At 42.6% G+C, this 141,450-nt stretch overlaps 3 protein-coding genes, 1 long non-coding RNA gene and 2 pseudogenes across 4 annotated transcripts; 3 read left to right on the top strand and 3 right to left on the bottom strand.

Annotated features, from left to right (window-relative positions):
* Positions 1-2,300: 2,300 nt before the first annotated feature.
* Positions 2,301-28,967, top strand: Tmem187 (transmembrane protein 187). The gene is given in 4 exon segments (XM_027432388.2): positions 2,301-3,382; positions 3,384-3,586; positions 3,588-4,023; positions 28,233-28,967. Coding segments are annotated over 3 exon segments (843 nt in total). The 5' UTR covers positions 2,301-3,175; the 3' UTR covers positions 4,021-4,023; positions 28,233-28,967.
* A 23,398-nt stretch (positions 28,968-52,365) lies between these two features.
* On the bottom strand, positions 52,366-63,429 carry Irak1 (interleukin 1 receptor associated kinase 1). The gene is made up of 16 exons (XM_035450102.1): positions 63,390-63,429; positions 62,721-62,819; positions 62,321-62,659; positions 62,077-62,244; positions 61,457-61,588; positions 61,240-61,343; positions 60,901-61,089; positions 60,498-60,562; positions 59,998-60,112; positions 59,056-59,174; positions 58,399-58,651; positions 58,075-58,140; positions 56,327-56,563; positions 55,368-55,749; positions 54,765-54,914; positions 52,366-53,766 (listed from the first exon to the last, which is right to left on the bottom strand). Exons 1-16 carry the CDS (start codon positions 63,427-63,429, stop codon positions 53,705-53,707), a joined length of 2,520 nt encoding a protein of 839 aa, XP_035305993.1. The 3' UTR covers positions 52,366-53,704.
* A 2,274-nt stretch (positions 63,430-65,703) lies between these two features.
* Positions 65,704-125,049, bottom strand: Mecp2 (methyl-CpG binding protein 2). The gene is given in 5 exon segments (XM_027432453.2): positions 65,704-74,476; positions 74,478-75,258; positions 75,817-76,167; positions 101,525-101,677; positions 124,931-125,049. Coding segments are annotated over 4 exon segments (1,491 nt in total). The 5' UTR covers positions 101,578-101,677; positions 124,931-125,049; the 3' UTR covers positions 65,704-74,170.
* Positions 90,430-90,908, top strand: LOC113837621 (annotated as a pseudogene).
* A 2,866-nt stretch (positions 125,050-127,915) lies between the features above and the next one.
* On the bottom strand, positions 127,916-130,843 carry LOC118239432. The gene is made up of 2 exons (XR_004771497.1): positions 130,713-130,843; positions 127,916-128,101 (listed from the first exon to the last, which is right to left on the bottom strand). It is a non-coding gene; the product is annotated as an uncharacterized LOC118239432 (long non-coding RNA).
* Positions 130,842-135,730, top strand: LOC100773041 (annotated as a pseudogene).
* Positions 135,731-141,450: the final 5,720 nt, after the last annotated feature.

Raw genomic sequence — 141,450 nt, 5'->3', positions numbered from 1 at the left:
ATATTGTTTCTAAATGTTTGTTTTCATTTAAATGGGGTTGGTTATAAATGATAATAAGCATAGTCAATTTTTTTAAAGAAAAAAAAAGAGGAATAGGATATAGGAATGAATACTTTGCATTGGTATAGATTTTCATTTATTGATAAAACTTTAAGGTCAATTTTGTGATATGTATATGTCTCCTCTTTTTTAAGTATTGTGTTTATACAGATCTTTTAAAATGTTATACATAATTAAATACAGGTTATATAGTCACCTGTGATAGAACTTATACTTAGGTTAGTTAGGTTTTCTAGATATACAGAAATGTATTTGAGATGAATAGGTATTCTTCAAACCCTTCAAAGACCTACAGAAATATGGCATTTAAATGGTTTAGGATTTATCGTGGCAGTGAGACACAACTGCTCCTGGCATACCAATTATGTCAGAAAGGAGGATGGACATCGAAGAAACTCGTTATGGAGTTTGCTTTCAGCATGGCAAGATTAGCCATTTGGACAAGAAACTGCTCTTGCCTGGACTGTTTGTTGCTGTATAAACTGGACATACAGGACACACAAGAAAGTGACTGCTGAACTTACAAAACAAGACAGTACTAAAGGTTTCCTGTTGAAATGGAGAAGTGTGCCACACACACTGTGGCCTATGGGCTGAAGATGGATGCCCCAACGTTACAGAGGAACTTTGGGTGACTGTCCAGGTAGTGAGATGTCTCTGTCAATTCTAGAGTTTATACATTATCCTTCTGTGGTCTTTGATAGAGTTGAAGACAGATAGTTATGGTTATAGTTTTCTTCAGTTATTATAAAAGATAAGTTATCCTTCTTTTTATTTAGACAGAAAAGAGGAGATGATGGGGAAAGTACTTCTGTGTATATTTATCTTATTGATTGTTTAATAAAGTTCTGTTTGGCCAATGAGACAGCAAGTTAGACAGGACTAGGAGTCAAAGAGGATTCTGGGAAATGTAGTAGAGAAGTGGTGATCCAGGCTGGAAGTGACATAGCAAGGAGACTCATATTTGAGCAAGGAGAAACAGGTAGTGTCCTTTTCCCCTTTGCCTCCTCCAGCGGCAGAATGTGAGCCACGGCAAGAGAGGGCGCCAGCAAAAGCCATCCTCTATAAGATAAGTCTTATAAAATATATAGATTTATGATAATTAAGACTGAGCTAACAGATGAGAATCCTAGTCATTGGCCAAGCAGCTTTGTACCTAAAAAAATGTGTTGCATTCTTTTATGTATGTGTATACATGAGAATACATGCACACACCATACACATAAATTTATATTTTTTTAAATTGAAAAAACATGCCTTTGCCAGGCATGGTAGCATACACACACCTTTCATCCTAGCACCATCAGAGTCAGAGGCAAGTGAATCTATATGAGTTGAAGGCCTATGTAGCAAGTTCCAGCACCAAGTAGGGCTATGTAGACCTTGTCTCAAAAAACAAAATAGCAGCAGTAGTAATAATAGTAATAGTAATAACAATAACAATATCAATAATAATGTTCCAAAGGAGCGTTATTGGGAGTTGACTTTTGTCTTTTTGACTTTCCCTTGTTCATTTCTCTTTTTTTTGGTTTGTTTTGCTTTTTTGTTTTTTTTGAGACAGGGTTTATCTGTGTAATTTTGGAGGCTGTCCTGGCACTCGCTCTTTAGACCAGGCTAGCCTCTAACTCACAGAGCTCTGCCTGTCTTTGCCTGCCGAGTTCTGGAATTAAAGGCATGGGTCACCTGCTTTCTTGTTCATTTCTTTATGAATCCTGTTCTACTGCCTTTAGGCAGGAGGGACAGGGTGCTCTGGTGTCATTGCTAGAGGCTCTGGTCCCCCTCCTTGACTGCTGCCTGGGCCTGGGTAGTCCTTTCCCACTTTTGTCAGTGTTTTGCCTGGTTGGAGTCTATCATCTAAAAAGGGCTCTGACTTAGAATCTGTAACATTTAATTTGCTTGTCTTTAAACTGGAGGTTCCAAATGCCACCCAGTTCCCTCTGCTCTGCTCCACTTCACCTGCTGTACTTTCTCAGGGGAGTTACATTGACAGTCTGAGGGTTCTCTGTTCTCAGGTCTATTGAAAACCTCCCTTGAGGGTGGTGGCGCCCTCCTTTAACCTGGGAGTTAGAGGCAGGAGAATCTCTGTGAGTTTGAGGCTGTCCTTGCCTGGTCTACAGAGTGAGTTCCAGAACAGCCAGAGCTGTTACACAGAGAAACCCTATCTTGAACGCCCCCTCCCTGCAAAAAACAAAAACAAAAACAAACAAACAAACAAAAAAACATGCCTTTTATCTCAGCGCTAAGGAGGTAGAGGCAGGTGTATCTCTATGAGTTCAAGGCCAGCCTGGTCTACAAAATGAGTTCCAGGACAGCCAGAGTTACATAGTAAGACACTGTCAAAGAGCAAAAACCAGTGTATATATGGACTCATGCACAGCGTACACACACACATACAGCCTCTGGTTCTGTGAGTGCATAACTACAGGAAGTAAAAGGTCATTTGGGGCTCAGCCTTTTGGGTAGGGTAGGAGGGGAAATCCTCATTGTCTTCCCTTAATTTGGCCTAGATTCCCAAACTCAGACTTCACTCAATGGTATTTGGTTTCAAAATGCTTTGGGATTGGACAGCCTGGAAAACCCTACATGCGAAATCTCACCAAAGGGGAAGGCTGTTCCAATCTGTAATGATGATCTGTGAAATGTCACTCCACACATTTAAAGCAACTAGTATAATGAACAGGATTTTTATTATATGTAGATGAAAAAGTAACAGCTTAGGCACCAGGAAAGACAGATCCAAACTCTTTCAGGAAATAGAAACTTCCAGAGCCTTCTAGAGGCTGTGAACTAGAAGGTAAAGGCAGTGTGGATACTCTTTCATTTTTATTTACTTTTTCTGTTATGAAAACTGTTGGTGGAACTTGAGGCTGAGAATTGGGAAGATAGGGGTTCTTTTTTGAATGTTTTTTTTTCTAAGCTCATTTTTTTTGTAACCACAGAGGAAAAAGGCACACACCAGACCTTTTCGTGCCAGCCAATCAGGAGAACTCTTTCCTTTATCCTGCCTGTTGCTGCCACTGTGGGGCAAGGTCACAGCATCTACAGAAATCAGAGACTTCTTAAATGTTCAGCCAGGAAGGCTGATGAGTGCTTTTCAAGGGCCCTTTTCTGAATTATGAATAAGCAGAATACTGCTATTCTTAGATTCTCTCTGCTTCTGTCAAAAATGAAGCCAAAGTGGGAGGAAGCCCTCTTCTACATGGTTGTGGCCAGCTGCCTCAGTGTGGCTAATACCTACATCATCATTTTCAACACTGTTTTTGTAGAAATGGGCTATTAACACTCTCCTGAAGCACCAGTGGCCAGCCTGTCCACCTTTGTAGGCCATGCTCTTCAACTCAATCATTAACATAGCCTGCATGCTCGTGGGAGTATACTGGTTACAAAGAAATGCCAGTACCCCTAGATGCTCCATGGAGCAGCAGAGAGCTCATTACCTTAAGGATGTCTTTGCTAGCATGGCTGTCATCTATGGCCCTTTTCAGTGGCTGTGGGTCTGGACCCAGGCATACCCCACTGTCATGCTTGTTCCTCACTTTGCACATTTTTACATGGCTAGTGACTTAGTGCTTCTCCCTATACAGAGGATGGAAGCCCTGGTTATTGCTCTGTTTTGAATGTGTGTCCCTATCAAGTTACAACCTTGCCCTTTGTCCACAGGAGTTTGAGGCAGCACTGGCTGCTCATGTGGTAGCAGGTGTTAGAGAGGCCCTGTACAGCCATAGACAGTACAGTAGTATCTTCATAGCCACCTAGTTAGCTTTGGGCCTGCTGTCATCCCTGGGCTTTGTGGTCCTCAAGATGTGTGAACATCCGCTTTCACAATAGCATCTAGTCCTGCACCCCACAGGCCACCTCTGGTCTAAGGTCTATAATGTTCTCTATTTCCACTTTGCATTTTTGTTTCAGATAAATTTAAACACTTGCCCAAGACCACATCCAAAGGAGAAAATGTCCTAAAGTGTAAGTAAACCCTGCCTAACTGAGCCTTGCCATTCCAATGGACTCTGAGATGACATTTTTTTTTAATCAGGGTTGGCTACTCTGGTTGTACCTTATATAAGGACTCCAAAGAGGTGTCTGGTCCTCAGATTCATTACAGGTGTTGATACTTAAAGGCTAATTAATCACTTGAAGACACGATGCAAAGATCTAGTAAAAGGGAAGTGGGTTCATCAGACTGGTCTATTAACACTTCTGTAGTCAAAAATATTTCAGAAATAAAGCATCAGGAGAAATGACCCCATGAATTCCATTGTATTCTAGGTTAGAGAGGATATTTGTCTGCAGTATCTTCTGGGTGTCAGTTAAGGTATAGGCTGATGACAGCCATCCAATGTGTCCAGAGGTAAAGCATGGTATAGTAGCACACACCTATAATCCTACCATTTTGGTGGTGGATGTAGGAAGATCATGAATTCAGGGTAAGCCTGAGCTCCATGGGGCTCAATCTCAAAAAAAAAAAAAAAAACAAAATAAATCAGGCTTGGTGATCCATGCCTGCTATCTCAGCACTTGGGAAGTAGAAGCAGGAGGATAACCACAAGTTTCAGGCCAGATTGGTCTACATAGTGAGTTCCAGGCCAACATATGAAGACTTCTGGGAAGTCACTTACCTATTGGAAATACCAGTGGCTGTCCACTCTGGCTTAATACTTTTTGTGAGGCATCACAGGTGTACATGAAAATGTTAAAATACTTTTTTTTGGAGACAGGGTCTCTTTATATGCTGAATGGTGGGGTTAAAGGTATGTGCCAGCATACCCTACAAAATGTTGTGTTGTACACTATGTGAAGATGTATTGCTGTGCTTGGTGTAATAAAAAACTGAATGTCCAGTAGCTAGGCAGGAGTGTATAGGTGGGACTTCCATGCAGAGAGAGAACTCTGGGAAGAAGGTGAAGTTGCCAGCTAGACTGGAGGAAGCAGAATGGGCAATATGGAGATGAGGTAACACCACAAAGCAGAATGTAGATTAGTATAAATGGGTTAATTTAAATTATAAGAGCTAGTGGGACAAACCTAAGCTAAGGCAGAGCTTTCATAATTAATAGTAAGTCTTCATGTTATTATTCGGGAGCTGGTAACCCAAAGAAAAATCTGTCTACAATGTTGTTCGTCCAAAATTATTTAGTCTCTCTCTGTTTCTGTCTCTGTCTGTCTCTCTCTGTCTCTGTCTCTCTCTGTGTGTATACATACTCATATGTACTGCACATACTGTGTTTCATGTGGAGGTATGTGAGCAACTGTCCAGAATCAGTTACCACCTTCCACCTTGTTGAGCTAGGATCTCTCGTTTCTGCTGTAGGAAGGAGTACCTCAGGACATCAAACTTGCACAGCAAGTACTTTTAGCCACTGAGTCACCTCTCCCCAGCCAAAAGTTATATTCTTTTTTTCCAAGACAGGGTGTATCAACCCTGGCTGTCTCTCTGTAGACCCAGCTGGCCTCAAACTCAGAGATCCACCTGCCTCTGCCTCCTGAATGCTGGGATTAAAGGCGAGCGTCAGCCGGGCGTTGGTGGTGCACGCCTTTAATCCCAGCATTCAGGAGGCAGAGGCAGGCGGATCTCTGTGAGTTCGAGACCAGCCTGGTCTACAAGAGCTAGTTCCAGGACAGCCTCCAAAGCCACAGAGAAACCCTGTCTCGAAAAAAACAAAAAAAAAAAAAAAAGAAAAAAAAAAGAAAAAGAAAAAGAAAAAGAAAAAGAAACCCCTGCTGGACTCAAAGTTATATTCCTAACAGAAAGTTGCATGTGGGTCTACCCTCAGGTGTGGTTTAATATCCTTAGAGGGTTAAGCCACCTAAGGGTCATGAGTCTGTCACTATTGGAGGGTCCTAGAGTGTGCAAGCATCAGGATTTTTGTTGCTGCTATTGTTTCTAAGTTTTTGTTTGTTTCTTTTGTTTTTGAGACAGGGTTTCTCTGTGTAGCTTTGGAGTCTATCCTGGAACTCACTCTGTAGAGCAGGCTGATCTCGAACTCACAGAGATCTGCCTGCCTCTGCCTCCCAAGTGCTGGGATTAAAGGCTTGTGCCACCAACACCCAGCTGTTTTTAAATTTTATTCATGAATTCATAGAGAATATTCCAGATCGATGAGAGTTTGATTCCTCTTCCTCCAGTTCTTCTCCTGATTAATGTGGAAGTGTCATCAGTTATGACTCTCTTTGTTGTTAGAAACTATGCATAACCAATCACATAGATGATTACTCAAATATTTTTTGTTAAGATACTTAACCTTTTGGAAGAAGGCACTTCAGAGATTACAGTGATCTTGTTCTTACCCCTTACAAAGGTTATAACCCCTCCCAGATGACAGTTTTGAACCTACTAGCTAAGTAGTTAGACTGTCTGGTTTAAGTCAGGGTGCTCACTTCCTTGGCAGATTCAAAAGGTATTGAGGAGTCTGCCTTTGGTCTGTATGTCAATTCTCTCTTTTTGCCCATTTCACTATCTTTCACCTAAAACATATCTAGACTATAATGGAGAGTTTCTTTAAAATTACATATTTTTATGCATTTGTCATGTCCTGCATGGAGGTCAGAGGACAAGTTGGGGGAGTCAAGTCTCTCTTGCTGTGTGATCATGTGGGTCCTAGGGAGCAAACTCGGGTTTTTGGCTTTATCAATCTCACCAGCCCTGTAATGGAACTTTTATTTGTGACAAGGTCTCACTGTGTAGCACAGTCTTGCCTGGTGGTAGTGGCACATCTTTAATCCTAGCATGTGGGAGGCAGAGACTGGCAGATCTCTGTGAGTTCAAGGCCAGCCAGAGCCACTTACAGGCCAGCCAGAGCCACACAGAGAAACCCTGTCTCAAAAACAAAACAAACAAACAAACAAACAGAAACAGAAACAGATTCATAGTCCTTCTGCTTTGGTTTTCTAGCTGCTAAGGATTACAGGCGTGTGTCTCAACTTATTAGCTATAAAGGAGATTTTTGAAGAAAGCTCGTGTTGCCTACTAATTTACTTCAGGATCTCTCCAATTCTAGACCCCAGGGGTCTTGTCTCTGTATCCTCAAATACTGTTTAAGCATTTCTTATTCACTGGTAGACAACTGCAGGCCTATCATGCACAAATCAAATGAATAAGTGAACAGATCAAAGGAGAAGAGAGGAGAAAAGACACCTTGTCCCTGCAAAATGGTCTGTGAGGCCAGTATGCTCAAAGGCACCTGCCTAGTGCCCCAAGACCTGATCACTAGAGCCTCTTGGGCTGGCATTTGACCATTGCTATGATCTCTGAGATGCTTTAGGACTGAACCAAACCCACATGTGAAGAACCCTCTGGAAATGCCATCAAAGATACCAGATTCAGTGCCTTATCCCACCTCTATCTTTCAGGATATAGGTCCAATGATGATGATGTTGGAGCCTGCAAGTGGCACCTGCTTCAGAAATAGCATTGTTCAATTAGGAGTGTTAGCTTAAAGGCACCAAACACCTTAGACCAAGGCTTCTTAAACCTTTTCACTCATAGCAGAATGTTGGTGGCACACACTTTTAATCCTAGAACTCAGGAGGCAGAGGCAGTCAGGTCTCTAAGTTCAAGGACAGCTTAGTTTACAGAGTGAGTACCAGGATGGCCAGGACTCGCACAGAGAAACTCTTTTGAATAAGCAAAATAATGACAAAAAATTCATCACCCTTCTGACTGAAGACAGTTTTATACAACACTGTGTGTGTGACACAAATAAAACATTTACTGATAAATAATAAATTTATTCTAAAACAGTTCTTGGGGAACACACAAAATTTTAATCACTTTTTAAAGAGGAAAGCTAATTTGATACTACTGAGATGAGCATGCTTATTTATGTTACATAAATAATTAAATCTTGGCCAGGCATGGTGGTGAATACCTTTAATATCAACACTTGGGAGACAGAAGCATAAGCAAGCAAGTCTCTTTGATTTTGAGGCCAGTTTGATCTACACAGCTAGTTCCAGTTTAGATAGTGAACATATTGAGACCCTATCTCATAAAAAGGGAGAGGATGTGGCTGGAGAGTTGGCTTAGTGGTTAAAAGCACTTGTTGCTCTTGCAAAGGACCCCAGGTTCAATTCATAGTGCCTACATATTGGCTCACAACTATCCATAACCCCAGGTACAGATGTGGTGCACATGCATACATTTACACACATAGTTTAAAATAAACAAACCTTTAAAAATGTAAAAATAATTAAATCTTGTCCATGTCTGATGCTACAGGTTACAAAACATCTTCAACATTTTTCACAGTTGAAATCTTTTTCTTCTCTCTTTCTCTCCCTCTCTCTCTCTCTCTCTCTCTCTCTCTCTCTCTCTCTCTCTCTCTCTCTCTCTCGTTTTTCGAGACACGGTTTCTCTGTGTAGCTTTGGAGCCTATCCTGGCACTCGCTGTGGCACAGAGATCCCCCCTGCCCCGTGCCTCTCGAGTACTGGAATTAAAGTCGTGCTTCACCAATGCCCGGCTCTTTTTCTCTTTTTTGGGGACAGGGTTTCTCTGTGTAATAGCTGTGGCTGTCCTGGAACTCTCTCTGTAGACCAGAGCAGCCTCAAACTCAGAGATCTCCATGCCTCTGTCTCCCAAGTGCTGGGATTAAAGGCACTTGCCACCATGCCCAGCTAACATTTTTACCTTATAATTGTCAATGCTGAGAATTCTTCCTGTCATAAACACTTAGTATGAAATGGCAGAAGTATATTCAGAACTATTTCAGACATTGTTGAAAATCCTATCCTAATCTCAAGCAAAAATTCATTGAACATTTTTTTGAAATTCAATTCAGCAATTTAAACAGCAATTTTTTTTTTTTAAAATCAAACATAGCTGGGCATGGTGGCATATACCTTTAATCCCAGAATTTAGGAGGCAGAGGCATGCAGTTCTGTGAGTTTGAGGCAGTCTGGTCTACATCACAAGTTCCAGTACAGACAGAGCTACATAATAGAGAGGCCTTGTCTAAAAAAACATAAGAATAAAAACACCAAATATTCTTCCAGGCATGATGATACATGCCTTTAATTCCAACAGTCTAATCCCAGCACTCTGGAGGCAGAGGCAGGGAAATATGTATGAGTTTGAGGCCAGCCTGGTTTACATTTGAGTTTCCAACCCTTTATGACTGTATAATGAGACACTTGAAAAACAAAATGAAATATCCTGACAAAATGGAATCCATAGACATAATAATTTTATACTTACATGCTGAGTAATAATAGCAGGAAAATACTCAGTCTTTATTTTCTGTAGTTAAATCATTGTGTGTCTATAAGAGCAGACAACCTGCAGGGCAGTGGTGATGCATGCCGTTAATCCCAGCACTTGGGTAGGCAGAGGCAGGTGGATCTCTGTGAGTTCGAGGACAGCCTGGTCTCCAGAGCGAGTGCCAGGAAAGCTAGGGCTGTTACACACAGAGAAACACTGTCCCGAAAAATCAAAAACCAAACCAAACCAAACTAACAAAAAGAACAGGAAACTTGCATGTACAGTAGAAACAATGCAGTTCATGACATTCAGGAGTTTTGAATCATAGCATGAATGCTTTAGGCATCATGAGTTGGTATAGTAGGGCATGACATATAAATCCAGAATGGTTCTGCATATCTGTAACCCCAGCACTTGGGAGACAGAGGCAAGAAGATTAGGAGTTTAAACTATGTAATTGAAATGAGACTCAGGTACATAGAAAATTCAAAGTCAACCCAGTCTACATGAGATCTTTGTGTGGGTGTCTGTGTGTGCACACACTCACATGTGCCACAGCATGTGTGTGAAAATCAGAGGACAGCTTGCAGGAGTTGGTTGTCTCCCTCTACCAGGTAGATCCTGGGAATGAAACTCAGGTTGTCAGGCTTGGCAACAATTGTATTTACCCAGTGAGCCTCCCACCCTTCCCACTTTCAAGTCCAGAAGAAACTCAGGACAAATGGCTGTGCTGTCTATTAGCATACCAAAGCACAAATTTGCACCAGGCTCACTCAGTACCCCTGGCTCCTCTCTCCAGGTCAGGGCTTTGCTTTTCTTCCCCCAGCTTCTGGTTCCTATAAAAACTTGCCATTTCAGTTACATTCTCTTTTTGCCTTCTCTCTTTTATTTTATTTTATTTTATTTATTTTTTTATTTTATTAGTTCTAGTTAGGGAACAAGCTTATTTCAAGTCCCTTCTCCCTCTCCCTCCCCTCACCCCCAATCCTCCTCCCCCACCCCCAGTCTACCCCCCACCCCATCCACCCAACACTCCCCAGGCAGGGTAGGGCCCTCAACCGGGGCTCTGCAAAGTCCACCAAAGCTTCCTATGCTGGGCCTGGGCCCTTCCCCATGTGTCCAGGGCCAGAGTGTAACCCTTCACATGGGATGGGCTCTCAAAGTCCCTTCTTGCACCAGGGAAAAATACTAATCCACCACCAGAGGCTCCCTGGAGTGCAGAGGCCTCCTTATTGACATCCATGTTCAGGGGTCTGGATCAGTCTTGTACTGGCCTCCCCGACAGCATCTGGGGTCGATGTGCTTTCCCTTGTTCAGGCCAACTGTTCCTGTGGATTTCTCCAACCTGGTACAGACCCCTTCGTTCTTCATTCCTCCCTCTCTTCAACTAAATTCCCGATTTCAGCTAAGTGTATTTAAACTGTCCCCTATAAAACAACTCGTGGTTTTTCTGGTGTCTCTTTCCTGTTTCCATTTCCTCTCTCTGGGATCAGAAGGCCATCCAGAAGCATTGCATCCATTAAATGTGGGCTTTTTCTAATTTGGTTTGATTTGGATTGCTGCATCGGTGAAGAGGCTTATCGGGGTGTAGAAACTTTTCACCTCATATCAAAACAAAATAAAACCAAATAAACAAACAAAAACAAAACCCTCCTGAACCATACCTTGAAGCAATCATGTCCTCATTTCATTCACCACAAGCCATTACCTTGTTTTTATCTGGCCTGGGACATGATGATTAGGCTAGGCTGACTGGCTGTCCAGCAAACTTGACGAATCCTCCTGTGTCTGCTTCTCCAGCACTGGGATTACAGCACTACAGCTGGCCTTTCACTCAGGTCCTTATGCTCTCACAGTAAGCACTTCACTTACTGAGCTATTTCCCTAGCCTCCCTTCTTTTTCTTTTGATTTTTGAAACAGAGCCTCATGTATCCCAGGCTGGTCTCAAATGTACTATGTATGTACCTGTGGATGAAATCTACTGTCGAAGTACTGGGATTATGGATGTATGCCACTGTGCTTGGTCACTGAATATTGAGAAACCTTTTACTGTTGCCAAATTTTTGAGACTGCCACATTCAGTTAATTTACTCCATATGGGGTCATGATCCAGTTTTAAAAAAGTTGTGCTCTAGAAAAAGAAAGTTGTGGGCACCCCCAGGAAACCACCCCTATCTCAGATCTTAGGGAGGGTGCAGTTGTGCCTTCTTGGTGGCCCACAGATAGATCCCCAGAGCAAGGGAACCTAAGTCTTTGTGAATTGAGCTCTTCATCTAGGATGTAGGACACCTGCCCCCCACCCCGTCAGAAGCTGTCAGGGCGTGGGTCTATTGAGAACTGTGAGGCCTTGTTCATTCCACATCTTTGAGCTGCAAGGACAAAGTACAAGTACCACTATTTCATTCTAGTTTTCATTGTTACTAATATGTACTCAATAATTCTGAGAGACTTCTGATTTTCATTTAGCTCCTGTGTCAGGCAGAGTCCTCACCAGAACAGGTGGCATGCTGAGATTTGGGTGACTCAAACAAGTTTCATGAGAACTACTGGGTAGACACACACATACACAGATCGGAACCACATGGGGCCTTAACTACTCTAGGATCCTGAGGGGGGTGTGGCCACAAAAGAGGGAAGGTCAGTAGTCTTGGGATAGCCATCCCTCTCTTCTCTGTCTGTTTTCCAGATTATATGCAGGCTTGGTGAGTAACATTTTATCATGTATGTCAAGGATTACAGGAAGAATATTATATTGAAAAATTCTTCAGTGCCCATCTGAGCTCTCCTGTATTTTCTTTGCTGAAGCCAACAACCCTACAGCAAATCAGTTCAAACATAGGCAGAGCCTTATAGACTATATAAACTGAGCAGAAGGGCTGAAAGGGCTTCTGATAGACCAGGGCCTAAAAACCCCACCCCATTTTGATTGGAGTTTTTCCAGGTGTGATCTGTTTTAGTCATGAAGCTTCCTTCCTTCCTCCTAAGCCTGTCTGAGCTGCTGTAACTGGGACCTCACAGTGTCTCAATCGGCCCTGGCCTGGGACGGTGGAAAGAGAACTTCTGGCTATGTCTCCCTGGTTTGTCTTCAGCCCTCCGTCCATATTGCCTCCACGGGACTCATCTTTGCTGGAAGAAGGGGCTGCTGCTGAATCCTTGTGACTACTGATTTCAGTGTTGCTGCTCCGTGTGCTCCCTGTACAACTAGGGAGCCAATGGTTGGTTGCCAGATAGGGCCTCTCCCATATTTGACCTAACAGTTTAGAGGTTCCTAAGCTAGTGGAGGGAGATCTCAGAGGACATCTGCACAAATTTCTTACTTCACAAAATGAGAAACTGAAACTGGAGTGCTTCTAATTTGGTTTGAAAAGCCATGGCCCAGATCATCTGAAGGCCAGGTGTCTGCCATGAAGGATAACAATCTCTGCCTGGAAAAGTGTTTTTAAATGTTATTGATGAATATTTTCTCCCTAAGGGAAAGAAATGCTTTCTTGGCTGGGCATGGTGGCACACATGTTTGGAATCCCAGCCCTCAGGAGACTGAGGCTAGAGGATTGAGAATTTGAGATCAGCCAGGACCACATAGCAAGACCCTGTCTTAAAAAAACAAAGAAACCACTGGGCAGTGGTGGCACACAACCTTTATTTTTTATTTTTATTTTTGATGCAAACTGCACAAGGCTTTATTATAGTTGTTTAACAAGCTAACCTCATGTTAGCTAGGGTCTTTCATCCACCTGCCATGGCGGATGGCTAGTAAAGACAGCTCGAAGCGTCTGCATAGAGATCTTATAGGGCAGTGTAAGGGGAGTGTCTAGCGGTACGCACAGGCTCAGGATTGGTGTGGCTCCAGGCTTGGAGGGTTTGCCCTGTGGTGATTGGTCAATTGGTTGTTATGGCCCATAGGCCCTCCCAGGGTCGTTGCTATGCTCTGCGCGTCATTGCTGTGTGCTTTTCTGTAAAGCACACCCAGAGCCGTAAAGCATAGCACCATCAGGTAACTTCTGATTGATTCCTTGCCACGAGAGGCAGGCATCTAACCTCCTAGTGACCAAGGCAAGGTCGTGGCAAGCACCAGCACACGACCTTTAATCCCAAACTTGGGAGGCAGAGGCAGGCATATCTCTATGAGTTCCAGACCAGCCTGGTCTACAAGAGCTAGCTAGTTCCAGGACAGCCTCCACAACCACAGAGAAACCCTGTCTCAAAACCATCCCCCCCAAAAAAAACAAACCAAGTTTTATTCTTTCTGCTCTGATTGTGTGAGTGATACTGTAGCACAAATTCTAATAGGTCTTAATAATAAAAACCTGGAGTCAGATACAGGGGTTAATGGTGAAAGATCAGAGAAGCTAAGTAGCCAGTCCCTACTTCTTACCTCTCTAGGAATCCTCAGGCTGAATGCATCCTCAGACTGCCTGCCTAGACTGCTGCCTCAGACTGACTACCTAGACTGCTAGACTGTCCTGAGCTCTCTCTGCCCAGCCATATCCCTTCCTGTCTCCACCACCTCAGTGCTGGGATTAAAGCCACGTGACCCTAAAGACTTGGATTAAAGGTGTGAGCCACCACCATTTGGCTCTGTTTCTCTTTTATACTGGATCAATTCTGTGTAGCCCAGTGTGGCCTTGAACTCACAGAGATCCATCTGCCTCTGTTTTCTGAGTGCTGGGGTTAAAGGTGTGTGCCACCATGCCTGGCCTCTATGTCTAAGTAGTGTGGCTAGTTTCACACTCTGATCTTCAGGCAAGCTTTATTTGTTAGATCATAAACAAAATATCACCACATAATACAGGTTCACAAGGCAAGGAAGTGAAAAACATAATTTAAACATTAACCACAACACGTGTTCTAAAATGACTTCCAGGATTCTGGTCACATATTCATACACATCATTCACAGTTGGCTGGCATACATGCAATCTGAAGGAGCATACAGGGTCTTTGTTGCTGACTCAAAGGATCCACATTGCCTTGCAACTGTGCCTCTAATCTCAATTTGCGTTAAAGACACATGGTGCTGGAAACTATATGTATCACCTCTGTATCCTGTATATATTACCACTTACTTGAGCATAAGGAGGTAGATTGCAGGTAGGTGGACAAGTAATTATGTTTCTGATCTATGTATCACTTTCCCCAGAACTTTCACAATTCACATGTCTACTTTGGACACTGCTTCTGGCCCTTACCCAATAGCAAGGGGTTGGGGCTCTTTTCATGCCATGCCAGTCTCAGGGAGAAGTTTGATTTGATTGTGACTAACAGCCCATACATAAAGGTAGACACATTGGTGTGTTGTGGAATATTCCTTTATACCGTGTGAAGATCTGTTACAGTGAGTGGTCAGAAAAAGCTAAGCAGCCAATAGCTAAGCAGGAGGTATGGCAGGAACTTCTGGATGGATAGAGGGCTCTGTGAAGAAGGAGGAATCACCAGCCAGACATTGAGGAAGCAGAATGGTCAGTACAGAGTAAAGGTAATTGAGCCACATAAAAGAAGGTAGATTGCCAGGCAGTGGTGGCGCACGCCTTTAATCCCAGCACTCGGGAGGCAGAGGCAGGCAGATCTCTGTGAGTTTGAGACCAGCCTGGTCTATAAGAGGTAGTTCCAGGATAGGCTCCAAAGCTACAGAGAAACTCTGTCTCAAAAAACCAGAAAAAAAAGAAAGAAAGAAAAGAAAAAAGAAAAAAGAAAAAAAAAGAAAGATTAAACCAGATGGTGGCCCACACCTTTAATCCCAGCACTTGGGAGGCAGATGCAGGTGGGTCTCTGTGAGTTCAAGGCCAGCCTGGTCTACAGAGAGAGTTCCAGGACAGCCAGGAATGTCACACAGAGAAACCCTGTCTTGAAAAACCATAAAAAGAATGTAGATTAAAAGATATGTGTTAATTTAAGTTATGAGAACTAGTGGGACAAGCCTAAGCTTTTGTCTGAGCTTTTATAGTTACTAAGTCTCTGTGTCACTTTTTTTTTGTGTGTGAGCTGGTGGCCCAAAGAAAAATTCATTTACACTGGTGTGTGTACATTTGTCTGTTTCCAGTTTGTTCTGGAAATGTCTTTAGTGGGGAGATTTTTTGTTTGTTTTTGTTTTTCTTCTGTCATCAATTTGCAGGCACTCTTTTTATTTATTTATTTATTTATTTATTTTTTGTGGCAGAGTACTATATAATCCAGGCTGGCACAGAACTCACTGTATAGCTCAGGATGACTTTGGACTTCTGGTCTTCTTGCCTCCACTTCTTGTATGCTGGGATTATGGGTGTCCACCACACCCCTGTCATTTGGTGTTGGAAGTGGAACCAAGGATTCCATGCATACTGGGAAAACAACTCATGCTGGGTCCTTTTATACCCCTTTCCTACCAACTGAGGTATGTTCTGAGCTCCAGGAGTTCTTTTTATATTATAGACATTAAGCTTTAATCTCCTACATAACAAATGTGTTTTCTTTTTAATATCTATCTTAATTTTAATTATGTGTATGAGTGTGTGTAGGTATGTGCATATGAGTGTTGGCCCATGGAGTCCAGAAATTTTGGATTCTCTGGAGTGTAGTTATAGGTAGTTGAACCACTGACATGTATATTAGGGATTTGAACTTTGATCCTCTGGAAGAGCAGTATGTTCTATTAACCTCAGAGCCATCTTTCCAGCCCAATTGTGTTTTTAAAATCTATTACTGGTTATTTGGCTTTGTAGGCATCATCTCTTTGTTTTTGAGATACCATCTCACTAAGTTACCCATGGCCTGGATCTCACTGTGAAGTACTAGCAGGCCTTGAACATCTGAATCTTTTGGAATCAGCTTCCTGAGTGATTGTAGGTGTGTGGTATGTCTAGCTGTGGGTATCTTAAAGCAAAGTAGTTGAAGCTTTATATCCTCATGTTTACTTTTTTCACTATAATTTGTAGGTTTCTAGCCTTGTTTAGTTTCTTGGGTGGCTAGGTGGTACACCTTAGCTACCTTTGTTAAAATCAACATGTCCTTTACCTGCCTAATACTTTTCAGCATAAATGTTAAGTATAAAGTTATTCTTGGGGCTGGAGAGATAGCTCAGTAGTTAGAAAGCATTTTCTACTCTTCCAGAGGACCAGAATTTGGCTCCAAGCACCCCCATCAGGTAACTCTCAAAAATCATGTAACTCTAGCTCTAGGGTATCAGAGGCCTCTGGCTTCCAAGGGTACATACCTTCATACACTCACACATCCCTACACATAATTTAAGATAATAAAAATAGAGTGCTAGAGAGATATCTCAGTGGTTAAGAGCATAGAAGACCTGGGTTTAGTTTCCAGCATCCATATGGTATCTCACAGCCTTCTATAACTTCAGTTCCATAGTGTCCAATGCCCTCTTCTGGCCTCTTTGGGTGCCATGCACACACATGTTACACATACATACATATAGGCCAAACACTCTTACAGATTAAATGGAAATAAACCCACTAGGCAGTGGTGGTGTACACCTTTAATCCTAGCCAGCAGCTGGGAGGCAGAGGCAGGTAGATCTATATGAATCAAGGCCAGCCTGGTCTACCGAGTGAGTTCCAGCACAGCCAAGGCTGTTACACATAAAAACCCTGTCTCCAAAAACAAAAATAAGTAAGTAAATGAATGTAAAGAAAATAGTAGAAATAAGTCTTTTAAAATTATAGTTATTCTTACGGTTGAGCTGTCTGTACAGAGTATGCGTCATCTCATTACTCAGACAATTTTTCTCAAACAGTAAGTGCTCCAAAGGAGTCACTATCGTCTTGAGATCATGATTCACAGGAAAAAGGAGAATTCTCACTGCACCACAGGTTTTGGGAGGAAAAGGGAGGTGTTTCTGTCCTTAGAGCCAGACACATCAACCAGGTATGTCAGGCCTTGCCCTTCCTTTGATGGTCTATAGTGGTAGAAACCACAGATAATCTGAACCAGGCAGTTTCTGCCCTCAAGCAAGTCCCTAAATAGTCATGTGTTTGTGGAACACTTCTTTCCTGTCACCACAGGTTTCAGCCCAGGTGTCTCCTCAGCCTTGATCTATTTTTACACCCCTGGCATTCTGCATTAGCAAGCATCCTCCATTCTGGGTGGCGCATCTCTGCTAAGTGACTCCATGGCTAGTAGGCTTGTGGCCATCTTGATGCCAGTCCTAGACCTCTGTGGGTCTAGAGAATCAGGGGCCTTGTGGATGTAGTGGCAAGCCTAGTTTTTTTTTTTTTTTTAATTTCAAGACAGTTTCCCTGTGCAGCTTTAGAGCCTGTCCTGAAATTCACTTTGTAGACCAGGCTGGTCTCAAACTCACAGAGATCCTCCTGCGTCTGCCTCCTGAGTGCTGGGATTAAAAGTATGTGCCACTACCGCCCAGCATACCTAGTCTTTTTAATCTTCTTGTATTTTTCTGGTAGTTTTTCCCACTGCCACCTTCTCTTTTGACTTTTGCTCTCTGTTTCTTTCCAGAGTCCTGACTTCAGATCTCTTGTTTCTATGCAGCACCTGATTTCTAGCTGGGTCCCAGCCAGTGTGTCTACAGTTGCTGCCACCTCAGCCAGCTCAGATCCCTTTTCCTGCAAGACATTCTCTTAGTTAGGGTGACTATTGCTGTGATAAAACACCATGGCCAAAGCAAGTTGATTAAGAAGGGTTTTATTTGGCTTCTACTTCCACATCAGGAAGTCAGGACAGGAACTCAAACAGGGCAGGAACCTGGAGGCTGGAGTTGATGCAGAGGCCATGGAGGGAAGCTGCTTACTGGCTTGCTTCCCATGGCTTCCTCAGCCTGCTTTCTTATAGAACCTAGGACCACCTGCCCAGGGATGGCACCACCTACCATGGCCTGGGCCCTCCCCCATTGATCACTATGTGAGAAAATACCTTACAGCCATATTTTATGGAGCTATTCTCACAATGGAGATTCCTTCCTCTCAGATGACTTTAGGTTATGTCAAGTTGACATAAAACTAGCCAGTACAGATATGAATCTTTATTCACAAGGCCCTGGGTTCTATCCCTAGCATTAAATAAACCAGGAGTAGTGGTATACACATGCAATTCTATCATTCTGGAAATAGAGAGAGGAGGATCGTCAGGGTCATCCTAAGCTACATAGCCAGTTTGAGGCTAGCCTGGGACACATGAGCCCCATCTCAAAATAAATAAATTGATAAAAAAAACAACATCCAAATGGTGGTGCCACAAACCTTTAATCCCAGCACTCTGGAGGCAGAGGCAGGTGGATCTTTGAGTTCAAGGCCAGCCTGGTCTACAGAGTGAGTTCCAGGACAGCCAGGACTGTTACACAGAGAAACCCTGTCTTGAAAAAACATACATAAATAGATAAATAAATAACAAAAAAGACATGAACCATTGCAGATTCAGTACTCAAGCTTGCACTTCCAACCCATGGAGACCCAATGAATCTTCCTTTTTGCCCCTTTCCCACCTATAATGTAAACTCTCTGATTGGTGTCTGATGGGAATGTACTTCTGTGTATGTTCATCTTATTGATGGTTGAATAAAGTACTGTTTGGCCAATGAGGCAGCAAGTTAGGCGGGACTAGGAGTCAAGGAGGATTCTGGGAAATGTAGTAAAGAAGTGATGATCCAGGCAGGAAATGACATAGCAGGGAGACTTTTACATAAACAAGGGCAAGAAGGAAGTGGGCCCCTTCTCTCGTCCTCCAGAGTCACCATGTGATCCTGGGATGAGGACACCAATGGAAGGCATCCTCTAAGATAAGTCTTATAAAATATATAGATTTATGATAATTAAGACTGAGCTAACAGATGAGAATCCTAGTCATTGGTCAAGTAGCATTTGTACATAATAGAAGTCTCTGTGTATTATTTGGGGCCCTAACTCGGTGGGCAGAACTCAGGCGGCTGACAGAAAGCGCCCATGTGGCAGTAGGGCTCAGGCAGCATTTGGCGGAAAGATTTATCGTAACAGGTGTCTACCATGTCAGTATCTTCTGTGTTTATTTCCTGGCTCTTTATTTGTCACTGCTGTTCAAGCAGCGTCCCTGGGTCCATTCCCTTCCTTGCCTGCTACTTATGAGTGAGAGCACTTAAGTTTAGGCAGATGATGCCAAGCCCCTTCCCAAAAGGCCTACTGAAATGAGTACCCCCAAGTTGTTCCTTCCTTCCTTCCTTCCTTCCTTCCTTCCTTCCTTCCTTCATTCATTCATTCCTTTTTTGGTTTTTCGAGACAGGGTTTCTCTGTGGCTTTGGAAGCTGTCCTGGAACTAGCTCTTGTAGACCAGGCTGGTCTCAAACTCACAGAGATCCACCTGCCTCTGCCTCCTGAGTTCTGGGATTAAAGGTGTGAGCCACCAATGCCCGGTTTACCACCAAGTTTCTACCCCTGGTGTGGGTACAGGATTTACCATGTACTGAGCTGGTGGGGATGACCTCAAGTTGCCTTTTGTTCTTGTTTGACTGTCTCAGCTTTAAATCAAGGTAATGGGTTTCTCTGTCTATGCATTAAGCCAGATGAAGCTGAATTGAGAAAGTATAGCAACAGGTTTATTTGAGCAAAGAAACTCCCAACAGGCTTTCCAGTCCCAGAGATCGAGGCCAGAGAAGCTGCATCCACAAACAAAAGCAGTGAGACTTTATGGGTTGTTGGCAAGGGGTGATGACATGTCTGCCACAATCTAGGTTTGTGCCCAAGTATGGTAAAAAAACTGAGCACTTTAGATAAGGACTTGGGTGGCTGGTAACTTCAGGGGAGGAAGCTGCAGTAGATGCCAAGAATGTGGAACCATATTTTTTGGCACCCTTCCTTTGTTCAGAGGGTTTGGAGAAAAAGATAGGAATGGGGCTTTCCAGAACATGCAGGAATGAACTACAGGTTCCAACTGAACACAAAATTGCCTCCAAAAATTAGATAAATGTGTCCCATGATATAGCAATCCCACTTTTGAGAAGTTTCCTGAAAGAAAACTTGAGTGTCTCTGTCCTTTTAAGGCTGGGGCTTCTCACAACAGGGATGATCCTTAAGGAGACCATGCTCAGTGAAATCAGTCAGGCACACAGGGACAAATACTATTCTGATGCTTCTTCTGGAGATTCCTAGAATACTCAGATTAAGACACACTGAGTGGTAGGTAGCAAGGAGTGGAAGGAGAGATGGGGAGAAATCAGTGGTTAATGGTCAGAGTTTCAGTTTTGCAAGATGAAAGAGATCAAGTTGGGTATGCTGTCTCACACCTAGGATCTCAATGTTGTTTTATTGTTTTTACTCTTACTCTATCGGGGGGCCTACCACACAGCTCCCAAATAAATGCACACAGAGATGTATAATCTATAAATGCCTAATTTGTTTGGCTTGTTTCTAGCCAGCTTTTCTCTCTATTTTTAAGATTTATTTATTTATTATGCATATGGTGTTATACCTGCATGTCAGAAGAGGGCACCAGATCTCATTACAGATGATTGTGGGTCACCATGTGGTTCCTGGGAATTGAACTCAGGACCTCTGGAAGAGCAGCCAGTGCTCTAAATTTCTGAGACATCTCTCTAGCCCTAGCCAGCTTTTCTTAACTTAAATTATCCCATCTATCTTTTGCTTCTGGGTTTTTAATCTTTCTTTTTGTTCGTTTGTTTATTTGTTTGTTTTTCGAGACAGGGTTTCTCTGTATTGCTTTGGAGCCTATCCGGGCACTCGCTCTGGAGACCAGTCTGGTCTCGAACTCATAGAGATCCTCCTGCCTCTGCCTTTCGGAGTACTGGGATTAAAGGTGTGCACCACTTACATCCTGCTGGGTTTTTATCTTTCTATATACATTTCTTTACTTCTTACTCCATGGCTTGCTGTGTAGCTGGGTGGCTGGCCCCTGATGTCCTCCTCATTCTCTCACTCCTTGATCTTCCTCTTCCTAGATTTCTCCTCCTATTTATTGTCTCTGCCTGCCAGCCCCACCTATCCTTTCTCCTGCCTTGCTATGGACCATTCATCTCTTTTTTAGACCAGTCAGGTGTTTTAGACAGGCAAAGAATCACAGCTTCACAGAATTAAACAAATGCAACATAAAAGAATATAACACATCTTTGCATCATTAAACAACTGTTCTACACCATACACAAATGTAATACACCTTAAAATAATATTCTACAACATATCAGTGCTCAGGAGGCTAAGGTAGGAGGATTGCCATGAGTTTAAGGCCAGCCTGGACTTCATAGTGAGTTTGAGGCCAAACTGGACTACAGAGTAAGGTTCTGTCTCCAAAACCTAAAAAAGAAAAGAAAAAGCACTCTAGATGGTGGTGATGGCTGCACAGCACTGGGGATATAATTCATGCTACCAAACTGTATGTACGCTTCCAAGGGTTAGGATGGCAAGTTCATGCTGGGTGCATTTAGTCACAACACCAAACATTGGACCCAGGGCCTTGTAAATGCTAAGCACACATTCTATCACTGAGCTACATCCCTATTTCCATTTGTTACACCCCCGGAAAAACTCAGGTATCCGGGGTCCCAGGCCATGACCGTGGTCACCCCAATCACCAGGCAGATTCGAGAGCTTGATGCAAACTGCATGAGGCTTTATTGTAATTTAATGAGCTAACCCCATGTTAGCTCGGGTCTTTCACCCACCCGCCATGGCAGATGGCTAGAAAAGACAGTTTGAACCGACTGCAGAGATATCTTGTAGGGCAGTAAGGGGAGTGTCTAGGGGTACGCACAGGCTCTCGATTGGTGTGCCTCCAGGCTTGGAGGGCTTGCCCTGTGTTGATTGGTCAACTGGTTTTTATGGCCCATAGGCCCTCCCAGGGTGTTTGCTATGTTCTGTGTATCATTGCTGTGCGCTTGTCCATAAAGTACACCCAGAGTCGTAAAGCATAGTGCCACCAGCTAACTTCTGATTGGTTCCTTGTCACGAGGCAGGCACCTAATCTCTAGTGACTAAGAAAAGGTCATAGCAAGCACGTGTTACTGTCATGGTTGCCGAAATGGGGGCTGGTCCCTTCACATTAACTATCTTTTATAAATTGAGGTTTGGGCTAGTGAGATGGCCTGGTAGGTAAAGGTGCCTATTGCTAAGGCTGACAACCTGAGTTCAATCCCTGAGAATCAGGTAGTGTAGCATGAATAATAAAAACCCAGAGACAGATATTGGGGTTCAAGCTGAAGGTCAGAAAAGCAAAGCAGCCAGCCGCTAGAGAGTTCTTACCTCTACCAAGTTTGGGGTGATCATGTTCTCAGCGTGACTGCAGAGTAAATACAGATTGAGACCTTGAGTTCCTTCTTGTCTTATATTCCTCACGAGTGCTGGAATTAAAGGTATGCACCACTTGCTGTCTGGCCTCTATGGCTGTGGCTTTGCATTCTGATCTTCAGGCAAGCTTTATTAGATGATAAACAAAATATCACCACAATGTTGTATGAGGAAACTCAAACCAATATGTTTTCTGACCTCCACACATGAACCATTGAATGTTAAGTGACCCTTCAATAAATGTAATGAAACAATTGAGATTAATCTCTGCTATTCAATAATAGGTGTTAAGTGAGCTTCTTGAGAAAGCAGAGTATCACTTTCCTCATTTTATGGGGTACCAGCTGGATGTGAGTTGGTAGTTTGATAAAAATGTACACTAGGCTGGGTGTAGTGGCACACAGGAGGCAGAGGCAAATGGATCTCTGAGTTCAAGGCCAGCTTGATCATACTGAGTTCCAGGACAGCCCAGGCTACATAGTGAGAATATGTCTCAAACAAACAGACAGACAGACAAATAAAAAATTGCACACTAAGGCACACACACCTTCCTATCCCAGTTCTGCTGCTTGTGAGGAGGAAGTGTTATTCTTTTATGCTACAGCTTCGGGTGTAAAGAAAGGAAGCTATGAATGAACAACCTATGTGGAGTTTATTGACAGGAAGAGGGGGTAGGATGGGGTTGGATTGTCAGCCAACCCAAGAGGAGCCAGAGAGAGAGAAGATGGGGAAGGCTGGACCTTTTAAAGGGAAGGCTGTGCATGTGCACTGGGGTTTTGCACATTCGTAGAGTCCTCACGAAGGCCTAATTCGTGGTGGGTGACATGGCAATGACTTAACACATTTTCCAGTGCATGCCACGCCTGTCGTTAGGGGGTGGGGTCATCCAGGTGTATGTTCTTACAGGAAGGCCCCTCCACTTCTGTTGCTCTATAACTGATAAGGGAACTCAAGTCAATCTGGTAGCAGCTTATAGTGATTGTGGATTTACAATCAAAGAAAGTAAGTTTAGAGAAGCTAAGTAACCTTCAAGTTCATGGAAATAGGAAATGTTGATGGAAGTTTCTGTTCCACCTGGTTCCGTAGCCGTTCAATCGCAAATAAACACACACAGTCTTATATTAATTATAAACTGTTTGGCCTATTGCCCAGGCTTATTATTAACAAACTTACGAATTAAATTAATCTATAATTCTTACCTATGTTTAGTCACGTGGATTGGTACCTTTTCTCAGTAAGGCATTCTCATCTTGTTTCCACTGTGGCTGGCTGGTGAATGTTTCTGTGCCTTTCCTCTTCCCAGAATTCTCCTAGTCTGGCTACTTCCTGCTTGCCTGTCTACTGGCCAATCAACATTTTATTAAACCAATATGAGTGACAAATCATTACAGTGAACAAGAGCATTATCCCACATCAAGAAAGTGGCCAGGATGAGGCTCACCTAGCGGCTTTGGACTTCCATCTGTCACTTTTGTTTGTTATTATATTCCAGAGAGAACTTGATGCAATATACTTGGGTCTAAATTTCACTTGAAAATGCATTGTTTCAGTGCTGGGAATTGAACCTAGTGCCTCATGAATGTTAGGTAATTGCTATACCCGTAGTACTAAAACAATACATTTTCAAAGTTAAATACACATAACATAAAACTTCAAAGCCAGGCGGTGGTGGTGCACACCTGTAATCCCAGCACTCGGGAGGCAGGGATAGGTGGGTCTCTTGAGTTCAGGGTCAGCCTGATCTACAGAGTGAGTTCTAGGACAGGTAGGACTACATAGTGAGACCCTGTTTCAGCAAACCAAAACAAAAAACAAAAAACAAAACCCAAACCCAAAACAAAACTGTTTTGGGATATTTGTTTACACTGTATGAAGCTACGTCATTGTGACTAGTTTAATAAAAAGCTGAATGGCCAATAGGTGGGCAGGAGGGGATAAGTGGGACTTCTGGGCAGAGAGAAGAACACTGGGAGGAAGAAAGTTGGAATTTCACCAGTGAGACACAGGAAGTTGGACATATAGAATGGAGGAGAGGTAAAGAACTACATGGCATGGCAAAATGTAGATTCATACAAACAGGTCATTGGGGGGCTGGAGAGATGGCTCAGAGGTTAAGGAGCATTGGTTGCTCTTCCAGAGGTCCTGAGTTCAATTCCCAGCAACCACATGGTGACTCACAACCATCTGTAATGAGATCTGGCGCCCTCTTCTGGCCTGCAGGGATACATGCAGGCAGAACACTGTATACACAATGAATAAATCAATCTTTAAAAAAAAAAAAAAAGCTAGTTGGGATCAAGCCTAAGCTAAAGGCCAAGCTTTCATGATTGGTAATAAGTCTCCATGTCATTATTTGGGGACTGATGGTCCCAAGAAAGTCCAACTACACAAAATAACAAAACAAAACTTCACCACTGTGACAAAATGCCTCAGAAAAATAATTTAAGAGAAGAATCTGGAAAACATGGTTGATGTTTGTAATGTAATTCCCACTCTTGAGAGGTAGAGACAGGAGAATCAGAAGTACAAGGCCATCCTTGACTTTTGAGTTTGTGGCTAGCTTGGGATACATGAGATGCTGTCTGGAAAAAAAAAGGAGAAAAAAAGACATGGTAAGCAACACCTAACCAAAGAAAGAAACCTAGCTCAGCTTTCTGTATTAATGTCAGATAGAATGGATGCTGAGACAAAACAAAAACATCTTAGGGATAATGTTAAAAAACTCAAAATAGCTCAAGCAAAGCCAGGTGTGGTGGCGCACGCCTTTCATCCCAGCACTCTGGAGGCAGAGGCAGACAGATCTCTGTGAGTTCGAGACCAGCCTGGTCTACAGAGTGAGTTCCAAGACAGCCTCCAAAACTACACAGAAAAACCCTATATCCAAAATCAAAAAAAAAAAAAAATTCAAGCAAAAACTGCCAGGCTGCCAGGAAGAAACAGACAAATCTGGCCTGGTAGAAGCAGTGTGCTATCTACAAGCTTCCCTTCAAGATAATCTGATGAAACACACAACTGCTCTGACTAGAGGTTTCTGCCACGCAGGTACAGAACTCACCTCTCACATCCATGGTTTGTACCTACACACACTGGCAGCATCTAAAGCCATAAAGTCAGAAGAGACTACCCCCTGCATCTGTAAGGCATGAGAACACATTTCTGTGACCCCAGCACTTGGGAGGTGGAGGCAGGAAGATCTGATGTTCAAGGCCAGCCTTCCTCCTAAGTGTGGTAACAGACAGCACATGATCAGAGTCTAGTGTCATTCCATAACACCTTCTCCATACATCACAAATGAAAATAAAAAATAAGATTTAAAATACCCTCAGGTTCTGGGGCTGGAGCTCAGCAGTAAAGGTCTTGCCTGACACACCTAGCACCCTATTTTCAACCCCCAATACTACAAACAAAGTAAGTAAGTAAACAAACTCAGTAAACAGCACTCCTCCAAGGTCTGCTTCAATCCCTGCCTCCAGGTTCCTGCCCTGCTCGACTCCCACCTTTGGCTTCCCTCAGGGATGGACTGTGATGGAGAACGAGTAAGCCAAATAAACCTTTTCCTCCCCAAGTTAAAAACCCTGGAATACAAGATTAATTAAAAAATCAGTAGCCCTCCTATATACAAATGATAAATGGGCTGAGAAAGAAATCAGAGAAACAACACCCTTCACAATAGCCACAAATAACATAAAATATCTTGGGGTAACTCTAACCAAACAAGGAAAAGACCTGTATGACAAGAACTTTAAGTCCCTAAAGAAAGTATTGGAGAAGATATCAGAAAATGGAAGGATCTCCCATGTTCTTGGGTAGGTAGGATCAACATAGTAAAATTGGCGATCATACCAAAAGCAATCTACAGATTCACTGCAATCCCCATCTAAATCCCAACACAATTATTCATAGACCTTGATAAAACAATTCTCCACTTCATGGAAAAACAAAAGACCCAGAATAGTCAAAACAACCCTGTACAATAGAGGAATTTCTGGAGGCATCACCATTCCTGACTTCAAGCTCTACTATAGAGCTATAGTTCTGAAAACAGCTTGGTATTGGCACAAAAATAGACAGGTAGAACAATGGAATAGAGTTGAAAACCCTGATATTAACACACACACCTATGAACACCTGAGTTTTGACAAAGAAGCCAAAATTATACAATGGAAAAAAAGAAATCATCTTCAACAAATGGTGCTGGCATAACTAGATGTTGACAAATAGAAGATTGCAAATACATCCATATCTATGGCCCCTCACAAAACTCAAGTCCAAGTGGATCAAAGACCTCAGCATAAATCCAGTTATACTGAAACTGACAGAAGAGAAAGTGGTAAGTAGCCTTGAACGCATTGACACAGGAGAGTACTTCCTGAATATAACAACAATAGTACAGACACTGAGATCGACAATTAATAAATGGGACCTCCTGAAACTAAAGAGCTTGCCTGTAAGCAATAAGACAAAACAGCAGCCCACAGACTGGGAAAAGATGTTCACCAACCCCACATCTGACAGAGAGCTGATCTCCAAAATATATAAAGAACTCAAGAAGCTAGACATCAAAATACCAAATAATCCAATTTAAAATGGGGTACAGATCTAAACAGAAAATTCTCAACAGAAAAATCTCAAATGGCTGAAAGACACTTAAAGAACTGCTCAACGTCCTTACCATGAGGGAAATGTAAATCAAAACAACTCTGAGATACCATCTTACACGGTCTTTTTGGGTGGGGGCTCAAGGCAGGGTTTCTCTGTGGCTTTGGAGAGTGTCCTGTAACTAGCTCTTGTAGACCAGGCTGGTCTCGAACGCACAGAGATCCACCTGCCTCTGCCTCCTGAGTGCTGGGATTAAAGGGGTGTGCCACCAACGGTCAGCGAAGATCAACTTCTTGGAGAGGCAGATTATGCTACCATAGAAAGGCAATCCATATATGATGACCATGCCCTGGCTTTATGTTGCACAGCAGCTTTGAGTTCTTGGGACAGAATTGGAGAAGTAGGAAAGAAGATTGAGTCATTTACTAAAGTCATACAGGGCCCAAAGGAAGCCTTCATGGATTTCTTACAAAGACTGACTTTAGCAGTAAATAGAATGATACCCAATTCAGAAGGTAGACAAATAACAATTGAATCTCTACCTTTTGAAAATGCTAATGCACAATGCAAAAGGGATAATTAGGTCTTTAAAGGCAAGGTCACCACCTTTGGAAGAATGAATCTGAGATACAATCAATATTGAATCTCATGACCATGATGATGGATAGGAGAGGGGATTTCCAGAGGTTTGAAGAAAAATCAAAATGTCAGGTGTTTCAATTGTGGCAAACAAGTTCACCTTAAAAGGGATTGTAGACAGGTTGTTCCTAGAAACAGTTTTTTTCTTAAGAATAATCCAAACAGAACCCCTCCTCCATTCTGGATTATGCAGAAGGTGTGGCAAAGTCAGGCTTTGGACCAATGAATGTAGATTAACATGGGGCAGTCAAGGTAATCCTCTGCCATTGGGAAACTCCTTGAGAGGCCTCTTACAGGCCCCTATGCCAAATTTGGTTCAGTTGTTTCCTGTCACTGTGGAAACTCCTTCCTAGAGCAATTGAAGAACCTAATGCCTATTGTAAGAAATCATACTGCTCTGGATGATAGAATAACTATTAGAAGATAAGACAAAAATTCAGGAGAAATGGTGAATCAAGATTGATACAGATTAGATGTGAAACCTCCCCAAAGTTTGTGTTAAGGGAGGGTTTTCTGTTTGTCTTTTCAGGAGGATAAAAACAACCATCTTGAGGAATTTAAAGACCTTTACACGAATAAGCATCCAAAGAAAAAGGGAGAACTACTCAGAAAAAATTACCTAGACAAGGAATAATCTGACCTAATGTAATCTTTGAAGTCTCTGAACAGAAAGTGGAACCCAACAGATGATAATTCCACCAGGACTATGACAACACCATTAAACTGAACAACAGCAACTAAAGATCTGCTTTGGACTACAAACTGCTCAGCATAATTTCAAGGTGGCTAGTGGAGATGATCAGGCTTTACAGCTACTCTAGCCAGGACTTGAGACAAGCCTTGCACTTTCCCAATACATGTAGACTGAACAACAAATGATACAGCCACCTGTCCCAGGACTTGACAATTAATCCAAATTTTTCTTTTCAGGAGCCCCTAAAGATGCCATCACCCCTACACAGCAGGAAGTAAATTTAAGAATATGATACCCACATTTCCAAGAGGTGGGGGTCAGTGATTTTTTGATCATTCAGTGGGTTATGGATTTTTGTCATTGTTTAGGGAGATTGGTTACAAGTTGTTATTGGTAATTGTCAGGAAAAAAGCTAAACAATGGAGCTTAGATTCAGGGTTTTTGCTCTGAAAAGAAAAAAGGGGGCACACATATAATAGGATAAAAAGGGTAGATTATTGAATCTACTCTCAAAAAAAAGGGAAGATATAGATATGATAAGATTGAATCTACTTTTTTTTTGTTTTTCGAGACAGGGTTTCTCTGTATTGCTTTGGAGCCTGTCCTGGAACTAGCTCTTGCAGACCACGCTGACTTTGAGCTCACAGAGATCCACCTGCCTCTGATTCCCAAGTGCTGGGATTAAACGTGTGTGCCTGGCTAAGAGTGAATTTCCCTTTAAAAAGTAAATACTAGTTTTAAATATTTTACATTGGATTGGACTTTTGTATATTGTGTACAAATTTTGTATATTGATACAAATTTGAGGTTAATGTCATTAAAACACCCTGTACATACGTTTCTCTTTTTTTTTGGCTTTTCAAGACAGGTTTTCAAGACAGGTTGCTTTGGAAGCTGTCCTGGAACTCTCTCTTGTAGACCAGGCTGGTCTCAAACTCACAGAGATCCACCTGCCTCTGCTTCCCGAGTGCTGGGATTAAAGGTGTGTGCCACCAATACCCGGCTGTACATACGTTTCTAATCTTGTTCAAAGTATTCTACTTATACAGCTCATTTAACAATGTAAAGCAAATTTCTGGTCCTTGAAAGTTATTATTATCAACTATATAGGATAATAAGGAAATTCAGGTTACAAATTAGTCAACTATTACAACCAAACTTGTAGTAATATTAGGTATGTTTACAAGGTCAAACAGAGATATATTTTAGATAGACAGGTCATCTGCAAACATGTCAGAGATCTACAGAATATGGCATTTAAGATGTTTTTTTTAAGGTTTTATTTATTTATTATGTATATAACATTCTGCTTCCATGTATATCTGCACACCAGAAGAGGGCACCAGATCTCATTACAGATGGTTGTGAGTCACCATGTGGTTGCTGGGAATTGAACTCAGGACCTCTGGAAGAGCAGTCAGTGCTCTTAACATCAGAGCCATCTCTCCAGCCCCAAATGGTGTCCTTTTTTTTGTTTTGTTTTGTTTTTTGTTTTTTTTCGAGACAGGGTTTTTCTGTGTAGCTTTGCAGCCTGTCCTGGCACTCGCTCTGGAGACCGGGCTGGCCTCGAACTCACAGAGATCCACCTGCCTCTGCAGTCACTCGAGGATAGGATCACCCTCTTTGGTCTGAGCCTTTGTAGAGGCAAGAACTCTCCAGTGGATTGGCTACTTTGCTTTTCAGATCTTCTGCCTGAACCCCAATATCTGTCTCTGGGTTTTTATTATTCATGTTACATAACCATCTCCAGGGGAAACCAGTTTGCTTTGAATTTGTTCTGAAGTTTAAAATTAGCTGTCTTTGTGACTGAGAATACTATTACTTTCCTACTTCAGTCCGAGTAATGAAAAATATCCTAGTATTCACCAGAATTACACAGTTAAGCAAAAATCTTCTTCCTGATCATCCACTGCTATATGTGTGCCTAGTAGATGGACACACAAGTAGTGGGATAAATACCTATAGCTGGCACATGAGAAAAATTACAGACAGAAACAACCAGTCATTTATAGTCAGTGACCCAAAGGTTTTTGTCAAGTGGGGCTCCCTGTCAGAGAGTTATTCATCTGGTAGATCCACCTATTGAATACTAATTGTCACTTGCTATATACTCCATAGCCTTTGGCAATCTGAAGCCATTATACTTCTAGATATAAATGTGAAAGAGTTGAAAGCAGGAGTAAATCATGATTTTTATATAGCTTGTTCATAGCAGCAGTACACATTGTATTATTCAGTTTGTTTGTTTTTATCTCTGTGACAAAATATTGGACAAAAAGATAATAATTATATATTTAGAGACAGTGTCTCACTATGCAGCCCTGGCTTGTCTGGGACTTGTTATCTTGATCAGGTTGGCCTCAAACTCAGAGATGTGCCAGCTTCTGCTTCCCCAGTGCTAGGAATAATGGTGTGTACCACCTCTCCTGACTTTATATTTTTTAGAAGCCAGATGAGGTGGTAATCCCAGGACTGCTATAGTGAGATAGTAATCACAGACAGGAAAATCACCTGGAAGCTTTTGGGCCACTAAAACATCAAGAGGACTGGAGGAGTCATTCAGTAGTTAAAAACACTTGCTGTTCTTTCAAAGACCCAAGTTTAGGTCCCAGAACCCTCATGGTCTGTAAGTCCAGTTCCAAGGGATCCCACACCCTTTTCTGCTCTGTGGGCACCAGGTATACATGCAAAAAAACAAACACACACACACACACACACACACACACACAGACACAGACAGAGAGACAGACACACACACACACACAGAGAGAGAGAGAGAGAGAGAGAGAGAGAGAGAGAGAGAGAGAGAGAGAGAGAGAGAAGTGGAGGAAGCCGGGCGTTGGTAGCCCACGCCTTTAATCCCAGCACTTAGGAGGCAGAGGCAGGCGGATCTCTGTGAGTTCGAGGCCAGCCTGGTCTCCAGAGCAAGTGCCAGGATAGGCTCCAAAGCTACACAGAGAAACCCTGTCTCAAAAAACCAAAAAAAAGTAGAGGAAGTCTGGTGTGTGTAGAAGGCTTTATTTTGGATCATCAATCACCCCCCAAATCATGACATGGGATATTTATTAATCTTATCTTATGCTTGTCCTGTTAGCTCTTACAACTTAATTTAACCTGTTTCTCTTTATCCACATGCTCTTGAACTGTACAATATTACAAATAGCATAGTAAATTTATTCCTTTGGTATTTTGAGACAGGGTTTAACTATACACACCAGGCTAGCCTGGAGCTCATAATCTTCCTACCTTAAGATTCCTAAGTGTTAAAAAAAAAGATTCCCAAGTGCTGAGATTTGTAAGTGACATGGACCAGCATGCCAGGTAGATAGAAATTTTTTGTTTTCATTGTTTACATTTTTCAAGACAAGGTTTCTTTGTGTATATCTGGTTGTCCTGGAACTTGCTCTGTAGACCAGACAGGCCTCAAACTCACAGAAATCTGCCTGCCACTGCCTCCTGAGTCTGGAATTAAAGGTGTGTGCCATCATATCCCTGTTTAGATGGGAATTTTTTAGCCTAACAATAATTGAAAGTATTTATATGTAAAGGGCCTGAGAATCACTGAAGGAAGACCCCAGACTCAAATAGTATGCAAGAACAAAGAGTGTTTATTCTATAGAAACAGCAAGCATGTGGGTCTACCACTTGTACCAAATAGTGACCCTGAAAGGAGCATGCAGTCTCCTTTTAAGCACAGCTAGGAGAATTCCAGGAATAGTTAAGTCATCTCAAACATGACTGGACAAGCAAGCAGCAGTTACACTATTATACTTTTGATTGTGCAAGTTCAGGCAAATCTGGACATGTTTCAAGGGGGGGTTGCAGAAGTTATCTGTTGAGACCAGCCAACCTGCCTCATATTTTACTCCTGAGTTACTCACTGCATTTCCACTTTAATAATATTAGAGCGCTCCATTCACCTGCCATTCACGAAGCTCCCTATTTTCAGGCCTCATATATCAGGCACCATTTGTCAGGACCAGCTGACCAGTTTGAACATTTACTGAAAAGGGGAGTGAGGATTGAGAAAAGAAAGAAACAGAAAACAGAAGATACAGTTGGGAGGGCTCTCAGTGAATATTTCAACAGTCCCAAGTTTGTTACTCATAGCCATTGTATACCCCAAGCAAAAGGGGAGAGCAAAAAAGACTCCCTTACCATGACACAGGGAAAAAACAAACGTAGTTACTTCCTTAACACTCAAGACATCTATCTAGTAACCACTCCCTAAGTCAAGCATCATATTATTTGGTCTTGAGGAGAAAGAAATTTAGTAGCCATACCTTTGGCCAAATATCCTGTTATTTGGCCTTGAGAAAGAATAGATTTGAACTCTGTGACCTTATAAGATGAAATGGAGTCATAAATGTTGGCTTCCAGGATTGTCATTATTTGGTTATTGCCTTGAGATACTTTGGGAGCTGGCTCAGGTCTCCTATGTGCTTTCTTTCCCATCCCTGCTCTCAGGGGTGTTGTTGATTAATGGCCCTTTGTTGTGAGAGAAAACTGTTTTCCTCTTCTTAGATAACTGAAACCTAAATTCAGTTATAAAAAGTAGAAAGGTTGAAACCCTTCATATGAGAGCTCAGAGGTGGTGGTGCATGCCTTTAATCCCAGCACTCGGGAGGCAGAGACAGGCAGATCTCTGTGAGTTTGAGGCCAGCCTGGTCTACAGAGTAAGATCCAGGACAGCCAGGGCTACACAACACAGTGAAAGTTTGTCTTGAAAATCAAAAAGAAGAAGAAGAAGAAGAAGAAGAAGAAGAAGAAGAAGAAGAAGAAGAAGAAGAAGAAGAAGAAGAAGAAGAAGAAGAAGAAGAAGAAGGTGAGCATGACAGTGCATGCCTTTAATTTCAGCATTTGGGAGTCAAGCAGATCTCTGTGAGGACAACATGGTCTACACAGTGAGTTTCCAGACAGCTAGAGCTACATAATGAGACCCAGTCTCAAACAAAACAACAACAAATAAAGTACTTATGTAGTACAGCAGATTTTTATTATGCCAGTCTGCCATGAAACTTACTGTGCAGCTGAGGATGACTTTGAACTCCGGATCCTTCTGCCACTACCTCCCAAGTGCTGACATTACAGGTGTGAGCCACTACCAGCAAACATGACATTTTGACATAGGTATAAATTGTGAAATGATTAAATTAAGATACAAGGAATCAAGCTGGGCGTTGGTGGTGCACGCCTTTAATCCCAGCACTTGGGAGGTAGAGGCAGGTGGATCTCTGTGAGTTCGAGACCAGCCTGGTCTACAAGAGCTAGTTTCAGGACAGCCTCTAAAGCCACAGAGAAACCCTGTCTCGAAAAACAAAAAAACAAAAAACAAAACAAAACAAAAAGATACGAGGAATCAGGTCGAATACTTAGAGTTTTTAACAGTGAAAATATTTAAAATTCAGGTCTTAGCACCTTTCAAGTACTAGACACATTGATATGGGATGTCCTGTATGCTGCAAATATGTGTTGCTTTTATTGGTTGATGAATAAAGCTGTTTTGGCCAAAGGCCAGGCAACATATAGCTAGGAAGGAAATCCAAAGAGGTTATGGAGAGAAAGAAGGCAGAGTTGAGGAGAGGCCATATAGCTGCTGTGGAAACAAAATGTGAGGTAACAAGCCATCAGCTTTGTGATAAAATATAGAATAATAGAAATGGGCTAATTTAATTAAGCTACTCAGTAACATTCCTGAGCCATTGGGCAAATAATTATAATTAATATTAAGCCCTAGAGTGGTTATTTGGGAAGCGGTAGGTGAGATGAGAAACCTCCAAGTACATGTGGCACCCAAACATTTGGTATCAAGGACCTCCAATTCCAGCGTTGGTGTCCTCTCAGGGTCCAGGCTGGATGCTTAAAACAAGCAGGTACGGCTGAATAAAAGTATCTGAGGGTAAACGAAATGAATCTGCTCACACATAATTTTCACATTATTTGTCAAAAAAGTTGTTTCCTAATCCCACAAGGCTTCCACACAGACACAATTAGCAATTCTCTGGCAATAGCCAGGATACTAGGCATGCATTTCTCAGGGCCACGAGAGCAGATAAGATCTGACAAAAGCAGGTGCCTTATGTCTCAGAGGAGACACTTGTGAAAACTTCCAGGCAAAACTTAAGAGGTGGGAAGGGTTAATGGAGTAAGGGGCTATGATTTCTGAGATGGGAGAAGGAGAAGTTAGTACATAAAACTACATTTTCGTGATTAGCTAAGCTAGAAGTTTGTAATTGATAAATGTAAAAAAAAGGAAAGAAACAACCTAGCTTTGTGGTTTCTATGCACTGGGGTTTGCTATGCTTTTGTGGTAGCTGGGAACACAGCGTCACAGCAGCCATGGCAACTGGCATGAACTGTGGGAGGAAAATGGGCCCTTGATCCACATTAGCATTTTTGCCAAATGTTAGTGAATTCTGCCAGCACTAGATCATAGGGAAAGACCATGTGAGATCCGGAGGCTGCAGTGGTGCTGCAGCTGATACTGCTGATACCCTGGGGAGAAGGAATTTCTTTTTCTGTAGCTGGTTAAGCGATCCGATGCTTTTTCCTGTATCTCTAAGGGTAAGGGTACAGTTTCCTATATTAAGATCTTGTATCAGTGGAACTGAGGTGAAGGTGAGTACACAATATTGATAGCTTGTTAAGGTAGAGCAGGGGCCAGTAGGTTTCATTTTCATTGTGTTGGCTGTTAGAGGAATCAGGGCAGCACAGTCCTACTTATCAGTGAGGGCAGACATGCCATGTCTCCTAGTCAGTGCCTGTCTTTTGAGGCTCTGAATGTGGTTTATTTGCAAGGCTCCCCTCCTTTTCAGATGTCATGTCATAAGATATCATTGTATGGAGGTAGCTTCTAAGTTACGTAGATTTGACTATGAGAACAAAAGGTTTCTTTGACTGTGTGAATACTTCCACACCAGGGCCCCAGGGTGTGGGAAGTTATCCGGTTTACCAGTACTAGAGGGAGTTGTGCCCAGTAATTGAGTAATACACTGCTGGGATTTTTGGGGATGGATCCCACTATGGAAAATGAGGAGCACCATGGTTTCACAAGGGTTCTACAGAAATGACTATTCAAGAGGCAGATATCCCCAAAGCTCTGCAAATTGAGTTTTGAAGGTGAGAGTGTAAAGATTTCACTAGACCCCAAATAAATGATAAATGGGTGTTTATTGGGGAACACTTACACAGCAAAATACAAAGAACCTTGGAAGCACTTTTCTGCCCTTCCCATCGGATCCACTGACCCAAGAGAAAGATCTGAGCAAGTGAGACCATGCCTTACACTTACCTCTTTCCCCTTCCATCTGCCTGAAGCCACACCAAAAGGGGTGTGGCCACCGTTACAGGCAAGACCGCTACAGGGTTTCCTCCAAGGGAATATGTGATGATGATCCCTGGTTGGTCAACTGAGATCTCACACTATAATCTTGTGGCCTGTAGCAGTGTGGCAATAATTTCCACAAAAAAACCTGGCAAAACCTTAAAAAGGGATTCTAAACACAAAAGAACAGAGTCAAGCATGACTTCTTGGTAGCAGCATTTTCTCTGATGGGCTCTGTATGCTAGAGGCAAGAAGAGGTGTGGCTCCTTTAAGAGAAGCTTCCTGACAGCATTAGCAGCAAAAACCATGCGGCTCTTTTAAGAGGCTCTGCTACCAAACACTTATATGGAGTTTATGAGAAGTCAGTGGTTTGGACCACGTGGCTATACCTCTACCATGAAGCTAGACTCTCAGGAAGCCAAGGAATGGGGTGGAGCCAGCTGCTTTAGTCCTAGCCAAGCCTGCTTACCATTTTAAAAAACTCTCCTGGTCACAAAAGGATTACAAATAATAAGAACAGATTTGGATAAAAAAAAGGCCTCTAAACAGGTCAGAGTGTGTTTGATAAATGTGCATGGGCTTGAGAAAGAAAGGATGTAAGATAGACAGTCATAGATAAAAAATAATTTAAGGATAATAAACTAAGATCGTTAAAGGAGAAATAAAGTAATAAAAATTATAATGGGCCATGCAAAGATGGAAAATGTACAGAGTCTGGATTATAAATATTATTGTATTTTCTTTAACATTTTTGCCTGTTAATGAGCTAACTGCAGAGAGAGATTTGATTGTTAGGGCTGCTAAGCTAAACCAACATAAAGGTATCTTGACTTCAAAAATTTGGGTCTAAGGACAGGTTGCTTTGGAAAAGAGGGTCTGCTTTTGTTTCCACAGAAGATGAAAAGCTGTGGATTTCTTCCAGGTTAATATGGTTTGATCAGCCAGGCATTGGTGGCACACACCTTTAATCCCAGCACTCGGCAGAGGCAGGAGGATCTCTGTGAGCTCGAGACCAGCCTGGTCTACAAGAGCTAGTTCCAGGACAGCCTCCAAAGCCACAGAGAAACCCTGTCTCAAAAACAACAACAACAATAATAATATGATTTGATCAAACAAGACCCCCTGAGAGGTCTCTAATGAGAGTGATGGTCCAGGTGAGTCAACATCCAAAACAGCTTCAAGGCAACTGGCTGAGATGGTGCAGCCTGACAGACTAATACAGCCAAGATTTAACCATGATTCTATTTATTTATTTATTTTTGGTTTTTCGAGACAGGGTTTCTCTGTGGCTTTGGAGGCTGTCCTGGAAATAGCTCTTGTAGATCAGGCTGGTCTCGAACTCGCAGAGATCCACCTGCCTCTGCCTCCCAAGTGCTGGGATTAAAGGCATGCACCACCAACACCCAGCTTAACCATGATTCTAAATTCTCTCAGGATCCCCATAAGATTAACAGTGCTCCCAACCTGCAGGAAGTAATCTAGAAAACTATGCCCAAATTCCCAAATGTTGTTTATAAATGTTTTGTTTTCATTTAAAAGGGGTTTATAAATAATTAATGCTTGTAGTCAATCTGCTTCTAAAGAAAAAAGGGGGATATAATATAGAAATGAATACTTTACATTGGTATGGATTTTGGTTAAGCGATACAAATTTAAGATCAATTTGGTTATTATATATATACACACATATATATATGTATATTTCTACTCTTGTTTAAGGTATTATATCTATGCAACTCACTTATACATGTAATGTGTAATCATGGTTTTCTGCTCTCCCCTGGGACCACCCAGGAATGCTTTGCTTAGATTAAACCTGGGTTTATTAATTTGGTTTGGTTGGTTTATTACATCAGTGGCAGCAGGTTTCCAGTAACCGGGGATTTTGAATTTAACTGTAACAGTCCTGACTGTCCAAGTACTGTGCCTCCAAGTGCTGGGATTAAACGTGTGTGACACCAACGCCCAGGTGTTTTGTAAACTGATTAAAACAGAAGAGGTGGGAGACAGAGAAGGAAGGAGGGAGGGAGGAAGACGAGGACGAAACCCCTAACAACATGCAAATAAAAAACAAGAATGTGCTTTTTAACTTTCTAGATTTGCAAAGGAGTTCCTTTTGCTACTGCCTAATGTTTTGCAGGCCACTATCACTACATCTATTAAGAACCTGCATTCTCTTTGCTTGGAGATTAGGTAAGACTGGACAGTAAAAAGGAAGGATGCTGCGGGCACTGGTGGTGCACGCCTTTAATCCCAGCACTCGGGAGGCAGAAGCAGGTGGATCTCTGTGAGTTCGAAACCAGCCTGGTCTACAAGAGTGAGTTCCAGGACAGCCTCCAAAGCAATACAGAGAAACCCTGTCTCAAAAAACAAAACAAAACAAAAAAAGGAAGCGCAACACAGTGGCAGCCTGGGAGCTGCTTCTGACCCAAAGCTGCCTTTGCTGCAGTTTTGCTCAATGGTTGCCTTAGAAACAAGCTGGAGAGAGGGGGAGTTGGTTTTCCCCTGTGGCCATTAAGGCAGTGACTCAGCAAGTCACGCTTTTTCTCTCCGAGAAAAACAGTGAGGCATATTTCCAGAGTGACATCTTCTGTCTTGACCAAATGATTTTAAAAAATGAATAAAGGTGGTAGATTCGAGCCTTCCCTTGTAGTTTCTGAGTGAGCAGAGCTGCTTCCTTACATTGACTCCCACAGATTACAGACCCTTCCTTATCTTTACTTAATATGCAGCCTCTACTGCCTGCAGTTTATTCTAGAGACTCCTGCTGACAGTGCAGAAACAAGCTTCCTTTTACAAGGGCTTGCTCAAGACTGTTCCAGCAAGTGGTGACCTATAGCATGGCTGTTGCACACTTTTAGAGAAAAAAAAAAGGAGGAGGTAGAGGTGGGCAGTGCCTGTCAATAATCCTAGAATTTAGGAAGTGGAGGCAGGAAGATCACAAGTTTAAGGCCAGCTTTGGCCAACCTTGTCTCAAAAAAACAAAAAACAAACCAAAAAACAACTAAAACCCTAGTAATAAACAATTCAACTAGCCGGGTGTTGGTGGCTCAGTCCTTTAATCCCAGCACTTAGGAGGCAGAGGCAGGTGGATGTCTGTGAGTTCGAGGCCAGCCTGGTCTACAGAGTGAGTTCCAGGACAGGCTTCAAAGCTACACAGAGAAACCCTGTCTCGAAAAACCAAAACAAAAATAAAAAACCAAAAAACAAACAACAAGAAAAAAATTAACTAAGGGAAAGTAAGGGACACAGATTTGGTTACATGTCATTCTGGTTTGACTGGGGGCCAGATCTGTCAAGAAAGAGGCTAAATCAAAGGGAAAGTTTAACATCTTAGATGGGAAGGACAAGAACTAGTTTTGGGAAGTGACCCTTGCTTCATATTCACATTCAAGTGTGATGTGAGCCACTGCCACCTCCCATCAGAGACACCATAGTGGCCCAGGCCATGGTGCAGGACTCAGAGAATTTAGAGTTAAATGGGAGAAATAAAACATTTAGAAGAAAACAAAATTGAATTAGTTACTTCTGTTGTTATCACAAATTACCCAACAAAAAGCAACTTTTAAGAAGGCAGGGTTTTATTTGGTTCATGGATTAAGGGTGTAATCCATCATGGAAGAGAAAATATGTTGGAAAGAGCATGTGCAGGTAGTCATACTGACTCTCAATTCAGGAAGCATAAAGAGCTGAATTCTGTTGCTCAGCTAGTGCTGGCTGCTCTGTCTCCCTCCCTCCTCGAGTGCCTTCTCTTCCTCTTGCCCCTCCCACTTATTTTTACTCAGTCCAGGACCCCAGTTCATGGAATGGTGCCACCTCCACCCAGGTGTCTTCTCTTTTTATTTCTTTTTGTCATTCAATGGAAAGTCCTAGAAAGACTATATATGAAAGGTAGAGTGGCTATATTTATGCCAGATAAAGCCAACTTCTGAAAGGACATTACTAGGGACAGAAGGTAAATTAAGAATAAATGTATTCAGTGAGAAGGCTTCAAAATACCTTCAACAAAACCTGATAGAGCTGAAGAAAGAAACATGAATCCATAATTACAGTTGAACATTGCAGTAACTTTCTCAGTATGCAAGACAAAACGAGGAGATGGGAAATCATTGAGGATATTGAGACTTGCATTACACTAATAAGTACTTTGACCTACTTGACACAGAACTCTACTCAACTACAGAATATGGACTCATCAAATGTACACGGCACATTGCAAAGCTGACCATATGCTAGGACTCAATAAATTCAAAAGACGCCAGGCGGTGGTAGCACACACCTTTAATCCCAGCACTCGGGAGGCAGAGGCAGGCAGATCTCTGTGAGTTCGAGGCCAGCCTGATCTCCAGAGCAAGTTCCAGGATAGGCTTCAAAGCAACACAGAGAAACCCTGTCTCAAACCCCCCCCCAAAAAATCAGAAGAAATCAATAAACTGTCACTTCAACGGAATCACATGAAAAATCAATAGCAAAAAGATAATCTGTAAAATGTTATAGTTGGCTTTCTGTATTCATGGTTCCATATCTATGGCCAGGAGGGGAGCCTTAGAAAAAAAAAACTATAGAAGCACAAAGTTTCAGGAAAAAGCCTAGTTAGGTTCTGGCCAGCATTCAAAAGAAAGAGACAGAAAAGAAGAACTTACTATGTCTTGGACTCAGAAAGGTGGGCAAGCCCAACAGAGTTACAACCTGTAGGGACTGTGCTTTGAAAATATTTTTAATAATTTATTTATTCTTATTTTGTGTAAATTGGTGTTTTGCCTGCAGGTATGTCTGTATGAGGGTGTCAGATCTTGGAGTTACAGACAGTTAGCTGCCATGTGGGTGCTGAGAATTGAACCCAGGTCTGCTGGAAGAGCAGTCACTGCTCTTAACTGCTGAGCCATCTCTCCAGCCTAGAAAATATTTTTCTAATTCCATATATATTAGATACAAAATCCCCCCCCAGCTATTATTCTCTAAACAACACAATTTAGATAGTACTTTACAGTGTTTACATTGCACTGGTAACATAAGCAATTTAAAAATGGTTTCAGTTGTAAAGGAGCACTGTTAAATTACCCATGCAACAGAGAATAAGCCTCACCAGTGCTCATGAAGGCAATGGAACATAAAAAAGCCAACAAAACAAAACAAAACAGACAAGAAAGTAGCAGGTCAGGATTCCATTTCTGGGTCTTTTCTTCCCCTGTCAAGACTCTGCTCTATCAGTTTGCTTTCACTTTGAATAAAATTTGGCATTGTAAACCTTCGTTCTTGTCTTTTTTTCTGGTTTTTCAAGACAGCTTTGGAGGCTGTCCTGGAACTCACTCTGTAGACCAGGCTGACCTCAAACTCAGAGATCCACCTGCCTCTGCCTCACAAGTGCTGGGATTAAAGGCGTGTGCCACCAACGCCCAGCCTTTTTATCTTTTTTAAAAGAAGGAAGTCACAGAAGAACTTCTTGGGAAGAAGTGGGGGGCAGAAGAGAGGGAAATGGGGGTGAAATGACAAAATTGCATTAAAAATGTGTTTGAAACTATCAAGGAATAAAACAACAAAAAGAAAAATGCAGATTGTTAATTAAAATAATAGAGTCAGCTGAGTAGTGGTGGCACATGCCTTTAATCCCAGCACTTGGGAGGCAGGGCAGGCGGAGGCCAGCCTGGTCTACAGAGTGAGTTTCAGGACAGCCAGGGTTACCCAGAAAAATGCTGTCTTGGAAAAACAAGCAAACAAACAAAATGGAATAATCCTTTTGTACAGTGTGAAGATGTGTTGCTCTCATTGGTTTACTAGTAACTGGCCAATAGCTAGGCAGGAACGGGTTAGGTGGGAGAGCCAAACTGGGAAAATGCTGGGAAGATAGGTGGGATTGCGAGCAAGATGAAGAGGAAGCAGGAGATAAACATGCTGTAGTAAAAAAAAGGTACTGCCACATGGTAGAGCATAGATAAGAAATATGGGTTAATTTAAGTTGAAAGAGCCAGTTTGTAATAAGTCTAAGCTATTGGCTGAAAATTTATAATTAATAATAAGTCTCTGTGTGGTTATTGGGGGGGCAGCTGGTGGGGCAGAGCTGACTGGCCAGACAGAGAAAGTCCACCTACAAAAGTCAACTCCTCATGGTAAAAAACATTGTAAAGGATGATGTGAATACATTATATGCCTATTTATGCCATTTTATACAAGGGCTTTTTTTTTTTCTTTGAAGCAAGGAATCATGTATTCCAGTCTGGCTTCAAATTCAACTATATAGCTGAAGATGACCTTGAATTTTTGATCTTCCTGTTTCCAGGCCTCAAGTATTATGATTACAGGTATATATCACCAGGCTCCATTTATGCAACCATTTATGGAACCCAGGACTTTGTGCGCAGTGGGAAAACACTCTACCAACTGAGCTCCATCCTTATATAAGGAACTTAAGCATCCATGATTTTCCTATCACAGAGGGTCCTGGAACCAATTTCCTGTGGATACCAAGGAATGAATGTACTTGTAAATTAAACAAAATCCTTCTAAGTAAGTTATTGATTAAAAGAGAAATTGGAAAATATTTCAAAGTGAAAAAAAACCAGAAACATTTAAATGTGTAGAAGATAGCTGAAGCTATGCTTAAAGTAAAAAGGTCTAGCTACTTAGGAGACAAAGATGGAAGGACTATTTAAACCCATGAGTTTGAGATCAGCTTAGGCAACATATTTGTCTCAAAACAAAAAGTTTTAAGGTCAGGTGTGGTGGTCTGGAGGCAGAGGCAAGTGGATTGAAATATTTTAGTTTTCTGAGAGAAAAAGTTTTGAAAGATTTTAGTTCACAGAGAGAAAAAGTTTTTCCCACAGGCCGTGGCCCATTACCAGGAAGTGGCCCCCAACCCCGGGCACATCCTATGGTTTAGACAGGGGCAATCGCCAAGACAAACCTCTTTGGGTCACACCTGGCTGGCCAACAGACAATCAAGGACTTTTCAGGGTACGTTCTGTGGTTTTTCCTTTGTAGAAAAGCAGGTCACACCTGGGTGACCACTCTAACATGAGATCATACTTTGTAATCAATCACTTTGTGCCCCTTGCCTGTATGCTGATCTGCGGTTTTTTCCTATATAAGGAGCCTGTAACCCTTGCTGGTGTGTGCAGCTTCCCCGATATTGCTGACACCCGAATGCACATTCGTTCAATAAATCCTCTTGCTTTTGCAGCTCTTGGTCTGGTTTCTGAGTCTCGGGGGCTCCTCGGGATCCTGAGGCCCTTAGGGGTCTGGGGGGGTCTTTCATTTGGCGAGCCAGCCAGGAGCTGGGAATTTGAGGAGACCTCAGACTCATTACCACAACCGAGAGGAGGTAAGTCTGGCCGGCACATTTATGTTCATGTTCTATTTGTCTGTCCATCCGGAAGCCCTGTATAGGCTATGCAGGCTCTGTAGAGACTCACGAGGTAGACTGACGAGTCGTTCCCCTCTGAGTCCAACCCTGGAGGACGCTCCACGGGTGTTCTGAATGGGGGAGGGCAAGCAGGCAACCCTCGTCCCTGGGAGCAGTCGACGAAAGTCTCTGCCCCCGTCTGAATCTTTGGTTTGGGCTTGGAGCCGATCTGTATCGAGTGATCTCTGTTATTTGGCCTGACTGTCTCAATGTTTGTCTTTTTGTCTTTTTGGGTTTTCACCATCTGACCACCATGGGACAACAACTAACAACCCCCTTAAGTTTGACTCTAGACCATTGGGGAGACGTTTGGGACAGAGCCAACAACCAATCCCTGGACGTCAAGAAGAAAAAATGACAAACTTTTCTGCAGTTCCAAGTGGCCAACATTTAAATGTTGGCTGGCCTCGGGATGGTTCTTTTAATCTTAACATTATTTTACAAGTAAAAGAAAAGGTGTTCAATTCTGGACCCCACGGACACCCCGACCAGGTTCCCTACATCATAACCTGGGAAGACCTGGCCCACAACCCTCCACCTTGGGTGGGCCCTTTCATTGTAACTTAAATTCCCCATGCAGCACCCTACCCTGATCCTTCTGCAATATGTAGATGACCTCCTGCTGGCAGCCCCGACTGAACAGGACTGTAAACAAGGTACTGGGCCCTTTTGGAGAAGCTAGGGACCCTGGGGTACCATGCCTCAGCTAAAAAGGCACAGATTTGTCAGCAGAAAGTCGTAAAAGTGTCAGAGAAGAATGTAAACTGTTTACTATGGGCTCTCATATCTATTTATAATAGTAATACAGGTTAAAAATTTTAACCACACCAGGTTAATTCTGTTTAAAAGTTTTATTTATATCCCCCCCAAATTAATTCTGTATGCTTGTTAAAAAGTTCTATCTATGTTTTCTGGTATAAACGTAAATTTTATTATAAGCCAAAAGCCAAAACAGAAAACAAAAATGGTTCAAATATTTTTACTGTCTAATTCTAACAGTAGCCAGTCATTTGTGGACATAGCTCAGAATTTATCTCCGAGCTCTAGTAATTAAATTTGGGTTATCAGGAATTCAGATGTCTTTTTAATAAAGATAATATTAAAACTGTTTCATGATTAAATCTGTCAAAAAGTTAAAACTAGTAACACTGGAAATTGACAACATAAATTTAATAGTCACCCAGATGATAATAATTTTAAACATATCAAGGATACTTTTTTGATATTCTTACAAAAAGACATTAAAAGATTTTAAATGTTCAAATTTATAAGGTTATACAATATTTATGCTTCTGTTATATTGTTAATATTTATGTTTAAATTAAAAGAGCTAAAATTTAAGATCACAGCCATAAGTTCCAAATGTTAATAAAAATTTAAGCTGTTTATTTCTTATGGTACAGTAAGACAATGACCTAAGTTTAACAAAGGGCTTAAAATAACTGCTAAGCCCATAGGTCTCAATTCTTTAAAGTTTTAAAAACAAAACTCTTATAAGGGTAGCCTGAGACCACCTGTATGTCAGATGTTTACACTGATTAAAGATAAACCTGACAATATAAAAATCTTAGTTTTATAAAAGTTGCTAACCTGTTATAAGATATTAAAAAAACACAAGTTACTAGCCATTCTTATAATTAAACAAGTTGCCAGACTTACCTAGGCAGACTTCTAATACTACAGAGATCTATAGAATATGGCATTTAAAATGTGAAGTTTATAATATCAGACAGAGAATTCCAGATCCTGACAGTGACCCAAGATCTCTAAAGAAGATTATGGGGCTCCACGGATTGTGACAACGCTGACCAGTGATCATGATGCTTAGATGCTATACCTGCTGCCAGGCAGGACCGGGCTCAGACTGTGGACAGGCTACAGGACACTGGAGAATTAATTGCCCCACCTTTGCCTAGACAAAATGAGGTCAGTCTTTTCCATGTCCCTCTTCCACAGAGAGAAAAAACTCTCACTTTATGGACCTGGCAAAGATTTACTTCTGCCCCCAACACTATTGAGACTTGGGTATGACTAACTTTATATGGACTGGACCCTGTCATTTTTAATAGATTCTAAAACTATATAAAATTTATCCTTCTCAGATCTCTGATAGTATTAATGATTAAACTATAGCCAGCTTAATAGCTCATTTAATAAAGTTCTGATAAGCTGATAAAACCAACTACCTGCTGTTCAGTCACAAGCTCAAGGTTTTTAGATTTACTTTAGTTGTCATCTAAATATAAACTTAAAGGGCTTTTCATCAGGCCAAAGGCACCTCTGTCCAATCTATACCTGACTCTCTGGACAGAAAAAAAATGTACAAGCTTTTACCCCAAATCTGTAGTTTTTGCTAGAACTCAAAGATATAAATATATTTCTGCCGGTCTACAGATACCCAATATCTGCCTTTTCTACAATATTTCAATAAAACTTCTATGTCCTATTATATAATAAAATTCATATAGGCTTCAGAGGATCAAAAGTCATAAAGCTTAGATCCACTTCTCACAGGTAAAAAGGACTTGAGATTAAGTACAAATTTTGTTGTCCCATCTATTTGTTCCTGAGGATGGGATTTTCTCCCTTGTCTTGGAACTCTTGTCCTTTTTGATCACTAAAAATATGGGCCTAAGAGTTCCAATAAGATATATAAGTTTTAACTTCTGTTACCTTTTTAAACATGTCTCAACAGATTTCCACTCTGGCAGACAAATATTAGTTGCTGACTACAGCCTGCTCCTAAAGACTTCGAGCCCTAGACTTGCTATGGATGTGGACCAGTCCAGCTGATATGGACACCTCCTATCTCTGCAACAGAGTCTGCCAACCAGAATCTCCTGATGGATTCCCCATTGCCTAAATTTCCCTTTTTTTTTTTTTTTACTTTTGACTAGCATTTCAGCCTTCTTGGGTCCCTAACTTCATCCCAAAGTCAACAGGAAGTAGCATGGAAAAGAATGTGTCGCCCATTTTCCCTGGTTAAAATGCTAAGTCAAAAGGAACTCCCTTACATGGGGGAATGCCAATATCTCTCACTCCCTGATGGGGACACTGGAGAGACAAAAATTCCATGATTACTCTATGGTGCCCTAGAAGAGGAGTGCTGTTTCTATGTTAACCATTCTGGAGTTATTAGGGATTCCATGGCCAAGCTCAGAGAAAGACTCAACCAGCGGTGAAAGGAACAGGAGTCCCAACAAGGCTGGTTTAAAAGCTCCCCTTGCCTCTCTACCCTAATCTCCACCCTCTTAGGACCCCTACTTATTCTTTTACTGCTGCTTACTTTTGGGCCATGCATTCTTAATCACCTACTCCGATTTATTAAAGAATGCTTATCCATAACCCAAGACCTAGTTCTTAATCAGCAATATCAGGCTCTCAGGCAATAAGAAGGACCATAGGTTTTAGGGTTAAAACCTCACAAAAAAATGGGGGAATGAAATATTTTAGTTTTCTGAGAGAAAAAGTTTTGAAAGATTTTAGTTCACAGAGAGAAAAAGTTTCCCACAGGCTGGCCCATTACCAGGAAGTGGCCCCCAACCCCGGGCACATCCTATGGTTTAGACAGGGGCAATCGCCAAGACAATCCTCTTTGGGTCACACCTGGCTGGCCAACAGACAATCAAGGACCTTTCAGGGTACGTTCTATGGTTTTTCCTTTGTAGAAAAGCAGGTCACACCTGGGTGACCACTCTAACATGAGATCATACTTTGTAATCAATCACTTTGTGCCCCTTGCCTGTGTGCTGATCTGCGGTTTTTTCCTATATAAGGAGCCTGTAACCCTTGCTGGTGTGTGCAGCTTCCCCTATATTGCTGACACCCGAATGTACATTGGTTCAATTAACCCTCTTGCTTTTGCAGCTCTTGGTCTGGTTTCTGAGTCTCGGGGGCTCCTCGGGATCCTGAGGCCCTTAGGGGTCTGGGGGTCTTTCAGGATCTGTTTGAGGTCAGCCTGGTCTACATAGCAAATTCCAGGCCAGCCAGGACTACATAGAGAGATGCTGTCTCAAACAAACAATAGTTGTTTTTTTTTTGACACAGGGTTTCTCTGTGGCTTTGGAGGCTGTCTTAGAACTAGCTCTGATCTGCCTGCCTCTGCCTCCTGAGTGCTGGGATTAAAGGGGTGCAACTACCACCTCCTGGCCAAACCAAAGAGTTTTAAAGGGCTGGTAAGATGGCATGGGGCAGCAGCAGTTCTCAACTGGTGGATTGCAACCCCTTTGGGGGGTGGAATGACCCCTTTACAGGGGTCAAATATCAGATATTTACATTACGATTCATAACAGTAGCAAAACTACAGTTGTGAAATAGCAATGAGAACAATTTTATGGTTGGGGGTTATCACAACATAAGAACTGTACTAAATAGCCAAGCATTGGTGGCGAACACCTTTAATCCCAGCACTCGGGAGGCAGAGGCAGGTGGATCTCTGTGAATTCGAGGCCAGCCTGGTCTCCAGAGCGAGTGCTAGGATAGGCTCCAAAGCTACACAGAGAAACCCTGTCTTGAAAAACCAAAAAAAAAAAAAAAAGAACTGTACTAATGGGTCACAGTCACCCTACCACCACCACCACTACCACCACCAACACAACCAAACTGCCCAAGCAGGAGGCTGGAAAGAAGGCTCAGTGGTTAAGAGTGCATACTGCTTTTGTAGAGGACAGAAGCTCAGTTCCTAGCACCCACCAATGTCACGTGGCTCAGAATTGCCTCTAACTCCAGTTCCAGAAGGATCTGATGGCCTCTAAGGGCAACCTGCATTCACATGCACATACTAACATATTGGCACAAACATACATAATTTGTTTTTGGTTCTTTGAGACAGGGTTTCTCTGTGGCTTTGGAGGCTGTCCTGGAACTAGCTCTTGTAGACCAGGCTGGTCTCGAACTCACAGAGATCCTCCTGCCTCTGCCTCCCAAGTGCTGGGATTAAAGGAGTGCGCCACCAACGCCCGGGCGCACAAACATACATAATTAAAAATGTAAAAATAGGGCTTAGCATTTAAGAGCATTTGTTGAAAGTTCTTTGGCTTGGTCCCCAGAATCTACATGATGGCTCACAGCTCCCTGTAACTCCAGTTCTAGGGGCTCCAATGCCACATTTTGGTTTCTTTTGGCACTAGGCAAAAACATGGTGCACATACATGCATTTAAGCACTCATATACATAAAATAAGGATAATTTTGAAAAATAATACTAAAAATCTCAAAACCATAGCATTTTAAAATTATTTATTTTTATTTCATGTGCATTGGTGTTTTGCCTTAATGCATGTCTGTGTGAGAGTGTTATATATAACAGTTATAGACAGTTATGAGCTGCCATATGGTTGCTGGGAATTGAACCCAGGTCTTCTGAAAGAGCAGTCAGGGCTTTTAACTGCTAAGCCATCTCTCCAGCCCCCAACCATAAGCATTTTTAAAATCAGTGAGGTTATTCCTGAATTAACTAGAAAAGATGACCAAACTATAATTAAAAAATAAACAAAAGAAATTGTTAGGAGTGGAAATTGACAAAATAGAAAATTGACAAATAATTCAGAAAAATTAATGAAATCCCCAAAATTAGTTATTTAAAATTACCATTTTGATTGATAACCGTTTATCTTAAGATCACCAAGAAAATAAGGAAGATAGGGTACAGTAGTGTACTCTAGTCTCAGTTACTGGGGAGACTGAGTTAGCAGGACTGCTTGTGCCCAGAAAAAAAAAAGGAGAAAGAAAAAGAAACAGTACTTAGAATAACAGCCATCACAACAGAGCCCATAGACGTTAAAAATATGAGTTGGTATGATTTTCATTAAATAAAGGGGTATAGTATCTTAAATGAGATGGACAAATCCCTAAAAGAGGTTAAGTACACAAAATATCAACATTGACCTAAAAAAAAAAACCCACAACTTTAATGGACAAATATCTAATTTAAAGACATTAAATTTCTTTCTTTTTATCTTTTATTGTTTTTAGTCAGGGTCTCCCTATGTAGCCCTGGCTGTCCTGGAGTTCAGAGATCCCACTGGCTCTGACACTAGGCAGCCCTCAACTAACAGAGATCTGCCTGCCATTTCCTCCTGAATGCTAGGATTAAAGGTGTAAAGCAACACTCCAGGCTGACACTGAATTTCCAATTAAAGCTTTTTTGAGGCAGGTGTTAAGTTTCCTGGTAGAGCCCATGAAGTCCTGGGCTCAATACCCAGCAGAGTAAAAATCCAAAATCACACCCCCAAAATAAACAAAACCACCCACCCACCCACCCAACCAACCAACAACACAAAACAAATAAACAATGAGAAATGTACCCTAGGTAGGTGTGGTGATGCATGCCTTTAGTTCAGCACTTGGGAGGCAAGGTAGGTAGATCTCTGTGAGTTCGAGACCAGCTGGTCTACAAGAGCAAGTGTTAGGACAGCCTCCAAAGCTACACAGAGAAACCCTGTCTCAAAAACAAAACAGTACCCAAACTGAACCAAAATTAAAGAACATTCTAGGTTCAAATACACATAAAACAATATCAAGTATGCCCAAACTCTTTAACAAAAGGACAGAATATTTTTCAACTTTTTCTGAGGTCCAGTTACCAAAATCAGAAAAAAAAAATTTTTAGAAAATTGCTGTACAATTATGTCATGAATATAGGTACAAAAATTGAACATACTGGTTGGTGAGATGGCACGTGCTGGAACACACACACACACACACACACACACACACACACACACACACACACACACACACACACACACACACACACACACACACACACACACACACACACACACACACACACACACACACACACACACACACACACACACACACACACACACACACACACACACACACACACACACACACACACACACACACACACACACACACACACACACACACACACACACACACACACACACACACACACACACACACACACACACACACACACACACACACACACACACACACACACACACACACACACACACACACACACACACACACACACACACACACACACACACACACACACACACACACACACACACACACACACACACACACACACACACACACACACACACACACACACACACACACACACACACACACACACACACACACACACACACACACACACACACACACACACACACACACACACACACACACACACACACACACACACACACACACACACACACACACACACACACACACACACACACACACACACACACACACACACACACACACACACACACACACACACACACACACACACACACACACACACACACACACACACACACACACACACACACACACACACACACACACACACACACACACACACACACACACACACACACACACACACACACACACACACACACACACACACACACACACACACACACACACACACACACACACACACACACACACACACACACACACACACACACACACACACACACACACACACACACACACACACACACACACACACACACACACACACACACACACACACACACACACACACACACACACACACACACACACACACACACACACACACACACACACACACACACACACACACACACACACACACACACACACACACACACACACACACACACACACACACACACACACACACACACACACACACACACACACACACACACACACACACACACACACACACACACACACACACACACACACACACACACACACACACACACACACACACACACACACACACACACACACACACACACACACACACACACACACACACACACACACACACACACACACACACACACACACACACACACACACACACACACACACACACACACACACACACACACACACACACACACACACACACACACACACACACACACACACACACACACACACACACACACACACACACACACACACACACACACACACACACACACACACACACACACACACACACACACACACACACACACACACACACACACACACACACACACACACACACACACACACACACACACACACACACACACACACACACACACACACACACACACACACACACACACACACACACACACACATACACACACACACACACACACACACACACACACACACACACACACACACAACACACACACACACACACACACACACACACACACACACACACACACACACACACACACACACACACACACACACACACACACACACAGACAGAGAGAGGGTGGAAGAGGAGAGGCTCACACCTTTAATCTCAGCACTTGGGAGGCAGAGGCAGGCAGATTTCTGTAAGTTCAAGGCCAGCCTGGTCTACAGTGCTAGGCCAGCCAGGGCTACATAGTGAGACTCTGTTTCAAAAAACAACAAAAAGAAAAACAAATAAGAAACAAAAAACCTTGAAGATGTTAATAAATGGAATTCAGCAAAAACAAACACACAAACAAACAAAAGAACATGCTGTGACCAACCAAGGATGTGAATCCAGTTTAACATTTCAAAATCAGTGTGATCATTGCATGAACAGAATGGAGAGAAATTCCGTATTTATTTTAATAGACTCAGAAGTATCATTTGAAACATTGTGTAACTCCTCTTACAATTTAACCTTTAGAAGAAAATTTCTGACAGCTAGGATAAGCTTTAAAATAAAACACATCTAATCACAGCTAATGTCACATTTAGTGCTAAGACAATACTATCTATGATGGAATACAGGATGTCTACTTTTACCACTTTTTTAAAAAAATAGAGCAAACAGATTTGTTAAAGTGAAAAAGAACTCCTAAGATGCCTGGTGGTAGTAGCACACACCTTTAATCCCAGCAGTCAGGAGGCAGAGGCAGGCAGATCTCTGTGAGTTCACGGCCAGCCTGGTCTACACAGCAAGTTCCAGGACAGCCTCCAAAGCCACAGAGAAACCCTGTCTCAAAAAACAAAACAAACAAAACAAAAAAAAGAACTCCTAAGAGTGGGAGGGGTTCCCCACTTGTATTCAAAATTTATAGGCCCTGGCCAGTGCAATAAATGAAGAAAAAAATTAAAAGGCAGTTGGGCATGGTGGTGCATGCCTTGGCAGAGGCAGGTGGATCTCCTGAGTTCGAGGCCAACCTGGTCTACATATTGAGATCCAGGATAGTAAGGACTACGTAGTAAGACCTTGTCTAAAAGAAAAGAAGACTAAAAGGCATATAGGTTGGCAAAGAAGAAGTAAAATTGTCTTTATTTTCAGATGGGAAAATTGTATACACACTATCCCAGAATAGTCATCCCAAAACAAGTGGTGGTAAATGCATTTAAGTAAGGTCACAGAATAAAGATCAGAGGCAAAATATTTCTATATATGACTAATGAATAATTAGGACATGAAAGTTTCATTTCTAATAGCATTAATACCCATGGAATCTCTAAGAAAAAACTTAATGGCACACGAAAGCAAGGGTAGCAGCACTGGGAATCGATCCCCAGTCTGGGCATGGCAAGAGAATAGCAAAGATGTTGGGGCCCTTAGTTTTGGTGGGATACTCAAGAACCAGGACATGTAAAGCATTAGAAAAGCACAAAGCTTTTAGTGCAACAAACTCCACAAGTTTAACCAGACAGTAAAATGCACACTTTTACTACTCAAGGACAAATTGGATGTTTGTTACCAGTGCTTCACAGGGGCATGTAGTGTGACTCGTGACTCAAACACAGAATCACTATAAGCCTGGGTTATAACCCTGGGTTACTTTTGAAGACACTTGGTTACACAAAAATTTGCTTCTTAAAATGGGGCCTTCCTCCCTCCTCAAATACTTTTACTTTGTTCCCTGTTTCTGCTTTTGGGGTTTTCTCACTGTCTGGGTACCACAAAGCTTGGCTTTGTTAGACATTACTGCCACAACCAGTACCTTGGTCTACAGCTCAATTTGGGGCATCTATAGCTCACTTGCAGGGTCTAAGGACAGCCAGCCTAGTAGGCAGTCACATGAAAGCAGCTCACAGGTATCGGGCAAGGCCTGCACATACCCACCCAAGATGGAGGTGGGGGGTTCTACTGAACTCTTGGGAGTGCTCACTTCCAGCTAGTGGACTAAACTTTAAGACACTCATTTGCAATTTACAAGCACAATAGCCACTTTCTCTTGGGGCTCTGGGGAAGTTCAGAGGGACAGACTAACAGTTATTGCAGGCCTAGGCTGCAGATATGTTAATTTAGCTCTCAAGGGAGCCAGTGCCTACCATACAAACAGCCCCATTTGCCTCCACCGGGCCTGTGTAACTAGCAGTCTTCTGTCATGTACTACCTTAGGTGCTCTGCTTGCCTTGCTCCCAAATACTGGCCTGAGTTGGCCTGCCCTATTAGCTTATAGCAGGCTCTTCCTGTATTCACACCCTGAGAACAGCAGGTTCACCACTCTTTCTCCTTTGCCAGAGTACGCCCCACACCTGACTCCTTTGGGCTACTGTGGAGGTTGCACACCATGAGAACTTCCAACCATGAGAACTTTGACATCTGAGTCTGAGGGAATTTGCCTGGGTGGACAAATCAGCTCTGAAATTCGTCACTTTCTTCAGGTCCCTGTCTGTTTTTAGGTTCTAAATCCAAGCCTATGGAAGAGAAAATACCTCTTAGCAAGTTGGGGACAACTTGTCTTCCAAATGCCCTGGGCTTGAAGGCTAAACCATGACTACAGAACTCATTCTTTTTTTCTGTTTGTTTTTGTCTGAGACAGGGTTTCTCTATGTAGTCCTAGCTGTCCTGGCACTTCCTCTGAAGACCAGGCTGGCCTCAAACTCACAGATATCTGTCGGCCTCTGCCTCCCAAGTGGTAGGATTAAAGGCATGCACCACCACCACCTAGCTCAGTGCACTGTTTGGATCCAAAGTGGTTTTTTTTTGTTAGTTTGCATTTTGAAAACAAGGTATTTTTTTATATGTGTTTATGTGTATGTCCTGAGTGAGTCTTATGTGCACTATATGTACACAGGTGTCTGTGGAGGCCAGAAGAAAGACTCAGATCCCCTGGAACTGGAATTATAAGTAGTCGTGAACTACCTAAAGTGGACTCTGGAAACTAAGCCAAGTCATTTGTAAAAGCAGTGTATATACACTTACTCACTGAACAGTCTCTCTAGCCTGCTAGTTTGCTTTTTGAGACAAGGTCTCATGTATTCTAACCTGGCCTCAAACTTTCTATGTAGCCAAGGATGACCTTTACAGGCACAGTATCATGCCCAGCAGTTTTTCAAATAGTATTTGGAGTGGGACTTCACATTTTCTGGGTACACGTGGGAGGAGATTGTTACCCACAGGTGAAGGGAAGGTGCTATTGGTGGGGAGTAAGGGATTGAGCAAGGCATCTCTTGACAGATGCTGAGTGCAAGTTGGAATGGCTTGCCTGTCCTACATTCTTGGTAAGTGGGGACCTTAATTGTGCAGCCAGAACAAATGTTCTGCTGTTTAGGGTTGGCACAAGGAAGTATGCCTGGGTGCTCTGGAGCTGCAATGTATGAGCTTGTGTACATATGTGTATGATGGGGTGGGGGAAGAAGCTTTTCTGGGGGCCCACTTTTTAGGAAGCTAAGCTGGAGATATCCCTAGATACCTGGGAAAGAGCCTGATGACAGAAGCTGCAGGCTATCCAAGAGTCCCTCCTCATACAGGGCCAGCTTCTGTACCATCTTCTGTCGGGCTGGGTTGATGATGATCTGTGGTGGCTCTGATGACAGGGAGGAGGAACTGCCCATGGATGAGCCTGGGTAGAGACAGTAATCTCTTAGTTGTCCCTGGCAACCTTGAGTGACACTCTAGTCTCCAGAGTCTTTCTAGCCCCCACTGCCTATGATGTTGGCTGTGGGGTAGAATTCCACAGTGAACTGAGGCCCAGTCTGGAAGAGGGGATCACACCACAGACCAGCTTCTCAGGCTGCCTGGGCAGAGCCTGCTTCACTTTTGACTTCAGGCTTGGGGTGAGGAGAAAGAAGGGAGCTCCTAGTTCTTCTCACCCACAGGGGAGCATGGTCCAGGGAAAGGAAATAAGACAGTACCAAGTCATTCTTTGTGGCCCTTTCCATGGCCTTGAACTTGCTAAGAACACAGTGGACCAAAATGTGTTCTAGATCCCTCTGCCCAGAAGACATACTGGAGAATAAATAGGTTGTTAGAAGAGATCATTGTCTAACCTCTGGATACCCATCCCCAGAGTTACCTTCCATAGTTGTGGGCTGGAAGCCTGTGACAATCCTCAAACTTGATTCTTGGGTGGTACTCCCCCGGGTACAGCCAGCCTCTCTGAAGGATGATGGGCTTGGGTGGCTACCTGGAGTCAAGTGCCAGGAGTGCAGGGCAGCAGAGAGGCTGGGAACACTCTCATCACTCTCTACTGGCTGGTTGGGGCTTTTCTGGAGCTGCCGAGCAGCCTGGAGTGGGGCTCTTGTGGGCACTACCAGAGGCTGCCATGGTTCACCCCCACTCTGGACACTGCCAGTGGTGGACATGTAGGAGTTCTCCTGTGGGGAAGAGGGGCCGTGGCTGGCAACCTCTAGCTCCCAAGGAGGCCCTGCCTGCAGCCACTCTAGTCTCTTGTACACCTGTGTGGAGAGAGAGGCTCTTAGGATAGGCAGAGCTGGTGCTCCTGGTTGGGCAGGGCAGCCCACACCTGACACCCTGTGGTCAAATTACAGAGCTGCTCCAGGTTGTCCTAAACTTGCTTGTGTTCAGGTTGCCACCACAGGCCCCATACAGCTGTAGGAATAGCAGAAAACACCAAGTTGGTGCACTCTACAGCTGGGAAAACAATGCCCTTTGTTCTTTTGTCTCATCACAAGGACTGTTGCAATTCATGGCCACCAAAGCCATGAATTAACTCTACTCTCAACTATCACCAGAATAGGTTAAGAGTAAAAGACAAAGGTAAGTGGCACAGTGCCCCAACTAGAAGGCACCTTTTCCTTCTACCTGTGACTGGGATCTGAGCACCACCTAGCAAAGCAGCAACCCTTCAACACTTAGTTCCGCAGAGCACCACCCCAAACAGAGCCAAAGGGCAAGCAAGCAATGTTGGGAATTTTGACTCTGTAAAGAAATCAGGCTATCAAGCAGGACAAGAATTGGAGGTTTCAGGCTGGCTACTATGTCACCATGGATAGCTAGCTTCCCTAGGGTTACCTGGGTCATGGGTGGCCTCTTCTTGGCCCGACGGTGCATGCAGCAACAAGCTAGTTGAGCCAGGGCCAGGCCCAACTTCGGTGGGCAGGGTCCAGGTCTGGAGTCCAAGTGCTTCTTATAGATCTGGGCAGCGATTGGAGTAGCCCAAGCATCTGTGGCCACATCCACCTGTAGAGTGGCCTGGGTGCTGTTCAGGGCCACTCCAGCTTCTTCAGCCTCATCTTCAATCAAGTCTTTCTGTAGGACAAATACTGTGAGCATGGCTCTGCCAAATCTTCCAGACCTATGGTGTTCTTTCACTGGGTTCATTAAATACCCACTGTGTGCCCAATGCTGTCTGGGGCTCTACTGAAAATAGACATAAACTACTCTGGCCCTTGTTTTATACACCTGACATTCCTTTGCAGTGGGGGAAATAGATGCCAACAAACTTATTAGTCTGTTAGTAAGGCCCATGGGGCCTAAGCAAGTGGCACTTGAACTGGGATGTGCTAATAGATGCAGAAGATTAAAGGAAGGAAGGATGAATAGTCTGGTTCACAGTTTGTTGGTTGGGTTAAATTCCCTGCTGAGCCCAATAGTGGACAAAAATAGGCTCATCAGGAGAAGCAATGGGAGATGTACAACTCTGTAAAAGGGGAAGACCCAGCATTAGCCAAGCATGTTCCAGGCCCAGAAATTGCCAGAATAGTGATTATGTTTAATTAAACTGTTTTATGTATGGGAAAATGGGGCTCAATGAAGAGCAGGAATTGATCCACGGCCACTATCAAAGATGGGACTAAAACCCAGGTTTCATGTCTCTTCTTTGTATGTTTGTTTAAGACACGGTCCCATATAGGTTAGGCTAGTCTTGAACTTACTATGTAACTGGGGATAACATTGAATTTCTGATTCTCTTGCTTCTGCTTCCCAAGTGCTAGGATTATAGGCATGTGCCACCATAATCAACTAATTTTGTGTTGTTTTTGATATAGGGTCTTGTTATGTATCCCCAGTTCCCAGCAATCCTCCTGCCACAGACTCTTGAATGTAGGGACTAAAAGCATGTACTCAGATGCTAGGCTTTAAGTCTCTTATTTCTTTTTGTTTTAAAGACTTATCATGTATACACTGTTCTGCCTGGATGCCAGAAGAGGGCACCAGATCTCATTACAGATGGTTGTGAGCCATCATGTGGTTACTAGGAAATGATTTCAGGAACTCTGGAAGAGCAGCCAGTGTTCTTAACCTGGGAACAGTTTCTCCAGCCCCCAGTCTCTTATTTCTTAGCCCCATCTCAGTCCACAGCAAGGCAGACAGGAATACAGGATGGGTCAGGATGACTTAGAGCTAATTGTACAACAGCTTGCCTAACTTTTTCCCATTGCCTTTCCTGGGTTCCATTGCAGCTTTGGTTCCAGGGTATCAGGAATGTCCCTTTCTTTGTCCACAGCTCAGGGAAGAGGGGGACCTATAAAGCTTCTTTTTCCTGCTTTGTTGGAGATGGAACCCAGGGCTTTGCACATAAGGTAATCAATGTATCACTGAGTACATCTCTAGCCCGAAGGTCCATGTACAGAAGAAAGACAGGTTTTCCAAGTACAGTAAAAGAAACTGCTTGGGGACTCACCCACTTCCAAAGATGAGTCAGCAGCAGCAGTGGCAGGCTGCTGTGGGGCACTGCAATGGATCTGTATAATTCTACCCTCTTGGGCTGTACCCGCTGGTTATGTCCCTCCCTCCATGCCCCACCTCAGGAGTCTCACCAGATACTTCGTCTTGGTACCTTGTGTCCTCACAGCCCTCTGACCAGAAAGGGTCTCGAGTATTACCTAGAGAGGGTGGGATGGAGAGCATCACCCTAGGTCTGTGCAGAAAAGAGGACTATAGAGTTGGAATGGATCAGGGCTGGTTTGAGAGTGGCCCTGGGACAGGGAGGTAAAGACTACCTCCCAGGAAAGACAGAGTTATGTTATGGGACCAAAGCTTAAACAATTCAGAGTGGCTATATGAAACAAAAGGATGCAAAATTACAAACACGATTTAGTACAAGGGAGGAGGGAGCTCTAGGCTTTTCTGCCTTTACTTACTGGTAGTTTTCCCTCCCCAAGCCAACAGAAGGGCTGGTGGCTCACCACCCCAAAGCTGAAGGTATCGGTGTCCACAGCCAGCCGGCCCGTCTTGATGTACTCCTCAGGCAGGTAGGCGAGGGTACCCCGTACTGTGCAAGTCCGGGCTACAGTACTGCTCTGGCTTGGGTTGGCCCCTGCAAAGCGGCTGAAACGAGCCAGGCCAAAGTCTCCCAGCTTGGGCATCAGTCTCTCATCCAGAAGCACATTAGAACTTGGAGAGGGAAGAATGGAACCAATTTAGGCTGGTCATAGCCTCCTCTGTCCCCCACACTTGAGTATCCCTGATAAACTAGACTAAACCTGGCACACTGATTATGGAAAGTGCATCCCAGCTGTCTGAGGGATAGCTGTCCTACAGCCCCATCACATACTTTGGCTTCTGCTCACCACCAGGGCCTATCACTGACTTCATTTCCATACCTACACCATGCAGGGGGTGCTCAGAGCCCTAAGGACTCTCAGCTCTGAGTTCCCAGGCAGCATTTGTCCCCATATCCACAGGACTGGGCAGGAGGATTCTCACAGGGGCACTCGGAACAGGACTGCTCATTGAGCAGGGGTCACTGTTCCTCTATCTACAGACTCTTCCTACAGCTCTTCTGAGCACCTCCTCACCTTTTGATGTCTCCATGGATGAGGCTGGGGCTGTCCTGATGTAAAAACTGAATAGCCCGGGCTGTGCCCAGAAGAATGTCCAGTCGTTGAGGCCAGGATAGGGGGGAGCAGGCCTGGGTCTGGAGTGGCAAAGATGGAGGCACAGAGGCAGCTGGGGGCAGCTGTTCCTTGACTCCCAACCTTCCCCTCACCTGTCGCTCTATGGCTTGGAGCAAGCTATCCACTTTATTCTCTGAGCCTCAGTTTTCCTTTCTGGAGAATGAGGAGCAAGACTGTCCATGACCTAATTCATGAGCAAGTAGTAACTAAAGCTATTCCCAAGGCTTTAGTAAACAGTCTACAGATGGAATAATAGCTAGGGAACATTTATCAGGACTCAGGACAGAATCTGATGGACTCAGGTTCACCTGCATGCACAGAAAAGTCCCGATGCCCTTCTCCTTCTCCTTCCCTAACACAGCTTAACTGAGAAGTAAGGAAGTTCTTAACCTGTATGTATGGTGGCTTGTGAGTATGACACTCAGGCATGGCTCAACCTTGGGTTTAATTAGCCTGTTTCTACTCATCCCTATTCCTCAAGAGCTATGTGGATTAAATCCTCTATCTATTCTTCTTCCAAAGGCATAACTCCCTCTTTAGAGCAGCAGCCAGGGAAACTTGTATGGAAAATCTTGGGCCAAGATGGGTATAATGGTACATGTTTATGATTCAAGCACCGAGGGGACTGAGGCAAGAGAATTGCCAGTTTGAGGCCAGCTTGGGCTGGGTAGTGAGGCATTGTTTCAAACAAACAAACAAACAAACAAACAAACAAGCAAGTAAAAAAGAAGAAAGAAATCCTTGGGCCAAACCTTGAGTTTGAGGGGGAGCCTGAAGCCCAGGTCCTGCCTGACATAGGCTAAGGGGCTAGGCCAGTAAAGATATGAGACCAGCTGGAACTACCTGAAGATGGAGTCGATCCTCCAAGGAGCCATTGGGCAGGAAGCCATAAACAAGGCAGTAGAAGCCACTTTCTGCACAGTAGCCAGCAAAATCCACAATATTTGGGTGACGAAACCTGTTACAAAGAGTGTAGTCTGAGTACTTTGTTGTTGTTTTCAAGAAAGGGTTTCTCTGTGTGACAGCCCTGGCCATCCTAGAACTCTCTGTAGACCAGGCTGGCCTTGAACTCACAGAGATCCACCTGCCTCTGCCTCCCGAGTGCTAGCATTAATGGCGTGTGCCACCGTTGGGCACAGTCCATGTTCTTTAGTTCTCTGGGCCCCACTACTTTTCATCAGGCTAGGCTGGATAAACAGCCTTTGATGTTCCCTCACCTGGGTCTGGCAAGGCCTTGAGGGCCCAAGGGAGCCAGGTCTTGTGCTGTGCAGTTCTAGAGACTGATGAGGCCCTTGTGTGGTTCTCTCCTTGTGCCCCCAGACAGGAGGACCCCCAAGGCTCACCTTGACAGCTGCTCCACCTCTGTTAGGAAGCTCTGTTTCACCACAGTCCACTCTAGGTCAGCCTCCTGCAGCCCCAGACATGGTGGGGTAAGAGGCGGGGAAAGTAGGCAGCATGAGCCAAGCTTGCCAGCTGTTTCCAGGCCCATAACAATGGAAGGTTTGGGGGTCCCTGTACTGGAATCAGAGGACTGAAGGAATTGCTTGGGGAGGCTGGAGGCAGGGGACTAAAGAAGTGAGGGCTGATGGAGGGAGGAACTGGACAAATACGAACTGAGTACAGTCCCCTGCCTCCACATTTATGTCTCTTAATAGGGCCTTGTTCTGTCCCCATGTGCATAATGTCATTTTTGCCATTCCTTTCCCTTTTGTGTCTTCCAGGTGACTACCCTACTGTTATACCTACCTCCTTCAGTCTCTTCACAGCATATGTGGTATTTCTCATTACTGCCCGGTACACACACCCAAAACCACCCTCTCCAATCCTCAGCTCTTCAGAGAAGTTGCAGGTGCCTTGGGAAATCTCACAGAGGGGCCAGCAAAATGGGGAGGTATGTGTCCTTTGGAGGCCAGACTCTGGGCTCCCTGGGCTTGGCTGTTGGAAGAGACCAAGGATCAGGTGAGGATCCTGCCTATTCCCTTTGATCCTGGCTGCAAAGTCCCTGGCTTGCTGTTGTGGGTTCACCAAAGGCTGAGTTTCTTCCTCCTTGTCTGGAATTTTCCCTGGGGGTTAAAGAACACTTACCTTGTCAAAGGAAGGGGCTGAAGATCGCAGTGGTGGCCTGAGGGAAGCCAGGATTGGAACTGGAAGGAGCTCTGCCTCAGAATAGGTCTGGGAGCCTGGAAAAGCTTCATAAAGATGCTAGTGAGAGGCAGAGACCAGCAGCAGTCTACAGCCATGTCAATAGTCATGGTGGCCTTTTCCTCAGGCCTATCAAACCCAACACCCATTTTCTTTTTACCTGGGGAGAGGAAGGTGGAGGCAGAGGACTGCAGTTTCTCTGGGCTCCAGACCTCGGCCTGGGAGCCTGCAGAGATGCTGCTGGGTCGTGGAGCAGCAGTGCTTGGGGGCAGAACAGGGGCAGGAGGGTGCCCTGTGATAACAAGGAAGGAAAGGAGGGTTGTGACTCAGGTCTGTCTCTGACTCTCTCTTTGTGTGTGTGTGTGTGTGTGTGTGTGTGTGTGTGTAGGGAGGGGTTCCCGTGTGTGTGTGTGTGTGTGTGTGTGTGTGTGTGTGTGTGTGTGTAGGGAGGGGTTCCCATGTTCCTGTGTGTGTGTGTGTGTGTGTGTGTGTGTGTGTGTGTGTGTGTGTGTGTAGGGAGGGGTTCCCATGTTCCCATATGGGTTTGTGTGTGTGTGTGTGTGTGTGTGTGTGTGTAGGGAGGGGTTCCCATATGGGTGTGTGTGTGTGTGTCTGTGTGTGTGTGTGTGTGTAGGGAGGGGTTCCCATGTTCCCATATGGGTGTGTGTGTGTGTGTGTGTGTGTAGGGAGGGGTTCCCATATGGTCCCATCTCGAGAGACTGTTCCCGTCACCTCCAGTGAATTCCCATCCCTAGGGTCCCTGGGGCCACGCTCGCTCACAGGCTGTGATGATGTCCCGTGCACGCAGCAGCTGTAGGTGCGTGAGGATGTGAACGAGGTCAGCCACGCGCGCGTTGCGGTTGATCCAGGGCCACAGGACGCTGGCTGTGCGCTGCTCGGCGCGCTCACACAGCCTCAGTTCTGTCTGGTCGCGTACAATCAAGGCCGCTGTGGGGCGGGGAACGTCAAGCTTTAGCAGCAGAAGCCCGGGTCCCCTGCCCCACGCCGGCCTGCCGTCACCCACCGAACTGGCACCAGTCGGCGGGCTCCAGGGCGTCCATCACTTTGTAGAAGCGGCACATAACCCAGGGTGGCACCTCGTACAAGAAGTGCTGGGCGCCAGGAACCGAAGGTTCCCCGGGGCCCGGCCCCCGGCCATGGCCGCCGCTGCCGCCGCCGCCGCCGCCGCCGGGCCGGGGCCTCACGGGGCCTCGGCGGGGCGGGGCCTGAGCCGGCCGGGTCCGTGGACACTGACTCACTTCCCTTCTAGCCGGCCTCGTGCGACGCCCAGCAGGGCGGAAGAGGCGGTGCTCAGGACCGCCGCCATCTTGCCTTCCGCGGCCTTCGGCCACACGGGGGCGTCCTGCGCCACCCTCAATCTAGGAAAGGCGCTCTACTAGGCTGCAGGGTGTCTCCCCCCTCACGCCGAAGAACCAAGGATTGTGATCCTACACGGAGGGTGGGCTTCCAGCAGTGGGAGCCGTCTGAATAGGACTGAACAGGATGAAGAACGATTTCCAGTTCTGGAGACAAAGGGCAAAGGAAAAACATGATGATCCACAAAGGCGATTTATGTAAAGCCTGGTGAAAACTCACCGAGAGGCTCCTTTCAGCTTTATTTGGAAGGCAGTGCAGAGTCGGCTGAGATGTTGGTAGGACAGGGTCAAATGTGGGTCACAAAACGGCTGACTCTAATCATCTGGTAGTAAGGACGGATGCCCAGAGAATGGTCTGGAAGATTGCACACCACGCCACCGCCTACCCTCCCACCCCACCCTGCCTCCAGGAACCCGCCAGCAAGCAGCTGGGCAACAAATGTTAAGAGCTTCACAGTATCTGCCCGTGCAGGCTCCTCGCTAGCTTGCCAGCCAACACATGTCTCTTAAAAGGGCCTTGCTCTGTCCCCGTGTGCATAATGTCCAGTTCTTGCCATCCCTTTCCCTTTTCTGTCACTTTTGGCTTAGTTTGCACTTCTTATGAGGACACCAGAGTCCAGCAGCTTTCCCTATTCTTTTCTAGAGCAGTTGTCAGTGACACCCTGAAGTCCTCTTCCCATGAGTCCACTACTCATAGCATTACCCAATACCACTTACCTGCATGAACTTGATGACTCTGATAGGGCTCACTGTTCATGTGGGCTTCCTTGGGCACAGATCACCAAATCAGTTTCTTACAGAAGACCTTCCCAAAATTCCCAAAGCCCTCCCATAGAGTCCCAGCTCTATATGGCTGTTTGGCAGATGGCATGGCCAGCTTCTGCCCACCCACCTGAATTTATATACAATAATAGCCTTAAGCCATTAACAACTCCATGATGTTGGGCTTGGTGGTGCATACCTTTAATCCCAGCAATTGGAAAACAAAGGCAGGTGGTGGATCTCTGAATTTGAGGTTAGCTTGGTCTAAATAGTGAGTTCCAGGTTAGCCAGGGATACAAAGTGAAACCCTGCCTCAAAAAGACCAAGACCACCCCCCAAAAAAACCCTTTTTAGATACCCTAAAAAGCACTTCTAATTCTGTCTCTGAAGTTATTTGCATATACCCCTGCTATAGCCCTTCTTGACAAGACTGAGCATAAAAAGCTGTGGGGAGCCAGGCAGTGGTGACACACGCCTTTAGTCACAGCACTTGGGATATAGGCAGGTGGATCTCTGTGAGTTCCAGAACAGCCAAGGCTACACAGAGAAACCCTGTTTTGAAACCTCACCCCCCCAAAAAAAAAAGCTGTGGGGGAAGCATCCCAAAACCCATCTAACTCTTCTCTTGGGCACATCTTGAGCTTGCTGGAGTTCCATACCTCTGAACTTTTCTAACTTCCCACTGCCTGAGGAAGAGCCACGGGTAGCAAGTTGGCCTTTCTTGTTTCTCCAGCTGAAAGCATACTTATAAAGCAATAGCTTTCTTCTAACTACAGTTTCTCCAACAGACCCTCTTGTCTATCAATCCTAACTGGAAAGGGTTCCCTCTCACTAGCCTGTCCTGTAAGAAACTTGTGTCCAGAAAAGTCTACACAAGGCACATGGCTGGCTCCTACAGTGGTCTCTTCTCTGAAACCACAGCCATTTTGGCCGCTCTTAAGATGAGGTCAAACTAGGTGTGGTAGTGCATGGTTGTAATCCCAGCCCTCCATAGGCAGAGGCAGGAAGATCACTGAAAGTTCAAGGTCAGTTTGGTTTACTATGCATAATAGTTCCAGGCCAGCCAAAGTTACATAGTGAGACCTTGTTATTAATAAAACAAAGCTGGGCATGGTGGCTCACACCTGTAATTCCATCACTTGGGAGGCTGAGGCAGATCATCCTATACACTCGGTTCCACTCCAGCCTGGACTAGAAGTTGGACCTTACCAAAGAAACAAAACAACCCAAGAGGCCAACCATATTCTGAGTCTCCAGTAGTTTCTCATGGGTCAGTCATTATTGAGATGCACTAACTCCACTATTCAAAATTATTGTGTGCATATACTAAGCTCTAGGGGAAGGGATTTGGTTCTTTTTAATGTACTAGGAACTATCAGTATCTGGTATAGCAGATGTTCCATGTCTACATGTTGAATCTTCAACCCTTTCGTTTAACATTTGAAGCCAGGACTTCAAGGAAGCTTTTAGTAGATGTGTCCACGATTTCATGTGACACACCATTATCCTCTCCTCAAGCTCAGATCAGCCTAAGGAGGGCAGATATAATGAGTGGGCAGCTACAGAAGTTCATATTCTTACATGAAGCCAATGACACAAGGGATCATTTTGGGCAGTTCCTCAGCATGCCCTAGCCTGGTCAGGAAGGCAGGTTAGCTGCTCACAGAAGTCATGCAGAAAGTCTCAGCTGCTACTGGCCACAGAAATCAGAGTTGATGAGAAAGCTGTTAAAAAAGCATTGTGGCACACTAGGACCTAGTTGCTGCCCCTGTCACACTGGTCAGGAGAGGGAAGTTGTGCTCTAGGCACACTTGTCTCAGGCCTTCTTGTCACATGCTGGTGCAGTGTGCCTGGAAAGCAATGACACAGAGCAAACTGAGGAGGATGCCAGGGAGGCCAGCATATGAGACAGGCCTTCCAACCCTCCCACACCACTCCTGAGGGAGGCTATTGGGGTTCAGGGACAGCTGGATCAAACACACCATCATGCTGTCAGGTAAGCTGGAGGGGACTGCTGACTTATAATGAAAGCACAGACCTTGAGTCACTTTCACAGAGAGATTTATCGAGAATGCTAACAGCACAGGATACAGTACTTCCCAACAAAAGGTGCAAACGCATCACTTAGAAAGGCATGCTGAGTATTCTTTGCTTTCACATGTATTAAAAAACTTACAAAAATAAAATAAAACCACGTGCTGCCCATCTTTTCAAATAGTAAAAGAACCTTATGAAAAACCACTTGATTTTACAACAAAAGACACAAACGGACATTTTTATGTAAATTTATAAGGCAAACTCTTTATATAATAAATAGGTTACAGGGGGATCAGTGGGGGTGTTTTTGAAACGTATACAGGTACATTCAGACAGGTTTACTGAAATGGTACAAATTTCCTTAATAAATTGCCTTTTGTTTTTAAATATATCAGTGCTTTCAGTCATTTGGCTATACACAAAGAACCTTTTTTTTGAACACTACAAAAAAGCAATCAATATTTTGTTTTTAAAACGACCTACTTATTTTCTAAAGTAATTGTCCCAAAACACAGAAACCGAAGGTGAATTCGACAGAGGGCTTTTCAAGACCAACCCCTCCAGCTATGTCTGTCCTGGATCTCTCTCTCTGTGCCTGCTTCCCAACCTCAGATGGGCTTTTTTGCTGGTGCCAATATTTTCCAATACAGGTAGCCTGTTACTGGCTGCACTCTCCTATAGATCTTGCCCTTCAGGCTGGCAGAGGGAAGCACAACATGGATTTAGGAGGGGGCATGTACCCTGTTTGGTTTTTTCAGCTACTAAATGCCATGGTGAACTGGTCACAACAGGTAGCACTACCCTTGCAAGAGGCTCTAAGGGAGTACAGGTCTGTCTGTTCCCCTTATATGAGCCTGGAACAATCTGTAATGAGAGTAACAGCTTTACTGAAGATGTTTGCCATGGAAAGAGAAGGTGGTTTTTCACACCCAGATTTTGTTGGGAATCAGATGACATCAAAAGAGAGAACCCCCTACCATCATTTTATTCCCCAGGCATGGTAGGGAGCCAAAATAGCAGATTAGTACTATGTACTATGGGATAGCATGGTATGTGACAGAAGTGTCCTATCTGGTCATGTCCCTGAAACATGCCTTGGAGACAATAATGCCCACTGCCTTGGCTTATTCAGGAAGAGCTATCTCAGGCAGGGAGTGTCTAATTCATTTTATGCCTCCTCTCTAATCTGTGTCCTCAGTGGGGCATCCTCCTGCAAGATCAGGCCCAGCCTTTCCCTACTCAGTGAGCTCAGCTCTGCTCTTACATCTCCTCCTCTCCTGGCACCCCTGGAAGGAGCTGACGTTCTCGTTCTCTCTCGTTCTCTCGTTCTCTCTCTCTCTCTCTCTCTCTCTCTCTCTCTCTCTCTCTCTCAAAAATTAACAATAGCAGTAATAATCCAGGAAGAGCAAGCAAAAGAATTCATTGGGTGAACAAAAGCTGGTTTTGCTCTGACTTTGAAAATGGCAACACATTAGCTTCAGTCTCTTGACTTGGAATGGGAATCCAGTGCTTAACTTCTTGGTGGCATCTAGCTGATCTGGGCAGGGGTTGTCTCTTCAGATTGCCCCTCTTGTCTTATCACCCAATCCCCTCCCCTCAAATGCTTTGTAACGAAAAGGTGTCCAGAAGCATTTGTCTCTGGAACAATTACTTTAAACATAGTTACAATACAGACTTCAGTTCAAACACAGAAGAGATTTACTTAGCAATGTTCCTTTCACCCACCAAAAATTACACAAATAGAAGCCTCAACACCACAGTTAAAGAGGACCAATAGAGAGAACCTCATGTTTGGAACACAAAAGGTAGAATAAAACCAAACCAAACCCAAACAGAAAAACCCCAGAAAGACAAAGAAAGGGTAAGGAAGAGGAAGGAGAGCAAACACAGCACACATTACAGTGTCCAGGTACACAGGGAGCCCAGCACGAGGAAAGGGCTCGGCACACATTGAGTAACAGTCCTGGTGATATTTGGTCATATATTCATCAACTACTGACTCTGGAGCAGCTGTCATTGATTGAAGCAGTGACAAATCAAATGGAAAAGGAGGCCATGGTAGCAAGGTCAGGAGCAGGCTTCAAGTTCTGCAAGCCTTTTGCACTCCATTGTCCAAGCTGCCCAGAAATATTGAACTGGGTGGCCTGCTCCATCCAGGCAGGGCTAGAGGTCACCAGGTGAAGCTAACTTGGGTGCTGATCTCACATCAGCCATAAAGCACTCATATGGACGGACATACATAGTCACCCACCTGTCAGTGGCCAAGTATCATTGGCAACAACCCTGTGGCCTTTTATGCCTCCATCCCATGCTGACTGGGGAATAATGTTGTGACGCTCTGCTAATACAGCAAGACCTTAGCATAGGGTCTCACAGGTTTCTCCAGCCCATCTTCCAAGTGGCACAAGGGTAGCCCAGCCACCCAAGGGTCCTACAAATATCTATCTCTGCTATATTCTGGCCTCAGAAGAAGCGATGATGAGGGGGTAGGGTGGAGGTATGGGACAGATTTTGGCCCTGGTGATTATAATGTTCTCTGCTTTGGAAGAACAAGGTTTGAACTTTTTTTTGGGGGGGGGTGGGGCGTTTTCAATTACTTAAGAATGATCCTTTGCAAAAAAGAACTGTTACAGCTAAACTTTCTAGCAGATATTGCTCATCAAGAATTATAAAAGCAAATGCAGTTACTCATGGGAGCAGGGAGAAGAGAAAGGGATGTTTCTGGAGTCTTTACTACAGGAGACCCATTGGATTGTTAGATGTGATCCTGGGGTCTCTGGCATTCTAACTAATACAGCTTACCAGTTTGGAGACAGCTCAAGCCTCCCATCTCCTCTCCAGCAAAGTGAGGCGGGTTTTTAAATGCCCTGAGCCCTGCTAATTGGGGGAAGCCTGCCAGACTTACTACATACAGGCTCTCCCTGTCCAGGGAAGGGTGGAGGGAGTCAGGCTACCCCCATGCATGCCAGCTCCCCATCCCTAGAGATGGGGACAGGGGCTGTGCCCATTAAGTTCTGGACTTCAGCAGGTAAAGGGAGTGTGCATGCCACACCCCACCCCTGACACACTGAAATGAACTGTCCTGTACCCAGAATTATGGGGCCCCTTTCACAGCAGAAGAGAAACAAAGTACAAAGCGTGGGTGCAGCCTGGAGCTTCTTTCACTTAGCACAGGGAAGCCTTTGAAAGAAGCAAGGAAAGATCATAGATCTGCTTGGACTGAAGAAGTGACCAGCAGACAGAGGTCTTTTTTTTTTTATTTTCCCTTGTCCTATTCTATGGTTATCAGAAATATTATAATTAAGCAACAGGTATAATTTTAAAAGGTCTTCGTGTGTGTGTGTGTGTGTGTGTGTGTGTGTGTGTGTGTGTGTGTGTTGCCACAAGCAAAATGAGTTTATAATTGTGCAATATACATACATACATATATATATATATAAATTCAACTGCTTTGTGTGTCTAGTTGGTGCATAAAATAAAAAGAATAGGAAAACTAAAAGAAAAACTGAAGAGCAAATCAAAAGCCCAGAATAGAGGAGACAAAGCAGACCTATGCATATAGTCTATAAGTTACTGGATATAATCAGGGTCACCAGGAAGAATGGCTTTAGCCACTCGACACACAAACACTGCAGAGAGAGGGACTATAGGGGGGCAGGAGCCAAACCTCTTTGCATTTTCACTGCATTTTCTCTCAGTGCTAAGCATGACCTGATAAAAGTTGAGAGGGGAGAGCAAGGAGCCAAGGTCATTTGCAAGTTGCCCAAATGTTCTTAAACTCAAAAGATGACACTTAGTTTCATGAGGGGCTGAGCACTGCTTGTGCAAAGCCTGGGGGCCTATCCTTCCTCCTAGGGCCTTTCCACTGCTTGCCTGCCTGCTTGCTTGCCCTCTCCTTCTCCACTCTATGGACTCTCATGCCTCCACAATAGGCAGGCAGGCTGGTTTAAAGAGGTAGGGAGAGGCTCAGTTAAGATGAGAAGAGAACAGACACTCTGTGATGGGCCTTCTTGGTCACTGACGAGTGTTTCACTTGATGCACCAAGAGCTGGTCTCATGCAGCTTTGGCATCTGACCTTGAATCTCAAGAGTCTTCTAGTTCCATCTCCTCAGATGTAGGAGGCTTCAGCTTGGAGTTCCCTTTGCCCAGATCACTCACCATATATCTCAGGCCAAGAACTAAGTATTTTTAGATAATTTCTTTTGCAAAAGCCTCCTCTTATTTGGAAACATCAGAATGTATTATTATTATTAATACCTTTTTGCCAAATGTTTTCAAAGTTTTCCTTCTCAACTGTTGAGAACTGGTTTCAGTGTTCAATTTTCCCCTTTAGCATGTAATTTTAAACACTGGGGAAGGCAGTATCCTAGCAATTGATAACAATTAGATTAAGCCTTTTCTATTGATATAGTACCTAAAAGAGAAGGACATCAAACTGGAGAGAATCAGCAAATCTCTTCAGAGTTGGGGCTGGTTCACTGAAGCAGAGAGCAGGAAGGAAGAGCCAGAAGAGGATGTGGATGGATCAGAGGGCTTGGTCCAAGTATGGGGCATTGCTGCATCTGCCCTAGCCCCCTTCAACTTGGGACTTTGTTATGCCATGGTCTACAGGGGCTCTAGAAACTTTTTTCTCCAAGTCTTGGCCATCCATCCTAGAATCTGTAGTGTGAACCCGAATCAGCAAACAATGTGGGGCAAAGATAAGCACAAAGGTCTTCTTGAAGAACGGGCACCTGTGATCTCTGCTCAGCCGTAGAGCCTGGCTGGAATGCTTTCTGTAGTTAGAGAAGTGTTGTAGAGCTCAGGCAGCTGGACTCCACTTGGGATGCATGAAATCTGGCTGGTCTCACCTGGTCAGTTCCAACCCTTTTGCTCATTTCTGGGTGGGCTTGAGCCACTTATTACAACTTATTTAAAATTCAGAGGTCCTGGATTTTATGCTATGGAAACTCCTTTCCCTACCAAACTTGGCAGTCAAGTTTCTGGTTACTACCCTCTTTTATCACTGTTATAGCAAGAGCAAGCTGGGTGAAGCAGCTGCAATTTGGGCTGCTCTGGTTCCCACTGCCAAAGTCTGTGGCCTCTAGTCTGTTGTGATAGCACTGAACAGAGTTCTCTGTTCCCATGCTAGGATCACAGGCTACTTTGGCACTGATGGACTAGGGGAGGTACTATTTCTAGATCTCCCCTGTGCCTTTTGATATGGGAATACATAACCAGCCGAAGGGAGCTGTACTAGAGCCTGGCTGTGACCAAGAGTTCTCAACTCATTGCACTGTCAAGGGCAGCAGCTCCACTGGTTAAGACAAACCCAAGAATGGGCAGGACTGGGCCAGGATGAACATAGTTGTAGGTTATACAGCAATCTATCTGGGAGAGGTAGTAACTACCAACTAGAACAGGGTAGGGAAGACTGGATGTGACCTTAATAACCTAACCCCAGTTATCTGAAAGCTGTTGGTCAGTTCCTGTATTTTTCACATATTCAATGAAAGATGCCACCCAATGTTTACAATGTTCAAATACAACAAAATCAAGGTCACACTCCAGGTCTGAGCCAGACACAGCTGGTGACAATCCCATAGCTTAAGGCTTTTCCCTCCAAACTGTCAACCTGACTACAAGGTAGAGGCAGCCTGAGAGCCTATCCAGAGAACCTGGCTGCCAGATCAAAACCCCACCAAAGCTGCTTGCTTAAAGGAGACTGACTCATGATGCCCTTTTTGGGGGGATGAGGGAATGGGGAAAAAAGCAGGAAGCAAAGAAAATCCTAAGGAGCTGCAGGCACCACCACCTGCAGTTTTGAAACCAGCTCTAAGGGAAAGCTGGGGAGTAAGGAGGCTGCAGCTGGGGCTCAAATGAAAGAAAATGGCAGCTAAAGTACTACAATGTCAACTGTGAATATCTAATCAGCCTAGGTTGTCTCCCAAGGATGAGGGATTCCCTAGCCTAGGAGTCATATTTCATTGGACTAAGTAAGTGTAACAGGCAAAATCCCAATTGGAGCACAATAAACAACTTGATTTCAATCTGGCTAGGTGCTGTGAAGGTATGGAAAGGTGTCCTTGGTGAGTGCGAGGCCACTGCAGGGGTGGGGTGGGGTGGGGGCAGCAGGGGCCTTTTGTCCTTGGAGGAAGCAGGAGTTGAGGAGGACATATCCTGAACCCTCCAGAGTCCCTCTTCTGACCTCTCTTCCCTTCCTGGGGAGGAATCAGAACGAAGGCTGAGGATCAACAGAACAGGCAAAATAACTGCCTGACAAGAAGCTGGTTTGCAGGTTTGCATTTGTAGCACAAGGAAATGGACACAAATATGCTAGAAAGCCCAACTATGACTCTGCAAACAGAATAGGGCAAAAATCTCTCACTTAGTTCTAACCATTCCAGAAGAGACAAACATGGTTTTATCTTAAGCTATCAATTGGAACTGTCAACTATGGTTCCTGTTCACTAAAGACTGGCAAGGAAGTGCTAGATGATTTCTATGATGTTTCACTCTTCCATGATTATACTGCAGTAAGGAAGCTGGGGAACGGCAACGAAAATACACAAGACAACACACATTTGACAGTTCATGGCAGCAGCTTACATGGGATGTGCCTGTGGGTGTTTCTGGAAGCAAAAGACTGCTGTCTCATTTGCTACTTTGATAAGGTACTTCTCAGTTGGACAGATTTAGATATGAGACATCTCTGTAAACACAGAAAAGGATATACCAATATGATGAAGATATGCAGCTAGATAAGGACTTCCTGAACAGAGGTTAAAACATAGGGTTCCCAAATGAAAATTGACCAATTAAAACCCAACAGCAAAGTCAAGCCTGTAAAATCCACTATTACACTTATGGAGCATATTGAAATATGGGGTGTGCTGGCCCCACCCAGTCTCCAGTAAGCAAAAGGGAAAGAATTCCACTAGAAAAAAATCTTGCCAGGTTTATGTGTCAGAAGAGCAAGGAACCCTGGTGTCACTCCCTGCTCAAGTCTGCATCCATTCTGTCAGGTGCCCTGCCATACTATGCTTGATATTAGACTTCTGAGTGGGGTCAAGGGTAGTGGGCACAGAATCCCTGTTGGGTCACTTGGTGATTCTGGCCGAACACAGGGGGCTCCTATATCTCTTTCAGCTACCACACGTGGCCCAGTTTCTCTAGTCTACTTTTCTAGAGCAGAAGGTGAAAAGGCTCATTGTTCAGGGTCTGAAAAGCCTTTTGACTTTTTTCTTAGCAAGGAAGAGGGGGCTACCTGGGGGAGAAAGAGCTTATTGCCCTCTTGTTCTTCACAGACGCTAGGGAGGACTCAGCAGAGCCCAGCACTTGCTCAGAGTTAAACATGAGAGCTGGCACTGGCAGTGGGAAGTCAAAGGGCAGGGAGAATCCTCGGGCTATGGTTGACTGCTGTCAGGTAAGCACTGCAGTTGCCTGGAACAGAAGACACAACTAGGAGCTAGGGGAAGGAGAATGGGGAAGAAATGAGAGCATGAAATGGAAGGTAGAAATGGAAGGGCAAAAAGAGAAAGCAATCAGGAAGTCCTTATAAAATTGCAGCAAACACTTAGAGTTTCGGAGCTTCGTGGGAACCCTATGTACTGAGCCCACTTTAAAACAAGCGCAGGTATATACAGATCCAGGTAGTTCTGAACACTGCCACATCTGGTGGCTTGTGGGACAAAGTGTCACCATTTCAAGCCAGTTTGCTTTCAGAGCATCTGTTTGTTTTGAAGTGGGAATATGAAGACTCAATAGTGCAAATAATTCTAAGCTGTTCCTAAAGGAGAATTGGAAAGTAATTTGAAGAATATTTTCCTTTCTTCCCCCATGCCCCTTGTCCTATCCACTAAGTCCCTAACTACTAGTCACAGACTGCTCTCTTGTTCTGTGGCATTAGGTCTGGCTTGACCCCACCCAGCCTGCCTGTGCCTTGTCCTGCTGCCTCCATGGCACCTCTTTAGAATTATTCTCTAGGGGAGCATGCCTTGTGAGCAGGTGATAATACTTCATTCTGGTCCATCATCTTCTGTGGCTCAGGCCAGTCTAGTCTAGCAGCAGTTCAGGACTCACTCCTACCTATGCTAGAGCTGGATCAGACAGGTACCACTTTCCTGTCTTTCAAAATATCATTATCAGTTTTGGATTGGGGTGGGTATTCGGCCAGACTTGTGCCACCACAGTTCTAATCATTGGGCCACAATCACGGGATATCTCTAGTCTTCTCTAAAGAATCCAATGTTTTTTCCTGCCTCGCACCTCCCGGTCCCTCAGATTGGGGGTTGGGGTGGTGGAAGAGTCAGGGAACCTATGGACAGGGCACCAATGGCACCAAAAATAGGAGTGTCCTCTCAACTGCTATCTCTAATGAGCACACTGGGGGGCTATTGGGGGGTGCCTGGTCAACAACTTGTCTGGTCAGTAGTATCTGCAGCAAGCCTTGTTGAAGGAGCCTAGTTTAGAAAAGTGCAAAGCTACTTCTGGCCCTGGTTAGGTCTTCAACCTGACTGTGCTTGTCGGTAAGAAAAACATCCCAATGCTCCAACTACTCCCACCCTGAAGCCACGAAACTCTAAGTTTACTGAAAGAAAAAAAAATATTTTTTATTTCAGTTAATCGGGAAGCTTTGTCAGAGCCCTACCCATAAGGAGAAGAGACAACAGCTGCCTTTATTCTTGTTGGTTTGCTTTGCAATCCACTCTGTGTAAAGTCAGCTAACTCTCTCGGTCACGGGCGTCCGGCTGTCCACAGGTTCCTCTCTGTTTGGCCTTGGCATGGAAGATGAAACAATGTCTTTGCGCTCTCCCTCCCCTCGGTGTTTGTACTTTTCTGCAACAGTGGCGGTGGTTGCTGCGACCATGGGCTGAGTCTTAGCTGGCTCCTTGGGGCAGCCATCACTCTCCAGCGAGCCTCCTCTGGGCATCTTCTCCTCTTTGCAGATGCTGCTACTCAAGTCCTGGGGCTCAGGAGGGCTGATGGGGTCCTCAGAGCTCTCAGGCTCCGGTGGGGTGGGGGGGTGGGAGCAGTGGCATGGGGGCCTTTGGGGACTCTGAATGGTGGTGGTGATGATGGTGCTCCTTCTTAGGGGGTGAGGAGGCACTACTGCTGCTGCTGCGCCCTTTGGGGCTGCTCTCCTTGCTTTTTCGTCCAGGGCTCTTGCAGGTCTTCAGTCCCTTCCCACTCTTCTCACCAAGGGTGGACACCAGCAGGGGCTTCACCACTTCCTTAACCTCAATGCTAACTGTCTCCCGGGTCTTGCGCTTCTTGATGGGGAGTACGGTCTCATGCACAGACCGTATGGAAGACTCCTTCACGGCTTTCTTTTTGGCTTCTGCAGCAGCAGCTGCCACCACACTCCCAGGCTTTCTGCCCCGTTTCTTAGGAATGGCCTGGGGGTCAGCTTCAGCTTTTCTCTTTCTGCCAGGGCGTTTGATCACCATGACCTGGGCAGAAGTGGTAGCCCCACCTCCCTCATTCTTGCCCCCAGGCGATGCTTGGAAAGGCATCTTGACGAGAAGTTTCCCAGGGCTCTTCTCCAGGACCCTTTTCACCTGAACACCTTCTGATGATGCTGCCTTGGGTCTTCCAGTGCCACTCCCTTTGGGGCGTCCCCGACCCCTGCCAGTTCCTGGAGCTTTGGGTGATTTGGGCTTCTTAGGTGGTTTCTGCTCTCTCCGGGAGGGGCTCCCTCTCCCAGTTACCGTGAAGTCAAAATCATTAGGGTCCAAAGAGGTGTCGCCTACCTTTTCAAAGTATGCAATCAATTCCACTTTAGACCGAAAGGCTTTTCCCTGGGGACTGTGGAGACAAATGGAGAGACACAAAGAATAGTCAGAAGTTTTTTTTTTTTTATGACAACTTAGAGACTGAGGTAGAGGAGATGGTACTGACAAGCTTTCTTATAAGACATTGTAAGTGATCAAAGATCAAACTGAAGAAGAAATGAGATGACCTAAACCTGGAAGGCACAGCCAGGCCAGAAGCATGGGTAGAAACTGATGTTACCAGGGGCAGTGGGTAACTATACAGCTTGCTCAGGAGCCGGTACAGCTGGGCCTGAAAGCCTCAGAGGACCTCTCTACCTCTAAGTCCCCTCCTCTGTATTCTTTGGCTTCTCCACAATCCAGAAACCAAGGGGATCAGGCCTGGTACTAAGGGACCATTGGGCTGAGCTGACTGTTGGTTGGTGCTCAGACCTAATCAATCCATCATCAAAATATTTCTGCATCTGAACCAAGGCATTGTGTCCTACAGGTGGTAGATTCCACAGAGCTGTAGTTTCAATGGGTCCTTGTATCTAGCCCTCCACTATATAGTCTTTCCTGATCTATAGACACAAGATTTGCTCTTACTTACTTGATCAAATATACATCATACTTTCCAGCAGAGCGGCCAGACTTCCTTTGCTTAAGCTTTCGTGTCCAACCTTCAGGCAAGGTGGGGTCATCATACATGGGGCCCCGGTCACGAATGATGGAACGCCGCTGTTTGGGAGAAGCAGAAGCTTCTGGTACTGCTGGGGCAGAGCCCGAGCTTTCTGATGTCTCTGCTTTGCCTGCCTCTGCCGGCTCAGCAGAATGGTGGGCTGAAGGTTGTAGTGGCTCATGTTTGCCCTCTTTGTCTTCCTTCTTGTCTTTCTTCACCTTCTTAAACTTCAGGGGCTTGTCTTTGAGGCCCTGAAGATCCTGGTCTTCTGACTTTTCCTCCCTGAAGTATTAAACAAATATGTAAGTATCACAGAGAACATATGCATGAATAGTAGTGAGCACAGGCAAGCTCGGGCACCATACATGAGACCCATGGCTGCTGCATACTCAGATTTTGGTAACTTCCCTGGGACAATGTACCCTTGGGCCAAGCTGAGGCCCAAAGATTTCTTTACTGGCTTTGGGTTGCTAGTGATGTTGGTCAAATGCACTTGATTTTATCATACTAATCCAAACCCTAGTTCTAGTTCTGTGAAAGTGGCATGTTTTTCTTTTGAATTTAAGCACTGTAGGGTTGGCTTTTCAACATATCACCAGCAGATATCAGTTTATAAGTTGTACCTGATTGCCCCTGCCCCCCCCCCCGGCTTGTCACATGGCAAAAGGCTCTCCACTGCTGGAAAGGGAACTGCCTACCACAATTTGTTTTAGGAGCACAAACCTCCTTGAAGGTGGTATACAGCACAGTCATGAAAAGGACATACAAAACTGGATTTGGCCAACCTGAGCTCCAATTCTGACTGTGTCATTTTCTTTTATTTATTTTATGTATTTTGTTTGCATGTATGTCTGTATACCACATGAGTTCCTAATGTCTTGTGTAGGCCAGAAGAGAGAATTAGGTCCCTTGGGACTAAAGTTACAGATTGTTGTGATCTACCATATGGGTGCTGGGAATTGAATCTAGGTCCTTGGGAAGAGCAGCAGTGTTCTTAACTTCTGCGCCATTGCTTTGGCTTCATGACTTTGCCATTTCTTAAAACAAGGACCCCAGTAAGTGATTTCAGCAGTCTAGACCAGTTTCCTCATCTCAATGGTAGCTAATGCTAATCTCATCCTAGAGCCATTCTTTCTGTGAGAATTATGGACAAAGAGGTCCCAAGGCACTGTATAACTATTGCTATTCAGACAAACAGCAACTGTTGCCTAAGGTTCCAGTATGAGAAAAAAAGGGGATTCTGGGTCACACGGGTCTTTACAAGATATTCCTTACCAAAGCAAGCAAGCAAGCAAGCAAGCAAGCAAGCAAGCAATCAATCAATCACCTTACCCCCAGCAGAAACAGAGGAAACAGAAAGAGAAAGGTGTTAATAATAGAATACTGTATGGAATGTAGCAATTGCCACATTCCAAGACCTGCCTATTCTTTCTTGTGGACAGAGGCAGCTCCTACAGGTTTTGGTTTTTCCTTCATGTACAGGGTTCAAAGACTGTCTCTGATGCTGTAGTGACCACTATAGGGAGACACAGTGAGTATCCCTATTACTACAGAATCTGACTGACCACATTGCACTGTTTGCACCTCTGAGCTATAGGTTAGACTAAGGAAGGTTTGGAAAGAAGTAGCAGTTGCCTATTGGTCTAAGAGTAGGAGAATTGGAAAGTAAGATCATGGGCTGTGAGGTACATCTGGAAGCATTGTGGTCTGCTCACAGTTCAATCTTCAGGACTGGTTTAATAAGGAACCTCTAAGTGACAGAGGAATGAAGGGATACTCACCAGCAGAGCTGGCAAGAAAAAGGCCAAAGTGGTATACAGCAGTTACTTATCACTTGCATGCAATTCCACAGGGCTCTTTTAAACACCAGGGTTGCTCCCCTGATTCTAAACAGTTTTTGAGTTTGAGAAAACAGGACAAACTGGCTTCATTGGAATTCTCATTTGTATTCTGAATTATGTTAACCACCACAAGGTCAAATACAAGCCATGTGAGCAAAGGAACACCTAGAAATCTACCCTGAGGAGATACCTCTGGAAATGCCTAACAACACAGGCATGACAATTTTCACTAAAACTATTTTCACCACCTAAGTCTGCAGGCCTTTCCAGTCCTCACCGTGAAGGAGACTTGATGAATAAATTATGAGATGCTTTCATGCTGGAAGGCTAGGGAAGGATGAGTTACATGACTTTTTTGAAGTAAAAAAAACCTGCAGGCATATTTATCATATGGATCTGGTGTGCAGGATTGCAGACAGCTTAGGGTAGGTAAGAACAAGGAAAGAACCCTTGCTGAACACTTCTTGAACTATAATTGTATCTAATGAATCATGTAAATGTTAACATAACTAAAAATAAAACAAAAGTAACAAAACTAAGACATTATAATGTATTCAAATGGGAACAAAGGAGCTTAAGTATATTATCAAACGTAACACACTACACAAAAAAGATTCTAACTTCTGAACATAGTGTTCCTGTAGTGAGATATATTCCAAAGTCAACAACAATATCCTAGGGGTACCAGCTGGCAGACCAGCTCAAAGGTGACTCTAATGCTGGGGCATCCTGTGCTGCTAGTAAAGCTGGGGATGGGAGTACAAAAACAGAGCAGGAAGAAGTCAAGAAAAAACTAGAATGTAGGCAGTAAAGGATTTGGGATCTGTTTAGGGGAGAATCAACAGAGCTCAATGGTGGACAAGTTAAGAATTGTGTTAAAGGCTGGGCAGACAGCAGTGCCATGGACTGAGAAAGGAATACTGGGTGAGGAACAGGCACTCACATAGCATTTCTGAAGCTACTAGCTACAAATGTGAGGGCCCCAGTTGTATTTTATCACCTGAGTTATATCCTCAACCCACATATTCTTTCAAACTGAAAACATTTATAGCAAATAATAACTATATAGTGCTTTTTAGTTCTTTGTATTGAAAGGCACACAGATGTTTGGGATTATATTTTCTCACTGCTAATTAAGGGGGAGGGGAGGGGAAGGGAGAGGAAATACCGAAATTGGTTCATCTGTGGATTACTCTGTAGCTAAAGCCAGCCCCTGACTTCAATGCTTCTCAGTTCTGGGATTAAAAGCATGTTGCACCATGCCAGTTAATTTTCTATTTAAAAACAAGTAACAGAGCTGAAGATTATGGCTCAGTGGTTAAGAGCACTTACTGCTCTTGCAGAGGAACCATGTTTGGTGCCCAGCTTCCCAGCACCCACATGACCATTCAGAACCACTTATAACTCCAGTTCCAGGGCATCTGACACTCTTCTGGCTTCTGCAGGCTCTGAACTCTGCATGCATATTGTGTACACACAGACAAGCAGGAAGACATCATGTACACATAATTTTAAAAAAATCAGCAATACCAAACTAACAAAAGCCCACAAAGAAGCCTGGATTCTTTCTGGATGTGGAATGAAGGTTAAAAGGATACAAATGATGCAATCCCAAACAGTTGATACTTGCCCAAGGGCCTGTTCAGTCCAGGGTAGGGGATGGGAGTGAGGGCAAGGGGTCATCACTACAGGGTCCAAGGGAGGAGGGGCTAGGCTGGGATGACAAATGACTTCCCAAGATTACCCTAAAAGAGGGTCTGTGATGTTTAATGAAGTACATTTCCTAAGAAACCAAATACCCTTTCATCTTCCCTCTCATCAGATCATACATGTGTTTCTTTTGCTATTCTTTAGCTGCCCCTTCCCTACCTCCCGTCCTTCCATCTTTTCCATGACCACTAGGAGAGCCAAATACCTAGTTTCTATGTTCATACAGTTCAAAGCTGGAAGTATCCTCAGAAAATCATTATGTTCAGTTTTGGAATGTCACAGATAAAAGAAAAAGGAAGCTCAACTACACAAAGGAACTTGTCTGAGGTCACTGTTTAGTTTATGGCCAATTAAGATGACTTACAATCGATAGACAATCATGTGTGTTAATCAACTGCCTTTGCAATTTTGTCTATACTATTAACCACTGTGATGCCCTTTCCCAGAAGGAAAAGTAACCCATGATACTTCCCTGTATTAACAGCAGCTCTGGGCCTGCTCTTTCTTGCCTCTTCATTTGGAGATCTTTCATCCTGTAGGTTAAGGTGACACTTCTCAGGGGCCTTCCCTGCTCCTGCCTCTGTCTTCCTCTATGCCCTCGAAGTAGAGCATACCATCTCCCACCCTCCATAAACATAAAATATACCACTGTATACCCCTATTCTTGTCTCCCTGCTGAAGGCCCAGTTTCTGGCAAAAGAGTAACAATTGATAAACATATACCACGTGAATAGGATGCCGACTGTGCTACATCTGCTTCTTTTGATGTCTGTGTCTGTCTGACCAGAGGCTAGGTTAGTGTTGAAAGTAGATGGGCTTTGAGTAAATGAACAAATGGTGAGTATAGGAAGTAGCAGTAGTGTGCTGTATATCAGTGGCTTGGAAATGGCAGAAGATGAGGTTGGGAAGGTCACTGAGGGTCCCAGAGTCACAAGACAGTAATATAAAAGATTACAACAACATTTGGACTGCCCAGTTTCCAGTTCATGTGGCACACAACCCTCCTGTTGAAACACCTAAAAATGCTGAACCAAACAAATACCTTAGCGGACACATCACAGAACGTCTTAAGCACACCTACAAGGAAGGAAGGAAGGAATACACAGACTAAAAAGTAAAACAAAACAAAACAAAAAAAAACAACAACAAAAAAACAAAAACAAAACTGAGGAGACAGAACATCTGAATGCAACACACAACCCTGGATTAGATTCTAGTTTTAAAGGTACTAAGAAAGGCATTAATGGGGCATTCAGGGAAATGTGAATAAGGCTCTACATTAGATCATTGCTAAACTTCCGGAATGTTGTAACTGTGCTGTCTGCTCTTAGGAAAGCCAGGCTTAAATATTATAACCGAACATCAGGTTGACTTCCAACTCTCAAAGGGGAAATGATTCAGGGGTGGAAGGAATATGTATAGTGTCAATGTGATAACATGTTTCAAAAGGGGAAATGACATCAATATCATCAGAAACTCTACTGGCTTATGGCAATTTTTAAATTTGTTTTGAGACAGTCTCTCTGTTATGTAGCTCTGGTGGTCCTGGAACTCACAGAGATCTCTTAAGGGTTACTGCGTGCGCTCAGAGATGAACTGTATGTAGTCCGTGAAGGTAAGAATTCTTTATTCAGGTAAACACCAGAGCAAAGCGCAAGCCAGAGCGAGCTCACAGGAAGCAAGTTAGCCGGGCCAGAGAGAAGGGGCTAGGGTCTCCACGTGCAGCCCTTAAGAACCTTCCCTTTATGTCACCCCGACTTCCCTTTACCTCGCCCTCATGGGCGAGTCCCGGGTCCACCTGGCACCTGTCCGGGTTGTCACGAGACGGGGCTAGGGTGTCTCCCTAAAGAGATCCCCCTGGCCCTGCCTCCCACGTGCTAGGATTAAAGTGTACACCATTAGACTCAGCCTGATGTCAATTTTTAAAAATGGTTATGCTACCACTGAGCCATATCCTCAGTTCCAAGAGTAGTATTTTGAAGTAGTAACAAACTTCTTAACAAAGAGAATGACTTTGTGTTGCACAGACAATAAGAGAAACAACTGGAATTAGAAAGCAGAGGCAGGAGGATCACTGCAAGTTCTAGATCAGGCTGCATATTACATACTACATATCCATACCCTGTTTTAATTTTTTTCCAAGACAGGGTTTCACTATGTACCTCTGGCTGTCCTAGAACTCTGTAGACCAAATTGGTCTCAGATTCACACAGATCCACCTGCTTCTGCCTCTCAAGTGCTGGGATTAGGGTATGAGCCACCATCACCTGGCGTTTGTTTATTTTTCGAGACAGGGTTTCTCTGTGGCTTTGGAGTCTATCCTGGCACTTGCTCTTGTAGACCAGGCTGGTCTCGAACTCACAGAGATCCACCTGCCTCTGCCTCCTGAGTGCTGGGATTAACGGTGTGTGCCACCACCACTGCCTGGCTTTGACTGCTTTTTAAAAAGCAAAACAAAAAGAAACAGCTAGAAACCTTGTTGAAACACTTTCATCTAGTAGCTCAAACAGCCACAACACTACACTGTATATGGCGAAGCTGCCACATGGGAATGAAATAGATTGTAAAGCTACAGCCTTCATGTTTAAGAAAAAACACTGCCTAATCTAGTCTCCTAGAAACTTGCTTACCCAGGAGCTAATGACATCCAGGACCTTCTTAAACAGCCCAAGAATACAAGCAGGCTGGTTATGGTAAGAAGGGATGGCTGCAGTGTGCTATAGTATTATATACATGTATGTGATGGTATATGTGTGTGCACATGAATGTGGAGGCCAGAAAATCTTGAGTGTCATCTTCAAGAATGTTACCCACTTCGTTTGAAGCAGGATCTCTTACTTGTCAAGTTACTCTGGCTGGCCACTGAGCCCCAGGGATCATCTTGTCTTCACCCCCTACCCCCAGTGCTAGGATTTCAAGTGTGTGCCATCATATCCAGCTGTGTATATGGGTTCTTGAGAATCAAAGTCAGGTTATCATAATTATGAGGCAATAACTGTAAGCAGCATTTTCAATGGTTTCACTAGTGAGCTCTGGTTACCAAGCCACATGTATTTGCAGTGGTACTATCCTAGCTTTTCCTTTAAGAACTGGGGATGTAGCTCAGTGGTAAAGCACTTGCCTTTTATGTGTGATGTCCTCAGTTTAATTCCCAGCCCTGAAAACAAAAGAACTAACTCCTCCTCCCACCCTGCCCCCCAAATGTACATACCACATCCACATTGGAACAGGAAGGCCTTCAAAGATCTTAAATATCTATTAAAGCGTAAGGCCATGTTCTTGGATAATAATTCCAGAGCTAGAGTTAGAGAAATCTTGTTGCACTAGGAGGCCAAATCATTATATCCAGGAGTTGGGTGGTGAGAATTACCTGCATTTTTATAATGACAGTCATCTAAGGTAACCCCATTTAGTGGCCCTGAAGGCAGTATCAGGAGGCTGTGTTCTGCACTCAGCAAGTTAACAGGTACAGTCTAAGTCAAACAACCATAGTTGAGAAAGGACTACTCATAACCCCTAGCTTTTAAATTTAAAAATAGGGGAGGAACCTGGATGTGGCAGTGCATACTTTTAACTCCAGCAGTCTGTGGGAGGCAGGTGGATCTCTGTGTGAGTACCAGGTTAGCCTGGTCTACAGAGTTCCAGGACAACCAGGACTGTTACACAGAGAAACCGTGTTTCAAACAACAAAACTAGGGAGAAGGCTTGAGGTTGGAGGTATGTTTTAGTAGCTTGTCTAACATTCACCTGTCTGCTCTGGGTTCTATAAGTACTACAAGAAAGAAGGGAGCTGAGTGCAGTGGTGAACACTTGTAATTTCAGTAGTCAGGAGGCTGAGACAGAAAGGACTGACATTTTAAAGTTAACTTGGATTATGCAGAGACTCTGTCTCAAAGGAAGATGTGCTGGTTAGTTTTATGTCAACTTGACACAAGCTAGAGTCACCAGAAAAGAGGGATCAGGGAGCCTCAATTGAGAAAAGGCCTCCATAAGACTGGCCTGTAGCATATCTGTAGAACATATTCTTAATTCGTGATTGATTTGGGAGGGCTCAGCCCATTATGGGTGTGACCACCAATGGGCTGGTGGTCCTAGGCTCTTTAAGAAAGCAGGCTGAGCAATCCATGAGGAACAAGCCAGTAAACAGCACCCCTCCATAGCCTCTGCATCAGCTCCTGCCTTCAGGTCCTTAATCTGAGTTCTGGCCCTGGCTTCTCTCAGTAATGAAATTTTAAGGTAAGGTAAAATAATCCCTTTCCTCCCTAGGTTGTTTTTTGTCACAGTGTATTACCACAGCAATAGAAACCCTAACTAAGAAGAGTACTACAAAGACAGGTGAAACGAACATCTGAAAAAGTTTCACTTGAATCTAGTATAATTCCTGGCCTCTCTTGTATGAGCACTAGGAAAATTTCAGTAACTTAGCAACATTCTGTTTTCCTAATTTCACTCATGTGTGCACTAGGCCAATTTCAGGAGAGAGTGTTTCTCAGCACCTTTCATTCCTAGTTATCTCATGGAGTGACATAGATTTAAAACACCACACAAGGCCATTATGGACTTAGGGCAGGGTAGAGGTAACTTCCCCACAGAACGGTATGGATCCAGAGAACAAGATTCATTTCCTTATACCAGTTGCTTCCATTCTACAGTGTGATACAATTTTTGCACTCAGTCCTTTTAACTTTCAGTATCTGCTGGAGTCTGATTCAGGGAGGCTTCTCTGCATGAATATAAAGGCAGCAGCAATTTGAAATGACAGCTTCGGGTGTTTAAATATCCATGAAATCAAACCCGCACTGGAAGAGTGTCTTATTGGTCTCTAAGGAGGAGGGGAAGAGTTTCAGCTTGAAGGCTACAATGGCAGAGCTTGAACTTTAGCTTTCTTGCTCAATTTTAAAGTCTCTCCTATTGAGAAGATCCGAGAAACAACCTATGTCTTGAAAAGCCAAAAGAAATATAATGAAAGATTTAACTCTTTCCAAATTAGTAAAATCTAGCTAGATGAAACTGAGTTCAGTGAATAGAAGTCCTTATATATGATGTGTGGTATGAGTCTAAGAGAGTTGTCTTTAAACATATTTGAGGGACTACTAAAGACTATTCTATTCAAAATATGTATTTTTCAAATATATTTCAAAAATACAAATATAAAGACTATCATATTCAAGTTGGATAAATGTGATGTGATGATTTGGTATACACAGACATAAAGGATGGACTTGAACCGGAAAAAGAAAACTAAAAGAAAAAAAAAAAAACAGTTGGTTGATATGAGTGCTAAGATTCAGGCCTTAGAAAAACTGACTAAAGTAGATTATAGAGATATTCAAACACAGACTGATAAACAAATACAGCATTGCATTTTAAGGTTAAAAAGGAACACTAACCTTAATATATCCAGTAACTTTACAGGAAGTGACAAATGAAAAGGATCCTATAAGAGCTACTTGGAAGTCTATGCCAATGTTAGATTCAAGGAAGCTGTAGCCTCGTATGGCATCCATTCACCATTTGTGAAGCAGATGATAAACACGTGGTCGGTTTGTAATAGGGTTATCCCTGTACATTGGATAGGTTTGAGTAAAGCTGTCCTAGAGCCGGGACCACAATTACAATGGACATTCTGGTTCAGAGAAGAGGCTAAGAATATTGAACAACAGGTTACAGCTAGAGGCATAGACATCTCCCAAGATCAAATTCTTGGGGAAGGAGATTATGCTACTTTAGAAAGGCAATGTCAGTATTATGATAATCTCTTGGGTTTAATCCATGCAGCAGCTTTGTATGCTTGGGAAAGAATTGGAGAAGCAGGCAAGAAAATTGAATCATTTACAAAAGTTATACAGGGCCCAAAGGAAGCATTCACGGGCTTATTACAAAGACTGTCATTAGCAGTAAATCAAATATCAGACTCAGATGCTACAAAAATAATAACTGGAACAATGGCTTTTGAAAATGCTAATGCCTGATGCAAAAGGATAATTAGGCTTTCAAAGGCAAAATCAGCACTTTTTTACAACCCTCTAATTCAGAACTAAGGAAGCTAAATCAGGAGGACTACAAGTTTAAGACCAGCTAAGGTAAAGAGTAAGATCTTATCTCAAAAATTAACACACACACACACACCCTACCTCCCTGTCAAATCAAAACAAACAAAACTACCCTGGGATGCCTCCCAGATGCAAACATATCCCCCAAACTACAAAAGTTACTTGAGGTTCAAAATGGCTATAGGGTGGCCAGAGAATTCCTAGAGGTCGGAGGAACAGGTTTGAGTCCAGTTGGCCAGAATACTCTAAATCCTTCTGCCAATCTGGTCCAGGATAGCTGGCATTGGCTCTGCAACTCTGTCTGGAGAAAACATTGGCCAGCACTGTGGCCATCTTGGCTCTGGAGCTCATCTGTCCTGCATCCCTTCCTGCCCATTCCTCTCTTATCAGGTGAAGATCACTGGCAGAACTTGATCCATATGCTTGCACAAGGCCCAGGAACTTTTTTTTTCTGTGAAGGGCCAGATAGTAAATGTTTTCCACTTTGATAGCTACACAGGCTCTGTCACAACCCCTCCACTTAAGAGTTGTAGCACTTAAGGGAGCTGGAGAGATGGCTCAGGTTAAGAGCACTGGCTTTTCTTCCACAGGTCCTGAGTTCAATTCCCAGCAACCACACGGTAGCTCAGAACCATCTAGAATGAGATCTGGTGGCTTCTTCTGGTGTGCAGGCATACATGCAGGTAGAACATTGTATACATAATAAATACATAAATCTTTAAAAAAAAAAAGAGTTGTAGCAGGGCCACAGCCAAAAACAATGCATGAAGAATTGGTTGAACTGAGTGAGTTCCAGTAGAATTTTATATGAAAAAGCAAGCAGTGGAAGCCAGGCATGGTGACACAAATATAATTCCAGTACTCTGGAGACTGAAGCAGCAGGATCAGAAGTTGGAGGCCAATCTGGACTATACAGTAAGACCTTGTCACAGATAAACCAAACCAAATCAAGCAGTGAGCCAGCACTAACTCTTGGGATGTGGTTCACCAACTGCTGCCTTAATTGAAAAGCTAGGTAAACAAGCAACTGGCATTTTCATTGATTATAGAGGTTACCTGGCCTTCCAACAAACTCCTAAGGTGGGGTGAGAAGTCCCCCAAACACATAATGGTACCCGGAGACTGTGGAGTCCCAGAAGATGAACAAGTAAACTGTTTTGTAAAGGACTGAACACAATGCCAAGAAGGAAGAGGATTTGTCACTGACCACAACGCTGTAAAAGTCCACTGTTGATTGGTAATGGCACTTCATGGAACATAGGGAAATAAGCCTTTTATACAGTGAACTACAGGAGGTGAGGGAAGGGATTGTGAGCAGACAACTTTGGAAACAGTTTGACTAAAACAGGAAGCAGAGACTGGAAAGAGGTTGAAGAGGGTGTGCATGGTTAAACAGGAAATTCTAAAACACATTTTTATGCTGATAAGCATGATTCATGAAAGGAGGGAAGACAAAATGAAATCCCAGGGACATGGAACAGTAGTAGATACCACAAGCCGGACAGACAGGAAATCCTTGTCATTAAGGGGTCTGAGTTAGGCTTTGTGGGTGGAGCAGCTTCTATTCATGACAAAGTTCAGTCCTTGAGTATGGAGATGTGGGGCTGAGGTCAAATGGAATGGAGGTGGTCAAGGAGATGAAGAGTCAGACACTAGGAAAGCTGTTAACATGTGCAATGTACTCACCTGCGGATGAGAGGGACAGAGAGACAAAGAAACAGAAGCTATGGGTGTAAAGATGTTTATAGTCATAGCCCTTCTGCCTGTAAGGTACACAGGATAGAACACAATCAACATGCAGCTGTTGGAAGAGGATGATGTGTGGGTGCACAGAGATGGGGGAATCTAACCCCAATACAGTACAGGGAAAAGGGTAGAAAGAAAGGAAAGGGTCACATTAGGGGTCATGATGTCATTTGAAGCCAGGTAGGTAGGTAGGTAGGTAGGTAGGTAGGTAGGTAGGTAGGTATATATGTGTGTGTGTGTGTGTGTGTGTGTGTGTGTGTGTGTGTGTGTGTGTGTGTGTGTGTATATATATATATATATATATATATATATATATATATATCACTTGGGTTTAAAGCAGGGGAGAGAGATCTAACTACAGAAACAGTGTGAAATTGTAGGAAAGCTTAAAAGATCACAGGAATCTTCAAGAGGGGGGTTGATCTGGGACAGTGGTAGGAGTATTCAAGGGAAAGGAGGGAAAAAGAAAGGGACAGTGTGGCAGAGCCTGGTAGCTCCCTGGATGTTGAGTTTCAGCTTGAGGAACTGTAAACAGAGCATATGCCATCTGGCTGTGTGGTCTTCTTATTTACCTAGCTTGTTGGCCAGGGCCCAGATGGAGAGTGATAAATTCCCTGGGACTGGAACTGGGGGTAGTGCCACTCTCTGTGCATTCATCAGTTCTTACGGTTCCCTCTAGTGAAACAGAAAACCACAGAGGCTATTCTCATGGGTACTTTAAGTAGTACATCTGTTGGTAAAACACCAATGTTACATAAATATGAAGCCACAGATTGCAGAGGCACCTGACAGCCTTTAAAATTCATGTCTCCTGTTTTGCAGAGCTGAGCTGAACTGTGTTGTTAAATCATACACTTACATTTAAGAGAAGAAAGAATGTATGGATGCTATTTAGACTCTCATTGATTTATTCTGTTTTAAGTGAGTACAACTCCCCCAGAGTAACTCCACATCCATATATCTTCCTTTTTTGTGTACCTTTAACTCACAGCTACAGGTTAAATTAACACATGAACAATAGTGTCCCTGTTGGCCACACCAAAGTTGATGAACTAGCAGCTGTGCAGGCTGTGTTCTATTCTATCCTGTGTATGACAAAAAACTTAGGGCAAGGTCCCAATGCAGAATTATTCATCCATTTAATGGTTATTCCTGATTCTAGGTACTGGAGATATAGCAGTATCTATATAACCCAATCTTCCTGCCCTCATGTGGTTTAGACTGTAGTGTGGGGAGAAGCACACAAACAAAAATATTCAGTTTGTGGCAAAATGGTGACAAGTGTTAGTTAGGCTTGGTAGCGAAGGGGTAGAGGAAGAAGACTTTGACCTAGAAGAATGTGGCCACAGAGAGTCATAGTAGAAAAGTTATCCTTAAATAGATTTGAAGATAATCACAAAGGGAGCTAGTTGTGTGATACCAGAACAGATGAAAGAACAGGGGCCAAGGTCCTGAAATGGGTGTGTCATGGTAGATCCAGGAAGCCCCTGTTTACTCCCCTGACCCCAGTGCAGTAGATGAATAACCATGACACTAAGCCTTGTAACAAGCCATTGTAAGGACTCTGGCCTGACTCTTGAGGATTTTTACACAGAAGAGCATCCATGTGTTGAAGGACTTAGCAGAGACAAGGAGGCTATAGAGGGTGTTAGTATTTAGGCATTTGTACTGGCCTACCTTTGGAGTTCTGGCAGGATACGCCCTCAGCTGTTGCCACTAAGAGCACCACCTGTGCCTATTTACTATGTTCCATTTTAAAAGGGCTCCACCCACCTCCCATCCCTCTCTCTCTTTCCTCTCTGTCTGCTCCTCCCTCCTTCTTTCCCCCTCTCTTCTGCCTCTGTTTCCTCTCTCCTGCTGTTCCTGTCCCCAGGAGGCCAGTCTCCCCCTCTTCTCTCCCCCCTTTATGATCCTTTTCCCTTAATAAAAAACCTCTCTGCTTGAACTCTGTTGCTTGGCATCTTTCTCTATTGAGCCACTTTTAAAAAATTACAACACAGGGAACAGAGGAAGATGAAGGGATATTTGTACACTTGCTCAGGGCTTCTGGAGGACCCATGTGCCACATCATGAATCAAGTAGACAACCTTGTCTTCTTGTACAACCTATGCTTCAATAGGCTGACTATAAAAATAAGCACTATCAGCTATATACTATTAAAAAGGGACAAAAGTTGTGGTTGGAGTAAAAAAAAAAAACACAGACAGGGGAGCCCCCATGAGAAGGTGGACATCAGTGCAGATACTCACAGAAGGAAGGGGCTGACTTCTATAGACAATAGGATCAAATGATGCTGAAATGTCCTAGAACAGGATAAGCAACAACTGGACCTGTATTGAACAATATGAAGGTCATCACTGGCCTAGCTGTGGCAGCAAAGAGGTTAGAAAAGCAAGGAGACACAAAGAGTATCACTGGAAAGAAAAAAGGTAAAGGAAGTGGTGAAGCTGGAAGGGAGCAAGCCAGAAGCAGTGCCACTAAAGTAGAAGTAGGAACAGGTTTCTAGGGAATTGAGGGGAAGAATCTGATACCAGAGAGCTCTGGAGACACATCCTCAAACAGAAGAGATAATATAGGGCTGGGCTTCTCAGAGAATAAGGGATAAGGGGGGGCAATGCTGGTCTGTGGGCATTCTCTTTGGACTGCTCCCCTGATCTCTGGAAACTAACAGAACAGTTACCAGGTAAGAGGAGGTATGACAGCGTATTACAATCGATAGAAAGTACCCCTTTCCCCCAACCTCACCTCTGTACCCTCTGGCCAAAGGATCACACATTGAAGTCTTGTTCCCCAGCTGACAGATGCAATCACTGAGGTTACTGAACCATGAAAGGCTCTGATGGACTCATAAATTAACACCATTACTGAGAGGTGGTAGATATGTTATTAGGCATGTTCTAGCTAGAAGAAATAGATCACTGAGGACATGCATGTATTTTGTCCCCTACTCTGAGCTTTCCCCTGCTTCCTGGCCACCATGAAGTAAGCAGTTCTTCTCTAACACCCTTCTGCTATTCATGATGGTATCCTCACCAAAGGTCCATAAACAGTGTAGCCAGCTGAGTATAAAGGGAGACCTTAGAGACTGAGCCAAAATTCATCATCACCCTTTAAGTATTGCTCAGGGGTTGTCAGCCGAGAATGAGGACACAGCGGCTCTCCCACCTAGCTACAGCTGTCCTGACGCCGCCGAGATGGCAACTGCCGGAGGCCTATGGTCCTCCTACCACTGACTTACGGATAAAGTGGAGTTGCTGCTGCCCGAGAAATTGAGGCCGCTCTACACCCACCCGGCAGGCCCCCAGAACAGTTTTTTTTTTTCTGGGCTCCAATAATGAAATGGGGATTGGTGTGTGCTGGATTAGCTGACATGGCCAGACCTGTAGAGAAACTCAGCACAGCTCAATCTACCGTGCTGATGGCTACAGGGTTTATTTGGTCAAGATACTCACTTGTAATTATACCAAAAAATTGGAGTTTGTTTGCTGTTAATCTCTTTGTGGGTCAGCAGGAGCCTCTCAGCTCTTTCGTATATGGAGATATAATCAAGAACTCAAAGCTAAAGGAATCAAGAGTTCCTGATCACCTGAACAATCCGATGTGGACAGAAACACTGGAGCCTAGTTTATTTAATTATTGATAAGGTGATGATAACTTTTCTGATAACATTTGAAAAGAATGCAAAAGAAATCTTAACTGTAATTACTAGCTAGCACTTGACTCCACAGAAAAATAAAGCAAACTTTTAATAACAAAAAAGTATTGCTCAGGTATTTGTCATAGTGCTAACACATGGCCAAAGGAGGTGGAGCAAACAGAGACATGAAGAACTGTAGTATGCTGGCCAACATGAGGTTCATCTGGAGTTTTTTGTTTGTTTTTGAGACAGGGTTTCCTTGTGTAACCCTCACTGTCCTATAAATAGCTCTGTAGATCATGCTGGCCTTGGGACTCACAGAGATCAGCCTGCCTCTGCCTCCCAAGTGCTGGGATTAACCTGGCTCACCTGAGGCATATTAAAGAGGAACCATATTCAGTGTGTATGAAGCAGACTGGAGAAAAGCAGATGACTGAATTTCATCAGAGCTGGTGCTTTGGTGACCGAGTACAAACTACTGGCTGTGGCATTGAAACTGGGAAGGAGATGAGTGGGAGGCACAGATTAAAGATAGAAACAAATATGGATTATAAGTGCCCATAAGGTAATGAGAATACTGGAGTTGTGCAGTACAGGCAGTAAGTTTGAAACACAAGAGGAGCTCTGCTTTTGCAGATGCAAGATTTAAGGGTCAGTGCAATGGCTCAGCAGGTAAAAACTTGGTCTGACTCCCATGCATACATGCTCACACAAAATAAAGCAATGTGAAAAATAAAGAAAAATAACGAGATCTGGGCTAAATTTTTTCTGGTACTACAACTATCACTAGCCACTGTGAATACTCGAGAAAAAAAGTGGAGCCTTCAGAGCAAATATACCTTAACCTCTGGTAGAAGGGAATGGCTCTCCATTGGCAGATACCCGGGGTTGCATATCAAAGCCCATGATGACCTCCAGGTTCCTCAGTCCCCATTTACAAGTATTTTCAAGTCTGTTTCTCTCTGCTCTGGACTCTTCAAATGTGTCTGGCTCTTCTGTCTCTTACCTCCAAAAAAACCTTACCCTAATGGAGCAGCCACTTAGGCAGTTTTTTTTTTTTTTTTTTTGGCTTTTTGAGACAGGGTTTCTCTGTAGCTTTGGAGCCTGTCCTGGAACTCACTCTGTAGACCAGGCTGGCCCTAAATTCACAGAGATCCATCTGCATCTGCCTCCTGAGTGCTGGGATTAAAGGTGTGAGTCACCACTACCCAATTTAGACAGTTTCTTTACTGTGCCCTCTCTCACATGCATATATATGCAGGCAATACTCAGCACAAACATAAGTCTAAAAAAGTTGTCTTTGAGGGAGTGCCTGTAAAGTATTTTTACTTTTTAATGTTCCGTTGCCCTGTGCAGCTACAGACCATGGTACTGAGAAGTATGAGGGCATTCTAGGGAATGGCTCTCCTTTTTTTAGAGTTTCTAAATGCAGGCAACCACAAGAGATCCCTATATCATCACCTCAAGCCAGGTGTGTTATATGCATGTTACTATGACAAACTAGGTATCTCATTAAGTTCATCACAAATTTCTTTAGGATGAACTATTTTGGTGTGGTCATGTCATATGGAGCCAGACTGAGTGACTGCTACTGCCCATGTACTTGCCACCTGTCTTGTGGGTTTTTTTCTACTTCTTGCTTGGAGATTTCTGCCCTTGATATGAACAAGTTACAATGGTGATCAGTGAAAGATGTGTGCATATATTAAGCCCTGGAGAGTGAGTGATGTCAAAATGAGCCCTAAGCCAATGACAGATATACAGAAAAGACAGATGCAAAGAAGGGCATGTGACAAAGCAAACTGGAGTGATGTGATCCTAAGCCAAGGAAACTCTAGGAATGTTTGGCAGTACTACAAGCTAGAAGAGGCCAGGAAAGTTCCCCTGCTGGAGCTTCTAGAGCAAATGGGCCACTGCCACACATTGGTTTCAGACCCAGGCCCCAGACTATTTAAGAATGTACTGCTGTTGGCACAAGCTACACAGTTTGGTATGCTTTGCTCTGACTGCCCCACAAATGCAGCAGTATCTACTCTAATTCTCATCAAATGTCTGGGTAACGTATTTACATCTTTAGGAACACAGAAGGGAGTCTGCTTCATAGCAACTCCAGCTAGCTCCTCTGGATGCTATTTCTCCTCTCACACAATGCCTCTGGCTCCTTCAAGTCTCAGTCTCCTCCTTTTCATCCTTTTTATGCAACCTTTAATCCTGAGTCATTCAGAGTGATCTAGACATGCTTTAATATCCATTCACCTCAAAAGACCCCCAAATCCTACATCACCATCAACTAGTTCTTTGGATCTCATCGCAACAAAACTTAGTTTTGGAGAGTCCTGTGAACCCACAATCTTCCAGTCTCACTCTTCCAGGTCTTGAGATTATAATAAACTTTTCTTGTATTATTTTTTGAGACAGTTTCTTCTGTAGCACAGGCTGGCTGGTCTGGAACTCATCATGTAGGCTAGGCTGGGCATGAACTTGTAGCAGTCTTCTTACTTAAGCCCCTAAGCGCTGGGATTATAAGTACACAGCACCATGTCTGAATAATACCAAAACTTCTTAAACAGACTTGTCTCTAGTGGACCTCTTCTCCCTCACCCATTCATTCTAATCCAGTTTCTGACTCCACTAACTCCAACTAAATTTACTGTACCACAGGTAGTTCTTGCAAGGGTTTATATGTAAGTAGATTTGTGTTATTTCAACCTTAAAATTTTTTCACAAGAGGATATCTGACTGTGTAAATGCATTTACAATCTGGTACTTCAAACTACTAATAAATACAAGTGCACACACACAAAAGGACAAAAACCTCTAACAAAAACAGTAAGAGACAAACTATCAAGAAAGGTGTGTTTAGCAAACTTCCATACACTGCAGGTAAGAAGGAAAAACTAACATAACTAGTGGCATACTCCTTTAATCCCAGCTTGGGAGACAGAAGTAGGTATAGCTCTGAGAGTTTGACGCAAGCCAGGGCTACAGAGAAACCCTGTCTGAAAAATACAAATAAAATAAAATGATAGAGAGGTATAAAGCAGATGGCGCCCACATCACTGCCAAACTCCAGAGGCTCTCAGATCAGACCAGACTAGAACAGATAAGGCAAGGAGTATCTCTCAAACTCTCATGCTCATACAAATAGGCTAGGCTTATTGTTTGTTAGGTCCTAATTCATAAAGTTTGGTGAGGCTGATACCACCGAAGTTAAGTCAGTTCTTCCTTTCCCAAGATATCAATGCTTAGATAGAACCTTCCTTTCCTCCAAGTGAAGCCCACCTCTTTTGGCCTCTGAGGATCAACTAGACTGCTTCCTCATAAATCCTCCTAAATTTGGGTCTGCCTGTCAACCTGCCATGCCCTATACAGAACTCCTGCCTGCCTCCAAACTCCCTCTGAAGAGAGACCACGCAGACTGCATACCCTAACCCCAGAGGCTCTTCAGGGCAGGGGAAGTGGGCTCAGAGAACCAGTATTATATAGACTCCAATTCTGTCACTAGAGAAAGCAGACAGTATTTCAGAGAAATCCTACAAGAGAATCATTCATAAACAATACAGAAACAGATGATAAAAGTTCAGAAATTGCCGGGCGTTGGTGGCACACGCCTTTAATCCCAGCACTCGGGAGGCAGAGGCAGGCGGATCTCTGTGGATTCGAGGCCAGCCTGGTCTCCAGAGCGAGTGCCAGGATAGGCTCCAAAGCTACACAGAGAAACCCTGTCTCAAAAAACCAAAATAAAAAAAAAAGGAGTTCAGAAATTAAAATAGGTTAGGTACAAACACAAAACAACACTTGTATTGTACAGTGTTTTCCAGTATGTTATCATTTCCCAGAAGAGAAGTCTGTAATGACCCAAATGTCCATTCACAGGAAACTGCCAGACTGAAAAAGTATTATTCATCTATACAAGGGAGTCAGCAATGGGAAGAAGAACTAAGACATAGCTGCATATAGCCTGAAGAAAAGAAGATCATTATACTGATGGGGTGTCATCTCCAGGAAAAAGTGAAAGTAAACTGAAAAAAAAGACTGAGCCAGCAACTATCAACAGTACAACATGCTAATCTTTTGTATAAGAAATGGATCAGAAGGATAGAATAATTTAGTAGTGATTTCTTTAGAAGAAATTTATGTTTATGAATGATTTGTCTGTATGTATGTATGCGTACCACAAGTATGCCTTGTGCCCTTGGAGGCCAGAAGAGGGCATCAGATCCCCTAGAAGTCAAATGACATGTGGTTATGAGCCACTATGTAGGTGCTAGGAAATAAATCCTGGACCCCCAAAAAGCAACAAGTACTCTTAACTGCCAAACCATCTCTCCAGGCCTAGGCTTGATTTCATAATCATCATAATGTTTTAATCTAAAAAGTAAAGAGAAAGCTGGGTTGGTATCGTATCCCTGTAATCCCAACCGTTGGGAGACTGAAACAAGAAGAGTCCAATCTCCAGGTCATCCTGGGCTATATAGGGAAATTCTGTTAAAAAAAAAACACCAAAACTTAAAAAAAATCATCATTTCAAGTGATTTCTAACATATTATATAGAAAAATCTTCAAATATGTAAGAAAACCAAAAACAATACAAAAATGTCTGTATGCTCATTACCTACATTGTCCCAATGTCAACAACATCCACCCATCCATGAATACTTCAAATTATTTTTTGTAGCTTTGGAGGTTGAACTCAGGGCCTTATACATACGATCCACTTTTTTTTTTTTTTTTGTTCTACGAGACAGGGTTTTGTCTTAGTTAGGGTTTCTGTTGCTGCAATGAAACAACATGACCAAAAAGCAAGTAGGGAAAGAAAAGGTTTATTCAGTTTACATTTACACATCATAGTCCATCATCAAAGTAAGTCAGACAGGAACTCAAATAGGCCAGGATCCTGGAGGCAGGAGCTGATCGATGCAGAGGCCATGGAGGAGTGCTGCTTGTTTACTTGCTTGCTTCCCATGGCTTGCTCAGCCTGCCTTCCTACAGAACCCAAGACCACCAGTACAGGGAATAGCACCACCCACAATGGGCTGGGTCCTCCCTCATCAATCACTAATTTAGAAAACGCTTTACAGCTGCATCTCATGGAGGCATTTCTTCAACTGAGGCTCTTTCCTCTCTGATAACTTTGGCTTGTGTGAAGTTGACAAAACCAGCCAGGACAAGGATGAAATGATTTTTGAGATGCATTAAAAAGAAAGTGGGGCTGGAGAGATAGCTCAGTGGTTAAGAGCACTGACTGCTCGGTCCAGAGGTCCTGAGTTCAATTCCCGGCAATCACATGGTGGTTCCCAACCATCTTGAATGAGATCTGGTACCCTCTGCTGGCATGCAGGCAGAAGACTGTATACATAATAAATAAAATCTTTTAAAAAAAAACAAAGTGGAGTTGGGTGGTGGTGGTGTACACCTTTAAGCCCAGTACTCGGGAGGCAGAGACAGGAGGATCTCTGTGAGTTTGAGGCTAGCCTGGTCTATAGATCGAGTTCCAAGACAGCCTCCAAAGCTACAGAGAAACCCTGTCTCAAAAAATCAAAACAACAACAACAAAAGCTGATTGGTGAATACCTAGGCAAGATTTTCAAGGCAGAGAGAATGCTGGGAAGAAGAGCAGAATATGAGAAGATGCCTTGAGATGCAGAGTGAGCAGGATGAGATGTATGTACATGAGGTAAACAAGCCTTGGGGCAGCATACAGATGAATAAAAATGGTTTAATAAGAGCTAGCTCAAAAAGCCTAAGCTATCAGCTGAGCATTTATAAATAATATCAAGCCTCTGTGTCATTACTTGGGAGTGGCTGTAGGGAGACACAGAAACTCCACTTACAAATGGCACCCAAATGTCGGGCACCTACATCCACATAAAATCTGAGAAAGCTTTAGCAAAAGTTCTAAACACACATAAACAGAGCCATATGCACTTGTGTCTCTCATGCACACATCTCCCAGCAGCTGCTTGTAGGAGGAGGAGCCAGGTGCCATGCACTAAGCTAAGATACACTGGCGGCGGCTGACATAGCAGTTTAAGATTCATCTTATGCAATCAAAAAACAATACAGATAGATTCTCAGTAAAGACAGTTCCAGATGGAAAAGAACCTCTAAATGGGTTACGGTGTATTTAAAAGTATACATAGATTTGGGAGAGAAAAGAGAAGGGTAGAGGCAGTCATAGATTAAAAAACAGTTTAAAAATAATAAAGTCTTTAAAAACGGAATAGAGTAAAATATATAAGCCATATGAAGATGGGAAATATACAGAGTCTGGATTCTTCATGTTATTGTGTTGTCTTTAGATGTTCTGATTGCTAATAAAATGACAGCTGCTGAGACACACTGGATTATGAAAACTGCTGGATTAAACCAATTTAAATATTTTTAAAATGTCTTGACTTTAAATTGGAAGTCAGAAAATGTGTTACTTTGGGGAAGAGGTTATGCTTTTATTTCTACAGGAAATGAGAGGCTGTGGATTCATTCCAGGTTAAAGATAATCAGGATTGATCAAGGAAGATCCCCTGAAAATCCTGGCAACAAAAATAAACCTAGAAGAACTACCAGATACATGATGTATAGTTTACCTATTACGTATACATATAATATGTATCATATTATATATGTTTTCAAGGTCATACTCAAATATATTTAGACAGATAGATGGTCTTCAAACACTTCAAAGACCTACAGAATATGGCATTTAATATGTTTTATAACTTAAAGCTTTTCATGACAGTGAGATGTCTGCTCCTGGCAGCACCAATCCACTTCAGAGAAGATAATGGGCACTGAAGAAACTTTTTCTTTATGCCAAAAACTAGTCATTTGGGCAAAGAAACTGCCTTGAAACATAAAACAAAAAAATCATCTTTGGCTGACTTGTGTACAATGCAGTCTATATGTGTATTAACATAGATATGTATATTACCTTTAAAATGTTATATATTTTTAGCACACGGGGATCAGACACCAATAAAAATGGAAGGCCCAGGTGATCCAGCATCTAGAACAGTTTCAAGGCTGTTGGATGAGATAATCCAGCTTCACACAACACTCTAGCCAAGACTTAATGATTATCCTGATTGTCTCAAAGTTCCCCAAAGCATACAAGCACCCACAAACAACAGGAAGAAGTCTAGAGAACCATGCCCACACCTCCCAAAAGATGTGCTATGGATGTTTATAGTCATTTAAGGGGGTTGGTTACAAATGGTTATTGTTCTTAGTCCAAAAAAAGGATAAACAAAGGAGTTAAATACAAAGATCTCTTTCTAAAGGAAAAAGGGGGAATATGATATAGGAACGATAGGAAAAAAAGGGTAGATTATTGAATCTACTTTAATCCAAGAAAACAAATATTAATCTTAAAATATTTTACATTGGTATAGGTTTTGGTTTATTGATACAAATTGTTATACTATATGTATGTTTCTATTCTTGTTTGGAGTATTGTGCTTATGTGGTTTATTTAAAAATATGATGTATACGGAAATCTACGAGACCTCCTGTAGTAGTTCAGTACTTAACCCTAGCACAGGGACTTTGGGAGCCCATCCCACATAAAGGGATATTCCCTGAGCCAAGACACATGGGGGAGGGCCTAGGCCCTATCCCAAAGAATATGATAGACTCTGATGATTCCCCCCATGGAAGGCCTACCCTCCCTGGGGAGCAGAAAGATTATGTGATAGGTAGGGTTTTAGTTGGGAGAGAGGTAGGGGAGGATGGGAGGGAGAGGGAACTGGGATTGATATGTAAAACAATCTTGTTTCTAACTAAAATAAAAAAGATGAAAAATATGATGTATAATTAAAAAATATAGGTTAGTAGTTAGTCATCTATAATAACCAAGCTTGTATCATATATATGTTTTCAAGGTCATACACAAATATATTTAGACAGATAGATGGTCTTCAAACACTTCAAAGACCTACAGAATATGGCATTTAATATGTTTAATAACCTAAAGCTTTTCATGACAGTGAGATATCTGCTCCTGGCAGCACCAATCCACTTCAGAGAAGATGATGGGCACTAAAGAAACTTTTTCTTTATGCCAAAAACTAGTCATTTGGGCAAAGAATCTGCCTTTGCCTCAATTGCTGAGAGTACATTTTCCAAACTGGACCAGTAGGATGCAAGAAAGGCAACTGACAAACTTTGCCAAGACAAAGTAGGACAGTCCTTCAAAAATGCACTGCTTCTCAGAAATGTCTGTCAGATATACTAGGCCTGTAGGCCAGTGCTGGATGCACCAATGCAACCAATGTTACAGAAGAACTTTGGGTGACTGTCCAGGCAGCCAGATGTCCCTGTCATTAGGTAACATTTCACCCTTCTGGGATCTTTGTTGGGAATAAAGACTAAATAATTACATTTAAAGTTTCTTTAGTTATGATAAAAAAGGTAAATTAGGTATAAAACTTTAGACTCACAAAGATAACATTTTTTTTCTCTAAATTTGCCAAATACAAATGGACTGGATATTAACTGTAATTCTTACTTGATAACTGTTTTTGTTGTATATAATTTTACTATGTTAAAGTTAAAATCTTTCCCTTTTTAGCCAAAAAGGGGAAAATGTTGAATATTCATTTACACTGTGTAAATTATGCTGTGACTGACTTAAAGACACTGACTTGCCAATAGCTAGACAGGATAAGGTCAGGCAGGAGAACCAGACTAAGGACACTGGAAAGAAGAAGGGTGGCTTCAGAGGTGTCACCAGCCAAACACAGAGAGGAAACAGGAGGTGTAAGATGAAAGAGAGGTAATGCCATGTGGAAGAATGTAATTAATAGAAATGAGTTAATTTAAGTTGTAGGAGCTACAGTAGTAATCCCTAGCATAGGTGTGGACTTTCGGAGTCCATTCCACATAGAGGGATACTCCCTGAGCCAAGACACATGGGGGTGGGCCTAGGCTCTATCCCAAAGGATATGATAGACTTTTATGATCCCCAATGGAAGGACTTACCCTCCCTGGGGAGCAGAAAGGATATGTGATAGGTAGAGTTTTAGTTGCAGGGTGGGGGGGGAGGGGGGTGGGTAGGGGAGGAGAGGGAGAGGGAACTGGGACTGACATGTAAAACAATCTTGTTTCTAATTAAAAAAAGTTATAAGAGCTAGCAAAAAGAAAGAAAGAAAGAAAGAAAGAAAGAAAGAAAGAAAGAAAGAAAGAAAGAAAGAAAGAAAGAAAGAAAGAAAGCCGAGCATTTATAATTAATATCAAGTCTCTGGGTGGTTATTTGGGAGATGCTTCCAGGACACAGAGAAACTCCACCTATAGATGATTTTTGCTAAGTGTCATTATTTGGAAGCTGGCAGTCCAAAGAAAGTTCAGCTACATTTGGCATCCAATGAGGAGGCATGCATATCCAAGTATAGGGCCTAAGAGCAGCTGGCACGGTATTCGGTAGCAGGAGACTGGGTAAAAATGTCTGTTGCAGTGACAACCCAGCAATTTCCCAGAGCTGAGGTGGGTAGGTGTAGTTCCTTGCCAGTGCCCATTGGCATGAGGTGAGGCTCTCATGGAAAGGCAAACAGAGGCTTTAGTACAAAACCAATTTATCTCCCGGCAAAATAGATATTGCTTCCTATAGTTTAAGAAATCTTTTTCTACAGTTTTGAAGGTTTATTTCTGTGTTTCTCTCTAACAACTTTTCACTTTTCATTTTAAAAATGCAGCCTAGCTAGGCATGATGGCAAATACTAGTATTATCAGAACTGGGACGCTGAGGTAGCAGGAGGATAGTTCAAATCCAGCCACGTCTATACAGTGAGACTCCCTTACTTCAGGAAACAAAACAACAAGGCTAGAAACACAGCTAAGTGGTAAAGTGCTTGCTTTGTGTAGACAAAGTCCTGGGTTCTATCCTTAATACCACTAAAACACACACCCACAAACACACCGTCTGTCTGTCTGTCTAACACACACATACCCCTTCAATCTTTGGGCACAGTATTAATATTGTTCAGAAATAATTTCAACTTCAATATACAGAGTTTGTATATTCTTACTGAATTATTTGTAACAGCACCATTAAACTTCATTTCCAATTAAATTTGTATACTGGCCTTGTACATCAAGACCTTAAATCAATGTTTTTAATTAGGTTCTTTCTAACATATTCTTTCATATTTTCTATATCACCTGTAAAAAGAAACAATTTTATTGCTTCTCTCATATTTGTGTTGGCTAGACTTTCAGTATAATTTTAAAGCAGTCAGTGCCAAGATCTTTGCCTTTTTCCTGATTTTCAATGTTTTACTATTAAATATGGGATATTCTTAGCTCTTTTTTATTCTTAGCTCTTTTAAAAATTCACTTTATCAAAAAAAGAAATTTGCATCTATTTCTAATCTGAGAATTTTTTTCCTTTTATTTTTTGTTTTTTAGGCCTGAGCTCTCAGTATGCTGTCCAATATGGTTGTGGACATGTGGCCTTAAGTAATCATCTTACATTAGCCTCACAAGTAGGCAGGACTTCAGGTACATGTCACAGCCAGGTAAGAAACGTACAATTTTTGTTATATTGTGTGTGTGTGTGTGTGTGTGTGTGTGTGTGTGTGTGTGTGTGTGTGTGTATGAGCATATACATGGAACATGTGTGGAGGTAAGAGGCACAACTTTCAGTAGTTAGTTCTCACCTTTCATCTTGTTGAGACAGGGTCTTTCTTATTTTTGCATCTTCTCTCAGCATTCTAAGTAAGCTAGCTGCTTCCAGGTGATTATTCTCTTCCCTCTGCCTCCCATCTCACTGTAGAAATGCTGGGATTATAGACTTCTGCCACGGTACCCGACTTTAAAAGAAAATGGTTTTTGAAGTTGAACTTAGGTTGTCAGACTTTGTGCAGCTAGTGTTTTAACCACTGAACCATCTCCCTGGCCCTAAGAATTTTTAAAATCACAAATAGGCAATAGATTTTATCAAATTACCTTTTCTTACTCATTGACATGATTATGTTTTTATTTTTTCTCTCCCTCTGTCTCTGTGTGTGCCTGTACTAAACCCCAGGGGTCTTACATAGGATAAGCTCCATCCTCTCTCTCTCTACACACACACACACACACACACACACACACACACACACACACACACACACACACACACACACTAGAGCTACACTGAGGTTGGCCTTCACCTTATAATCTTTTTGCCTCCCAAGTGCTAGAGTTACTGGTGGTGCTGGTAATTTTGAGACAGGGTCTTACTTTGTAGCCCAGGCTGACCTTGGACTTATTATATAGCCTAGGTTGGCCCAAGTTATAGTTCAAATCATGCTACTCTCCAAGTACAAGATTACTGACATGTACTATCATGCCACACCTGGCTTCTGGCTAAGGTTTTTGACAGTAAGTTAACTTTACCAAAACAAGGGTTAATATTTTTATTTCCTAGTATATCAGTGTTTTAAAATGATTTATTTGCACTTGTGTCTGCTTACATGTGTATGTGTGTGAGGGTGTTGGATCCCCTGGAACTGGAGTTACAGACAGTTGTGAATTGCCATGTTGTCTGGAAGGTCAGCCAGTACACTTAACCATTGAGCCATCTCTCCAGCCTCCTATTATATGTTTTAGTAAGTCCTATTTTTCAAGTTGTTTTCCCTAGTTTTAGCCAACTTGTCAACTTCAGTTAGTCATAATGTTCTCTTAAAGCCCCTTCAATGTCTGAAGGCTCTTTAGTAATATTTTCCTTTACAGTGGATATTGGTAACTTAATATGGTTTAAAACATTTTTGAGAGACTGGAGAAATGTTTCAGTGGTTAAGAGCATTTGTTACTCCTGTAGAGGAGCTGGATTCATTTTGTAGCATCTACATGGTGGCTAACAACCATCTGTAACACTCTAGTTCCAGGGGATCTGATACCCTCTTCTAGCTCCCCATAGGCACTAGGCATGTGTATACATATAACTCTTGAAAGAATTTGTTAACATTTTTCTTACTTTAATTTTTTTGATTACATTTCTTCCTTACCTTTTGTCCCTCCAAACCCTTCTACAAGACTCCTCCCTACTCTCCTTTAAATTCATGGCCTCTTCTTTCATTGTTTTGGCATACATATATGCATATAGATTTATGTTCCTAAATATAACCTTTTGAGTCCATATAATGTTACTTGTATGTATTTTTTCAGTGCTGTTTGGTACTGGACAACCAATTTGTGTCGACCCCCCCCCAAGACCACCTTTCCTACTCTCAGCTTTCTTCAGTATCCTATCGTTCTTTGTGAGGTTTGTTGCCTTGTGGGCTTTTCCCTGTCCATTTTGGTGTGTCTACTGGTATTATCCTTGTTCTGCTCACATTTGGGCAGTCATGTTTGTGAGAATTTCGTATATATACATGCAGCACAGTCTGGTTTCAAATTCATAATCCTGATTATTATAGATAGATCATCAGCTTTGTGGATTAGCCATGTGGATATAACAAAGAACTAACTTTATTAGTTAATTTAATTCTTTATTGTTTGTCTTGTAACTTACCTTCATAACCTCCTTCCCTCTATTTGCATTGGGTTTACTTTGCTCTTCTTTTTCGAGCTTTCTAAGGCAAAACCTTAGATCACTTTCTTTCTTTCTTCTTTTTTTTAGGGGGGGTTTTCTCTATGTAACTGTGGCTGTCCCCGAAGTCAGTCTATGTAGATCAGGCTGGCCTTGAACTTATCTACCTGCCTCTGCCTCCTGAGTGCTGAGATTAAAAGCATGTACCACCATGGTCAGCCTACATCTTTCTTTTTTAAGAAATTACCTAAATCTATAATTTCCTTTTAAGCAATCTTTTAGGCATCTCACAAATCTTACATTATTTTCATTGTAATTCCTACCTAGAATTTCTAATTTTTGTGGTTTCCCCGCCCTGATTCATGTGTAACTTAAAAATGTGTTAACTTTCAAATATTTGGGGCCTTTTCTATATCTTATGGTTATGATTCCCAATTTAATTTCAGTCTGATTAGAGAATATAATCAAGCTTCAGAATTTTACTAAGACTTGTTTTACAGTCCAGTAAAGGATATAGTGTTGAGCTGCCTCACTCTCCTTTGACAAGAATGGGTAATCTGTAACCACTTTATGTATTACTCTACAAATGGTAAGGGAAAGCAGAAATGTTAAGATCTTTTATATCCTCACCATGTTTTTCATCCAGTTCTATTGATTACTAAGAAGGGAATTAAAATTCTGGAACAAATTTTTTTGTGGGTTTATACATTACTTTCTTTAATTTTCATAATTTTTTCTTCCTCTATTTTTCGTAGCTCTGTAGTTGGACATACATACATTTATGAATGTTAATGTCTTCCTAATGAATTGACCCTTATTATTTAGAATGTATCTTTTTTTTGTGTACTGGTATTGTACCAGGGCGTTGCATATGCTAAGTAAGTGTCCTAACAGAGCCAAATACCCAGCCCTTAAAAATGTGTCTTGTTATCTCTGTTAACATGCTGCATCTCAAACCATCTCCCCAGCACAAGCATTCTGGTTTTCAAATTTTAGTAGTTAACATGATTCAGCTCAAACTCCAAATTGCCTTACCTTAATAGGCAACAGCAAAAACTTCAGTTTTTCTACCTTAGCTAGAGTTTGGTGGAGTGTATGTGAATGAAGAATTTGGGCCCATTGATTTTGGCTGATTTCCCCCCTCAGGTCCCTAAGAGTGGTGGTTACTCTGAATTCTGATTTCTTAATACAAGACTGCATGTTTCTATCCAAGACAGCTTGAGTGGATAGTTCTCAGGAGAGCAGTCATTATAAGAAGGAAATTCACTCCAAAGTCGTTTCCTTCTTCCAATGATTAACTCAGCAACAGCTTCTGCATATTTCTGAGCATTCTCCAGTGTTCTTAAGTGGTTGTTTTACATTTTTGCAGAGAGGTTATATTTGTTTTGGTTTTTATGACAGAATCCCATGTATTTCAGGTTGGCCTTGAATTTATTAGGGTAGCCAAGGGCAGCCCTGAACTTTTGATCCTTCTGCCTCCACCTGATGAGTGTTATGATTAGAGGCATTCATCACCATACCTGGTGTGGTCCCTATTCTTAGTTGTCAACTTGACTACATCTGGAATTAACTAAAATCCAAGTAGATGGGTTCACCTGTGAGGGATTTTTTTCTTAATTAATTTGAAGTGGGAAGACCCACTTTTAGTCCTATCTTTTGAGGTGGGAAGATCCACCTTTAATCTGGGCCACACCTTCTGCTGGAAGCCTGTATAAAGGCCAAGAAAGAAGGAGGCATATTCTCTTTGCCTGCTAGCTCTCTCTCTCTTGCTGACAAGTCCACACTTCACAGGTATTAGAGCCTACTTTTTCAGGATTCCAGCATATACTGAAGACCAACTGAGACATCCAGCCTCATGAACCGAACAACTGCTGGATTCTTGGACCTTCCCTTGGTAGATAGCCACTGTTGCACTACCACAGCCCGTAAGCCATTCTAATACATCTAATAAAGTATATCCATTATGTAAGTTCTGTTCTTCTACAGAACCCTGATTAATATATATTTTGGTAATGGAAGTGGTTCTAGAACAACAGAAGTACAAGGATGAATTTTTAAGTATCTGAAATAGGCTTTCCAATTTGCCAGCATCTACAGTTACTGAAGCCTCTCCTAGAGGTTCATAGAGTACTGAAAGCCCATTATGCCAACTATATTACAAACTGAAGGAGACAAATGCATTTCATTATTCTGATCCACCAATTGTGAGAGGCAACAGATTTGGTGATTCTGTATATAAAGCTTTTGACAAATTGAAGAGAAAAAATAGGACAAAGATGATGCAAGTTGGTAGCTCCTAGCATCTCTGAATAAATTGACAAAGGAAAAGAATGAGCTCTGTGATAAAATTAACCAACTTCTAGCATCTCAGTATATGGTGAAAGACAACAATGAATTCAATGATTAAAATGATAGGCTCCAGATGCACATAAACAGTCTAAAGGTTTCTAAGTGTGCAGTGGAAGAGACTCTTCTTTCCAGCAGTCACAGAACTCAAGTTGCAGAAAATCAAACCAAAGCCCTCATTACAAGGTTGGATGGATTACATTGAAAATTCAAGTCCCAGCCTTGGAGAGTGTGGACAGTTAAAGTAAGGCCATTAATTGGTTAAGAATGAAATCCATTAATTGGTTAAGAATGGAACTGGTGGTGGCACACACCTTTGATCCTAGCACTCAGGAAGCAGAGGTGGATCTCCAAGTTCAGACGCCAGCCTATTCTACAGTGAGTTCTAGGACAGCCAGGGCTACACAGAGTAACTCTGTATTGAATAAAGAATGAGATCCTGTAACTTGTACCAACTTCTTGTTGTGTGGGATGGGGATGTGTGGGAGTACTCTATTGAATCTAGAACTTTGAACCGCCAGATTCTCAAGAGTTTATTTCACCCTAGAAGTAGTCTCTCCACCCTCAGAAAAAGATGTACTCCCATCCCACAACCTGAAATATTAACCTTTTCTGCCTTTCAATGAAGAATCCTTCATTGTCTGCTAAACCAGCAGTGACTTTTATCTGAAGTAAATACCAGATTAAGACAATACCGATGTACCTAAGGGTCCACCAATAGTTGCCTCTAGAATTGTAACCAGACTAAGAGCTAAGTGAGCTCCTAAAAGGAAGATATAATGTATAGTCCATGAGGAGGTGTACAACACTACTAAATAACTTAATGAGTTTCCTAATTCATTCAAGCAGAAGTCTTCGGATATGTGTGGGGATGGCTTTTAAGGGTATGGGATAATGGTGGAAGGAAAATAAAACTTGGTCAGGCCAAGTTTATTGATATGAAACCTCTGAGTGGAAACTCTAGGTTTAATATGGAAGACCACACAGTTACAAGTTGTCATAGGTTTGTTTGTATGGTCGGCTGAAGCATTTGTCAAAAGATGGCCTACTGAAAAAGGAGTTGGAAATGCTTGATATCCCTTGGCTTAGTGTTGGTGAAGGAATTTTCAGCCATGGAGAAATTGCAATGCTAGAGTGTATATGCTGTGTAAAACCTAATTCTCCACAATAGGAAGGTCCAAAAGACATGCATGCCCTTCATTGATCCTGTAAGACACAAAATGGTGAATGGGGCACCACCACATTTGAAGTTTTATTGTTGCCCCTTGTGCCAGACCTCAGGATGGGAGACACTGCTGCTCAGGTGGATGAATTAAATGCCATGGGTTTAATTGGGCACTGAAGGATTAGGGCCAGATGGCAGTGCTGAATTGCCAAAGGCAAGGTGATTGTAGTTATTTTAATGAGTAGCATAGATAAAGCAATGTCTATAATAGCTTGACCTGTAATGAATGAGCAGCACAGGCAATGTCAGTTTTATGGTAGTTGTACTGGGTGGTTTTGTGTGTCAACTTGACACAAGCTAGAGTCATCAGAGGAAGGAGCCTCAGTAGAGAAAATGCCTCCTTGAGATCCAGCTATAAGTCATTTTCTCAATTAGTGATCAATGGGGAAGAGCCTAGCCCATGTTGAGTGGTGCTGACAATGGGCCACCAAGTTCCCATGTGACCTGAGCTGCCTATCATTAGTTGGGTGTTATATGACCTACCAAGTGGTAAAAGTAGGATGTGTATAGCAGCAATCCATTATCAAATGGAAGTATATATGGGATCAGGTCCTTGCAAGTCCTGAGGCACAAACAAGTTACATGAAGTTGCCCAAATGCCTATCATTTTTATTCCCATTTCAATCAATGTTGTTTGCTAACAAGTGTGCACCTATAGCTTCATGCCCTATGATCAGTTGACTGAGGAAGAGAAGACTATAGACTGGTTTACTGATGGTTCCCCACATAATACAGGAATCACTCAGAAGTGGACAGCTGCAGCATTATAGCTCTTTTCTGGGACAACCCTGAAAGACACCAGTGAAGGGAAATCTTCACAGTGGGAAAAACTTTGGGCAGTACACATGGCCATACATTTTGTTTGGAAGAAGAAATTGCCAGGAGTATGATTGCTCACTGATTCATGAGCTGTAGCCAATGGACATGCTGGATGGTCAGGAGCTTGGAAAGAACATGATTGAGAAACTGGTGAAGACATGGATAGATTTGTCCAAATGGAAGAAATTTGTGCCCTATGTAAATGCTCATCAAAAGGTGACTTCAGCAGAGTTCAGTAATGAAGAAGACAGGATAGCCCATTCTATAAACACCTTTTTTCCTAGCCATCCCTTTTATTGCTCAATGTGCTCATGAACAAAGTGGTCACAGTGGCAGAGATAGAGGTTATGTATCAGCTAGACAGCATGGACTTCCATTCACCAAGGCTAACCAGGCTACAGCTGCTGCTGAGTGCCAGATGTTACAATAGCAGAGACCAACACTGTACCTCAGACATGGCACCATTCCCTGGGGTGATCAGCCAATGACATGGTGGCAGGCTGACTACATTGGAGTACTTCTTCATGCAAAGGACAATACTTTTTCCTGATTGGAGTTGATACTTATTCTGGTTATGAATTTGCCTTTCCTGTAGGTAATGCTTCTGCCAAAACCACCATCTGTGGACTTACAGAATGCCATATCCATCATCATACTATTCCATACAGTATTGCTTCTGACCAAGGAACTCACTTCATAGACAGAGAAGTTTAACAGTGGGCCCATGTTCATAAAATCCCCTGGCCTTATCATATTCCTCACCATCCTGAAGCAGCTGGTCTTACAGAATAATGGACTGGCATGTTGAAGACACAATTACAATGTCAATTAGGAGGGCAGTAGCCAGAAGGGCTAGGGCAGGGTTCTCCAGAAAGCAGTATATGCTTTGAATCAGCATCCAATATATGGTACTGTTTTTCCCATAGCCAGCATCCATAGGTCCAGGAATCAAGGGATGGAAAAAGGAATAGTCCTACTCATTATTATCCCTAGTGACCCACTATGAATTTTTTTGCTTCCCATGACGTTAAGTTCTGATTACCTAGAAGTTTTGATTCCAGAGGGGGGAGGGCTCCTGCCTAGAGACATAACATTCCATTAAACTATTAAACTGAAGCTCAAACTCCCCCTGGCCCCTTGGGTTTCTGATACCCTTTAGCCATCAAGCTAAGAAAGGAATAGTAGTGTTAGAATGGGAGATTGATGTAGATTACCAAGGAGATTGGATTGCTTCTCCACAATGGAAGTAAGAAAGATTATGTCTGGAGTGCAGGAGATCTTTGAGGATGTCTCTTGGTGCTACCATGACCTGTGATTAAAGCCAATGGGAAACTCTAAACAAACAGCCTAATCCAGACAGGATGACTAAGGGCACAGACCCTTCAGGAATGTGGGTCACTTCTTCAGGAAAAGAGCCAAGATTTACTGAGGTGCTTGTTGAGAGTGGAGGAAATACAGAATGGACAGTAGAGGAAGGTAGTTATAAATACCAACTAATGCCATGTGACCAATTGCAGAAACAAGGATTATAATTGATACAAATGTTTCTGTCAAATTTTGTAAAGAATGTATTTGAATAGATATTTACATTTTCTTTCCTCTATTTCTTTATAATGCAATGTAACATCAATTAAGAGAATTTTAGGGGTTACAATATTTAAGCTTTAGATATTAAAAGAATGTCTCTCAAGGGACATTGCCACCTATTCTAAAATTTATGTGTTTGGGGTTGTATAAGAGATAGTTAAGTCATGTTAGATATAATTATGACCTGGTTATTATTTACATTTGGAAATTAAGCATGACTTAAGGAGATATGACTGAGTGTCAAGTTAATAAGGGGTAGATTTGTGATGGCTAGTCTTAGTTGTCAATTTGACTACATCTGGAACTAACTAAAACCCAAGTGGCTGGTTTATCTGTGAGGGATTTTTTTAATTAAATCATTTGATGTGGGAAGACCCATCTTTAATCTGGGCCATGCTTTCTGCTGGCAGCCTATATAAAGGACAGGAAAGATAGAAGTGCACGCTCTCTCTCTCCCACCTCTCTGCTTGCTGTTTTCTCATTCTCACTGGCAAGCCATTCCTCCACTGTTATTAGAGCCTATTTTTTTGGGATTCTGACATAAGACTAGCTGAGACATCCAGCCTCATGTATTGAACAAGTACTGGATTATTGGACCTTCCACTGGTAAACAGCCATTGTTGGACCAGCTGGATTATAGCCTGAAAACCATCCTAATAAATCCTGTACGTACATAACATACATACACACAAACAAACAAAATACACATTTGAGATTCAATGATCAAATTTGGAATAATTTGATCACAAAACAATGACTATCTAACAATGACCTAACTTCTCATTCACAATTAATGTAATGGATAAAAGTTAAATCCTGTATTAAGAGAGACTTCTAAAATGTGAGTTGCTTGGGATGATTGCTTCAAGAAATCAATGTTGGGGCTAGAGAGATGACTTCACAGTTAAGAGTAATTGTTGCTCTTGCAGAACATCTGTGTTCAATTCCCAGCACTCACATGGTAGCTCACAACCATTCAGAACTCTAGTCTTAGGGGATACAACACCCTCTTCTGACCTCTGGGGGGACAGAGCACACACTTGGCACACTTATGATTCAAGAAAAATACTTATACACATAGAATAAAATAAAAAATCTAAAACAACAATAACAATTTTTTAAAGACTCATTGTTAAACGTGAAATAGAGGTGTCGAGGATGTTCCTGTTAAAATAGGTAGAGGAAGAAAAACTTGAATGCAATGTAAATATGTAAAATTGCATTCTTCATCCAGTAGCTGATGGAAGCAGAAGCATAGATTCATAGCCAAGCACTGAGCTGAACTCCTGGAATCCAGTTGTAGAGAAGGAGGAGTGATGAGCAAAGAGGTCAAGACCATGCTGGGGAAACCCACAGAAACAGCTGACCTGAACAAGTGGGAGCTCACAGACCCCAGACTGACAGCTGGGAACCAGCATAAGACCAAACAAAGCTCCCTGAATGTTGGTGTCCGTTGGGAGGCCTGGTCAGTCTATGGGACCTCTGGCAGTGGAACCAGTATTTAACCCCAAGTGCACAAATGGGCTTTGGGAGCCCATTCCCCATGGAGGGATACTCTCTCAGCCTAGATACATGGGGGAGGGCCTCGGTCCTGCCCCAAATGATGTGACAGACTTTGATGATCCCCCACGGAAGGCCTCACCCTCCCTGGGGAATGGATAGGGGGTGGGATGGGGGATTGGTTTGGGGCACATGGGAGGATAGGAGAGAGAGGGAACTGGGATTGATACGTAAAATAAGATTTTTTTTGCTTTGTTTTTCAAGACAGGGTTTCTCTGTGTAGCTTTGGAGTGTATCTTGGCACTCATTCTGGAGACCAGGCTGGCCTCAAACTCACAGAGATCCGCCTGCCTCTGCCTCCTGAGTGCTGGGATTAAAGGCGTGCTCCACCAACACCAGGCTAAAATCAGATTTGTTTTTAATTTAAATAAAAATTTATTTTTAAAAAATTTAATTGCCTTTTAGCCCAACTCACAGCAATAAAAGACATTTGAAGGGAATTTGGAATTGGAGTGGGTATGGTTTAGATGTGACCCAGGGTGTTGAGCTTAGACTGGAAAATATAATAATTTTTAGGAGATGTACATGCAATCATGTCTGTGAATTCCTTTCAAACGACCAATGACCAGAAAAGCAGTATAAAAACGTACCAATCAGGAAGGGCCTAGGCCTGGCCCAGGATGATGTGGTAGACTTTGGGGAGCCCCTTTTGAGGGCCTTACCCTGCCTGGGGAATGGAGGGCGGATGGCTAGGGGCAGGTGGGATGTAGGGGGGGAGGGAGAGGGAGAAGGGATTGACATGTAAAGCAAGCTTGTTCCTAATTTGAACTAATAAAAGAATTAAAAAAATGTACCAATCAATCTAGGCAGTGGGCATACAGGATTCAAAGTAAAGAAAAAAAAACAGTAGAATTAAATAAAGCTTTTAACAGAGGCCCAGAAAATGAGAGGACTGTTCAAAGTTCAGTACATCCTCCAATAAATGGAAATTAAAAGAAAAAATTGAGACAGAAGTAATCAACAGTTCCAAAATTAAAAACAAAAGAACAGAATTATTTGTTTTTATGTTACGTGCACAGCTGTTTTGCCTCCATGTAATTGTACCACATGTACACCATGCTCATAGAGGCCAGCAGAAGACATTAGATACCCCCAGAACTGGAGTTACAGATAAATTGTGAACTGCCATGTGATTGCTGGGGAAAAAAAAAACCTAGGTCCCATGCAAGAGCTACAAGTGCTCTTAACTACTAAGCTATATCTCTAGCCCAAGATGTTCATTTTTTTTAAAAAAAAAAAACATGACAATATACAAGTGTTCTGACTGAGCAATCCCTAGAACAATGAATGAAAAGAGAGTTTGAGACACAGCCTCTTTAAATTTCACAGAAGATTTTAAAACTCCATGGAAGGAAAGACAAAAAGAAGGCCATTTATACAAGAACCAAAACAAGCCAGATTCAGAAAGACAAAAACCTGGCATGGTAGTACACACACCTGAAATTCCCGTTACTTTGGAAAGGGTAGAGGCAGGAGGATTTGAAGGTCATCTTTGGATACATAGCATATTTGAAGCCAGGCCCTGAGTACATGAGACTCTGTCTCAAAGGAATTAAAAGAAAAACAAATACCACATTTTCTCTTCTTAAGTGGAAGCCTAAAAGAAGATAACGAGCAAGAGGGGTAACTGTGGGTAACAAGGAAGTTAATATGACCAAATTATTATACTTATGAAAATGTCATAATTAAACCTACTATTTTGCAAATTAAACCTCAAACCCCAACAAACTTAACCATCAGGTTTTCTACCGTTCTGATATCTACATCCAAAATCTGCATGATCCAGTTGCTGTCAATCTCTGACCACTCCTCACCATTTCCCATACTTTGCTCTGCTATGGAATATTAAAGATGAGTTACATTATTTTATGCTGTAGAATATTTGTTAAATGATGCAAAGATGTGTTGCATTCTTAATGTTGCATTTGTTTAACTCTCTGAAGTTGTGTTACTTTGCCTAAAACAGCTGACTGGTCTAATAAAGAGCTGAATGGCCAATAGCTAGGCAGGAGAGGGATAGGTGCGGCTGGCATGTAGAGACAATAAGTAGGAGGATAAATCTTGGGAGAAAAGATCAGGGATCGAGAAAAGGAGGACAGGAGGATGCTTGGGGCCAGCCACCCAGAGACGGAATAAGAAAGAAAGAAAAGATATACAGAAATAGAGAAAGGTAAAAAGCTCAGAGACAAAAGGTAGATGGGATAATTTAAGAAAAACTGGCCAGAAACAAGCCAAACTAATGTGGGGGCATTCATAAGAAACAATAAGTCTCTGTATAATTATTTGGGAGCTGGGTGGTGGGCCCCCCAAAGAGTAAAAATAAACCAATCAACCAACAAACAAACCCATTACATTGATCTTCTCTAGACAAAGCTAAGTTCCTGCTAGACTCAAAACCTTCACCCACACTTTTTTTTTAAGTCTAAAGCCATCCTCCATTTTACATCTTGCCTGTTTCTTCAGTTCCCAGCTTTGTCATTATGCCTCTTCAGGAAAGGCTTCATTAACTCACTCAAGGCTGGGCTCTTCCCATAGTATATAGGATAGTGAGTCCTGACTTCATACTTGTCCTGCTAAGTCAATGGCTCTCAAACTTCCTAATGCTTCAACCCTTAAATACAACTTCTCATATTGTGGTGACCCCCCAACCATAAAATTATTTTCATTGCTACTTCATAACTGCAATTTTCTTAGTGCTGAGTTGTAATGTAAATCTCCGTGTTTTCTGATGGTCTTAGGTGACCCCTGTGAAAGGTTTATTCAACCCCAAAGACATTGCAACCCACAAGGTCAGAACTGCAAGTAAATATTGTGTAATTATTTTAAGTCTGCCTTTGTCACTATATTCAAGCTCTATAATCATTCTATCCCTCACCTAAATCAGTGCCTGGACCACTATGGACACTTCACTTCATTATGGGATGAATGAATGGTGGTAACTTAATGTACTGCATATCCTTCAGTGTGGAGTATGCAAAAACCTGGTTATGTACAAATGGAGTGCCATTATAACCAAGAGACCTATGTTTGTTTCATAAGGATATCAATGAGGACTCTGTTTAAAATGTAACCCAAAGTCCTGCTGTATCAATCTGAGAGGTGATTTATGGCTTGGCAGTGAAAGTGGCTTGTTTCATAGGAAGTGCTAGTAAAAGATGATGAAGGAAAGAGCAGAACAGGCTGACTCTTGGAATCTGGACTGAGTAACTGGGTAGAAATTGCTGTTATTTCCTAAAGTAGAGGAAAGTGCAGAAGGAACAAGTTTAAAGAGGAAAACTAAGAATTATATTTAGAACTTTAAATTTAGTGGACAGCTCAAGTGGATGGTAAGGATGGTAATACATCATCACTCAAAATAATGAAAAGGCAGAAACAACGGAAATGTCATTTATTGAAGGCACAGCCTAGAAAAGTTATAAAATGACACTGAAATGTTATGTGGGGATTAAAAATGGTGGTATAAAAACCTTATTCAGACATTATCTACCAATCCATGTCAAATTTATGGACAACTTGTACTTTTCTTGATGGGGGAAGTCCTTCTGTATATATGTGTCTCTTAGTGGTTAATGAATAAAACACTGTGGCCAATAGGGAAGCAAGATAAGCGGGGCTAGGAGAGGAGGATTTTGGGAAATGTAGTAAAGAGAAGTCACCATGTGATCTCGGGAAGAGAGGATGCATGTCACTGGCGTCCTCGATAAGTCATTATAAAATATATAGATTAATGGTTATGGTTGATACTTAAGACAGACCTAGCAATAAGAAATCCTAGTCATTGTCCAGCAGCATTGTAACTAATATTAATCTCTGTGTGTTATTTGGGGCCCTAATGTGGCAGCAGAACTCAGGCAGATGGCAGAAAGAGTTATCATTCATTACAAATGGCGCATTTTCCTCTTCCAATTTTAGTTTTTATTTTGGGAAGCAGGAGGATCATACAAATATATTATTATTTTTAGAATGAGAAAATGCCATTGAGTTATTCTTTTTAGGGAAAACTGCTCATATCAATCTATTTTACTGATATAGAGAAAATCCAAGTTACAGAAGTACATGTTAAACGATCTCTTTCACCTAAAAAGTTATGTATGTACATACTCAAACAGGTAAGGAAAACAAGAAGAAAACTTAAAATGCCAACAGCACTGTGACCTAGGACTCAAGAGGCTGAGGCAGAAAGATTTCAAGTTTGAGGTGAACCTAAGCAGCACACTGAGATCCTGTTTCAAAGAAAGAATGAACAACAATAACAACAAAAACTCACCTAAAATGTCAACTGCATAGACTATTAATATCAGCTTTTAGGCTATTAAATATGAATTGATTTCATTTGGCATTAAGTATTCAAAACGGGTTTTTGGGCTGCTAAGATGGCTCAGCAGGTAAATGTACTTGTAACACAAGCCTGCCAATCTGAGTTTAATCCCTGCAACACATGGTAGGAGGATGTTTTCCTCTGACTTCCAAATGGCACAAAAAGCATGTGCCCACACTTAAATATACAATAATAGTAATTAATAAATTAGTAGTGTCCTCCTGTATTGCTTTCCAGCTTATTTTTATGACTTTTAAGGGATTTGTTATTTTATGTGTGTGAATGACATGCATCATGGATGTGCAGGTGCCTAAGGAGGCCAGAAGAAGGTAAACAGATATCTTGGTTCTGGACTCATGGTTGTGAGCTGCTGTAGATGCTGGGAACTGAACCAAGTCCTCTGCAAGAGCGGTAAGAACTCTTAAGCACTGAGAATTGTATCCAGCTTTCCCACCTTATTTTTTGAGAAAGGGTTTCTCAGTGAACCTGGACCTTATAGGTTAACTAGACTGGCTGGCCAGAGAGCCCCTGGGATCCTCTTGTTTCCATCTCTGCCATATCTATTTGTTTAAACATAATGTGGTGATCAGGACTCAGATTCTCATGGATGTATAGGAAGTACTTTACCCAATCCCTATTTTAAAGTTTTCTTTGGTTATTTTTCAAATTGACTGGTCAATTATTTATGTACTTATGATGGTGTCCCTAGTTCTGGGTTATAGGCATGCATCGCCAAGCCTGACATGATTATTTTTTAATTTATTGTTGCATGGAATAATAAACACAACAGAGATCTCTTCCCACCCCAACTCCAGGCCTTGGTACTGAACTCAGGACCTCACAAATGCTAGGCAAGTTTCCTATACCTTCAGCCCACAGATGGACATTCATAACCTTACTTTTTTTTTTGTCATGAACCCATTTTGGCTTCTGGATTCCTCCTCAGGAAATTGCTTGAAATACATAAGATAAAATTTATAGAAACTGACTTATGACTTTTTGAGAATTGGTGCTAGAATAACATGTGCTTCTTCAGGAAATCATTAATCATATCCAGAAGTAGATTTAACTATAAACATTAGAAACAGTAATGAACACATATTTGTATATATACAATATAATGTAATCTGAAAAAGATTTTTATTCTCTACTGGTGATAGTCACATACTTTCTTGGTACTAGAGACCAAATCCAGGGCCTTACACATACTAAGTATGTGCTTTACCACTGAGCTACATAGAGCAATTCCCAATAGTACCATGAATGATCTATTGTCTACAACTGCCAGTGAACAAAAAATGGAATGTGTTTCCCCAACAGAACTTACAAATCCCTGAATTGTCAAATGCTAATATGTTTGCAGACTTGAGTTCAGTCCCAGTTCCACAAGGAATTATATCTTTTTAGATTTGTAGATTAAGGGCTTTGACTTAAGCTGATAGTTCTGCAAACATGTTTGAATTCTACTACTACTGAGCTACAACCTGATCTCTGAAACACATGAATAGTAACAGCAATTTCCATTGCCTGGTGAATTATTGGAATGTATTTAATTTCTTGTTGTGTTGTGTTGTTTTTTGAGACAGTGTTTCTTTATACAGTCCTGGGTGTCCTGGAATTCAGGACATACCAGACTCCCTTGAACTCAGAGATCAGCCTTGTCTCTGACACCTGAGTCCTGGAATTAAAGGCATGCAGCAGAATGTTTAACTTTTAATGTTTGTACCTATATGTATTTTCTAAGTTTCTTACTGTAACATTCCATTTGCCTAATTAAAAATAAAGAGCTCTGCTTGGTAGGGTGATGTCTACTTATAATCCCAGCACTGCACTTGTGACATAGAGGCAAAAGGATCAGAAGTTCAAGGTCATCCTCAGCTATATGAGGAGCTTGAGACCATGTCTGGGATACACAACTCATCTTAAAAAAAAAAAAACAACGCCCCAAAAGCTTAAAGATACCATATTTCTGGGGCTGGAGAGATGGCTCAGCAGTTAAGAAAACTGGCTGCTCTTCTAGAGGATCTGGGTTGCATTCCCAGCACCCACATGGCAGCTCACAACTGTCTATAACTCAGTTCCAGAGGATCCAACAACCTCTGTTTTTTGTCTTAATCTGGAAGAACTTCTAAGGAATACTATACAAGTACTTATAAGCTACATTTTTAATAAGGTAGAATCACTTTAAAATACACTTTCAGGGCTGGAGATAATTCAGTGGTTAAGAGCACTGGCTTCTCTTTCAAAGGACCCCAGTTCAATTCCCTGCACCCACATGGCAGGTCACAACTGTTACTCCAGTCCCAGAGGGTCTGAAGCCCTCTTCTGGCCTCCTCAGGAACCAAGACTGCAAATTGTGTACTGATATACACATGCAGGCAAAACATAAATAACTATTAAAAAAACTTTCAACTGTCATAAATACTTGGGTTTTATAATTTTAATTATTCCCATGTTTTTACAAACCAAAAAAACCCCACTACATTTATTTACTTTGGAATTTAAAAGAACAAAAAACAAACTGTCACAACTTGCAGACATTTGTCTATTTTTTGCCAAGTATAATTCCAAAAACAACTAGAAATATTAGAGCAAATTAGTCCTTAATATGCTGTAATACCTTCTGCTCTTTATAAACACAAAACCTAGAAACACATGGAAATTTATATTTTAAAAAATTACTAAATATGTGTAGGAAAAATTAGAATATAATACACCAAAGCAATGTCAATACATACCTCAAGCAACAGAATTTTCCCTTAGTAGTTCGGCATACTGAATCTGTTCATTTATAAAGGATATGTCTTTCATTGGTGCAAGCTAATGAAGATTTAGGATTATCAGGTATTGGACACAGATGAAAAACTTTCAACAACTAGGCAAGTAAACACAAGGAACACTAATATATAATGTTCAAAACATTTACAAAAATGCTGGGCATGCTGGCACACACCTTTAATCCCAGCACTCAGAAGATTACCACAGAGGTAGGCCAATCTCTGTGAGTTCAAGGCCAGCCTGGTCTACAGAGTGAGTTCCAGGACAACTAGGACTGTTACACACAGAGAAACCCTGTCTTGAAAAAACAAAAAGAACAGGATAGAGTCCCAAATTTGGGAAGAACACCCAGGAGTATTAGAAGCCCCAAACAAGCCAAAATATTTTAAGATTTTCGAAATCAACTCATATGGAGAAAACTAAGATTGTGATGTAAAGTATTAAATCCATGGCTTAGTAGAAACATGGAAGGTTACAAAGGAGAGATAGAGAGTTAAGACTAGGTACAGATGCCATGTTTTTTGTAGAAAGATTTTACAAACACAGAGATGCAACAACTTCTTGGTTAATAGGACCAAAGGATGTAAACATAAGCCAAATGCCAATCCTTGTTTCTAATTCCATTTAGTCAAGACTCTGGTTAGCTAGGCTGCTGTTGCAGAAATGTTCCCATATCAAAAGGAGACACAAATGAACATGACCTTCAAAGATCAATATTACCATACTTTTTTAAAAAAGAAAGGAGTTGCATACAGCAGCATCCTGCAAAGTTGCTAAGCATTGTAAAATATACTATGCTGTATGTACAACATAAACCCTATAGGCAACATGTCCTGATTAATTTCAGCAGACTGGTTGCTTCTAGAAGGCAGGGAAATTAATGTTAACCATTGGGGTTTAGCTGGACTGTTTCTGAGTTCTATAAAAGGAGGCTGACAGGAATATGCAAATTGCTAACACTTATGGATAAGTCAAAAAGTACTTAGTTAGCTCCCACATGAGTAAGGTGGCTAGGAAGACTGTAGAACAGAACCTTAGAATGACCTATCGAGGATAGGAAAGTTGAAAGCTCAGAGGATCTGGGAGAAAGTTGTAGTTTCAGCTCCTGAGCCCAGGTTGGGAGAATTAGAACAAGTATTGTTAACATTGGCTTATCAGGGTAGATCTGGTCAATGACAAGAAAGGAGCAAGTTTGCTCACATACTTCTTCACTATCAAAGTCTTGTTCAAAAATAGTAAAGCCAGGTATTGCGACATAGATCATTCTCAGCCACATAGTGATTTTGAGGCTAGCCTGGGCTATATGAGACTTTCAAAAAAATCAAAAAGTTCTAGGCCAGTTAGTGCTACAAATCACCACTGTATCAAAAACAAAAACATTCACAGATTAAAAAAAACAACAAATAAACATCAGTAAGGGTTTAAGGGCTGGAGGTATAGGTTAGTGGTAAATTATTTTCCTAGAATAAAAAATCAAGAGAACTAAGTGTCATTTAGTATCACAGATAGCTTCTACTCTTGTGGAAGTCTAAACCACCTCACAGGATGCCACTATTTAGCATTACTAAGTTAATAGAGAATAAACTACATTGGAAGGAAAAGCCCTGTCCTAGTTAACATCTGCCAGTCTCCTGGGGCAAAAGTGCAGTGGAAGGAGGTTCTATGAAGATATCTATGTGGGCCCTGGAGGCCCAATAGGTAGAATGGGAAGGTAACAGAAGTAGATCCCCTCTGGAACAAATTCAGTGTGGAAATGGAACAGGATGGATGGATGGGAACTGCTTGTTGCCTCTGAGGGTAAGAGTAATACCTCAGAGCATGATGTAGCTGAAAGGAAAGCTAAGCCTTCCTGGCATACCTGGTATACAGCTGCCAGAACATCTGTACTACATGCCTGAAAATGCAAGAGTTCCCATACACTGGCCCCAGCTCGACACTCACACCTGCCAATTTCTATGTACTGAGTAAGCCACTCTGAGCCAGCCCCACATATTCTCTCATGCCTTAGCTACCAGGCATTCTAGTCTATCTTTAAGACTCATTTTTTTCCTACTGATGCTTTCTCTTGGACTCAGCTAAAGTCTCCTTACTATTCAGGTGTTGACTGCCATTTAAAATAAAGAAAACTAAATTGTTCTCTGCCTCCATTCCCCAAATCTAACATTGTATATGCTCCCTCAGTGGCATATACTTTTCACAAATCATAGTGGTCAACCCCTTGGAAAATCACAGCCCATTTGCTCATCTGTATCTACATTAAGCCAGGGTTAAGAACAGTCCACACTAGCTAGCACAGTTACCTTACACAACAGAAGCTCAATCAGTAGAGGTTATATTTATAAAGTATTGCTATATATACTACAATAGTCATAGAGAAATGAAGCAACAGCAATTTAGTCCCATATACTTACAGGATAGTCTTTATGCAAAATAAACCAGGAAGGAGGCAGAAGGTCCAGCATCTGAGGACGACTCTTCAGTCAGGCATCAAAAGGAGCTACCACAACTTAGAATGGTTCAATATAAAAATATTCTATATTCTTTAAGATTCACAAAGAGAACTACCTGAAATTCTCAAGTAAAATGTCTTGCCTGAAATGCCCTGCTCACATGAGATTGTATTTTTATGAAATGGAAGCTTCCAAACTTTTGTTTTCTAGTGCTAACTGCTAAAAACAACTCCTTCTAGCCCAATTACACTCCAATCTCTAAAATAGTCCTGTAGTCATAAATTCATGTGTTCATCTACTCATAATTTTCCCTCTAAAAGTCTACAACCAAATGGCCACCTCTTTGTTTAGCAGTATTTTGAAGTTTTAAAATGCATATATCCTTTGACCTAGCAAGTTCCACTTGTTGTAATTTTAAAAAGTGGCATGTGAGAGAAAGATGCCATATGACAGAGCTTGGGTGGAGGGATTTTTATTGTGGGGAAACGGAATGGGAAAAGGATCAAGGGAAGAGGGGGAGGGAAGAGGAAGACTGGCCTCTTGTGGCAGAAGGAGTAGAGAAGAGTGTGGGTGGGGGAACAACACACAGAGAGACAGAGAAGGGTGGCTGGGCAGGGCCCTTTTAAAAGGGAAAGTAGTGAATGTGCACAAGTGGTGCTCTTAATGGCTGCAGCTGAGGGCGTATCTGCCTCTGCTTCCCAAGTGCTGGGACTAAAGGGGTGTGCCACTACACCTGTTTTTTTTTTTAATTCAACACACACTCTTCTAGACTCTTACCATTTTATCAAAAACCTGCTTTTGTGAGTATCTGTTGTGTTCACGTCTTGTGAAAGGACTATAGCTCACATCCATCAAGTGCCAATACCATGCCTTAGCACTGCCCCTACCTCAAAGTAGGTACTCAAACAAGTGAATGAATGAATAAATGTTGACGAATAGGCTTGATAGCTCCCCAAACTTCAGGAAAAGCAAAACACAACTTTACAGAGAAAACAGGAAAAAAACAATTAAGAGATTGTTTATCTAAAGAAGACAGCATTTGATAAATTTGAAAACTGAGTGACTAGTTCACCAAATAGCTAAGACAAAACCAAGTGTTTTCTAGAAATCATCCCACCCCAAAATTAAATACAAAAAATCAGTATTTCAGAAAACATAGGGCAATCTTAAAAGGAGTACGGGTAATAAAATACATATGATATGAAACCAGAAAGGGAACTTCTGTAAAGAGGACTAGTAGGACACAGGAAAGGGAATAGGGAAGAATGAGCAACAGAACAGAATACATAGGAAAATACCATAATGAAACCATCATTTTGTAAACTAATTTTAAAAACTATCTAAGGGCTAGAGAGACAAAAGAGGCATGGCACCAAGCCTAATAATCCCTTAGTCTAACACAAATGCACGCACAAATATAATTGAAAAAAGAATGAAACAAACATGAATTTACAATGTACATTAAGTATGTATATATTGTAAATACAATACATCAATCTTTTTCAGAAAGAAAATGAAAGTGAAAATAGACTCAGCAGAAAAACTTTCTTTTATAAAACATTAATCTTATGTGTGCTTTGCCTGCATGTATGTTTATTCCCATGTGCATGCCTGAAGCCTGTGGAGGACAGAAGAGAGCTTTGGATCCCTTGAAATAGGAGTTATACCCAGTTGTGAATTTTGGGAACTGAATACAGGCCCTTTGCAAGAACAGCAAGTTTTTGGTTTTGGGTTTCTTTTCTTTTCTTTTTTTTTTTTTTTGGCTTTTCTGAGACAGGGTTTCTCTGTGTATCCCTGGTTGTCCTGGAACTTGCTCTGTGGACTAAACTCTCAGAGATCTGCCTGCCTCTGCCTCCCAAATGTTTGACTATAAGGCATGTGCCACCACTGCTGGGCCATGCAGCAAGTGTTCTTATGTTCTTAACCACTAAACCATCTCTCTAGCCCCTAGAAAACACTTTCTAAAAGCAAAAGAAATCCTAACTTTTTTTAGTGAGTACATTTTGCACATGTGTTCTACAGTACATATGCGTAGGTCTAAGGACAACGTGTTGGAGTCAACAACTTGCAGGAGGTTCTCATCTAGAATGTGGCTTCTGGAGATCAAATTCAGGTCATTAGGCTTGGTGGAAGTATCTTTAAGCCAGTCATTGAGCTGCCTGAGATTTTATATAGTAGAAGCAGTATCAAAAAACATGATAGTGTAGGGAAAATATCTGCACCATGACAAAGAGTTAAAATCCTTAATATATTAAGAGTTCTTACAAAGGTTAGGTATTCAGTTCAGTGGCTCTAGAAAGTTCAAGGCCCTGGTTTCTTATAGACCCACTTAAAAAGAAGTATTTTGGGGGTCTGGAGAGATGGCTTAGCAGCTAAGAGCACTTGCTGCTCTTGCAGTAGACCTGTGTTCAGTTTTCAACACTCATGTGAGGCCATTTACAACTGTCCATATCTGTAGCTCCAAGAGCATCTACCTCTGGCCTCTGCAGGTACCCACACTCATATACACATGCACTCCTAAAGAGACAGACAGAAACACACACAGAATTAAAAATAATGAAAAACATTCTAGTGAAATAATGAACACAGAATATGAACATACCATTCACACAGGCCAGATACAAATGGCCAATGATTACTAGGTTCAACTTCAGTAGTAATGAAAATAGAACAGATTTAAAATATAGCTATCTAATTATGCAGCCCCAAGAACTGAGACAGCTACTTGTAAAAGTGATATATCAAGATCTACCAGTACCTCCAAGTCTAGGAAGCCATTCTTCAAAATGACTGGCTCATGTAGAAGTTCTATTTCAAAGTTTTATCATTTTGTTTTTTGAGACACGGTCTTGCTATATAGCCTTGGCTGGCCTGGAAATTTCTATGTAAACTAAGCTGGCCTCAAACCCACAAAGATCCATCCACCTGCCTTTGCCTCCCAAGGGCTGAGATTAAAGTTGTACACCACCATGCCTGCCATTTTTTTTAAAAGTAGAAAAGATATAATACACTTTACAAGTAAAGACAAATTTTATTGTTTGAACTCAAATGGCTATGTTTTTCTCATTTGTAAGTAGTAAGATTTTTCTAAAAAAATCCATCTTTTCTGTATTTCTTTGGAGAAACATGTGTAGTGTCATTACTACCTTTTTCATAAAGGCATTTGTAAACTGAGAAAAATACTATAAAAAAACAAACCACTCCCAGCTCAACATCTACCAGAAGAAACCCATCTTTGCTGGTATTACATTTACTCCACAGAATTCCCAAGCAAAGCACTAGCCATATAACTCCCACCAGCATAAATATGTGGAGCACAAAGAATAGTCAGCCAGGTCCTGAGCACACCCCATCACAGTAAGGGGAAATGACAACTAAAGTCATAGGATCACAAACAGAACCAATCCTGGGACCTGGAGGCAGTACTATGGTCTTCGTTTCCTTCTATTCTCCTCTACCTAAAACTTAATCCCCCAGATAAATATGCTATGTGGGGGGGCTAATGTGTATGTACACAATAGATTTATGAGATGTAATAAATAGTAGATATACAGAAAATGCTACTTGGGGGTCTCAGCTACAATCACAATGCAGCACGTGTAACAGTCAACATTTTCTCTTGTAGAAAATGGAAATTCAATTGGAATTATCTGTTTTATCATATAAAAATCCAGGTGATAAAAATATCAAACTTGGAATAACTACTGACTTAAAAAAAGACTTGAGAGGTTTGGGCTTGAAAAAGGATGAGAAATTACAGAACAATCCATTCTTAAAAAACTAAAATCGACACAATGGTTCCACAGTGCAGCAGATCTGTCACATAAATGTCAGGTCTACAATGACTTAGCTGTCCAGCTTTTCCAAAAGCATTTATTCTACTGTAGAATCCCAAGAGCTGCACATGTGTCTGAGTGCACTCCATCACAGGAGTACAGCAAGCAAGCATCATTAGCCACAGTCTCCAGTGTTCTGTGGCACTTTCAGAAGGGTGCCCTTCTAGGGAACCAAATTACCAGTTCCTGTATCTGAAAATGCAGTACAGCACTTTTTTTCTAACATTGACCAGTTAGTCATTTAGCCCAAACCAAAGCAAAGAAAGCATCATGCTGAAGACTGCTAGGTAAGAGCAGCAGCATAGAGGAAGAGATCAGGACAAACACTCTCCTGCTTCAAGGTGAACTGAAGCTGCAGATCACCAGTTCCAGCTCTAATCTGACACCCACCCCCAGATCACATTGTGACTACCAAGTAACTCTACCCAAACTGAACTGACCTTTCAGGGCTCAGGGAAGTGACTTTTTTTTATTATATGGCACAGTTTGGCCCAGTTATGTTTTTTTTGTCTTTGGGGTACTTTTATACTGTCCAAGAGTATTATCTTTTTTTTCCTTTTTAAATTTTGTTTTAAAAACAGATGGCCAAACCAGGACATATACTAAAAAAAAAAAAAGGAAGGTTACTTACCTGAGCCCTAACATCCCAGCTACCATGGAATCCTGTTGGAGCTGGTCTACAGAAGCAAGGTGTATTCTGGGGAGTCACATGTCACATCAAAGCAGGAACTGGTGAGTCTGTATTTTTATGGAGCCTAAAACAAAGAAAATTGTAAGTTGAAAGTCCCCATTGAGCTGCACCTTTTTCCCAAGGCTTTTGGGACATTTTGAAGATCAACACAAAGTACTGTTACTTCCCAGCTCTTCTAGTTAGAAGCAAAGAATAAACTGCAAGTACTGCCACAAGACACAGAATGCTAAAATAAAAACAAGATTTATGCTTGTTAAAATTGACACTATCAGAGGTCTTGACACCTCTGGGGAACACTTTGAAACTACAATGCATTCCAAAAGTGGTGATTTCTGGTAAGTATTTCTTCTACCAAGTCATACAGGGAAAATTCAAGGATAGAATGTGTTCAAAACTGCATGCAACATCAAAACATCACCTCAAAAAGAACACACCAAATCCAGAAGCCAAGTTTCCCTTCTGCTTCCAGCAGTCAAAGCTGCAAGGAACTGCTCTAACATCACACAAAGGGGCTTTCACCTTGAGATAAAAGACAAAAAGCACCAGGAGAGCCAAAGCCATCATTCAAAATATAGAAGTACATCCTTAACCAATTACTGTAAGCCTCTCAAATCAGTAAATCTCAATGTCTATAACACATTGAGTTGATAGGTCTTTTGACTATTTTGTTATTTTTTGTTATTTTTCTTAACATTTTTTTAGAATATATATATGAGCATTTATCTAAACGCATGTCTGTGCACCATCTGCATGTAGTGCCTGCTGAAGCCAGAAGAAGATGCCATCAGATAGATCCCCTGGGACTGGAGTTATAGATCACTGTGAGTCTCGATCGATTAAGGTAGTAGAAATTGGACCTAGGTCTTCTAGAAGAGGAACCATTGTTCTTAACCGCTGAGCCATCTCTCCAGTCCTTGTTGTTACTTTTTTTTAATTGAGAAAAATGAAATATATTAACACTTTATATTTCAACTAAAAATTGAAGATATGAAGTGACAATTTTTCCATCTTTTTCCATTTTTTAATTTCAATTAGAAACAAGCTTGTTTTACATGTCAATCCCAGTTCCTTCTCTCTCCCCTCCTCCCATGACCCCCACTAACATCCTACTTATCATATATCCTTTCTGCTCCCAAGGGAGGTCATTGTTGTTACTTTTTAAGGCAGTTCTGTTATATAGTTCAGATGTCATCAAACTCAGATCTTCCTGTTTCAGCCTCTCTTGTTTTTGAACACATGTTCAAATAAGGATGTTGCCATCAGGATACCCATTGTTCCTTGTTAAAAACCTAAATTGCTCCATATTAGCTAATTTCAGATACCTGGCTCTCCCAGCAATAATACTTTTTATCTTTAGACTAAAAGAAAAGCTTACATTATACAACTTAAGACTATTATAGTCACTCATGTGGTCAAATCCAGATGAAGGGCAACAGCAATCAAGTCCTTGGCAGCTGATTGCCAATTCCCTAGATGATGCCTACAGTTACCTTTTAAGACTCAGTAAAACCTCTTCATTCCCATAATTTCCTTAAGTCATAGAATTAAGTAATGGAACACTTTGAAATCCCAAAGTTAGTATTTTTTGGATGCTCGCCTAATAAAAAATCAAACCAATACCTTGTTTAGAAGGGCTTGCAAAGTCACAAGTTCTCAAGACCACTGTTTTTTTTTTAAACATTTTATTTATTTATTATGTATACAACATTCTGCTTCCATGTATATCTGCACACCAGAAGAGGGCACCAGATCTCATCACGGATGGTTGTGACCCACCATGTGGTTGCTGGGAATTGAACTCAGGACCTCTGGAAGAACAGTCAGTGCTCTTAGCCTCCGAGCCATCTCTCCAGCCCCCAAGACCACAGTTTTACGTACATACAATTTTATTGTTTTATTTTTTGTAGTACTGGAACTGAAATCAGTGCCCTGCATGTGCAAAGCAAACACTCTACTACTGACTGAACCATCTATCTTCAGCCCTTTTTTTTTCAGGTACTGAACTAAGCTTAATTCTAAGCTCTTAAAAAGTTTGAGTTCGTTAATTAACTCAAGATTTCAGACAAAAAAAACTAAAAATGAGTATAGTTAGGTGAAAATCAAACAAAAATGTTCATGCTTTAACACCTCTGGTTCTTAGGAAAGGGAGATAAGCACACTTTTACTAAGGCTTGGTCAATAAAAAGAGTCCAGACATCCACAGTACTGGCAAAGAGCTACACTAGGTGAGCAGACATCCAATGCTAGCAGAGCCCCCAGAAGAAGGTAAAAAAAGGCCAATATTTACTCTGGTCACACCGCCCCCTTTAACATTGCCTTCTCTCAGAGTCTTGCTACCACTCAGTCATCTCACACACTGTATCTACCATGAAAGTGGTCTAATCAAGTATTTAAGCCATCAAGAACAAATCAAACTTTCAAAAGAAAATGTTCCTTGAAAGAGAAAAGCAGAAGAAAATTGTGGAAAACAGAAGAGCACATACACCTTCTATATAAGCAAGCCCTGGAAGGAGGGAACCACTGACATTGGTCCTCCCCGAAATGATGAGTAGGTACAGTGCTGACTGGACAACTACAAAAGGCTGTAATGGGCACTGAGGACTATGCCCTTCCCTTGGAAGAACACTAGTGTTCTTTACTCAAAAAGAGATTGTTTCTCTCAGTCACATAGCTTGGTCTGCACAGATGTTACCAGAGCAGATGATGAAAATGAGATATTTTGCCACATTCCTAATTCTCCAGTCTAGACTGTGCTTAAAACATTGGTTACTACAAATGTCATTGTCCATGATTCTCTGTTTCCCAGAGGTAACTCAGACAGCATGGTGATAAAATGCTCTTAACCAGTTAAAAGATTCTCACTGATAGTCACCTTTAGGAAAGATAAAAGGTTCAGGATATAGTTTACCATGCAAACAGGCTAACAAGTTTACCACTGCTGTTCTTTATTCTAGGTTAAAGAAACAAACTTCTCAGGACTGCTTGGGTGGAGTTGGGGCACTGGCACATGGGACTGTAGTCGATTTTTCTTTCAAACTCCATAGCTTTGCCTCCCTGCCCCCAGTAGATTAGGCCTCATAGAAGCAGATCAGGCAGAGGGTACAACTCTATCTGGAAAATATAAACACAGATTGCAAAAACGGATCATAAACTTCCAAAATCTTTGTGGTTTATGCAGTGCCCCAGATGTACTTCAGGATTCAAACAGCATGAAGGAAAGAGTAGAAAGCTAGGGGTATAGCTCAACTGTGGGGTGATTGCCTAGCATACACAACGTCCTGGGTCTGATCACAATTACAACAAAAACAACAACAAAGTTTTAAAAAATTCTCAGAGTACAACTGACACTACATGATGCTTTCTTCCTAAGTGAAACAAAGATCTGCTACTGCAGCTTTAAAACATTCAAGGCACATCCTCATGGAAAGGAAATAGGAATATGCAATAGTTAATATTAGCAAGAAAGCCATACAGATTTTTCAAACTCTCAGGACACATTAACTCAACTCTCAGGACATACTAACTTCAGATGTCACCAGACAATTTGAAAAGAAACTGTATTCTAGAAGTTACTTACACTTTTTAGAGAGTTAGGAGTACAACAAATAGATAACTGGAAGGGCACCTGAAGGAAGCAAATACGTTGAAGAATATGAAAATAAACTAAAGAGTCCAACTTAGCTCAGGCTCAAATGTACAAACCTTGGAATCTTCGACAAGCAAGGCTTCAGTTTGTTTGTGAAAATGAATGCACTCTGTTGATCAGCCACTTGGCTGCTCTGACAAGAATGGGTCATGTGCACCAACTCATTTTAGATCATTTGTACTTCTTCTAAACTGTTTGGATTCTTTAAGGTTCTGACATACCCAAGTAGAAAATAAATGCAAGTGTTTCCTAGGCTTTCTGAATAAGATTTGAAGTTAAAACCAACAAACAAACAAAAACAAAAGCCCATAAATAAAAGTGTATTTTTCCAAATCCTTGGTGGAAATTCCCCAAAGACCTAAACAATCCAGACTTAATCTTTTTATAGAGATCCGGCATACTTCAAAGGACCCAAACGGTCAGGTTAATCATGTTATTAATTGAAACTTCTGAGATTCACATGACAATTCCAACCACAAACCCCAAAATTCTCGACTACAGTAATAATTACCTATTAGTACAATGTTACTATCAAGGCACAAATTGGCTTCAATTATATAGTATAATAAAATACCTAGAACTTGTGAGAGTCCTACAAACATCTCAGCCAATTAGCACCATTATGTTTTATGACCAGTATCAATAACCCTGTATTTGATCCTATTGTCTCTCTCACTGTTTGGGGTAGTGATTCCAAACACTGGAGACAACATGCAAATGGCTCAACAGAGCCCATTTGTGTTCCTGGAAAAAATAACCAGAAGCACCTATCTGCCTGACCATGAGTCAGGAATATCAATTTTGTGGTGGAGCCCATTTTTGCTGTGATCAACCCATACCCGAACACAAAGAACTAGCAGAGTTACTCCCTAGCAAGCTTTGCCTTCAGGGGTCCATACTTAGCAATGTCATATGGGGGTCTTTCTTGTGATAGCAATCTTTTTAGACTGCATAATGACTTTAAACCTTCAGTGCAAAAGCCTCGGAAACATTGCCACATAAAAGTCACCTGTGTTTTATTTTAAGTGATTTAGCCACAACCAAACTAGAAAGAGAATGAACTTTCAGAGATAATCGACAGGAGTCCCAGCGATGCGATGAACTTGCCCCATCTGGTACTGGAGATCCTGAGCGCTCCAGAACGAAGAAAGCCCGTTACATACAATGTCCCATTCCACTTATGTAACTGGATGATCGCTGTCGAAGCAGGGTGGGGGTGGGGTGGGAAGACGCTCATATTCCAAAGCCACCGTACAGCACCCCCAAAGAACCAGAGCACCCTGAGGGCATGGTCTCACGAAAGAGCTTCAGGTGCTGAGGAACGCACAGTCCCCTGCCCACGGTTCCTGATGAGAACTATAACCACCTTTTATGATGAGTTGTGGGACCCAGAACATAATGTCTAGTCCTTTATGTGGGTGGACAATAACCCCCATCTACTTGTTTCTGCCAAATGGGGAATGGAGCTGGAAGACCGACTCGCTTGCAGTGGGGGCAAAAAGTCATGGAATGGGTGAGGAGGAAGGGGAAGCAAAGACCAGAGAAGGGGGTAAGCGCTCAGGAGCCCTTGTGGCGCACTCTCCCAACGGGAGGTGGACTGCGCACGCGCAACAGTATGTGCGTGCTGGGGGGGGGGCGAGTAACGGGAGAGGGGGCGCGCAAAGGAGTGGGGACAGCGCGATCCAGGGAGAGGCCGGGACCGCGGGCGCGCGACGTTGCCACGGCCCAAAGCCCCAAGAAGGGCAGGAGCGCGCGCAACCCCAACTCATGAAACCCAGACGACAAGGGCGCCTGCACGGCCCAGGCCCAGGATGCACACAGAAGGGGCGGGCAGCGGGAGGGAGTCATTCTAAGGTGGTTCCAGGGAGATCGGGCTGAGGAAGGTCGCTCGCGACTGAGGGTGACGAGTGGAGGAGAAAGCCACAACCGGCGGTAGAAGGAGGGGGAGGGTAGACAGGAGGGACGCCATCTGCCAGCCTTGTTGCCCGACCCTGCGGGCCCCTCCCGCGTCACGTCCCGCCCCTACCCCCGCCCCCGGCAAGGGTCCCCGCCCGCGGCCTTGGCGGTCCCACTCACAGTCTCTCCTCCTCGCCTCCACCTCCTCCGCTCGGCGCGGCACTGGCGGCAGCGGCGCGGCGGCGGCCATTTTCCGAACGGCTTTTACCACAGCCCTCTCTCCGAGAGGAGGGAGCGCGCGCGCAACCGATGCCGGGACCCCGCACGGCCGACGTCGCGCCCCGCCCTCCGGGCCAGCCTGCTCGCTGCTGCACCTGCGCACCCGCACCCCTCCTCCGGAGCTTCGTCAACCCTACCCTCCATTGGCTGTGGCGCCCAGGCTGTGGCGGAGCCTTAGAGCAATGACGCTTCCAATTGGCAGGAGTTCCTGTCTCTTTAGGCCAGGGAAAAGGGGGCGGATCCCAGTCAGCTGCGGATTGGTGGCAGTGGACTGTCATTTAGGGAAAAGAGGCGGCTAGGGCGCGGTGGGACTGGTATTGTGGGCTGCATTTGAATGCTAAGGATTAATGGGGCCCTAGTGGATGCTGGCGCTTAAGAAAGCCTAGGCTCTTGGCGCCTATTAGCGCCGCCCTGCTGAGCATTTGACCCTCGATCCACAAGAGCATCTGATATGCTGCAATAAACATTTGATGGCGCCAGCACTTTCTTAGTATCATCATTTTCAGTAGAAGCAGCAAAAGTTGCCTGCTGAGAAGCCTGACATTGTTCCAAGCAAAGGGACTTGTTTTAAAGGGCCCACGTATTATATTATTCCACTTAATTTCCAGGTGTCACAGTAAACTCAACATATGAAACCTTGGTCTTTGCAGACTTCTATGGTGGCAAGATGGTACGTGCCAAGCCCATATGAGATGTCATTGTTGGATCAGATAGTGAGGTGGAAATATGTATAAAAGGCAGTGAGCCCAAAGAAAGCAGCACTGCTTTGAAGACATATTTTGGGACCTGGGACCCAGCAATCTCAATCTAAAGTATGAGGGAAGGTTTAGGTAATAGGATATCAGGTAGGAGTGTCATAGCAACCTTACCCTGATATCACTCATCATCCAATACTTCTTGTATTAAACTTATGCTCAACAAGATTCAAATGTGGCTCCCACCTCCATTCATTTATTTGCTAGGCACCGTTTTACAACTGAGCAAGGAAACAAACTAGAATCCTAAGGGTCATACTAAACATACAAGTACTTAGAACTTAAATTTTTACATAGAAATAAAGACTTTGATAACTCTTGAATGAATTGGTACAGGAGACTGTTTCCTGAACATTACACCAGTAGCACAGACACTGAGATCAACAATTGATAAATGGGACCTCCTGAAACTGAGAAGCTTCTCTAAGGCTAAAGACATAGTAAGACAAAACGACAGCTCACAGAATGGGAAACGATATTCACTAACCCCACATCTGACAGAGGACTGATCTCCAAAATATACAAAGAACTCAAGAAGCTAGTTTCTAAAATACCAAACAATCCAATTAAAAGTGGGGTACAGAACTAAATAGACATTTCTCAATAGAGGAATCTAAAATGGCTGAAAGGCACTTAAGAAAGTGCTCAACATCCTTAGCCATCAGGGAAATGCAAATCAAAACAATTCTGAGATACCATCTTACTCCTGTCAGAATGGCTAAAATCAAAAACACCAATGACAGTTTATGCTGGAGAGGATGTGGAGAAAGGGGAACACTTCTCCACTGCTGGTGGGAGTGCCAACTTGTACAGACACTTTGGAAATCTGTATGGCGATTCCTCAGGAAAATGGGAATCAGTCTACCACAAGATCCAGCAATTCCACTCTTAGGCATACACCCAAAAGAAGCACACTCATACAACAAGGACATCTGTTCAACGATGTTCATAGCAGCATTATTTGTAATAGCCAGAACCTGGAAGCAACCTAGATGCCCCTCAACCGAAGATGGACAGAGAAAATGTGGTTCATTTACACAATGGAGTACTACTCAGCAGAAAAAAAGCAATGGAATCTTAAAATTCGCAGGCAAATGGATGGAACTAGAAGAAACCATTCTGAGCGAGGTAACCCAATCACAAAAGACAAACATGGTATGTATTCATTCATATATGGATTTTAGACCTATAGCAAAGGATTACCAGCCTACAATCCACACCCCCAGAGAAGCTAGGCAACAAGGAGGACTCTAAGAGAGAAACACATGGTCCCCTGGAGAAGGGGAAAGGGCAAGGTCTCCAGAGAAAATTGGGAGCATGGGGGGAGGGGAGAGGGAGCTAGGAGAATGAGAAGGGGAGAAGAGGAGGGGTGAGGAGGACATGAGGTTGAGTCAGGGAAAGAATAGAGGAGAGCAAGAAAAGAGATACCCTAATAGAGGGAGCCATTATAGGTTTACAAAGAAACCAGGCACTAGGGAAATGTCTGGAGAGCTACAAGGATGACACCAACTAACAATCTAAGCAACAGAGGAGAGGCTACCTTAAATACCCTCCCCTAATAATGAGATTGATGACTAACTTATATGCCACCCGATAGCCCTCATCCAGCAGCTGATGGAAGTAGAAGCAGACACCCACAGCTAAACACTGAACTGAACTGAAATCCAGTTGCAGAGAGGGAGGAGTGATGAGCAAAGGGGTCCAGACCAGGCTGGTGAAAACTACAGAAACAGCTGACTTGAAAAGGGGGGGATCTCTTGGTTCCCAGACTGATCACTGGGAAACCAGCACAGGACTGATCCAGACTCCATGAACGTGGGTGTCAGTGAGGAGACCTTGGAAATCTATGGGGCCTCTTGTAGATCAGTACTTATCCCTAGCCTATGACTGGACTTTGGGAGCCCATTCCACATAGAGGGACACTCCCTGAGCCAAGACACACAGGGGAGGGCCTAGGCCCTATCCCAAAGGATATGACAGACTCTGAAGATCCCCCATGGAAAGTCTCACCCTCCTCAGGGAGCAGAAAAGGTATGGGATAGGTAGGGTGTTAGTGGGAGGCAGGGGAGGAGGGGAGGGAGAGGGAACTGGGATTGACATGTAAAACAATCTTGTTTCTAATTTAAATGAAAAATGGAAAGAAAAGAAATAAAGACTTTGAAAATAGATAAGCTGTTGTTTTGCTTCAAATGCTAGGATAAAGCTGGAAGGAGGTCCTGCTAGGGCAGTAGCAGATGGATTATGATATGTTGTGGTGTTTAAGATGTATGTTCAAAATTAAGCCAAAAGTATTGAATGTCAGATGTAAAGAAAGAAGAAAACAAGGATAATAGTTGAGTTTGGGGCAGAATCATCCAAGTGAATGTTTTTTGTTTGTATGTTTGTTTGTTGATTTTGTTGTTGTTGTTTTTACCACAATAGGAAAAACTAGAGGATTCTCAGCTGAGTTACAAGCATTTGATAAAATTCAACATCTACTTATGATTTAAAAAACACCATAAAGAACTATAACTAGAGTTCTGGACGTCAAGTTTGCTGTATTCAAATTGAAGTCAAGGGTGCAAAAATACAGAGCAATAAAACCTTGAACTTGGAGAAACAGAACCATACTTCCATGGTAGTATCATAAACATCACCATCACAACCAGCAGCAACAGCAGCAGTCCACCAATACCTGTAAATGGACAGAAGACCAGACAGAATGAAGGCTTAACTATTGACCTGAAGAATTTTAGAAAACCAGGAGAGAACTTCCTCCAGAATAGCTGTCTTTTTGTCGGCAATCTTCCCCTGATGTCACCGAGGAAGAAACAAATAAACTTTATGAGAACTATGGGAAAGCAGGTGAAATTTTCGTTCTTAAGGATAAAGGCTTGCCTTTATTTGCTTGGAGATATGACTCCTTAATGGAAATTGCCAGAGTGCAGCTGGACAATATGCCACTCTGTGGAAAGCAACGGTGCATGTGCTTTGCCTGTCTTAGTGCATCCCTTACAGTCTGCAACCTTCCTCAGTAAATATTCAACGAACTGCTGGAAGAAACCTTTTCTGTGTTTGGCCAGGTGGAGAGGGATGTGGTCATTGTGGTTGACTGAGGAAGGCCCGCAGGGAAAAACACTGTTGAGTTCTCAGGGAAGCCAGCTGCTCAGAAACCTCTGGACAGATTCAGTGAAGGCTCATTCTTTTTTCTCTGACTTTTTTTTCTATTAATTTATTTTTACATTCCAATCCCAGTTCCCCCCCCACCTCCTATCTGCTCCTTGGAGAGGGTGAGGCCTCCCCTAGGAATTCTACTAAGTCTGTCCCATCAACTTGTTGAGGCAAGGTCAAGGCACCTTTCCATCCCCACACCCCTTTGTCTAGGCTGAGCAAGGTATCTCTAAGGTTCATTCTTCTAACCACATTTCCTTGGCCTGTTACTGTGGAGCAGCAGTTAGTTAGATGATGAAGAGGGACTTGCAGAGAAGCTGGTTATGAAACAAAAACAAAACAACCCAAACAAACAAACAAAAAACCCAGCAATTGCACAAGGAGAGAGAACAGCCACCCAGATTTGCACAGCCAGTGTCACCTCCTGTAAGACACTCATTGAGATGGAGAAGTAACAGCAAGATCAAATGCACCCAAACATCAGGAAGGCTCCTGAGAAGCTGCAGATGGAGATGGAGGCAGCATGCCATGAACACCAGGTTATGCTAATAAGGCAGGATTTGATGAAGTGTCAAGAACAGCTTCAGAGAATGGAGGAACTTCATAACCAAGAGGTTCAGAAACAAAAGCAGTTAGAGCTCAGGCAGAACTTAAGCGCAGGCACCTTGAGGAAGAAATGTGGTGGCAACAAGAAATGATGCAGTGACGAAAGTAAGGATTCAAAGGAACCTTCCCTGATGTGAGAGAATAAGAGATTTAGATGGGGCAAATGGCTATGGGAGGTGTTGTGGCCATAAACAATAGAGGCACCATGCCCACTGCTCCTGTGCCAACTGGTACCCCAACTCCTCCAGGACCTGCCACTATGTGATGCCAGATGGAGTCTTGGGATTGGCCCCACCAACAGCTGAACACTGGCCAAGCTGCTATAAATTGAAGGAATTGGTGGAATTCCTCCTGCATTCAAACTGTCCAGTTCCTGGAGCTGAATTTGTTCCAAATAAATGCTGTTGATACTAAATAAAGTTGCAGTGTCTCGTTTCCCACAACCTTTAAAAGAAGGGCCTTTTTGGACTAGTCAGAATTCTATCCTGGAAAAGTGTTAGGAATTCTTTCCAAATAGGTAAGTCTTCCCTGCCTGTAGTATGCTTGGAGCCAGATGGCAAGGGAGGGGTAGTATTTAACAAATCAAAGTCTGTGGTATATTGTTTTATCAGGTCTGTTTGGTGCATTCTGAAGTATGTTGATTGTTGAGGGCCTGCAGAACCATAGCAAAATGGACTCAGTTAAAGCTCCATTAATTTTTTTTAAATTTTTCTTTTTTTATTTTAGAAGTACTCTTATTTACACATCAATCCCCTATTCCCTCACCCTCCCATCCTTCTATGCTCTCCAACGACCCCCCAAGTCACCCCTACCCACTCCCCAAGGATAGTGAGGACCTCCACGGGGGACCATCAAAGTCCATCACATCATTTGGGGGAGGGCCTAGGTCCTCTTTTATGTATCTGGGCTGCAATAGTACCTCTCCATAGGGAATGGGTTGTTTGTAATAGCCAGAAACTGGAAGCAATCTAGATGCCCCTCAACTGAAGAATGGATGGAGAAAATGTGGTATATTTACACAATGGAGTACTACTCAGCAGAAAAAAAAACACAATAGAATCTTCAAATTCGAAGGCAAATGGATGGAACTGGAAGAAAACATCCTGAATGAGGTAACCCAATCACAGAAAGACAAGCAGGGTATGTATTCACTCATATATGGATATTAGACCTAGAGCAAAGGATTACCAGCCTACAATCCAGACCACCAAAGAAACTAAGAAACAAGGAAGACCCTAATGGTCCCCTGAAGAAGGGGAAAGGGACAAGAACCTCTGAGTACATTGGGATCATGGGGGGGTGGGAAGGGGAGAGGAGGAGAAGGGGAGGAGGTATAGAACAGGAGGGATCAGGGGGACTGAGACAGGGGAGGAATAGAGGAGAGCAATAAAGGAGATGCCTTGATAGAGGGAGACAGTACAGGTTTAGAGAGAGGTCTGGCACAGGGGAAAAGTTAGGGGATCCACAGGGATGACCCCAACTAAGAATCCAAGCAGTGGTGGGGAGGTTGCCTTTGATGCCCTTCTCCTATAGTGAGATTGGTGTCTACCTTGGTTGCCATTCCTACAGCCTTCATTCAGTAGCTGATCCAAGCAGAAATAGGCACCCATAGCTAAGCACTGAACCATACTCCTGGAATCCAGTTGTGGAGAGGGAGGAGGGATGAGCAAAGGAGCCGAGACCATGCTGGAGAAACCCACAGAATCAGTTGACCTTACCAAGTGAGAGCACGGAGACCCTAGTTGTAAAGGTAGGGAAACAGCATTGGACAGAACCAAGCCCTCTGAATGTGGGTGCCAGTTAGGAGGCCAGGGAAGTCTATGGGACCTCTAACAGTGGAGCCAGTCTTTATCCCTAGAGCTCCATTAATTTTTAAACATAATTTCTTTATTGAATCTTTGGGAATTTCACATCATATATCCCAATTCTACTTACCTCCCAGGCCCCCCATATTCTCCCCTCATCCCTGTAATGCCCTTCAAAACAAAATTTTAAAAAATCATACCAAAGCAAAGCAAAGTAAGCAAGCAAGGAAACAAACAAAAATAAGAATAAGACAAAACAGCAAAAAAAACCTCTCGGCTTCTCCATCATTCCTGCCTCTTCCACGCCTCCTCATTTGTCCTGGTGGCAGTAGGAGCCTTGTGTGTCATTCAGTAACCCTTTTATCCAACTAGCTTTACTAGCAAATGTTCACTGCAATGAGTCATTGGTCAAGGCCTCTGGTTTCTGGTACACCATCATCACTAGATCCTCACTGAAACTCCTCTGGGATATCCCTTGGTCACCACGAGACATGAATATCTTGCAGGTATTGTTCCTGTTCTGCAGGACCAGTCCCTTCCCTCACTCCAGCAGGTCCTGGATGGGGTAGATGCTAGGGTGAGCCAACCCAAGGCCCAGCTGTGGGCCTGGGAGCACCATTAATCTTGATAATTCTTGTTTTCTTTCTTTCCTTCTTTGTCCATCATGTTTTAATTACTTTAATTATTTAATTAAGTTAATTGATTATCTTTACTTCCCTCAACCCCAGAGACCCTGCCATTTGTACCACAAAACCTAAACATCCTCTAGTGACCTAGCCCAATTCTTCCATTTACTTGCAGGTGAGAATTTAGGCAAATGTCCACAGAGGTTACAACATATATTCAGGTCATACATGAGCCTTTCATGCCCTAAGGAAGACATTTTCTCTTGGATGTTTTCTTTTCTTTTTATTTTTAATTAAATTTATTTATTTATTTTACATCCTGACTGCAGTTTCCTCTCTCCTCAATTCCCATTCCCTTCCCCAAACCTCCCTCCCCTGAAACCACTCTTCCTGTTTCTGTTTAGAAAAGGGCAGGCCTCCCATGGATATCAACAAACATGGCATATAAAGTTGCAGTAAGACTAAGCACCTCTACTTGTATTAAGGCTGGGCAAGGCAACCCAGTATGAGGAGTAGGGTCCCAAAAGCCAGCCAAAGCATTAGGGACAGTCCCTGTTCCCATTGTTAGGAGTCACACAAATAGACCAAGCCATTTACAACTGTCATATATATGTAGAAGGCCTACGTCAGAGGTGGTTGGTTCAGGCTATGTAAGCTCCTATGAGCCCAGGTTAGTTGTTTCTGTGGATTTTCTTGTGATGTCCTTGACCATTCTGGCTTGTAAATCCTCCCTGTCTTCAGCAGGATTCCCCGAGCTCAGCCTAATGTTTGGTCATGGATCTCTGCATCTGTTTCCATGACAATTGGGGTAGTTACCAACCCATGAGTATAGTAGAATATGGTTAGACCCTCATTACATCGATTTTTTTTCTCCAAACATATTTGGTTCTATCCTGGACTCTAGCCCATCCAGTCTCTAGGTCCTGGCCCTCCAGGCAGTGTCAGGAGTGGGCTCACTCTCATGGCATTGCTCTCATTCTGGACTAGTCATTGGTTGGCCACTCCCATAGTCTCTGTGTCACCCTTACCCCAGCACATCCCATAGGCATGACAGACTGTAAATCAAAGATTGTGTGGCTGGGTTGGTATCTCAATCCCTCTACTAGAAGGCTTGCCTGGTCACAGGAGCTGGACAGTTCAGGCTACATATCCACTATTGCTAGGAGTCTTAGCTGGACTCATCCTTATAGATTCATGGGAGTTTCCCTTGAACCAGGTTTCTAGCTCATCTGAAATGAGCCACCTTTCCAGTCAACTCTTTCAGTACTCTTCCCCTCCCAACCCTATCCCTCATGTTCCCATTTCTACCCACCACAGTCCACTCACAAGATCTCTTCTATTTCCCCTTCCCAGAGAGATCCATGTGCCCCCCATCCCTGGGCCTTCCTTGTTACCTAGCCTCTCTGGGTCTGTGAATTGTAGTTATCTTTCATTTTACAGTTAATATCCGCTTATGAGTGAGTACAAATCATGTTTGGCTTTCTGGGTCTGAGTTACCTTACTCAGGATGATTTTTTTCTACTTCCATCCATTTGCCTTCAAATTTCATAATGTCATTGTTTTTAACAGCTGGGCAATCCTCTGTGTATATGTACATTGTGTAAATATAGCATATTTTCTTTATACATTCTTTGGTTGAGGAGCATCTAAATTGTTTTCAGGTTCTGGCTATTCTGAATAAATCTGCTATGAACATAGTTGAGCAAGTGTCCTTGTCATATGATTGAAAATCCTTTGCATATATTCCCAAGAGTGATATAGCTGGGTCTTGACATAGAATGATTCCCAATTTTCTGATAAACCACCATGTAGCTGGAGTTTCTGTTTCACCTGGTCCCACAACTGCTTTGCCCCAAATAAACACATAGAGACTGATATTAATTATTAAACTGTTGGCCGATGACTTAGGCTTTGTACTGGATAGCTCTCTTAATTATTAACCCATAACTATTAATCTATGTATTTCTACAAGGCCTTATTTTACCAGAGAACGCTCCAGCATGTTACTCCTTCAGCTTTTTCATGGCATCTCTCCCTAGCGGCTGCTCTCTGTGTCCTCTTGCCAGCATTCTCCTCATTTCATAGCCCTGCCTACACTTCTTGGCTATATACTGGCCAATCAGTGTTTTATTCATCAACCAATAAAAGAAACATATATACAGAAGGACATCCCCCATCGCCACCATATTGATTTCTAAAGTGTCTGTACAAGTTTGCACTCTCACCAGTAATGTGGAGTATTCCCCTTGCTCTCCAGCAAAACCTGTCATTTGTATTTTTTATCTTAGCAGTTCTGACAGATGTAAGAGTTTTTATTTGCATTTCCCTGATGGATAAGGATGTTGAACCTTTCTTTAAGGGCTTCTTGACCATTTGAGATTCTTCTGTTGAGAATTCTGTTTAGATCTATACCCCATTTTTAAATTGGATTATTTAACTTTTTTGATGTCTAGTTTCTTGAAGTACAATATTGAATAGATATGGAGTGAACAGCCTTGTCTTGTTTCTGATTTTAGTAGAATTGCTTTGAGTTTCTCTCCATTTAAGTTGATATTGGCTGTCAGCTTGCTGTATATTGCTTTTTATTATGTTTAGTTATGTTCCTTATTCCTGATCTCTCCAAGACCTTTATCATGAAGGGGTGTTGGATTTTTGTCAAAGGCTTATTCAGCATTTAATGAGATGATCGTGTGTTTTTTTTTCTTTGATCAGTTTGTTTGTATGGTAGATTACATTGACTGATTTTTGTATGTTGAACCATCCCTGCATCTCTGGAATGAAGTCTACTTGATCAAGGTGGATGATCTTTTTTATGTATTCTTGGATTCAGTTTGCCAGTATTTTATTGAGTATTTTTGCATCAATAGTCACAAGGAAAATTGGTCTGTAATTTCCTTTCTTTGTTGAGTCTTACTGTGGTTTGTGTATCAGGGTGACTGCAGCCTCAAACAAGAGTTTGGCAATGTCCCTTCTGTATCTATTTTGTGGAATAATTTGAAGAGTATTGGTATCAACTCTTCTTTGAAAGTCTGGTAGAATTCTGCACTGAAATAATCTGGCCCTAGATTTTTTATTTTTAGTTTTTTGTTTGGGAGACTTTTAATGAGTGCTTCTATTTCATTAGGGGTTTATTTATAAAGTGTTTATCTGCTCTTGATTTAATTTTGTTATGTGGTATCTATCAAGAAATTAGTCCATTATTTAAGAGTTTTCAATTTTGTTTTGTACAGATTTTTGAAGTATGATCTGATGATTCTCTGGATTTCCTCAGGGACTGTTGTGATGTCCCCCTTTTTTTCTGATTTTGTTAATTTGGATATTCTCTCTTTGCCTTTTGGTTAGTTTGGATAAGGGTTTGTCTGTCTTGATGATTGTCTCAAAGAATCAACTCTTTGTTTGAATGATTCCTTGTATTGTTCTCTTTGTTTCTGCTTTATTAATTTTGGCCCTCAGTTTGATTATTTGATGTCGTCTACTACTCTTTGGTGTGTTTGCTTTTTTGTTTGTTCTAGTGCTTTCAGATGTGATGTTGAGTTGCTAGTATGAGATCTCTGCAATTTCTTTATGAAAGCACTTCGTGTTATGAACTTTCCTGTTAGTACTGTTTTCATTGCTTACAGTTTCAGAGGTTCAGTCCATTATCATCATGAAGGGGAGCATGGCAGTGTGCAGGCAGATGTGGTGCTGGAGCTGAGAA

Source organism: Cricetulus griseus, chromosome X (assembly GCF_003668045.3).
Source record: "Cricetulus griseus strain 17A/GY chromosome X, alternate assembly CriGri-PICRH-1.0, whole genome shotgun sequence".
NCBI lineage: Eukaryota > Metazoa > Chordata > Mammalia > Rodentia > Cricetidae > Cricetulus > Cricetulus griseus.
This window is presented reverse-complemented; position numbering and strand designations above follow the sequence as displayed.

Bases quoted from the DNA above. Each gene is read 5' to 3' on its own strand.
- Irak1 (XM_035450102.1), bottom strand. From the start codon at position 63,429: ATGAACAGTGAGCCCTATCAGAGTCATCAAGTTCATGCAG. The intron at 62,820-63,389 runs GTAAGTGGTATT...CTTTGTCTCCAG, and splicing joins GAGTCATCAAGTTCATGCAG to AACTGGAAATCGTTCTTCAT. The intron at 59,175-59,997 runs GTAGTTCCAGCT...TTGCCACTCCAG, and splicing joins AGGATCGACTCCATCTTCAG to ACCCAGGCCTGCTCCCCCCT.